Raw genomic sequence first — 144,179 nt, 5'->3', positions numbered from 1 at the left:
TTCACCTCGAACATTTCGCCTGTCCTGATCATACGAGCGAGAAAGTAAGTGACCCTATGTATGAACAAGTGAGTTGGACATTTACTCGCGAGATTTCGTCTGCCCTAACCACATGGGTGACTTTATGAATGACAACATAAATGGCCAAGTGAGTGACCGTTTGAGTGACCTTATGACTAAGTGAGTTGGAATTTCAGCCCCGGATATTCCACACCAGACATTTCGCTCCTTGTATAAATATTATGTTTTGTCACTCGCTTGGTCATTCACATGGTCACTTATTTGGTCACTCACTTGGTCATTCATATGGTCCGTTATTTGGTCATTCATCCGGTCACTCACTTGGTCATCCATACAATCACTTACTCACTCATAGTCTTACGTGTACACTTACTTGGTCACTCACCTAATCACTTGGCCACTCATACGGTCACTCACCAACTTATATGATCACTCACTTAGTCACTTGGTCACTCATACTGTCAGGTGCGAAATTTCTGGGACGAAACGTACTAGGGGCGAAATGTACCTGAAAATATACGGGCGAAACATCCCGTGGTGAAATGTCGGACGCGAAATTTTCGGATCCCACAAATACTGTGAATACTTCAGTGGTGTCTAACGTTTTCCTATCCCGTGCCAATACAAAGTTCAGCAATATCTTATCTTCGAAATGCGATCATTGCTTTTTATTTGGGGTGACTAGAAGTCACGAATATATCAGTGATTATATACATTTTCTTCTTTTCACGCATGCAATAACTATACCTTTTTAACGATCCTGTAACGAAAAAAAAATTCTGTTAAACAGAAAAATATATATAAAAATACTTCAACACTTTTTAATTAGTTTCACCTTCATTGGGGAAAAAATTATTGTTGATAAGATAAAACCGACGCCATCTTTGAAATGAGACTCTCTTGTAGGAATAAAATTGGTGTAATGGATTCATAGAAAAGAATTTTTTTTTATGTTATTTTCAAGGACTATGTGTGTGTGTGTGTGGACTGGTGTAGAAGCAATTCCATTAATAGATTCTCGCAAAAGCTTTTCTCTTAAAAGGGAGGAATTAAAACTTCTTTGGGGAAATCAGATTTCCACTTTAAAAGAGAGTTTTAAATTTCCCCTCGTCTGACAATTCCCTTTAAAAGAGTTGTATTGGTGATTGCGGAACCAACAAAAGAACTTGCGCGTTGGCTAAGTATAAAGATATTTATATCTTTCCAATGACTGAATTTGCATATCCATTCTCTGTGTCTGTTTGATTTTGATACCCATCTTCGGCTGCATCTCGCGCAAAACCACGCTCATTGCCTTCCACTTTCTTTGCGTGGAAATTAATTTCACGAAGGTTATGGATAACCGATTGGAATAAATTTCTCTAGCATTTTAAAATTGAATGCGATACTATATGCACGCACGTACATACACACACACAAAGTTTGCATTCTTCATTGTCTGCAGTTTGTTTACTCTCGATTGGGTAAGTTTATAGTCACATTTTATGCACATTCATTACACTATAAATAAAGAGAAGCGCTAGAGCTATGTATTCACAGATATTGGAATTCATATTTAATCTCTGTGAAGCGTATAAAAGGGGTTGAATCAATTAGGTTGAAATTAATTTTTTGAAAACAAAGAGTAAAAATGTTAAAATACATGCGCATAATGGATAAGCTAAATGCAGTATACCCTGTTCGGAACTCGTTGGATTAGCAAAAAAATCGGGTTACAAGTGTTACGTTTCAAGCATGAGCTTTTTTTAAAACATTAAATAAAATGTGTGTATCCTTTGCATTATTATATGTGTTAGATGCTAGATAATCACAGCTAGCAATGATGGACAGTCGATACAGCCTGTTTATGTGTCTTTCCTCTGAAATAAAGCACAAATACACTGAATTAGACAGTGTGAAAAATATTATGAGAAAGGCTCACTTTTAACACAATAATACAGCCCGAGGCTTTTGGCCCGATAAACCTTATGATAACCTTTCATTGCAATCAACATCATTTGTGGTTAATGTATTTCTTTACTATGGATCCCATATTACTCCACCCCGGCCGCTGGAATAAGTAGGACTCTATAGTCAAATTTCCCTCGACAATGAGAACTTTTAACTGACTCCATCAATAATACGACAATAATATTGTTTTAGTGAGATACAAAATTCATACAGAGGCAAATTCCGTAATGATTATGTCTTAAAACGCCGGGCCCGGGTTACTCAAAGATGTTCATCTTCTAATATTGATGTTTACATATTTCAATTATTGACCGATACATGTATACCGTATATATATGTTAAAGTGTATTTCCTGCTGAGAACCTATTTTAAGGTAATTATTGAGTTTTGATGTATTCCTTTCGTAATTTCCCTATACGATACGATCACCACCACCACCCCTTGCAATTCGAAGGCTCAACTTTCCACCACAATGCACAATATACACTTGGAAACATATCAGCAGAAGTTTTTAGGATAAAGAGAAGGCATGAAAATTTTAACTTAGTATTTTTGATACCTATACAGCTCCTTGAAAAATAAATGACACATTTCAAATCGATACATCATTTGAATACTTTCTTAAATTAAAAGTGCGTCTCTAAGTTCGAGGTTACACTATAAAAGCGAGATAAAGGATCTTTTAGAAAACTTGAAGGAAAAAAAACAACCAATAAGCGCATCGGTTACATTCGAGTGAATGTAACCAACAAGCTTATTGATTGTTTTTTTTAAGTTTTGTCAAAGATCTTTTATCAAACGTTTACAGTGTAATATCGACGACCAAAAACCATTGATTTATAAGTGGATGTATATGGACTTCAATATGCATCCTGAATACTGCCTATAGTAATTTTTCAAATGCCACGTAATAAAATGTTCCAATTTAATTCGTTAATAATCACAAAATCACGCTCGCAAAATAATCATGATGTGATATTGTTTATTCTATATTTGAGAAGAAAAAAAAATCAAAGAGTCTTGTGCTAGTGTCATTGAGAATAATATTGGTAACTGGATCCTATTGGAGGGATCCATCACGATTCGTTAGATTCTCGCCATAATGGAGGCAATAGCGTTGAATCAGTGCATTGGATAATAAGATATATAACAAGTGTGTGCGAGAGAGAGGATGTGACCCTGAAGCGGTGAGGATGTGATTCATTTTGTACCTTTTCTTTTTTTTATCGGTTTACCGTCGGAACAGATGATGCAGCGAGACGATGTATCGATGCGTCAATCCACGATGACGGACACTCAATTCTTTTAGTTGTGTTTTTTGCCGTAAAGCAAACGCATCAATCTTCAACGGGGTCCCTGACACAAACTGCATCGAACAGTTTTCTCTACCTAGTTTTCTTTTTTCTTACGATGGGAAAAGAAACCGAAATGTCCAAACAAAATGTTCCGGAGTTTAACTAGTCCACATTTGCACTTCAAGCAATGAATGGAGTGTTACTGATTTTTCTGGAAGCTTTCGGCCTCTTTATACTTACAGTCGACTCGCAACTATCTGGCCTAATGTGGCGGAAGGGCAGGCCGGAGATCTATAAATGCTCACATCCTATCTCACCCATACCATTTATAAACAGCTTTTCATACGAAAACCCTCTCTTAATTCATATTTTCTGATCTCTTAAAAAATATACAGTGAAAACTCGATATAGCGATACTCTGCGGACCATAAAAAATATCGTTGTAGAGGGGTTATCGTTATATCCACAGGCAATATTTTATCCTCAGTCGCCACCACATTAATATATCTATTGGTATATCTTCTGAATTGGCGTTGCTATTATACCATACAATGCCTTTATAAGTATTTATTCGCAACAAAAAAAATCTAATTTTAAAGTTGATTAGTTAAATTAATTTTTTACTTCAAACTGTAAAGTGGTTTACTGCGCAGTGCTACACAGAACGTAGCTTCACTACAACTTCATTAAACACTTTCGGAGGGTAGATAGTGAAAAATGCCAATGTGTGTTATTAAACATCCTCGAAAGGAAAAAAACATTAGTGTGGAATTTGAAAATATATCGAAGGTAATTTTGAAGGGAGAAAAAAATAATTGTTGTAGCAGTTTCAAAATCTCTTTAAAGTATCGCTATAGAGGGATTTATCACAGTAAAGAATATCGTTATATCGTGAGGAGCCTTTCGGCAATTCCTAAACAAGATTTGGAAAATATCGTTGGAGTGGGATTCATCGTTGTATCGAGTATTGTTGTAGTGAGGTTTCACTATATACGTATAAGCCAGTATTTTATATAGTAGATAAACTTTGCCAAGTAATGCTCACTTCAAGCGTTGGAAAGGTTTTAAGCGAACAGACGTACTTTTTTTGCTGAGCAACCGATAGTTAAGATTTGATATCTAACCTAAGTGGGATCCTTGGTGAGCTTGATAGTGGTTATTCCATTTATCCTCTGAAGATGACACCGACTGTTTGCCGAAGTGACGTTTCAAAAATTTATCACGAAAAAACAAGAATAGAAATTCAAGAAAGTTCAAGAATAGAAATATTGTACCATTTTAATTCAGTGAAACCTCACCACAATGATACTTGATATAACGATAAATCCCCTCTACAACGATATTTTTTTTTCTGTTTGGAAATGCGTGTTGTCTAATGTTAAACAGCTGTCTCACGGTCTAACGGTTATTCCTCTACAACGATATTTTTTTCTTATTCTGCAGATTATCGTTATATAGATATTTCTCCCGTATAAATTTAATAATGTCTAAAAATTGCTGGAAACATAAGATCATGTAAGCTGCATAGTGTAAATACACGCATTTTTAAAACAAACAAACATTAACCGCTCGACTCCCACGACATACGCAGTGTACGTCCTGTCATTTAGATATTTGGCCGTACGTCGTTCCTTCAATTGCCACCCCGATACAGCCTGTTAAACATCCACACACATGAAAAATAAAGACTGGGAGTTAAGAATGCGTGATTTGAAGTCATTCGGTTCACTCGGAGATATGTCCATCTCGTTGGGAACAAAAACATACCGATACTTATAAATGACATGGGTGCTTGTGTGCCGTGTCGTCTATTGGCCATTTCCTGAAGACAAAATGATCTAACCTTATTATTGATTTCCCGAGTGGTAACCAGCAAATTATCATATTTTCCTACTTGGACAATATCTATAGCTCACCTGATTAACTTCATAATTAACATTATATGGGTTTTAACCCATATATAAATCGTGTATTGAAGCCTAGTAAAATCCATATCGTTACTCTGGAAGTACTGTACTAATCAATTAAAATCGTGTAAGAAACTGAACAATTGAGATACCTTAAAAATGTAAAGACATTTTTTGAAATCACGATCTGTAATATTGAGGAAAAACAAATAAAAATTAATTATATTCCATTATTTTGTGGACAGTGATGATAATTATTTAATTATCTTGTGATAAAATATTCTCATATAAATTAATGATAATCTTCATATTATACATACGCGAAATAATGAAGATTATGTAAAGAGGTTCTAGTGCAAAAACAATTAAACTATTATTTTAATAAACGTATTCTTCTTAAATAAAATGTTCATATCGACTTCAACTCATCTATAAAAGATATTTACAAATTTTTAATATATTTTATACAACCACAAAGGCCACAACAGGTAAAATGCCCGACGAGGAGGCTGAAAAAAAAATGTTTTTAAACATACGGATGTCAAATATAACCGAAATAAGCATTCGAATATAAAAGCATAAACGTATGACGAAACGAAAAATTAATATATTAAAACCCCTCTTAACGGACACCCCGGTCTTCCCTCTTATACGGCCAAATAATATATAATTTAGAAGAGTTGATCCACTTTGCCCAAAAATATTGAGAAGACAACAACGAATAAGGCAAATACACAAAAAAATAATAAAAGTCCTAATGCATTTCAACACCAATAGGTGCCGTCTTCAGAGGAAAAATTTAACCACTAGTTTCGCTGACCGAGTTTCCCACTTGGGTTGAATACCAAATCTTCACGCTCGGTTGCTCAGCGGAAGAAGTACGTCTGTTCACTTCAAACGTCGTGGTCAGAATGAAGCTGTGAGCCTGCGTGAGATACTAATGCAGCGTCCTGATTGGACATTTGCGGAATAGTGCTATCCGATTGGTCCCTTCGAATTTTATTGTTTGGTTTTTATTGTTTATTGTTTAATTCCCGCTCGAAATTAATTTCGAGCGGGAACTATTTTTGAATTTATGAGACACCCTGTATGAGGATGTAATTACACATGCCATAACCGTAATAGAATTATATATAAGATGCATAGGTAATAGGGCGTTTGGTATTTTTTACTGGTTAACCGCGTAAATCCTAGAAGGCATACTTCCAATTAGAAAAATTATCCATATAACGTGTAGTAGTGTAGTACTCAGATATGTAATTCATATTGCAAGGGAGGTCGTACAGTTATTAAAATAAAAATTTTCACTTTTTATATGGACACTCTGCGCTCAAGAACCCGATCACAAAGTTGTTGTCCTGTCTCTCCTCATGCCAATCAAAAAATTACACATTTCTAAGTGCAATATTCACTGCAATTTTCTCAAATTCAAAAAACGAAGGAAATTTAAAAAAAAAAACAGTTATAAATGCGGAAAAGTGGTTTGCCCGTACTTAACGCTGTTTTTTCCCCAATGCAAAGATCGAATAATTGTATCGTCGTAGGTCAGTTGTTCTCATTGGCGATACTTAATAGGGGAGATCGGCTCGCATTCGCGCCTCAAGTTGGGAACCACGGAAAACCAACTTCAGCCGACCACTACTCTGGTAAGGTTCGAACCTGGGTTTCCATCACTAGAGTCCATCACTATGACCACTCGACCATCACAACGCCGAAAAAGTATTCAGGCAAAATCAAAACTGTTTGAAATTTTGATTAAATTAGCCACTAGGCAACGTTGAACTTTTTTTTCAAAATCAGTGCAAAGTAGCCGATATTTTGTATTTAGTAAAATTATATAGCCTAACTCTATGTAATTCAGCGCGTATTTCAATCGTAGTTAATCGAGGTGATAAATTGATGTATAAATCGGAATGTCTGAAGAGGAAAAAGAAGCAACTCGAGATGAAGAAAATATTATCATTTATGAACTGCTTGGTCCGACGGGAAGGAAACGAACTAGTTTCGAGCCGCCGACGGATGATTTATGGCCGAACATCACTTTCTGCCAAATCCGATGGCAGAAGCATCTGCTGTTCCGTGGTGGCCGATAGGAGCTTTGTATAAGGAAAAATAAATAGAAAAAATAAGAACAGAATATCACACATATGTAAGTAAAGTAAGGCATTCATCGACCAATGGATGTAAAAGAAAGAAAAAAACAGCACGGCATAAAAATCCTAAAAGTAGAGGGCAGCAGCAGCAGAAGTGACACTTCATGAAATATGGACGAGCGTCGGGTATGCAAATTTTTTTTTCTCCTCTTGTGAAAAAAAAATTATCGGGCAAACTACATGAATTTTGTTACGTCGCGTGAGGAAAAGAAAATTCTGCGAGTTCTTTTTTTCTCTGAGAGAGGCACACAGTGACTCTCTTTGAAACGCGATGAATTTTGATATTTCAAAAAACGAAAAAAATCTGAATTCAGAATGAATTTGGTTTGAAATTCCGAAAATTTTGTGGTAAATATGCAGCGGATACGCTCCCGTAATATCAGCATCGTCAGAAATTTTGTTCAACGTGGTGTTATCGGTAACAATTGCTCGAAAAGAATGAACTTAAAACTTAATTTGAAATCGGTTCGTGTTTATTCATCGGAAGTTTTTCCAATTTTTTATTTCCGAGGAGAATCAAGAGCACATACGTATGTTAAGATTTGAAATTTTCATACAAATGTTCAATTTCACTTCACTTTGATTCCACGTGAATTCTCCACTGGAAAATAAACTTTATCGAAAATGAGATTTCTTGGCATTCCAAATGTGACATTTTTTCACTTTTAATTTCAGCTTGAAATTTGTCGGATTGCTTTTTGTTAACTAAGGCATTCTTTAAAAGATTACTGTGTACATTCTTTAAAATGTTGGATTTGCTTTGTACATTCTTTAAAATGTTGGATTTGCTTTGTACATTCTTTAAAATGTTGGATTTGCTTTGTACATTCTTTAAAATGTTGGATTTGCTTTGTACATTCTTCAGAATCGTTGCAAGTGTGCACATTTTTAAAACCTTTGTTACTGCGTACGTTCCTTAAAACTTCTGTTATTGTGTACATTCGTGAATACCTGTTACCTTGGACATTCTTCAAAATTTTTATTAGCTCTCGTTGTTGGAATATTTTTAACTGTGTGAGTTGTTGAGAGCCTGTTAAATTTTGCGCGCAAAATTGATTAAAAACTTTTCCTGATGTGTATATTGTTGGATATCTTTGTTGATATATACATATTGTTGGCAATTATTATAGATGTATATTGGGATATACATATGTATTGATTATATTGGAAATCCTCCCTGATGTATATGTATGTATATTGGAAATCTTTGTTGATGTTGTGCTGTGTATGTATATTGTTGGAAATCCTAGTTGATATGTATTGTTTCGGAATCCTTGTTGATGTGTATATTGTTTAAAATTCTTGTGGATGTGTTAATTTCTTGAAAATTCTTGTGGATGTGTTAATTTCTTGAAAATTCTTGTGGATGTGTTAATTTCTTGAAAATTCTTGTGGATGTGTTAATTTCTTGAAAATTCTTGTGGATGTGTTAATTTCTTGAAAATTCTTGTGGATGTGTTAATTTCTTGAAAATTCTTGTGGATGAGTATATTCTTACAAATTCTTGTTGATGAGTATATTCTTACAAATTCTTGTTGATGAGTATAATTCTTGATAATTCTTGTTGATGAGTATATTATTGAAAACTTTTGTTGATGTGTATATTTTTGAAAACTTTTGTTGAGATGTATATTGATAAAAACTTTAATTGATGTGCATATTGATGGAAATTCTTGTTGATGTGTATATTGTGGGAAATCCATGTTACTACGTGCATTGTGAAAGAATATACCGTAGTAACAAAAAACGTCTTCATGTTCACATAGTTGTTCCTAGATTTTTACGAAGAGATCGATTGTTCTGATTTAATTATAGATCCACCGAATATCTATACAAATAAATCGGAAATATACTATAGTCCGTTTCAGGTTAACTTTGCAGTGAAGGGGAAGCTACGAGGGAACCGCATCACTCGTTGCTATGGGAACGAAAGCCTCTTAACCAATGTATCGATGCGCAGCCTCGGTAAGGTATGGCCGATTCTCGCCAATCTCACTGAGAAAAATATTTTTTACGTGTAACGTAATTGCGCAGTTAAATTAGTAATAATTATAGAATTAAAAGCAAACCACTGCCGATACTTTCAGAAATTAAAGTGAGGTTTTTGAAATCATTTGTTTTGTTTTTTGATTAGAAAATGTTTTAAAATTTAGAAAAAATAATTATCTTCTATCAGCGTGTCACTTACTCTTCATTGATGTGCCGTAAGTAACATTAAAAATTTCAAAAAAGTCATATTTTTCTGCAATATTTCCCTTCCCTCAGCTGAAATTTATTTACAAAAAAAAAATCGAAACAATATTATGAAAGCAACGTGTAATTTTAAAATACTGTATATTAACCATGGCTCTCAAAAACTTGGGGATTTTTAATTTTTTCTTCAATTTATATGGAAAAAATTAATGTTAAATAAATTAAGAAGAAGCAGGTTAACTCTATTTTCACGTGTAAATGCAGGAATAGCACCAAATAATAATAATGATACGGAAAAGTTTAGAATTTTTTTACTCACTTTTCTTGCCGAAATTTCCGTCACTCGACCTCCCCCCTTCCCCGAAAAGGTATACGTCGATGCCACTTGTTTTCCCGACAGCTTTAGTCTTTTGTTACGGTTGATGTGCTGCTCATGGTTATTACGGATTATTCTTATGGAGTTTTGTTTACAACGAATATTCAAAAACCAAAAATATAGTATTCAGGAATGGAAGAGCAGAGAACTTTAGCGTGGCTATCTCTGGTGAAAATTAAGACAACTGTCACATAACAGATGAAAGCCCAAACCACTGTGGACCCCCCCCCCACCCCACTCATTTGTTATATTTGAAGAGACGCTATAGGCAAGGGGCATGAGGAGAAACAGGTGGGTGGAAGATGGCGTCCGTTCGTGCGAGTGGAAGTCGCGACTCTGTCAACACTCTCCGTGATCGGAAACTAAAACTATCCCATAAACATGGCAAAAATAAATAATTAAAAAAAGGAGGATCTATAACCAAAACTTCTGCACCCATAGAGGGCCTCTCACAAGTCACAATAGTATCGGCACTCTCCTGGAAGAGAAACACTTCTTGTAATCTATGAGTGAATATCTGAACTCACTGAAGCCTATTTTTAGGAGAAAATAAAACTGATTGAATATTCGTTTTTATGTAAGCCTACAACTGCATGTAAAACTGAATGCAAAATTGTATCGTTATGGAAAATTCAACAAAATAACGAAAAAAAAAATGTATATATACAGTATATAATTGTGTAACGAAAAAAAACACGACAGTGATTTTGGCGGGGAAAATTTCTAGGATATCGCGCCAGAGTGTCGTTGCCGTTGCTATGGATTTTTAATAATGGTAACCAATATTTTTTATAATTTAAAAATTTTAAACAAGTAAACATCGGTTCAAAACGACTTTTTTTCAGTATTTTTTTCAAAATCATAGAAAAAATTGAAATATTATGTATAAAGGTTCATCTTAAACCTCCGATATATGAGAACTATATTTTGCGGCGAAGGAATACACTCTCTACTTTTCTCTTCACTGCAAAGTTAACCTGAAACAGACTATAGTGCTATCTATAATTTTCATAAAACAAGCCTGTATAATTTCGCGTATACCATCTGAGCTATATTACTCTAACAATTGCCATAAAAACCAAGTTTTGGAGTAGAACAACAACTCAAGAAAAATCGGCAGTTACCGCACAAATTCAATTGACTATTAGCAAATTTTGTTTTCTCGAGTCTTATTTCAACTTCCGCGATCATGTTTCACTCACTGCTAATCACTTTTCTGATATGAGACTCATAACAAGCCGTCATCAATGAGACATAACTTAACATCTATCGATAAAGGATACATAAAACTCATCCAATAAATGGTACCAATAATTATCCCTCAAAATGCTCGTTTCAAATACTTCTTCGCATTAAGCAGGAATAATGAGATACAAATTCGATTCAAAACCACTAGAGCTTAATTTTGTATACGACTGTTGAGACTGCTAATATCCCTAGAAATAAGTGTAAAAATCTAGAGATGTTCAAAAATTTGTAAAACTTACTCTTTTTGTATAATAAAACGATAAAACTTTATTAAAAATACATGCTCAAAAAAAAATTTATGAAAATGTTTCCCCCATTAGAAAATTTGCTCTAATATCAGAGTTTCAACCTTACGTGGATATAGATATTCATTATTTAAGGATAATAAATAACATTAAATTGATTTTTTTTCTTTCATTTTGCCCTTATTTTTTGAATTTTTGAATCAATTTATTCTCCGTCACGTTTCCGCGTTCGATGAATATTTTCCCCGTGCAAAATGTGGATATTAATGGAATATGTTGGTCGTATCAATCAAGTTTATGACCCCGATCACTTTCTTTTTTGACTCTTTCTTTTAAGTGAAGATGGAATAATTTAGGGGGGATTAAATATTTAAGATGAAGACTTTTACCATGATTAATGACTCATCGGCTCAAATGGACTTGCTTAAATACAAGTTGAGATGTTTAATTAGGGGTAAGAAACTGGTCCTACTTCTTGTCTTAGATGAGTTCCAATTTTTTTTTTAAATATTTTAAACTGACACACATTTTTTTTAAATAATTTTTTTTTCATTTCGGAAATTTTTAATTTTTTCGAATTTTTTTCTTTTGAAATGTTGGACTGCATATTTCAATGCTATTTGTTTTGCTTTAACTTATATAGCGATTTGTTTACTTTTTCACTATACTTTTATGAGAAATATAATTAATTCAATAGCACATTATGAATATAACTGATGATTTAGAAGAGATGCATGACTCTAAAATACGACATATCTCTTCCATTAAAAAAATATATTATTTAATTGATTTTTAACTGTAAGAAATTTATTTCAACGCATATACATTTTGTTGTGGCTGATAGCGCAGCACAAGCTTGAATTGGCAAGAAAATGGAAATCGAAATTATAGCTGATTCATAAATTTAAAATATCATTTTATTTTTAATTCTTAATCATGATTTTCAAAACCATTTAGAATGAAATATTTGTATTCATAAATAATTTTTTTCTTAATTATTTTCAATTTACATTCCAAACGATGTTATGAATTTATCAATTTAGACAATTTATTTAGTCTTCATTATGGGGCTTAATTTTGTAAGTTGAAATGTATTATAAACTATTTTGATCGTTTATCATTTTTAATAAAAATAAAAAATGAAAAGAATGGGTTCAATAAAGAAATTATTAAATCTCTTTATTGAACCCCTTCGCTCCAAAGTACACATATCTGTACTTCATTTGCAACGGTTTTAAATGGTTTTTAATGATCTTTTTTCAAGTTGAGACCCGAGGTGCTCATATGTGTAATTAACACAAATGGTTCTAATAAAGATACCCCAACGCAAATAAATAAATAAATTCATTAATTTTCTTGAAGGGAACTTTGGCATGCAATAAATCAATCAGTAAAGAAAAAGTTTTTTAATAGTCAAATTTGGCTCAGGTGTGATGATGTTATATTTCACTTATATATACAGGGTGCAGTGGTAACACGGCGTATGGCCTTTCACTCGGGAACCGTTTCTTCTACATGCACACTTCCAATCAGAAAAAGTATCCAAATAACATGTAGTACTCAGATATGTCATTCATGTAGCTAGGGGTAGTGCACAGTTATTAAAATAAAAATATTACATTTTTATACGGACACCTTGTGCTCGAAAACCCAATTAGAAATTTCTTGCCCGTCTCTCTATTTTTATCCGAATTCGCAATCGTAAACCAATTTTGAATTCGAATATCTCAGCCAATATTGCTCTTAGAAACGGTGAAAATGGTTTACCCCGCTCTAACACTGTTTTTCCCCAAAATTTCCCTCCCTTTTCGAATTCAAAAATACCTCAGTGAATATTGCACTTAGAAACGTAAAAATATTTTTGTTTTATTATGTTGGCATCAGGAGAGACGGGACGAGAAATTCATAATTGGGTTCTTGAGCACGAGGTATCCGTATAAAATCGTCTTTATTCGAAATGTCTGTTGTTGTTTTTTTTGCTTTTTATAAAAACAAAAATCAGTTTCATTGAAACATATACAAGGTGTCCTGTAAATCCTAATTCGGCCTTTATCTCATTAACCCTTCTCGTAGAGGCATGATTCCACTTTAAAAAATGTTCAAAACGTGTCCAGAAATAGATCTGTACCAGTTTTGAAAGTGAAAATACGGTGTGTTACTAATTAAAAAATCTAAATTTTCACATGGGCACACTGTCCTTAAACATCCAATTCGACAGTCGATGCTCAGTCTCCCCTGAGGCCAACGAAGAAATTTTCATTTTTCAAAGTGCAATATTTGCTGAGATATTTTAATTCAAAAACAACAAAATATGTTGGGGAGGAAAGCATAAATAAGGGGATGGAGCGTTGTCTGTTACTTTATGCTATTCCTTCCCACCTTTCATCCGAGTTTGAAATTCAAATATCTCAGCGAGTACCGCACTTGGAAACATGGAATTTTTCTGTTGGGCTCAAGAGAAACAGGGCAACAACTTTCTTTCAAATTGGGTTTTTTTAGGCCGGTGTCCTTATAAAAATTTAAATTTTAATTTATCTAAAGTGTTTCAAGTATTTCAGTATTTTTACTCTCAAATCTGGCACAGAGTGATTTCTGAGCACATTTTGAGCATTTATTAAACTGGAAACATACCTCTGAGATGAACGGTCGATGAGATAAAGGCCGAATTAGGACTTACAGAGCACCCTGTATATATATAATTGGGCCATACAAGATACGCTATGTACAATATCCAAAGGTTTCAAAGATTTGCTGGTGGGTACAAACTAAAATAACTCAGTTGTACTAATTTTGATTCATTGATTTATTAGTATAATTTTTTTTTTTTTTGGATTCATCCAGGCATCGAGACTAGCCGACTTCTTTTATGCTTTAAGTAACAACGAGTTCTAGAATTCCTTGTCGCCCATCTTATCCCATCCTCACTATCGACTTCCGATAAGTAAAAACGCCAGAAGCAAAAATGAAATTAAGGTAAAGGCAATGGAGAAAGAACAAAAAAATGAAGAAAAAAGAAATCCTATATCTTTAAAAAAAAAAACTGGCGTTAGTCGATAGCGTGAACCGAGAGATGATTCTAAATCCCTGGCAAGATTCCGAACATAAGTACCTAATCTTATTGTAATGATTCTCGGAGAATAAATTTAGAACTTCTCTCTCTTTCTTTGGAAGTTCTCGATAGTTAACAACCTTCCAATACCTCCAACTCAACTTTGAAACTCAATACAACGGGAACAAAAAAATACGTTCCCTTTGGATGGTGTTATTTAAATTAGAGAGAGAGAGTATATTGGATGATGTGTATCGAGTATCAGGTCCGCTTGTTCTCGCGACGTTGATGATGATGTATTTATTTGCATTTTGTTTTAAACTAGTGTTATTGCCGTTATTTCTTTCCGTTTTGATCATTAAAAATGGTTTCGCCGGTTTTTGAGGAACAAAATATCATTGAGGGATTGGATCAGTGCTTACTGGAAGATTAGCGCTGGAAACAAAACTGCATTCGTCCTTCATCAATCATTCGATGAGATATATTGATATATTATTCATCTTCGGGAGTATGTCAAATAAATAATATACTTATTTGCCCTCCAAGATTATGCGGGCTTAGGGGTATCCGATTACGTTATAAACGTCATTTTGGAAGAAAATACCGATTTTTATTTTTCATGAAAGCCCTGTTTGTTGTAATCAATTCCAAAACAGGCTGTTTTAGAGATGGACAACTTTTTCTCAGCCCAATATATCAAGGAAACCGATATTTTCTGGATTTTATGCCGAGGTGAACTCGGAAAGAAAAGTCATTTATCTCTACAGTCCCACCTGGGAGCCATTCGCTGAAGTTAAGAGAGACTTACTACTGCCTCCACTTCAGTAGCTCATGCCACAGTGCGTGAAATAAGGAAGCCCTATCACGTCTCCAGTGGTGTAGATGCACTGTATGCATGAAATATCTGTGACTGGAATCTCTGCTGGGTTCCAGTCCCAGCGGAGACCAGATGACTTCTCTTTCCGAGTTCACCTCGGCATAAAATCCAGAAAATATCTGTTTGCTAGAGGCCTTGTTTTGTTTAAATGACGCTCAGAATGTAGTTACGTCCACTTAAGCGTCGCTTTTTTACGTACAAGCAACCCGTAAATAAAAACTTTAGACGCGTTTTACAGAGAATGCTATTTTTGACATTTTCCTTGAGTTTGAAACATAATTTTTTTTTTAAATTATTGCTTGTGTCATTACAAAATTTTAATATGGTGTTTTTCACATACTTTCAAGGTTTTGTACCGAAATCTAAGGATTATTACATGTATTTGTTTAATTAAATTATTGTTTTATACACGATATGTGTAGAATGAAATTTAAAAAAAATCGCAATACATGAATAAGATTTAAGTGTAGCTTACGAGCATAGAATACATTTCTTTAAATTTCGAATCATAACCTGCACCATCACTAGTTGAGAGATGTCGAAAATAACAGAACATTTCATTCATAGAATCTTTTGCATTCGTGTTTCGAATATTGCATGAATTTTGCTTAAAATTTGACATAAAAATAACTTTTTCATAGAAAATGACATAGGTTGTCCAAAATTTATTATTGTTTTCACCATTCTGAGAACCCTTCTATCATAAAAATGTCATTAAATTTCACTCCAGAACCATTTTATAGAAAAGTGCCTTTGAATGCAGTCGGATACCTTCAATTAGAATATTGGATGAAGTGCATCGACTATCAGGTCCATGTGTTCTGACGACGGTGATGATGGTATATTTATTTGCATTTTCTTTTAAAATATTGTTATTATCTCTCTTTCTTTCCGCTTTGATCATTAATGATGTTGATCGAAATGTATTCGTCGATTTCTGAGGAACAAAATACCATTGAGAGATCTGATCAGTGACTACTGGAAGATAAGCGATGGAAACAAAATTGCACTTGTACTGCATCAATTATTCGCCGAAATTTATTTAGAGATAAAAGTAGTTCTCATCTATCCCGGTAAACACAGTGTTTAGTGGTAAGGGGCGAAAAATGGTAATTAGGAAAGTTCGTAATTAATTAATTAATTAATACGTGTATCTTTGATGTTAATAATATCAGAGATTATTAGTATCTTTCCTTAATTGAAGGATGATTAATTGTGTGGGTAACGATTAAGGACAGATCAATAAATAGTATAATCATTATCATGAGGTTTATTAAGAGTTGTGTATACTGTACATACGGTGTTTCAGGAAGGACATAACTTGGAAATAGTGATAAATAGAAAGATTAAACAATTAGTGGGTTCGATTGTTATCCCTGGAATTTCAGGTACACCGGTTTGCAAAATTGATCACAATTTCGAATTAGACGGTGCCACAGTCATTTCATTTCACGACTTCTTTATGTGGAATCTCATTTGAAGGTCATTGTTTATAGCAAAAGTCATCAAACTCTTCAAGAAGTTTAACCCACTGCAGAAAAGTGACTTCAAACTACACTCCTTACTTTGGTCACGTCATTGCTAACCAAGGCGAGCATATTTCGACTCCATCGTAATGTGACTTGACCCCTGTTGGCTAAAGAAAATATCACCCACTGTCTAACCCTTTCATAAACATTATTTTTTGGAATTTTCAAATTGTTTGACATTCTTGATTCTCAAGGAATTAAAAAAATAAATTCAGCAAATATTTATTTTTCCAATTTTTTTTGATAAATCAATTCACTTCATTCAACAGTTTCAACAACCAAGGTGATGCAGGGTATATTCATCTTCACATACATTTTTTTACAGAGTTTTATTGCTGAATTGTATGTGGTAAATCACAGTTTGCACTTTCTTTTGGAAGGTACCGTAAAAACCCTCTCAAAGTTCAACTTTAAATGCTGCTCCCTGATGAAAGTCCCAAAGTTCATATTCACCATAGTTATAACTGAAAACTTAAACAAACCATTAAGTCAGGGCTTGATTTCCTGACGTAAAAAAAATCCACAATGAGGAAGAAGCAACCCACGCACATTTGCGTCATCAGGGCCTGAAAGGGTTAAAATACCGTAAAATGGGCCGAGTAGAAACATTTTTTAAAGTTGGAATGCAAATTTCCTTATTCAACTTTAATAAATACAAATTTTACCTAAAATCTAGGTCTGCATTGTCTCAATCAATTTATGATATTTTTATTTAGAAACCGGCATTTAAATGCATTGCTGTTTCTTTTCAAATCAGTGGAAATAAAGTAGAAACATGAAAATATATGTGGTTCTATGAGGAAATATAAAATAGTAAACAGTGATTTCTCAAGAAAATTATTTATTAACATAAAAAGTTAGTAAAATAAACACAAAAATGTCTTAGTTCCAGCTATACTGCAGGCTATATAACATAACTCTTCACCATAATCTTGACATCATTAATAAACTACAGTGAGATCCTCTTTAAAAAAAGTAGCATGTCTTTGAAATCTGAACTTGTAAAAAACTCAAAATCGGCGAGGACAGTTTTTTGATGACATCTTCTCCGGAGACAAAAGAATCTTCTTTAATCAGTGTGATTTTTTGGTTTATGACACGCTTTTTAAAAATGTTCCAACAAAACCATCGTCCTCGAGGTAATTTGCTTTACAAACATGGCATCTAAAAGAAGTTTTTATTTTTTCCATATACTTATACTATCATATAGCCACCCGGGATGATGGACGTATTTGTGTATGAAGGATTTTCTTTCAATTTCTATATCAATAAACATGTTTTCCTCTGAAGCATGGGCGGAGATACGGGGGGGGGGGGGGGGGGCGTGGGGGTATTGCCCCCCCCCCTCCCCCAGCGGCAAAGGTGGAGTCGACTGGTGATTTTCTATTTTCCTTGGATTTTTTTGTCCTTGGCTTGGGTTGTTTGGAGCCATAAGGGTTTGGGTTATCGGGATCCGAAGTTTGAGGATCCATATCTTCAGCCATGAAATACTCAACACCTACACTTTTGCCGGGTATAACGTTAACTTTAGTACTTTTTTGTCTTGTCTTGGAAGTCTGTTCTTGTCTTAGACTCTGAAGGAGCTCTTTGAAACTATTATCAATGGACTATGTTTTTTATATCCTCCAACAACAGGTATGTATTTACGTAGTATATTAACAGCAACCCTGAAAAAGCACAGCTTTGTTAGCTATAAAATACATAAATCAGGCGAGAATAGGTTTTTATATATATAGTATCAGTACCGGTATGGCACACCAAAACAAAAAATATCGGTTGCGGGGTGAATAGAACCACCTCTGAAACGTGTGTGTGTGTTGCGTTTCTATTCACCCCACATATTCTAAAAACATAACCTTAAAAATTGAAAATTCCCAGAGTTAATTGTATTGAAATTGAAACCATAAGCAGTCCTTAAACTTTCAAATTGATGTTAACGGTATATATAGTCTTTACATCGCTATTTACTTGTATATATAGTATAGAGTTTTACTTACCAGCCAAATTCAGAGTAGGTGCATAACTTGGACAAAAACTCGTGAAGAATTCAGTGAAGAAAACATCAACATACAATGTTGCCACCGGAACAAAACATCATTTCCCCGTTGGTATGCAGTGTTGCCAACATAGAAAAAATAATAGTAGTATAGTAACATAGTTCAAATTATTTTCCAGTAATTTTATATGCATTCACAGCTATATATGCTTATGAAGTTTTGTTTCTATTTACTCCACTGTTTCTACTCCCCCCATTTCACTGTACATTTCACCAAGAACGTGCTGCTATCTATTTCTTGATTGATGAAAAACTGAACACGTTTAAAATAAACATTTGATGCATTGAATACCGTATTAAACTGTACTATGAGACCAAATTACAAGTAGGCTGTTTATAAGAGAGACACACGGCGGATTTTGTTGTGAATATGTATACAATATTTTTCGTATTCGCACTTTACTCTTCACGAATGTATTGAGGCTACTACTTCTACGGCAACGCTAGTAGTAGTAATGTTTTGGAGTTGAGGCTGTAAAAGAGTGAGTGGACAGAAAATTTTATCAGCTATTTTCAGCACTTGTTTAGTTTAGATCGGATCCGCGGGGTCACACACACCCAACGCTATGCAAAATCATCAGCCAGAAATCAATACTGTCAAAACTATTTCTAGTTTCTCAAGGTTTACTACGGTTAAGTACAACAGTTTCCCCCTATACGATTCCAATAAAATAAGTTCCAGCTCTTTCTTTGAGAAATGAAACAAAAATTATCGTTATAAAACTATACAAATCAACGCACGAATGGCTGAATCAAGTTAATTCAGAAAAAAAAAACCTGACCTATATTGAAAAATATTTATCAGCATCAAAGTACTGTTTGAAATACATATGTATATGATACCTGTTAAGTAACTGAAATTCATTTTATTTTGAGACGTCAATTATAAAGAAAGCAGGTATTTTTTTTTTCACTTGACGTGCGAAATTTTTAATTAGTGAATAATTGAGAGCTTAGATTATTGAACGAACTTTTGTCTCATGTTCGGTACTTTTGGAGCTCGAAGAAGTTAATTTGTTGGGACGTCACATCTGAAAATCCATGCCTAAGTATACGCACCATGCGTATGTATGTATGTGCCACCAGCACTTACTGAAAAGAGTTTCTCGATTACGATTCCACATCCCGAGAAGCTAATTAATGAAAGTTCCAACAACGCTTAAAGTTTCTTATCAAAGTTGGAGAAGTGGAGAAGAAGGTGCTCGAACCTCTTTTAATTGGGTTCATCGCGGAGGAATCGAGAGGGTTAAACCCCCTCCCCCCCCCCACTCTCTCTCTCTCTTCTTAACAAACATGAGAGAAAACTTCGAGTGCTCGAACGTGCACAATGAGGGGCTTATTCGCGGACATTAGAATACGTACTCACCCGTGAACACGTACGTAGCCTTCTTCGACTTAATTTGTTTCTCTACAGTGCAAGAGAATTAATAGGAGAGAACAAAAAATATACATTACTGGAATAATTTCACACGCGAAGAGGAAGAAGAAAAAAATTCATTGATCAAGTTTGAAGATGCCCCGGAGTCATTTCTTATACCGTCTCCTACAAAGCTTTGAAATTTCGAGTCTAAGGTTCGCGTATTCCTAGAAATTGGAGATATTCTACTTATTCGTGAACCTAACCACAAGAATTGAATCTTGAGTATTGAATAATACTTAAATGATTGATTCCACAGTGAATACGTCATTTTATAATGTCTATAATTCCGAGTTGTTGTCGATCACAAACACAAACCTCACCCCTCAAAATAACAGCAAGTTTCATGAAAAAGTGAAAACTATGAGAAAAATATAGTACTGTCCATACAAATTATGCTTGTCTTCCTCTAAGAATAGATTGCTTCTAAATTTTTCCCAAATGTGAATATCGTGCATATGTTACTGCCAAAGCCCGAAGTGCGGTTAATTTGCGACGGGGCCTGCCATTTCGCGAAGTGGCCGGAGATCCCTGGCCAAACTCGATGTGCTGATCCAAGACGGCCCGGTAGAGAGGAAAAATTAGAAAAGATCACGGGGAAGCTATTTCTCTGACAAGGTGTGTACGATAAACACCAGACCTGACAGTTGTTCAATTCCGGTTAGATAATTATAGTATAAATAGATGGAGGTTTTAACAGTATTACATTATCAGCTTCGGCCAAAGTTTCCAACGGGATAAAATAGTAAAAAAGTTTTTTTTTAAACTTTTGTAGTGACCGATCATAAACGATGCTCTGTGACGTCACGATGTCACGTTTTCACGTTGTAGCGTTTTTCGCCTTGTGATGGATGGTAACCTAGCAACGGATCGCCAGAGAGTTTTTCGAACGTTTTAATCAGTTGATTGTATTTCGTCATAGAGTATGGATGTCGCGTATAACTTGTCCGTGTGTGTAAATAAAATGTTCATGTCTTTAAAAATGAAATTTACATCTTCTCATTGCCGTCGCCTTTACTGGTGACCCGGACGTGATCCCGAACCTGCCAAGAACTTATCGCCATGGCTGAACAGCAAGAGAGCGATCTTCGAGTTCAAGCTGTCCACGCGAAACTGCCGACATTCTCGAAGGACAGGATCAAACTTTTTTTCGTCCAGCTCGACGCTGCCTTCAAGATCAACCATGTTACTTCCGAAGGAACCAAGTATAACTACCTAGTCAACTGCCTAGATGTGGAGATCTTGTCAACGGTAAGTGACATTGTTTTCGATCCTCCCGCATCGGATCCGTTCTCGAAACTCAAGGAGAGACTTCTCGCTGTGTATAAACATTCAGCCGCGAAAGAGGTCAAGATATTGTTAGAAGACCTATCCCTAGGTGATCAGAAGCCTAGTACGTTGCTACATAAAATGCGCGAGTTTTCGACAGGGCGAATTAGCGATGAGACTTTCCTCAAAAATTTGTGGCTTCAACGGCTACCAAAGAATGTACAAACGGTGTTAGCAGCTAGCAGTGAAGAACTGGACAAGCTAGCCGAGTTAGTTGATCGAGTAGCTGAGCTCACCGAATCCAATTACGGTCATGTAGCAGAAGCCTCGTCTTGCTCGGAAATAAGAGACCTTAAACTGCAAATCTCGGAGCTGACTATAAGAGTTGAGCAGTTGGGCAAATATCCAAGGAATAGCCTGAACCGCTATCGAAACTCCAGTCGAGACCGACGTTATTCTGGTTCAAGGAATCGCTCGCGATATCAAGACTCCGATGAAAACACTGACGTGTGTTATTATCATAGCAGGTTCGGAAATAAAGCTTTCAGATGCAAGTCCCCCTGCGCTTACAACGCTCAGAATATTCAGGGAAACGGTCCAAGCCCCCCGTAATAACGGCATGCGGTGGCGGCGATAGCAGTCTTCACCATAGCCGTTTGTTCATTATGGAAAGGAAAAGCGGCATGAAGTTTTTAATTGACTCTGGAGCTGATATATCAATTTTACCTTACAAAGGCAATGGCAAACCGACAACTTTTGAGCTTTTCGCTGCAAATAGTTCCCGTATATCTACCTACGGTTTGAAACTCCTGGAATTGGACTTGAACTTACGGCGAAATTACAAATGGCATTTCACCCTCGCTGACGTTGAGAGACCAATTATCGGATCGGATTTCCTTGCTCACTTCGGACTCATCATCGATATCAAAAACAAGCGACTTATAGATCCACTCACTTCTCTCACGTGTAAAGGTTTTACTTACAATGGACCTTCGACAACGATTAAAACAATCTCAGGAAACAGTGCTATAACTGAAATTTTGAAGGAATTTCCCGAATTAACGAGACCTCGTCCGTTTTCGAGGAAAGCTTCCCATAATACCTTGCACTACATAGAAACTAAAGGTCCTCCTGTTTTCGCAAAGCCACGCAGATTGCACCCAGCTCAACTCAAGATTACCAAGACCGAATTCCAGATGATGTTGGACCAAGGTATATGTCGTCCATCGAAATCAAACTGGGCTTCCCCGTTGCACATGGTTTCAAAAGGACCGAATGAGTGGAGACCAACTGGTGATTATCGAAGTCTGAATCGAATTTCTGTGCCGGATAACTACCCAGTGCCACATATACAGGACTTTGCGCAGAATCTGCATGGATGTAAAGTTTTCTCTAAAATAGATCTGGTCAAAGCATTTCATCATATTCCTGTAAATCCCGACGACATTCCCAAGACAGCAATCATAACTCCCTTTGGATTGTTTGAATTCGTAGTCATGCCGTTCGGACTCTCAAACGCTGCACAAACGTTCCAACGCTTCATCCACGAGGTGCTACGCAATCTCGACTTCTGTTTCTCGTATCTTGATGACGTGCTTATCGCCAGCCATGACGCAGAGCAACATCACCAGCACCTTAGAGAAGTGTTTGAAAGACTCGATAAGTACGGACTGACAATCAACACATCTAAATGCGTGTTCAATGTACCGGAAATTTCCTTCCTGGGCTATTTGGTCAATGAACACGGCTCAAAACCTCTCCCGGACAGAGTTCGTGCAATCCAAGAATTTCCTCTCCCAGAAAACATCAAGCAGCTTCGAAGATTTCTGGGAACTTTGAACTTTTACAGGCGATTTCTACCATCTACAGCAGCTGTGCAAGCACCACTTCATTCCTTCTTGTCCAGCACCAAGAAGAATGACAAGACATCAGTTCCTTGGACTCTTGAGACCAGACAAGCATTCGAAAAATGCAAAACACAGCTCGCTAATGCCTTTCTTTTGCACCATCCTTCAGCATCATCACCATTAGTTTTACATGTGGACGCCAGTGATTTTGCTATAGGTGCCGCCTTGCATCAAGTATCTAACGATAATCAGCTACAACCACTTGCATTCTTCTCGAAGAAGCTTTCAAGCGCACAAAGAAGTTATTCTGCATACGATAGAGAATTACTTGCAGCTTATTCTGCTGTCAAGCACTTCAGGTATATGCTAGAAGCAAGACAGTTCTGCATTTGTAGTGACCATAAGCCGTTGGTGTATGCGTTCAGGCAGAAACCAGAGAAGTGTTCACCTCGCCAGCTACGACAGTTGAACTTTATCAGCCAATTCACAACTGAAATTCTTCATATAAAAGGTGTCGAAAATATTCCAGCTGATACTCTTTCTAGAATATCGACCATTTCTGTACCCACACCTTTAGATTATGTGCAACTCGCAGCTGACCAAGAGAATGACAACGATCTCAAAACCATCTTAAATTCTAGTGAATCATCTTTACAACTGAAGAAACTCAGCCTTCCTGACGCAACAGCCGAAATTTGGTGTGATGTGTCAAACGGTAAAATAAGGCCTTTTGTACCAATTTCTCAACGACGACGAGCGTTTGAATCATTGCATTGCTTATCACATCCTGGCATCCGAGCAACGTCAAAACTGCTGAGCGACAGATTTGTTTGGCCTTCAATTAGATCTGACTGTCGTGAGTGGACTAGAGCATGTATTCCATGCCAACGCTCTAAAGTTCACCGACACACTCGATCCGCGCTGGCTGAATTCAAGGTACCTAACAACCGATTTCAGCATATCAATCTTGACATAGTTGGTCCATTACCATTATGCCAAGGTTCTCGGTACCTCCTAACGATGATAGACAGATTCTCCAGGTGGATCGAAGCCTCTCCAATGCCAGACCAAACTGCCGAAACAGTCGCCAAAACATTAATTGCCACTTGGTTTTCAAGATTCGGCATACCGCACAGGATCACCACCGACCAGGGCAGGCAGTTCGAGAGCCAGCTTTTCCAAAGCTTGAGCAGATATCTAGGATTCCAACATCATAAAACGACTGCTTATCATCCACAAGCAAATGGGCTGATCGAGAGACAACACCGATCGCTGAAAACTGCCCTGAGATGCCGTATTCAATCGAATCCTGCTTGGGTTGATGCTCTTCCATTCGCACTACTCGGTCTAAGAGCAGCAGTGAAAGAAGACCTGGGATGCTCTTCCGCAGAAATCCTCTACGGAACTCCATTACAGTTGCCCGGCGAGTATTTTTCCAAAACACCAGACATTATACAATCCGATTTTGTCCATCAAATCCAAAAGCTAATGCGTTCAATGAAGCCGGTGCCTACAACAACTCACGGATACACGCCGACGTATATTCCTAGTGATCTGCAATCCGCGTCGCATGTCTTCGTACGCAACGACGCACCACATCCTGCCTTACAACCAACATATCAAGGCCCGTTTCCTGTCAAAGATCGCAGAGAAAATTTTTTCGACATTGGCATCAATGGGGCAAGCAAGAGGATCTCCATTGATCGTTTGATTCCAGCTTTCCTTGGAGATAGCTTTAAGGTACCTTCAGAAGTGCTCATACAGCCATCCAGTACAGCGTTGCCAGCACAAGCAGTACCAGCAACTGTGACTCGCTCCGGTCGTCACGTCCACTTCCCCGACAGATATTCGACCACAAATTTCGTTGACACTAGGGGGGGGGGGGAGTGTGTAGTGACCGATCATAAACGATGCTCTGTGACGTCACGATGTCACGTTTTCACGTTGTAGCGTTTTTCGCCTTGTGATGGATGGTAACCTAGCAACGGATCGCCAGAGAGTTTTTCGAACGTTTTAATCAGTTGATTGTATTTCGTCATAGAGTATGGATGTCACGTATAACTTGTCCGTGTGTGTAAATAAAATGTTCATGTCTTTAAAAATGAAATTTACATCTTCTCATTGCCGTCGCCTTTACTTTAAATATTTCAGACGATATCCCACAATATCATGCATTTTAATGCGTGGCCGAAAAATTCATCGCTAACAATTCGCCGACAGGAAATTCCTCGACAACAAATCACCACCAAGCAATCCGACGATAAATAATTCATCGCCACGTATCTCACTGAAAGGAAAATTCAGCACTAGGAAAATCCATTGACAAAGAAAAAGTGAGCACGTGTGTGATTGATCAAGCGAGTCGGGAAGTAAGTGAGTGAGCAGATGGGCAAGTGATTGAGCCAGCGAGTCTCCCATACGCTCACTCATTCACTCATTCACTCATCCATTTAATCGGTCATTCATACTGCCACTCACCCACAGACTCGGTCACTCATACGGTAAATCACTCACGTGGTCACCCTCATATATATATATATAACTATATATATGGTCAATGACTCACTCAATCACTCACTCAGCCACTTATACGCGCGACCACTCATTCTGTCCCTTATACAGCCACTCACTTGGCCACTTATGTGGTCACGAACTCGGTCAATCATAATACAAATACAACGCCACAACAGGCAAAATGCCCAACGAGGTGGTTACTACCATTCACTGTCACTAGTTTTTCGCTAGCTCATTCACAAACTCATTCAGTCAATCACTCGCTCACATATCCACTCACTTTTTCAATCACTCGATACTTCACTCATGGGTGACGGACTGTTTTTCAGCGAATTTTCCCAGCGGTGACTTTTCCGTCGGTGAGCGAAATTTTCCTGTTCGTGGATGAATTTCCCTATCCCCAAATTGCGGTGGAGGGGAGGGGAATTGTTATAGATGAATATTCTTATCGGTAAATTGCGTTGCGATGAATTGTTATCGATGAATTTTCCAGCGGTGAATTTTCTGTAAATAATTTCCATGAGGCACCATTGTATGTTTTGATGAATATGTGAAGTTTGATGAAACAATCGTATCATTTCTTGGCTATACGACGCGAGTTCCATCTACTTATACGCTATGCTGTATCATATTAAACGACGTATGTACGCACATAAAATAACAGTTGATCGTGTTATTCATTTTTACTGAGCGAAACATCCCATGCCGAGATGAATTTTAAGCGCGTCCTGCGACGAAACTTACCCGGTTTGTGGGAGAAACCTGATTAAAATTCACGCAACCGCAAAAGTTTGTTCTCGTCGCCGGTTTCAAAGCAACACTAGGGGTTGATGGAGAGGATGATGATACAGGAACTTTCGGTGTGTCGAAACTCATATCTTCTCTCTCTCTCTCTCTCTCTCTCTTGCTACTACTACCTAACCCATGATGAGAGAGGACAACCATTAGAGATAGGAAAAGCTGTTTGCTGGGTCCTCGCGTGGTATTCATAATTCTCTCTTAATGACGAAGCCGGCAGCCCCATCGCACTGGTTTAGTGCTTTACGTTAATAATAGCCTTGACGGGAGAGCTGCTATAGTTGGTCAAATAAGTTTCCATGATATACTTTTCCCCTTTAACGCAATTTTTTTTTGTTCGCTTATGCTTGTGACAACGTGCTTAGTTAAACATTATTAAACTGAGAACAGCATCCTCGATCCAAATATCTGGATAATGAAGTTAAAGGAAATATTTGGTTTAAATAAAACTTAAACGGTTCAATGTGAGCCCATTGTAACGAAAGCATCTAAAATTTAGTGGTGTGTGATAATAATTAACTCACAGCATACAGCTTAATGAGATATACAACGTTTAAGTTGTGCATGTTTTATTTGAAAACTGAGAATAGTACGGTTTAGAAAATATATTTGGCTGTATAGAGAATAATGGCAGGAATTATATAAAATATGTATTTATTTTAATTTTTTGAAATATATATTTAAAGTTTTCAATTTATTTCCCGAAATTTTCAATTTGTTTTTTTAACTGTTTTATTTAATAATTTCAATTTTTTTTTTGAAGCGATTGATCGCGAAACATGCAATATGAGTTCAGACAATATATTGGAGTGTTAATTTTTTTTTATTGTTGTGAATTACCTTACACACTGGGTGGATACCATCGATAACCCAATAATTACACGCGATTCCTTGTGAAAAACAGGTTTCCCGTTTTAGGATCGGACGAATATTAAGAGAGTTATAACGTTTTGAAATTTTGTTACGTGTCCGTTTTGTAACGGTCAGTTACGCGCCAAACACCCATTGCAAAAAAAAAAAATTCTCCATACAGCGGATTACTGCTAATTGAAAATAACTGAATTATTCATTCCCGTTAGAAGTCAATTTCACAGTCATTTTCTTTCACGATTGGCGCTTTTTCCTCTTAGTATAGACCAAGAGTTCTCCACTTTTTCCACCCGAGGCGTCCCTTTCCCCCATATTCAATTCTTTTCCGCGAGCTCCGCCGACACCCCAGAGCTGTTTAACAAAGAATATTTTCGAAAAACCTTTGTCGGGGTCCGCGCAGGGCCGTCTTAAGAGCATCATGGGTCCCCGGGCCAAGTGATTTTTCTGAGGCCCTCCCTAAAAAATTCCCGAAAAATTCAACCACTTCCTATTTTTTTAGGCCCCTGAGCCGTGCCCGGGTGGGCCCATGCGTTAAGACGGCGCTGGGTTCATGGCGCCCCTGACAAAGGTTGGAGACGCACCAGGGTGTCGCGGTGCCCACTTTCAGAACCCCTGGTATAGACTGTAGAATGATGCTAACCTTGTTATTACGTGTTACCTTCGCTTCACTATATTGGGAAATTTATCACCAAGTATGTAAAGTTTTAGCCGTACGAAAACTATTGGAAAAATTGTTTTCCCAAATCAACACATTCTTTTCGAAAATGCGTTTACTTTCTTTCTTTCTTTGTTAAGTGAAATTTTTTCAGGGGGAAAAAAACGGCAAGAAAAAATTTAATTTGTACAGCTTTAGCTTTCTTGATTACTCTCAGGGTTACAGCATTGCTATCAGCTTAAAAACGCCAAGTTATACGTTTGGTGCACGTTCGCTGAATCCGGCTGGATTCGAAAATGACGTCATCAATTTTTAATGAGTTTTAACTCCATAATTATTCGCAACATCAATAAACTGAAAATACTATTCTTCTGTATACACATACAAGCTCTTTCATACTACTATCACTTAACCATACATGCGCACCTCGTACACATTCCTCTGCGAAATTTGTAACGAATCGGTACATGCTGGAATGTGTGTCCTGAGTTTTTTGTGTGTGTGGCCCCTAGCGTATTTATATTGTCAGTGCTTGTTCCGTGGTATTTCATGGTGATGTCATCTGTCTTCTACATCTGCTCTTTGGTACTACTAGTACTACTACTTTAGCGCACAACAACTCCGGTCATGTCACCATACAACAATTTACTACCGTTCGAGCTGGGTTGAAAGTGAGGGCGCCATCTATCGACGATTGCGTCAGGTTCGGTAGATACCCGTGTCCTTCCGAAGAATCGAAACCTCGGATCAGACAGCAATCTTCAAGGTGGCAGACGAGCACCTTACCACTGCTCCTTGGCACGTGACACACCTCTTCATTTTCTGAGGGGGCAGTCCAATAATTATTTTGATCACGTCTTGTATACCAAAACAGCAAAAAGTAAACCCTCCTTATTTTTATAAAATCATGTTTTTAACAGGTTATTTCATCGATTATATCATCATTTTGACAAGCAAAATAAAAAAATTTAAAAACAAAACACTTTATTATTCACTTACAGCGTGAACATTGTGTTGATGACACAAGCTTTCATACAAGACAAGTCCGGAGATCATGCCACGGCATTTATCGTACAACCAACATGCAGCCAACTACGAAATCCCATTTCGTCTCGTGAGATGAAGATCTCCATCTTCATTTTTCGCTATTCGGAGAATGTTCCTAAGAATATAAAGGGGAAAAGAAGAGATGATAAATAAATAAAACAAGCGGGACATAATCACAGAGATCGTCTAGAAATTCTTGGCCTCAATCCAAAGTGAATTCCTCTTCTCTCTGCCGATGCTTTCGTGTAATTCCCTAATTTCACGAATCTAATACATCTTTATTGGTGCTGCAGCGGGACGGACGGACGGACGAATAATTCACTAATGCGATCGATGATAACGTTACTTTTCTTACAAACTTCATGTGAAGAGAATATTTTACCGTAACACCCCGACTTCCGCTACCCCGAGTAGCACGATTTTCGGGGGGGGGGGGGATTTCGTTATTTCTTGTTACGGGAGTACTGCTGAGACAGTGGAAATCGTTAAGTGATAATCAAGTAAAGAACTGTCACAAAAAAGATAAACTTTGCCTGGTTTTAATTTATACAAAAATTGCCAGTTTTCAAGACAAAAATTTCAAGACAATTTCGTATAAATTAAAAGACCATTCGACCAATTGAATTTATTTGTCTTGAAAACGTGGCAATTTTTGTATAAAGTAAAGAACTGTTTATTCAAACAGAACAGTATTTATATAACACAATTACACGAGCAAATGGTATCTAAACATGGCGCTGTGTGGTAGTGTGGGCATCGTACTGGACGCTCATCGTGAGGATCTAGGTTCGAATCCTGTTGATGGCACAGTGGTGGCAACACTCTATATAGCAGAAGGCTCTACGTTCGAAATTCGTGACGTCACTACTACTACTACTATTACTTAACCGTACATGCATCTCGTACACATTCCTCTTCTAATTTTCTAACGAATCGTCGAACGAATTTCTAACAAATCGGCATATGCCGGAATGAGTGTTCTGAGTGAATGTATGGCCTTAACGTATTTATGTAGAAGTGTTGCGCTTGTTTCGTGTTCATGCTGCCACCTGTCTTCCATTTTCTGAGTAAAGATGGAAATTCTTGAATTTTTCATGTTATGCCAGTATCGTGTTGTAGGCCTGCCTGCTCTCTGTCGGGATACTTTTTTTAAATGGGAGACCGAAACTTTGCCGGGATTTAGAATCTAAAGGATCGTTTTCTATTTACTACTTTGTTAATATACAATATATACAAATACAACGCCACAACAGGCAAATTGCCCAACGAGGTGGCTGACTTAAGAACATCATGGATCCCCGAGCCATTTTTTGGAGGTCCTACCTACTGCTGCTACTCCACACATGCACCCCGCCCACACCCCCCCCCCCGCGGAACCCCCAACGAATCGGTACATGCGGGAATGTGCGTGTACGTGTAGTGAAACCTGACGTGAAGTTTTTTTTTTGTTTCTCTGTAATGCTTATTATGTGTAGTGCTACCATCTGCCACCAGTTTTTCTAACTATGAGTGAAGTGTTATGATTGAATGATTTATCGTTGTAGGACTGTTGCTCTCTGTGGCGAGACTTTTTAACGGGGAGATCGGCTCGCATTTACGCCTTGAAGTTGGGAACCACAGAAAACCAACTTCAGCCGACCACAACAAGAATTTGGTATAGGAGGTCACAATTTTATACCTGAAATCCCATGCCAGTATAAAAAAATATATTTGTTTAATATATTTAATTATATGTAATTATATGTAATTATTCTTTGATGACAATTCACCTGGTCTGCAATTTTCAATTAATTTCATCTCATGGTTTGAAGTTTTTTTCCTTGCCTCCAAACACGAGAAGCTCCTTTCTTAGAATATGGGTCAAAGTATTATCAAAACATTCAAAACTTTCATTTGTTTCATTTTCATCAGCTTTCATTTGTACATATTTTATCGTGCAAATACAGATTTTTGTTAGCCTTTTTTACCGGACCGGATTACAGTCACATCACAAGTTAAATTAATGAAGCCCCCATAAAAGAGTGCCCTAAAAACTACAGTTATGGTAGGAAAGAAATAGATAGGTATTCCTAAAATTTGCGTCCCATCTAATACATTAATTATATAGCTGTTAATAATTAATAATTACAATAACTATAACATATGTATTTCTATGAAAAACTATACTCCCACTTACGCGGTTGTCGCCGATCCCACCTATCACGTAACTTCGGCGTATTACTGTATGGAACTTTCTAATATTTATGTAACAATTGAGGACTTTTCCACTATAAACTTCGCTTTTTTTTTCCAAACTAAATTTTTTTTTCAAATAACGGAAAAAAAATTCTACGTTTATTTAAGAAATCCAACATGTATTGCAATTACTTTCATCTTATGTTTGGTTTTATTACTGACTTTTATGTACCGTAAGAAAACTGAATGTACGTTCCAAGAAGAAATACAAAACCCTTCTCCGTAGAATCCACTTTAACTAAGGAACAAAGAAAATTTTAGCGAAATACGATTTCCATTGACTTCTTCAGTTTACGATGATCACATATAGATCTTATACTATGTTTCTCCCTAAATAAGATTATTTAAAAAATAAAAAAAAGAGAAAAAGATTGCTATCGAAATAAAAGGGGAAAAAAATCTGAGTTTATACTGTAGATATTTTTTTTTTTCAGAGAATACGGATGTGTATGGCGTGTATATAGATATATACATGGGATACACGATACACTAAAAGCTCTTACTGCAATTGGATGAGATGTGAAAGACTCCCTTCAAAGTGGATTGATAGCTGCCGCCGCAAGCCTTTCTTTTCCGATTCTTTCCTTCGACTGACGTACCTTGGACCGCAAAAAAAAAAAAGAGAAATGTCGTTTACAGTTGTAAATACTTAAGACAATTAGAACAATTGCATTTAGCTTTTTTTTTACTTGTTAAAAGATACGTAATCGATAAAATCACGTGACTTTTAGAATCCGGATATATTCTTGTCATTTAAGGGGGGTGGTGGGGGGGGGAGAGTTGATGCACGTGAATTTTCTAATCGTAATTTAATAATTAATAATCACAGAGGGCAATAATAATCCATTATTAAAATTTGATATCATCAGTTACGAAACGATTTCAAAAATTTTAATGATTAATCTTTTAGCTGCTGCATATTACTCTACTTTGCTGGAATCAGCATCACACTACAGAATTTTTTAACCATGCTGAAAACCGAATGTTTTAATATGGTATTCTCCTATACTGACACTTCTCCAATTTGAAATTGCTCACTCGTAACTCATGCACTTTTGTTGTATTCATCCAGCAGAATAGAATTTTTTACGAATTTAGATCGTGGAGATTTGCTGGGTTCCGATCGCACAACGGCATTTTTTTTTTTTTAACAAGTTACAATAAATCCAACGCGAAAGGCAAATTAAATACTGACAAACGTTTTAGCTTAAAAATTGTGGCGTTCCCAAAGAAATAAGTACTCAGTTTTGTTTTGACGAAAGGTTAGCATGACAGTTCGAACCCGAAATTAAGATCGAAAAAACGGCATCTACAGTGCGCCGAAATTACGTCAGAATTTTCAAACTTTTATTTGTGTTTAGAGATTGCTTGTTTAACAGCTTGGTTGAGAAAAACAAAGTGTGTTTTCTTGTAGAATGTTTTCGAACTAAATTTGCTCATACAAAAATCATGATTCCCCTCCCCCCAAACTTTGAATTACCAAAAACACTCGAAAAAAAATTCAAATTAAATAAGAAATATTGAAATTAAATTAGATAGAAAACTCGAAGGGAGTTCGTAAAAATACGAAGAAATTTCAACATAAATGGGCGCATTAATTTTGAATAAATATATTGTAAAATGAGACTGAAATAGAATAAAAATATTTTATGGCAATAATTGTTTTAATTGCCAATAAATTATGACGAATTCTTTCAAATGATTCATAAAAGAGAGAAAGTAAATAATAAAGTGCGTAGAATTCATTACGCACTACAGAACTGGCCGTTACAAAAACGCATAATTATCTGAATATATTAATTCCATTACATATAGTTCAGTCCAATTCAAGACATTTTCTGGAACATTTTTAACTATTATTGGCGATAAGAACTTTTTTTTTGATAAAAGATGATAAAAATGTTATAACGTGTAATTACCACTGATAATTGCAACGTTATAATTCTCGACGAGTGTTTTTAGCATAGAAAATAGTTATCTTCGTAAAATCTCGAGTCCTGAGAAAAAAATCCGATTTTATGTTCTAAATTGCAGTTCTCAGGCATGTCTTTAAAACTTTGGAATCTGGAAATTTTCGAATATTATTTGCCTATATATGACAAAATTATTATTATTATTTTCAAAATTATCACTTTTGTGAGAAGCTTGGTGAATTCAGTGTTGATAATATAAGATAGAAATGCATGTTGGTGAATAGCATAACTTGAAGAATACTAATAGTATTTCGTTCAAACATTATCATTTACTTTTATTGAAGTAGGATACCAACTTATAAATCTAATCACTACACATAAAAGTTATTAAAAACGATAACGAATTCATTCTCTTGGAAATTTAATTTCTTCTTTGAACACATCATCAGAAATTTCTGAACCTCCCGAACTTGAAATAATCAATGCATTTCTGTAATAATGCTGCACAGCAAACGAATATCCACGTGTCAATACCCAATATCTCAAAATCTCCAGTGATAATGACAATAAAGACTCTATGAATTTGATGATTATATTTAATTAAACCAATCAAAGAAAAAATCCAATTACTTTAATTTGTTTTTTTTTTATCTTAGTTTACAATCGATTCCAGTCACACACGGATTAATACCGGCCATTAAATGTCTTCCTCTAAACTTAATTTTTATTGTCCCGTATATACACAAAGCAATTCCGAGGCATTTATATTCCGGAAACAAACAAACAAGCGAAGAGAAAAGTTATATTACCTCTCAAAAGTAATTATAAAGGAGAAAAGATGGTTGGCTGTTCTAAATTGGATCTCATGTTCAGCTTGTTTCTTAATGCGAATATCGTGAAGCTTCGGGATTTGTTTTTTGCAATTTTATTTCTTTTATCCGAACTCCTGCGTTTAATAGGCCTCTTGAGTATTAGTACTAAATATTTCTCTCCTTTAAGCTCAATAATTTTTCAAAAGAACAGGGGCGTATGAATAGGAAAAAAAAATGGTTGCAAATTTTTTTTCTATTTGTTATTATTATTCGCTAGTTTCTCGCTGCATAAAAATGAACTTTTAAAGCAAATCGGTTTGGAACGGGCTTTAATGGCACAAACTTCAGCTGTGTTTTCAGTTTTAACCTCCTGTGCGTCGAATCAATTTTAACTGCTTCCCTTTCCTCTAGCTAACAAATTATCAAGCATTGAATTTCTTAATTAACTTTAACAGAAAGTTTCTGCATCTCGGAACCACCCACTTAATTGACTTTTTAATTACGAAAAGGGGGGGGGGAGAGGCAGCGGCTTTATTAATTTCTTTATTAACGTCCCCTCTTTCCTTCTCTGTCTTCTATGCAACTTTGCAGTATCCGGTCTTGGTTAATTGCTATTGAAAGATGAATTGCAACGCCAGTTTACGGAACAAAATAACTGGAAAAAAGTTTTGTTTTTTTTAAATTGCGTGTTTTAATTCTTTTCGGAATTATAGCCATCTAGCTTTTTCACGGTGGTGAAACATTTGAAATGGAATTATTTTAATTTACTTGTCAATTAAAAATTCGATTTTCTAAAATTAGACTGATTTTAAGTAATTCTTTCATCAGCTTGCCAGTGATCTCACTTTGATCATGGCGGATTTAAAAGAATGGTATTAAAGTTAATATAATGTTGCAAAAGTCTTATGTATGTTGAACCTAAAATACTGTTAGAAAATTCTTTTGTTGAAGTTGGAATGCTGTTGGAAAGCCTTTCGTTGAAAGTCAAAATACTGTTAGAATAGCGAAATGGTAACATTAAAGTGTCGTTGAAAATGACTTTCTGAAGCTTAAATACTATTGGAAAAAAAAGCTTTTCCTACTATTAATATTCGGATAGGAAAGTATTTTTTCGTACTCTTGCTACGGCTGTAAAAGTTTTTTTGTGCAACTGAAGATGCTGTTAGAGAAGTATTTCATTCAATAGTGTTAGAAATTCTTCTTGATCGATTGAAAATACTGTTGTATTTCCAGAAATATTTTTAAGAGCATCTTTTTCAGTCACCTGGCTGGGCAATTCGTCTGTTACGGTGATTGTATTTGTATAAATTTTTCTTGAAGTCAAAACTGCTTTAAAATTCTTTGAACTCGATATTATAATAGGCAAGTCTCTTATCAGAACCAGAATGAGATTGTAAAACTTTTTGTAGAACTCAAAACAATCATATAAAAGGTATTTTGTAGAAAATACTGTTCGAAAAGTATTTTGTAGAACTCAAAACATTGTTCAAATGTATTTTTCCAAACTCAAAATACTGTTGCAAAGTTTCGTTGAGCTCAAAGTTTGATGCACGAAAATTTATTGAGCTCAAAATGCTGTTGCGATAATCTTCTGTTCAACTCAAAACAGTGCTGGGAAACCTTCGTTGAACTCAAAAATTTGGTGCAATAGTTTTGTTGAACTCGAAAATACTATAGTGGGAAAGTTTTTGTTGTGGAGTTAAAATATCATTAGAAAAGTTCTTTACGGTGAAATTCAGATGATTCGAAAAGTTTTTCTTAAGGTTAAAATGATTTCAGAAGTCTTTTTTTTTAGTTTATCATTAGACATACCATTATAAAAAATATCTACTCAAGATTACCCATTTTTAGAAAAATACTTTGATTCAAGTCCTGTTCAGAAACTATTAATGACTGATAACCATCAATGTTTTGCACTGTGTTGATTGGAATGGTTTAATAAGTACAATAATGGTTCTACAAACTAACTTCATATAACAAATGAGATTACGACATGTTCCTGTGTGTTAGTCTCAACTGACAATGATTCCCAATTTATGCATGAACGGAAACTAAAAAATTAGCACAATATAAAATACTAGGTTTTTCCTCCGTATAATCCGTGGATTATCTGTTAAAAAAAGTGATTAAACATTGAAAAAACCGCAGAAAATGGTGTCATCGGCCTGATGAGTATTCTGATGGGAAGATTTTTGATTGAACTGTAAATTTTGTTTTGTGTGTAAATAATGCTGTTGTTTCGCAAATAAATTTCATTAATTAGCGTACGAATGGATTGATTATTGAAACACAATGTAAGTTTTTATTGTTATCTTTTTTGAAATTTCGCATGCGGATTATGCGCAACTGCGGATTATACGCAGAAAAATACGGTACTTCCCGAAATTTCTTTTACAAACCATTATATCACAAAAGAAGTACATCGTTATCACAGTTTCTCAAGATAAATCATCATCCCAGTATAGAATACATGTCAAAATTTTTGGTATTAAAAAAAAATATTTTTTCTCAAAAGACATTTGTTATTCTAGAAAATTCCATAAATATAAGCTTATTATGTACATTGCCGGTATCAAAAATCCGTACTATTATTTATTTATTCATTTTTTTTCTCTCTCTGATGGCAGAGCCAGGGTACGAAATAGCTGTGAAAGCAAGTGGCACGTCTTCCACAAGCGATTGGTTCCTCACGTATACAAACGGCCGGTTGTTCCTGAGGAACGTGAGCGGTTCCTATTTACATGGAAGAAAAACACAGTCTCTCTCTCTATTCCTACCTGACTTCCACGTATATTATTCATCGAGGTTAAGAAGCCCGATTTTCATACATTTGTTGATGTAATTTTTTTCTTTCTTCTTCTTTGACGCTAGATATTATACTACCGAGAAATATTTACAGGAATGCAGAAGAGGAGTTGGAAAAAGTGGGGGGTTAGGTTTAAAATCCCTTACACCCTCCGTTTCCCACGGCCGTTCATTTTGCCGAGAAAAACATATATTCTCTTTACGACGGGCCTCCATCCAAAATTATGGTTATGTCTTGAAAGGTTATATCTACACTGAAAGTCTTAAAATATAGTCATCGCGGAGAGGAGCGTGTTTGCTCATAAAGTTTCCGGCTGAGCTGCTTCGTGGCAAAGGACCTGGAAAAGTAAAAAAAAAAAAAAAATGGAAGAAGCCTGTAAGTAGCTTTTCGTCGTAATAGCCTCCAGAGATTGAAGTCATGGGAATGAAAGTCTCTGTATGTATGTGAGCGCAGGTAGACAGTATTTGTTGTTTCTTTTTTTCCTTTACGGATCCAAAAAAAAACCCATTTAATGCTTTACTGTTGGCTATTTCTTAGGTGGGTTTTTTTTTCTCTCTCTTGCACTGTCTTTAATTTCTCGCACCTTTGATTCCTTGGACCTTTCTTTTTATTACTTGCTAATCTCTCTCTCTCGCATGCTATTCTCTGCGTGAGCAAATAGGAATTCGGGACTGTTTTTACGTGTTTCCACCGTATCACTCGAAACAAAACACACACCATCCGGTGTTATTCCAGTTGTTAACATCACGCCTCATTAATTAACTTCCTACATGATGGGGACTCGGTTAAGATGAGTTTATTGCGTTTCGCTCAGTGGCGTCACGTAATCGAAATGGTAAACATGGTGGAGGCTGGAAAAGAGCAGTGGAGTATTTTCGGTCATAAATGCGGATGAAAAAGTACTGGGGAAATTTTTCGTGTTTTTCTCTTTCCTTATATCGTCATTAGCACAAAGGAATTTTCTAACGTTTCATCCAATTTATCTCTTAGTATACCGTCTATTTTGTTACATAAGCATTCCGATGTGATTAACAATTTATTCAGACAACATCTATTACTCTTTACTTATGAACAGAAAACTGGGTAGTTCCGATTTCATCACCAATTAACAACTTTAGCTGTTGTTATTCCGTAGAGAGGTGGGACCTTTGTTCAATTTTCTTTCGCATTGTGTTTCATCGGATTTATACTACTACGTTCAAAAAGTTCCGAGACTTATGTAATTACTGAAGAATGAATATGGATAGAACCTGTTCAGTTGGTATTTCCTTCGAAGTAACTTATGCGCAGTTATGCAGATTTGTCATTGTAAGATGTAAATGCGAATTGCAAGCGTCTTTTCTTTCTTTTTTTGACACGCACTTCAGTGCTTTTGTTGCCACTCGCTGCATTTTTTTGGAGAACGGGAATCATTGTCACTTAAGCAAATACTTTATCTGAGGAAAAAGTGACATGGGGCAAGATCAAGTGAATAAGCTGGTTCTGAAAGTATGGGAATGGGATGTTTTGGATGTAATCGGACACGTAATCTGTGACACCAGGAGGGATCCGTGAGTTTTTAAACGTCCGTATGATTTGGTGCAACGCAAGCAACCAGATCTTTGGGGGGGGGGGGATGAAAAAAGGAGGATAAAAAGGGGTTTTCATTATTTTTTATTGCTCTTCCTCAACTTTTCCCCCATTTTTTTGAATCCAAATATCTCAGTAAATATTGCACTTAGAAACGTGAATTTCTTTTCTTTTGGTGGTATTAGGAGAGACAGAGAAACAAGAATTTTCGGAAAAATTCCTAGCTGTTACAAACTTTTTAAAATCGAAATGTATGCCAAAAGTTTCAAGAGGTAAAGGTGAATAGTCATTTTTCTCCAGAAAAATCTCTTTGCAAGTATTATAATAATTTTTTTAGTAAATGCAGCATTGCAAAAGTCTATTTGAAAGTTTTTACATTTTTTTTTCATCGTTACATCGCTCCCTCATGCGAGGAACACGAAGGTGCAACGTCCTTGGAAAAGAAAGAGCATGAGAAATGACGTTTGGATGTTGACTCTACCTATGTTACTTTAACCCAGTGGGCAATATCGCCCCCACTCCCGGTGGGCGATGGAATTTTCCGGGGGTTGATAAAAGCTACAGATTTAACATATGATCCTATGGGTGCATTTGAGTTTTGGCGACGAGAGAAAAGATTTCTGAAGAAGGGGGCGATGAAATACAAAGGTGCTTTAATCCTTTCAGACTCCGGTGGCGATGACACGAGCATTAATTTTTTTCGAATTTTCAAAATGTTTTTGCATTTTTGATACTCCAAAAATGCGTTAAAAACAATGAATATCTCAGTAAATGTTAATTTTTTTCTTTTGTTTTTATTTTAAATATTAAATTTTTTGTTTTTAAATTTTTAATTTAATAATTATAATAATATTAATAGTTTTAATTTAATAATTTTAATTTAATAATTTTAATTTAATAATTTTAATTTAATAATTTTAATTTAATAATTTTAATTTAATAATTTTAATTTAATAATTTTAATTTAATAATTTTAATTTAATAATTTTTAATTAATTTTTTTTCCCAAAAAACATTTGAACAAAGTGAATTATTAAAAAAAGAAATAATTCACTTTGTTCAAATGTTTTCAGTCAAGATGATGCAGAGTATGTTCATTTTCACATACAAATTTTTCCCAGAATTTTATTGCTAAATTCTGTGAAATAAATCACACTTTTCCAGAGTCAGTTTCACCGAAATTATTCTTAACCCCCCCCCCGAAAGTTCAACTTTGGGTGCCGCCCTGTGATGAGAACCCCAAAGTTCATATTCACCATATTTCTAACTCAAAATTTACACAATCCTTTAAGTCAGGGCTCAAATCCCTAAGGTCAAAAAACATTCTACAGTAAGGAAAAGCAATCACACATTTGTGTCACCAGGGTCTGAAAAGGGCTATGGAAGCAATTTTCCGAAAATGTTTTGTAACATGTCTTTCAATATGGATGCACATTCGATTTTCAGGCAAAACGTAAGTAGCATAATAAGTAGATACCGGAAATTTAGGCATTTAAAATTGATAAAATAGGTAAGCAAAAAGGCACTAAAAATGCTTGAAATAGGCGCTAAAAAAATTTATAATCGATGAAAAATAAGTAGAAACTAAGATATCAAGGGTCCGAAAAATGACTAAAAAATTTACTCCCTCTGTGCTTCCACATTTTAGTTTACAATAGTTGCATTATTAGCCAAGCTAAGTTGATACTGCTAAACCAAAAAAAACAGTTAGCCTTCAAGCTTAGGTCGGAGGCGATTTTTTCAACTACAGGCACAATAATGTTAGCCAAAATACAAGAACAATAATTAGTGAATAATTATGAATTATATTTCAATTAAAATCTGTTCTAACAATCTCGATGTGAATTTGATTGCATGTATGTGGAATGAAAATGTATGTATGTAAAAACTATGTATAGCAGAGATGAAAATCTTTGTTATTTCTATACCTGGCAGTACCAAGTATTGTCAGATACATCTCAAGCATTAACACCTATTTACGCTTAATGGGGATGGTAGTAGGGGTGTCTTTCTGAAAAATAATTAATGCTAATAATTTAATTTTGTGTAAAAGAGCAATTCCTTTGAGGATCTCAAAGCTTAAAATACCCGAGTGTTAAAATATATGACCTCTAAAATTCAAGAACAAACATAAAACGATGTCGAAATAGTCCGGAAAAACTCAAACAAGTTTAAAAACAAGCGAAAAAAAGGGGCATTTATGGATACTTCCGGCCTGTAATAATACGTCTAACCAGAGCTCATTAAAAAAAGAAAGTGAAAATTTTTGCACATTCGTGCTTCTAGCATAAGGGCGGACGGTATGAGGAAAAGTAAATTAAATTGACTGTTTTTTTTTTGTATGAGATGAATTATTTCCGTAATTTCATAAGATAAAATACCAGATCGGAAGAAATGGAACAAGTTTCGGCTCAACTCATTCATATGAGAAATGATTTTTTTTCTCTTGTACCAGACGCGTATCGAAGAGCTCAATATGAGACACTTCATTTTTGTACATCCGCAGACTTTATATATTTTGTCTAACCTTAAAGAAAAAAAATGATTATGACAACGAAAGAATATAGAGGGTTTTATTTTTTCTGAAACGCGAGATATGACAGGCTGTGGACATATAGTAATATGTGTATGTGACACCATTCCGTTTTTTTTTTCCTCTCATACCCATTTTTTTTTTCCTACGTAAGTCTCAATATCCGGTGCTGAGATTCTCTCGACATTTCTTATTCGGAGGCATATACATATTATATATATTCTCTATCGCCCCCCCCCCTTCTCATAAAAGTGAAATCGATTCCAAAACTTATGTGCTTGTCTTTTTTTCTCTCTCCCCTTTTCCTGAAGCTTCTCCTAAAAGTAATGAATATCAAGAGAGGAGAGATGCTTGAAGGATCCACGTACAGAGTTCCTGTACGATATATATATTTCGCCTCTTATATATATATTTGTTATATATATTCTGTATAATATGTATACAGTGTGCTTTACAAAGAGTGTTCGAAAGAAATAAAAATTCTACTGTTGATTTTTAAATTTAAAAAAAGAAGAACAATATATCAGTTGAGAAATATTTGTGGAAATAACATTTTTCCCTGAAGTAATAATTAAGGGGTGTTGGTGCACGAAAATGTTCCAAAAAACACATTTTTGAATTTTCAAATTCAATGCAATTTTCAGCATCTAATTGTGCTCAAGCTTTTGTTCTACCTGTACCAGAAATATTTGTAAAATATTGTACTATAAACTGCTGGCAGGTATTGTATATGCTAATGTTCTTTTCTGAAAACTATGGTTTTTTTTTAGATGAGGAACTTTTTTTCGAACACTACTCATTCAAATGTCTTGAAACTTTGTTTGTCCTTCAACACTATGGTGTTACATATTTTAACACGAGTTTTTATTAAAAACATTAAAAAAAAAAAAGGAATTTGCGGCACAAAATATGGATAAATTTTGATAATATTTGAAAAAAGTTGTTTGTTGTTGAAGTTAAAATTTGAGAAAAAAACGATGATTAAAATTGTGAAATGCTCCTGTTAAATTGTATAAAAATATTCATATTAATTAAGAAAAATAATTGAGTGCCTACAGAGTGAATAGAAAATGTTTCTTAAAAGAAGGAGATTTTTTCCATAGGAAAGCCAAGATGATGCATTAACCCCCTTAAAGTGAAAACGTTATTTGAAATAAAAATATCGATTTTAGTTTTTTATAAAAGCCCTGTTCGTTGTGATTATAAGACAGGCCTTGTTTTGTTTACATGACGCTTAGAATCGAAGTTAAGTCCACTTCAGTGTTGAGTTTTTTGCATATAAGTGAATCCGTGAATAAAAACTTTTAACGTGTTTTGCAAAGAATGCTATTTTTTGAATTTTACTAGTTTGAAACATGATTTATAAAAATCTGTTCATTGTGTCATTATGAAATTTTAATACATTGTTTTGCTATACATTTTTGAGGTTATACCTAAACTTTAAGGTCTATCACGTACACTTGTCTTATTACGATGTATTATATATCATATGTAGTATACAATTTCAAAAACATTCACATGTACATTAACAGATTTGAGTCTAACTTATAAGCATACCATACAATCCTTCAAATTTTGGTTCATAACCTGCGTCATTACTATTTCTGAAGGTACGGAATAACGAAACATTCCACTCATTTTTTTTTTTTTTTGGAATTTTGCTTAAAGTAAACAAAAATATAGTTTAAGTTTCACTCCATCCTACCATTTTTTGTTATCAGGAGTACGGAGCTTATAGCACCCTACTATTTTTAGTTGTTGCCGCCATAGAAGATATACATGACATACATGATAATTTCTTACAGAGTGCTTGTATATGTATAAAAATACCTTAATAGAAAATAAAATGTTTTATAAATTCGTGAACAGTTCAAAAAAATTATAAAATTTGAAAAGTTATCACATTTTGATAAGATTTGCAGAAAAATTATTCTCAAAAAATTATTTTTTGTGTGCAAAAAAAAAGTCCAAAGCTTCGTCGTTAGAGGACGCTGCACAATAAAGCAAGTCAACGAAATATGCAAATCAGAGTGACAATTCAGGTCCATTCACTGCTGTCTGACTGGTTTCTTTGGCCTTCTATCGACAAAAATTCCCCCTCCCCTTCATGTTATGAGAATAACTTTTTCACAAAAACAACATTCATATTTACCAATGCCTTCAATTTTTTTATGAATTTTTAAAAAACTTACGAATTCATGGTGCACCCCTAAACGAAAAAAAAATTAATGGACTCTGATAAAAAAAATTCCAATCAGTGAAACTTGTTTCTCTTTATCGCAGTATAAAGGGTTTACCCTTGACTAAAGCTGGAGACTAATTTGGAATTTGGAGTTGGAAACTTCACTTATGAACTAGTTCATGCAGACGTTCTGCTGCAATTGACGCAGACGCAAAATCTTGATGGCTAATGAAATTTATACATCCATAAAATTTTCTTACGATAGCAGCACGCGTTTTTCTCGCACTGTCCAAGCAAACATACGTGTACATTTGCAAAAATGTATTTCCTTGTTTCCATAGCGTTGAGATGGAACCGTTCCAGCTTTAGGGGTCATTAAAGTATTACATCAGCATCGATGGGGGGAAGGGGTTTCCGATTTGCTGACTTTTGATGGCGGTGGAGGGGGGGGGGGGGGTTGAATGATGCTGGCGTCATCAACCATCCTTTATGAAGATATGAAATATCCTTAATGACAACTTATTCGGTGCGCCAAAAACGGAAAAAACGTTTCGATAGTTATTGGGCACCTGAACTAGCATTCTCCCTATTGATAAGTCCCCTACAGAGCCATTTTAGTGATCTCTAAATGTTTCACGGATCCTTCAAATGCTCTGGAAATGTTTCCGGGCCGTTTAAGTGCTCTGGAACTGTGCAACGCATCACTCAAGTGACCCGTAATTATGTCAGGATCACTTAAGTAATCTGGGAATGTTCCGCGGATAACTTGAGTGATGTAGAACCGCACTGGGGACTGCTTAAGTGCTCTAAAACTGTGCCACATGTCACTCGAGGGATCTCTAAATGTGCCACGGATCGTTAAAGTGTTCCGGAACTGTGTCGCGGGTTGCTTAAGTGATCTTTGAATGTGCCACGGGCTTACTTCAGTGATCTGAAAATGTGCCACCGGCCACTTAAATGCTCAGCAGTTGTGCCACTGGTCATTTAAGCGATCTGTAAATGCGCCGCTTAGTTCATTTTTACGAAATTGGGTTTGAGGGGGCAAGCCACATCACATAACCTTTAGGGCCATATTTGGTCTGTGGGTCAAGTGTTTACCATATATGGCTTAAAGGGTGGGTGAATTTTTTAAAGAGAAATTTTGAGTTCTTTACTCTGCAAATAGCATTGAAATTAACAGAAATCGACAAATTTACATATAAAGGTATTTTCTTTCGAAATTTTAATTTTTTTAAGAAATATATTTTACATTAAAAAATATATTTTCTTCGTCTAGGGGGGGGGGCGCACGAGCCCCCCCTATGCCCCCCTCCCACGTACGTTTCTGATCCCACCAATATGCATTAGGAGGTGGGGGGCAGTGCTGACGAAATTTTGCTGACAAGGGAAGAGGGTCAGAGTTTTGCTCACTTTTTTCTGACGGGGGGGGGGGGTCAAAATGGCTAAAAATTTGCTTACGTAATACTTGAACGGCTCCTTACATACAGGGTGACATATAAATTCGTGAATAATTCAAAAAAATAATAACAGTTGTGAATGAATTGGTATATTTTAATGCGGTTTACGAAAAAGTTAATCTCACAAGGGGGATTTTTTTTTTGTCCAGGAAAAAAAAGTGTGAATTGTTGTTGATAGGAAGCACTCCAGGTGCCCTGCCTGGACCGTAAACTTTCTCCAAGCCCTTCTGTGTCTGAAACGTACATAACAATTCAGCGTACAATTCGTGGCTGAGGAAAACCAACTTCATCAATAGTCTCTTATCCGCCAACTTTAAACCAAACCTGCCGAAACCTTATGTTAGTGCCAGCAACAGATAAATTCAGAAAGGAGATGTAAATCGTTCCCCCTGCATTCTATAGGTGTCTGATTTGCATATTTCCAGTGATTTGCTTTCGTGCAGCACCCTCTAATGACAAAACTGTGAACTAATTTTTTTTCCACACCGTAAAACTATCCCCCTTCGTGAGTTTTTTTGTAAACCGTATTCGAATATGCTAACAATTTTAATTTATATGATTTTTTTAACTATTTACGAGTTCATGGGATACCGTGTACATAACCAGTGAAGACGTGCAACATTTATTCAAAGCAAATTGTTATTCATTTGCTTGAAAATATACATGTACATATAAAAAATTCGTTTAAATAATAATTCGTTTCCAGTCCGATGTTGTAATTTTTTTTAAACGCGTTTCAGCATGTTCTAATTTTTCAAACAAAAGGGGGAAAAGCGTTGCCATTTTAGAATTCGTGTATTTTACTTATATAATGCATAGTTTTATCATCGATGTTCTCAAAAGAACCCTCTTAAAATATCCAAACGAAAGTTATATCCATACCATGAATTTGGGCTTCCGACCTAGACGATTTCATGAACTGTCTGTCCTCACTAGTTTCTGAAGTGTTCTAATTCAGTAGACTCTGGATTATTCGTCCCGTCCAAGTAATCCGGCGTTTTTTGGCGGATTTTCTTGGAGCAAAGAGCAGGAAAACACACGTCACTGGGCGTTTTAGCTTTTCAATTGATTCCCAGTAACCCGGAACACCCTGGTCTGATATGTGTCGGATTAGCAAGAGTCTACTGTATTTTGAAACAAACGTACACATACCAATTTCTGAAATCGGCCAGCTGAATTTTCCTTCTTAGATTTATCTTTGAAACAGCCAGCTGTCGAAACCTTCGTATCATGCATAATCACCCGTAGAAGTGATAATTTTTTAGTACTTATTTACCAACGACTATGCATAATTGCCTAAGGGAATTATGAAAATTACCAACGACGCTTCCGTTTTATGCATAATCGCTAGCAAAAATGATAAATTTAGTTGAATGTATCAAAATTACTAAAATGCTTGGTGGTTTATACACAATAACCGGTTATTATACATAATAATCGGAATTATCACGTTTTCCGTGTAACATAAACACAGAATGCAGCGCTTAAAAATGAAAATTTTATTCACTTGCCCCAATTACATTTCTCACCCCGGTTCATGAAACGGTTTCTCCCTCTATCGCTTCCTATACCGCACGGAAAAATATATTTCTCGAAGCAATTTCAGGAGGAAACCCATCAGAGACATCCCATACATACTGGTTCGTTTCAATGCAATATCTAAGTATTACTACAGTATGTTGAATGCAAATAGGATCAAAATGATGTAGTACATAAAACAGCAGTGAAAATATGTAATAGAAATTCTTGTGAGAGCAATACAGGGAAAAATATATATAAAATAACAAGTATATGGAGTATGAGAAAACGTCAAGAGAACTTAATATTCATAGAAATCCAAACGGAATGAAAAATAGTAGCAAATATAAACACACACACACACACACACACTCGAAGAGGAATTTCAAATTTTGATTCCGAAATTTAGAAGGAATGCGATGCATGTAATAATGTGAGCTATAAAATATTATTCAAAATGAAATCGTTCGATTTTTTTATTTGCCCCAAGAAGTTTCACGCACGAGTTTCTTTTACGAGGATCCGAGCAAAAATATAAATAAGGAGGAAGAGAGAGAGAGAGAATTTCAAGCACGTCCATATATTGACATAAAACTTGGACCATATGAGGTTCGACACCGGGAAAATGTTTATTTCACGTAGTTGGAATACGGAAACAGCAAAGATGCCTATTTCACGGCCATATCGGCTTTCGACAAAGAGAACATAGACTCAAAATAGACAAGGTGATATTTCGCTGTTTTTCTTCTTATTCCTTCGCGACCCTAACAATCTGGAGTTATATAAGGCAAGTATATGTGTATATAAATAGAAAACAGGGGGCTTTTCGCAAAAATACATCGAGGCAATCCTCAGAACAGGAATTTTCGAGCCTTGGTCCGCGGGCAACATTTGGCCCTCGAAGCATTATTTTGTAATGGCTCACGGATAATTTTCAGAAAATGGTTGAAAACATTGAAAAATGATTGATTTTAGAATTAATGAAACAAATACCGTAAAACCTCCCTTTTGCGGATACTGGTGGGACAAAAAAATTCGTCCGTAAAAGAGGGTTGACCGTTAATCGGAAATTTGGAATGCACACATTTATTAAACAAGGATAAATTATTATTTGACCGTAAAGGAGGGGGTAACCGCATGTGAGGGGTGTCCATTAAGAGGGAGTTTTGCTGTAATTTCAGAATTAATGAACGAAATAATTCCAAAATTGATGAAAATTCAGAATTACTGAAAGAAATAATTTTAGAATTATTTATTCTAAAAATTAAATTATCTATAAGTATTAGCTTATTATTAATTATCTTTAAATTATTTATTTTAGAATTAGATTTTTTTGAAGCAAATAATTTCAGAATTAATAAAAAAATAACTCGTACATCAAAGAGAAAACTAATTTCGTAATGTCTGATACAAATTATTTCACAGTCAGTCAAAGGATATATGGATAATTATAGAAAGAAATGATTTCAAGATATATTTAGGAGAATAATTTCAGAATTACTGCAATAAATAATTACAGAATCATTTAAAGTTATTTCAGATCAAAATTAATCTCAGAATTAATTAATTTAATCGGTAACTAATCAAAACTTTTCGAAATTGGTGGAAAAGAGGGTTTCGGAACGGATCGAAATTGGTAATTAATAACAGAAATAATTTCCGAATAAAAGTATTCTATTAGTTTTGGTCCCTTTTTAACTCGGAGCCCTATATTTATATCAAGTTGTCACTAATTACATGAGTTGGTAGCCCGCGGGCTTAGTGGAAGTTTCAACGTGGCCCACCGTGTCTCAAAGATTGAAAACCTTTGCCTTATAGTTTGGAAAATGCCAATAATTTTTTGCCGTCGATTTTCATTTAATTTTTATTCCAAATCCCTGAGGTGATATCTATAACGTTAATATACAGGTGAAATAAATTTTTGAAATGATGGGTTGTCATTAGTAACAAAATAAAATTCTTGTACATTTTTACAAGAAACAATTTGAATGTTTTTTTGATTTATCATGAAATTTAATTATAACTTTTACCATTTTCAATTACAATAGCATTTTAAAATCGCAGTTAATTAAAGGATGGATTTTCATATAAATTAGGAAAGTAGGAAATAATAAATGAAAAAATAATAAAAAAAAGAGTAAGAAAAATGAAAATAATAAAGTTTAAAATTATAAAAAATGAAAAAAAATTAAAATAATGGAAATAAAAAATTGAATTAAAATGATCAAAATTGAAAAAAAAATTTATAAAATATGAAAAAAACTTAGTAAGTAAAATCGTAGTAAGTAAATATCAAATTGATTTGAAATAAATGCATGTTTTTAAATTTGAAATTTAAAATTATATCAAGTTATAAGTTTCACATAAAAGTTGCTTATCAACACAGTTTCAATTAAAAATTAAATTTTTATAATGTTCAAACTAAACTTCATAATTTAATTTTGTAGTTATAAAACATCACCTTTGTTGAGATGTTTTTAATTAAAAGTGTTTATAAATTTTCATTAAAATATATTTTGCATTTTTATGAATTAATTATATATTTTTAAATATATATATATATATATATACACGCATATTATGAAGCGATAAAAAATCCTTTTTGTACATCAGGAAACTTATAAAATAAATTGTAACTGATGAAAATCAAATTTCGTATCTTGCATGGAAATTTAATACCGTGAATTTCCATTGCACTTCGTAATCGTAAGTATACAGAGGAATTTTTTTAGGATTTATTCATCTATAGGATTAAATAAATTGGGTAGCGTAGAAGATTTTGTGATTTCATGTTGTTCTTAAAATCCGGTTTATTTGAAATTTTTTTAGAATTTTCTACACAACATCATAAAAATTTCCACTGAAAAGAAACGTCCGTGCGAATATTGTAAACAACCCCTTTTGCAATCCCAAGACATGTTTCCGGACCAAGGAGAAAAATCCGGACTGAAGCATAAACAAGATGAAATTCATCTTTCCATCAAAATAAGGGCATATATAACTACAAGGTTGTATTTTTTTCGTTGGATATATGCACCGCATACTTATATTTGAATAAATATAAGAACAAAAAATACGTATGAGAATAGATGGCGCAGTGGGAAATACAGCATAAAAAGACACTAAATGAGAGCTATTGCTAAAGGGGGAGCCGCAAGAACGATAATTTTTTTTTTCACTTGGCTTGCCACAAATATGTTAGGTAAGGCAATAAAATGGAATGTAGAAACTTTGAAGGAATATGGAACGAGGAGTAGAAAGAAAAAACATTTTCTTATCACGCTTGCAGTAATTTTGCTTCTTCCTATACGCTATCACCAACTCTTGCCGTGGTCTAGTGAATAAGGTCTTGTCAGTGTATATCCCTACGTTTTTTTTAGCCACGGATATGAATTTTATGGACTATAAGTTCGTCAAATCTGAAACTTGTTTAGACTCTTACGCAACCAAAAATTCATTTTCATCCTCATAAATCATCTGAAAATTTAAGTATCGGCATCTTTAATGAGCCTAGAAAACTTCGAACCTATAAATTATAATTTAAATCATGCAAAACTGAGGTTTTAACGATTTGTAGCAGTTTTAATGTACTGAAGATGCACTTTATTCCTGTACATTATTCATAAAGATTGAATTATCGTAGATTTTTTTTTTTGCGCTAGGTCATGGAAATATTAAATAGAGCGTATTTTGTTTAATTGGGGAAGCATCTCAATAATTTGACTTCGATTATGCATATGAAGCATTGTATTGTATTGCACTGTCCTCAATGACATGCAAACTTTATAACGTTTATAACGATATCGATGATTCCACGAAATTTTGGCGTCACTTCCAAGGTTGACGTTTTCAAGACCTTTGTTTGATGAAAAACAATCTCATGCAATCAAATCCGAATAATAGCTTCGCCAAAAATATTGTCGATTGTCAGCGAAATCACCAAATATTTTTTTATGAATACCCTTGACGTAAAATGCCGTGCTGGAGGGAGTCAGTAGTGATTTAAAATGCATTTTACGGGCAAATACAATTAACATGGCAGCACATGAATACAGCAGATAAATTTTTAACTGTTAATTGTTGAATTCTGGAGAGGAATAAGTACGAAGTGTATGTACGGTATGCTAGATATACGGTATGAGAGACATAGTGATAACACTAAAGAATAGCATATGAAGCGTATAGTGAATTTCTCTGTTAGTTTATGCGATTCCCCCCCCCCTTTCAGCGTTTTTTGAAATCAAATCGGATAATCATCGAATGTTACACTTAGGATTATTTTAATTTATAAGTTATTATTATTATTATTATTTTCGTTGGGCTCAGGAGTCACAGGGCAACAATTGGAAGTCCGAGGGCAGGGGAACAGAATAAAAAACTTATTTTTTTTTACTTCGGTGCATATACGGCCCTTAGCAACATAAGTGACACATCTAAAATGGACACTTAACTTAAATACTTTTTTAATTGAAAGTATGTTTCTATCGCACACGGTTTACGAGTTATTTGAAATGAAACGGACTCAAGTTTTCACCCTGTGTATATATTTTTTAATAATAATGACGTGATCCTAACGTATTCGCAAGAGATGTATATGATCTGTCCAGTTTATCTGTCAGTGTTAGTAGACATCCACGCCCTAATCGGGATTAACTTAGAACCTAGACCTGCACAAACCGTTTAGCAATAAGCTTAAATCGGGCGTGAAAATCACTGATCTATGATAAGAACTCTTAGATACACGTTTGACAAGATCCGTGAATTTAACACATGCTCTAACGGAATAGACGCTCTCTTAAAATCAGAAATAACGCTTGATTATATCGTCTATCGATAGAGAGATAATCATTTCTTCATTTTCACACTTGAGCAAGATACATTGATGAAATCGGCGAAAAGAAATACCTCGAGTAAGAAATTGATGTTTTTTCTACAAATTGCAGAGAAGTTGAAAAAAGAGGGGGGAGAAAAACTGGAAAACAAGAAATGATTCCCGAAAAGGAGGACAAAAGATAAATATCAAAGAATCTAATTTAAATTTCATTATATACAGACTGGCTTTATTCTTTTTATATTTTTCTCACAAACCGTTGAAAAGCTCTTTTTCCTCTCTTTTTAAAAGAAAAAGTAAAAAAATAAACCTTTTCATTTCTTTTGTATGTGCGTGTGTAGGAATATTTGTGAGCATCCAGTTCAAACAGGATCCGAGTCAGCAATGCTCAAGGCATTGAATGTGAACGCGGTATTTGCTTCTGCGATTTCTAATGGCATCTGTATTCAAATAGAAACGTGTTTGTACCTCAGTGGATTCCGTTCCCTTCGTTGATTGGACAAATTCGATTTTCTGCTCCAAAGTGGATCGGAAATTACGTGAGCGCCATCACAAAAAAAAAAAATATATATATATATATATATATATATATAAAACCCGCTGAATCGTGGTTGCCATTTCCTTACCTCATCTCTCTTTATACGTCTTCTTATTCTTTGTGCCTGGCTCATTGCATATCAACCGCCAATCCTTTCGATGTCTATGTTGCGAACTACTCTTTTTTTGCTCGGTTTGAAATATCGAATTATCCATAGAATTCGATGACCACAACATTGTTAAAAAGAAGTTAATGAATTCCTTTGTGTAGTTTAGCACTGCGTTCTCGCGTAGCGTTTAGTGAATAATGTGCCTGCATTTCTAGGACTTTAATTCAATTTAAACTTTAAAATAGTGTTCGTCACCCTTAATTCTTACCGAAGAGAAACCACTAGCACATTGAAAATTTTTGCAATGTTAGAATCTGGCAATTGTTTCCTTAACTATACTTTTTACGGCCACACATGGAGGGCTCCAAAGACAATCAGAGTGAGTTAATAAACGTTAAAAATGAAATAAAAGGATTTTTTTTATAGCAACCTTTTTGTGCGGCGGTTCAATGTGCGGCGGACCCTTTATAGCGCCCGAAGGTCAATTTTGGTGTCCCCCAAAATGAGATTTTTCTCATTTTATAAACCGTAAAAAATTCAAAAATTTCAACTAATCCCACAGCATAAAGTATGTCATTCATGCAATGGCAGTGTATGAAAATGATCCTCCGGACCCCTTTCAGAGTACTCACCCCCGGGGTGAGTGACCACATGTTGGGAACACTGTTAAATGATATTTTTATTCCTTGGTAAATATAAATGGCGCTATCCACTATTGTAATATAAACATAACGACTTTAATGCTTTGGCAACTGAAAGTTATAACATTGAAGGAATACGGAAATCATTTTCAGAAAATTTATTAACACTGATTGGCTTTTGAGGTTTCTATATGTATAGAATTCAATGCGGTCGATAAGACTAATAGCTCATACACCCCCCCCCCCTCCTTCATCATCGCTCTACCAATTAAATTAAATGCAGTAGTGCATTGAAGCAGCCATGATTGGTATAAGAGAATAGGAATGATGACAATTTACGAGTCATATCACACCATCTCTAAGATGGCGAAAAATTTAGAAACGTGGTTGGAAGTAATGAACAACCGGGAATTAACAACCACTTCCACAGTAACTAATGTATATTATATATTCATGATCACAAATGCTAACTAATTATATGTGATAATATGATGAATATGAATAAATGCTAATAATGTCACCATGCGATGAGTAAGAAACTGAAGATGCAACATGTTAATAGTGATGTGATTAATGTTATATGAATATCATAATGTAAATAAAAATTATAATGATGAATAATATTTATCTTGAGGTTAAATAGGGAATATAATATGTGATGAGGAAGAAGTATGATGACGTCATGAAGTATTTGCATATATGATACATACGTTAGTCATGAAGTATTACATACGCTAATAAATTAACGCTTGAAGTCAGAATGTCAATCTATAAAACTTGATCGTTTTTGTTATTCTTTTTGTTTTCCTGTTTACCTCTTGTTCTGTTTGTGTTGGTTGTGGGACTTGTATGTTAGATGTATTCTTGTTAAGAAATGTGATTATCTGTGATAGAAGATCGATATTATGAAAAACTGTCAGGTGAAGCAGTCTTCCTACCACAAAAATTATGAAACACTTAGTAATTAACATTTTCAAAAAGGTCTCTCCGCGTTCTCCTAAAGTCATTCTTCCGCTTTTTCGAGGCTTAGTTCGTCTTGGACTGGAGTATGCTGTAAGGTTTTGGAGACCATAGCTACAGAGGGACATAGACTTGGTTGAAGGGGTGCAGAGAAGAGCTACGCGTGTCCTTATTGGCACACAGGGCTTGAGTTATGAAGAGAGACTTCATTTTTTGAATATGTTTACATTGGATGAACGCAGGTGTCGAGGAGATATGATCGAAGTGTTCAAAATTTTCAATGGGATGGATAGGATAGACCATGAACTTTTAGTACACCGCCAATCGACTGCTTTTACAAGGGGACACCAGTATCGATTGGTGAGGGACAATGCAAGGTTATGGTGTCGCAGGGAATTTTTCTCTAATAGGGTTGTTAATAAATGGAATAGCTTACCCCCGGAGGTAGTAAATTGTAACACAATTGACACGTTTAAAAAGAAATACGATAAACATGTTGGGGTAAATCGAGAAGCTATCCATTCTTAGAATAAGACAACCATAAGTATTCTTTATGGGCATTGTATAATATTTTATCATGTGTATATATTGTTTATAATTTGTGTTAATTGCATTTTTAATTACGTTGCTGTATTTTTGAAATATATGACATCCATATTTTTATGGGCATCTTTTTATCAGCCACCTCGTTGGGCATTTTGCCTGTTGTGGCGTTGTATTTGTATTTTTATTTGTATAATAATAACCGGCGCTACTTCTGTTTTCCTCCAAATGCCGGGAGCATAAAACATGAGCACATACACGTGCAAATCATTGTAAAATGATAATATTGTCTAAAATTGTTACATTGTTTGGGAGTTACGGTAGCCAAAGTAAATATTCAAAAGTCATTGATGAAGAGAGAAGCCATTTTTGAGCACAGGTTTTGGCAATTTTGATGGTAGCCTTATCATTCAAATCAGGCCCTTTTTTATATATGTATACAATTTGGCATACATCTGAGTAAATTTTTAGATTTTTATTGAGAACACGGACTTCCCTTAGTGGCCAAGTCAAATACTTAGTCATGACAAAAATGTTATCGTCAACTGCAGACTCGTAGACCATTTGTTCAGCTATTTTCATGATTTGTTAAAAGTTTAGTGACTTCGGGTTCACCCAGTATTTCTCAATTTAGGTTTAGAAAATAAAATTAATATATTTTAATATTAATATGTACTATTTAAATTAATATAGAACATTCTTCAAAGTAAAATTTAAAAAAATAGATTAGAATTGTCTTTAAAAAACCGTTTTTATATACGTAGTATGTAAGATGACATACACACACACTTCGTAGAAATTTATGTTCGGACGTTTGACAAGAGCATTACATCAAGGACATGCCACAATCTATCAAATCAATGATCATCACACACGTTTCGCATGATAAATGTTCCCGGATTTACTCGGAGGATGAATTGCTGATGCACTCATACACAAAAGGATTCTTTTTCGGGGACACTAGTTCATCTTGGAAAGAGAAGAATCCAATTGTTTTTGGAACGAATCCAAAAGACAAAAATTCCCAACGAACAACTTATTTCGACAGAACAAAGATTTATTCGCGCAACTAGACACACACAAATACACAAGCAAGAAATCGACCTGAAACAAGAAGAATCATCTCCTTTGTCGGACTTCCTTTCGTATGACATCATTTGATATCATCATAATCGGGATGGAAATCATTCCATTTTCATTGTGATGTTGACCTTATATAATTACTGTAAAACCTGTCTTTAACGAAACCTGTATTAAGCGGAAATCTGTCTTCAACGAAAAAAAAAAACTTGGTCCCGTGATTTTAATGCTAAAATACACTTTAAAAAAACTGTATTGAACGGAACCTGCCTAACGCGGAAATGGAAAGGAAAATTGTATATGCTTTTAACGGAAAATTTCATACAAACACTACGAATGTTTCCCGAACCAATAGGCCTCCTCCAGACCGACCGTGACCCTCGCTCTGTACCCCTAGGATAGGCATCTTCAACCCGTTGCTCGCGAGAACCATGGTGCTCCCTGAAGCAACCAGAGTGCTCGATACTAGTGTCCGATTTTGTGCTCGTGAGCACTTAATAAACGCCCCAAGTAAACACTTTGTACAAATTGTATTGAGGGATTGAAATCATCCTGATTTCATTCATTGGTTTATCAAACTTGTCGTAAGGGTGCTCTTCTTTTTGATGATGGGTGCGGGCAGTGCTCGCGACTAGAAAAACGTTGAAGACCTCTGCCTTAGAGGATATACGCTGGTTCGTCTCAGGAAAAGCCAATAGGCCCAAGGGCTCACACAAAATGTTGAATTGCTCTACCAAATTTTTTTATATAATCTCTGCGTGACAATGTGAATTCTGCATCTTACACCCCTACATTAGCAAAAACTGTTTCCGTAGTTGATGCTGTGATTTTAATAAGCCATACGTAGTAAGGCAGTTGCTTCTTGAAAATGTCATAAAATCTTTCGGTAAAGCAGGGTTTTTTTTCTATGGCAAAAATCAGTGCAAAGGTTGAATTTCTAAATGACATATGCAAGATTTACAAAATTGCGTGCAAGCTGCTTTCCGTGATCTCAATGCTGAGGATTACATAAACATAGTGTACAAACTGAGCCTGATACGACAAATAATATGGCCACTCTCATTGAAACTTTTAGAGAAAGTCAAAAAAACGAGGATGAAGCTGAGATGAATGTCATCATTTTCAGAAGAAAAAACAGCGTATGGTGAAGTTTTGTACAGATGCTGTCAAAACCTTCAAAAAGAACTGCAGGAATTTCGCTTTATAACATAATGACTCGGACATTTTTCGTATGTTTTCTGAAACAAAACTGTTTACTGAAAGTCAGGCAGCAACGGGTGTGAACTGCATATAGAAAACCCTATTACTGATCACTGGAAAAAATGAAAGTTTATTTATTAAATAATTATTTATTTATTTTTGAATTATTTACTTTATTTTCAATTAATTTATTTTTATTTAATTAAATTTTTTTTGAGATTTACATATTTTTACACATTATGTCAATTAATCACTATTTAGCGGACACCTGTGTTCAACGGAAAAAAAATCTGTGTCCCTGGCGATTCCGTTGAAGACAGGTTTTACTGTATTATATTAACGCATTTTTATGGATGGTGGGAAGCTGATGACATACATATACCAAAACCAGTGTACGAAACACCAGAAAGTTATATGAAATGTATACACAGTATAACTTCGTTAAAGCGAACTCAATACGAATCAAATGTTTATCACGCTGAATCATGATCATGATCAAATCGCTTTTCTGTCGGTTTATACGAAATTCTGTTGGTACGAAATATTTCTTTTTTTTTACTTCATCTAAATGAGGTTCGGCCATATTTATGGTGTTTTTTTATAAGGTCCGAACAAAATTTTTAATGTTTATTAAGCCTTGCGTGTTTTGTCGTGGGGTTTAGACTGCCTTTTTGAGGACCCTATGACTTTATCTTGACCAGATCCGATTGTATTTTCTATGCTTCTTCGACTTTGTCTTGACAAAATTCACTGGCTATATTTCCTGTTTTTTAAATTCTTCTAGACAGACTTTGGCTATATTTCAGTGTTTTAAGTGACACTGCGCATGGATAACCTTCTGATTCAGCTAATATCTTCCAGTGACAATTTTCTCCAGATTGCAACATATAGAGAGAAACGATGTCTTTTTCCGCTATTCATGCGAAGTACGAAAGACTGGATGCCAAATGGAAATGGATAAAGTTTGGAAAGAAAAGTCACATGCCTCGGACGGATAGTGACATCGTTTATCCTTATATATCGCCATCTGAGGAGGCATTATGATCAATAACTATCAGCCGAGTCAGGAGGCTGTCTATACGCAGGCCCATTCAGCTCACATATACGCTCTAGAGAAGTCAGTCCTCTGTAGCTTAATGGTGGAGCACTCGCCCTGACAGTGAGAAGGTTGGTGGTTCGATTCCCCGCCGAGATATGCAATTTTTCTTTTCGAAAATTCTTTTCCCCTAGATATACAGTCTTTCGTACTTTGTATTTTCGGTGTTCCTCTGGGGAGGTTCGACTGTACTGTTGTTGCCGAGGCTCAACTAGCTCAAAACTTTTTGGAAATTTTTTATACTATTTCGACTGTATCTTCGTAGTTTCCATGATAAAAATCTTTCCATTAATCTAATAAAGACCTACATAAATTCATAGAAGAATTTTCTGCATGTCGTCGTTCATCACACCGTAAAGTTTCTTGCTCTCGATGACCATGTATCTACTACTTTAGCGCAAATAAACTGCAGTCATATATCGCCATACGCCAATTTCCAACTAGTTGAAATAGGTGGAAAATGAAGAGGGATCGGTAGAGGTAAAGAACTTGATGCTGATGTTCTTCGGTCGGATTCAAACCCGTGGATCTTCACGGTAACATGTATAGTGGAAAACGAGCATCTTCCCGGGAACGACCATGCACCTGTCACTTTCGTAACTGTGTAACATCTTAAAGCAGCACTTGTGCCTGATTTCGTACTTGAGAGTCCTTGATGGACAACACAATTAAATGAACCTCCCAATTAAAGAGTACACACTACAGTAGTCCTAATACGGCTGTTTCGCAGGGTTTTCATGCGGGCATTTTCTATTGCTACAATGCATAACGGTGCTCATTATTCGGAAATGGGGTTGAAGGCTCCTTACATACATCTTATTCGGGGAAACGTCTTGGAGACATGAAACATTTATTCATCCGTGCTTTTATCTATTCTCGGAATTTCGATTGAAGATTTCATTTCTGCAATATAATACTGTCGGATATGCCGGTTGCTATGGTGAGTATCTATTGAGGAACGCCGCATACCACGGTAGGTTGACCTTAGAAGGGCATCATTATGAAAGCATTTCGCAATTCAGGACACTGTTGAAACTGCACAAGACACATTTACAACGATTACATCAAAACGTTCAACTTGAGAAACTATCACTACCATTTGAGGGGGGTTTTTAAAAACCACGCTGGGACTTTTAACATTTCAAAAAATTACAATACAATAAATATCAGATTATTAAATTTCCAAGTATAAAAGACAATAATGATAAAAAAAATTACGCAAATAAAAATTCATTTCTACCAAGAAAAAGAACATCTCCAATAACATTTTCGCCCCCCCCCGTCCAACTTTCCTACTTTTCTAAAGTTTATTAAAAAGAAAAAAAAATTCAAATATAAAATAATCAGAAAATATTCCAAATAATATCCAAATAATTCAAACGAAAACATACAAATTCCATTTACATAATTTTTATCATTTTTCTTTCCCAGAAAAGAGAAAAATAATGGGTAAAAAAAAAACTTTAATTTTATCAGTTACTTTCCAGATAATTATTGTCTATTATTTATCAAATTATTTCTTGCCCAGCTTCTTTTTTTACACTCCCAATGTTTATTATTCTATTCTATTGATCCGAAAATAAATACAAAAAAGGGAAAATAATTTCCAACGTTTTATTTAATTAACTTGACTTCTTTCAATCTTCTCCGTAATTTATTATGATTTTTTTTTTCTCCTCAACATCCCTGTTCACTATTTAATTGGATGTATTTCTAATAATTGAAATAATATGTTACAAAAAAAAATGTTATCTCTTTGTTCTCGTCCTTTTTTTTCTTCACGATAATTTTGTTGCTCGATCTAATCCAATAACAATGATAATAATACTAATACTAATAATAAAAAAAGAAGAAACGATTCCATTAACGTCATAACAATGAACAGTGATTATTCCCGCGCACATTGAGACGTCGAATTAGTAATTTTACATATGCTCCTGAGAATTATTTCGGTTTTTAAACAATGCATTCATTTCGTTTCGTTGATTAGATTCTTCCATTCTTATTGTTCTAGCGAGTAGAGTATCATATTATTTCACTATTAATTGCGATGCAACTCATTGTATAATTCTGAATAGTTTGCAATAACTTTTGTATCTGTTTTCAATTATTTATTAGTTTTCTGTGATCAGTTTGTGCTTTATTTACGGCGAATATTGTCGATGTTTGCAAATGCGTTCTTAACAGATACCAATTATTATCGCATCAGAAGTATTCAAAAATTTTGATTTTAATATCATCACTATGAAGTGAATCATGTTAACACGTATACATCAATTTAGTTTGACAAGTGTGCGTTACTAAGTATAAAACATATTGGAAATATGATTAAAATCTTCGAACAACGAAATATGTTATTCGTGGGGAATAATCGAGAACCTGTCCATTAATAATTTTATAGGCACTGCATTTTTTTTTGCATTTGGGTGCTGTAAATAGGTGTATATATGATATCCATATTCATATAACATTTATAGTGTCTCACAATCGACTTACGGTTTTCAAAATGGGATAACAAGTGAACGGTGACAGATATTAAAGCCATTCTTGCGGATTATAAATGTGCAACGTCAGGAATTCCAGATACGTCATTCATATTGCAAGGGGTGTATAGCAATTAAAATAAGAAAATTAACTTTTTATACAGACACCTGTGCCCAAAAACCCAATTAGAAAGTTGTTGCCCCGTCTCTCCCGATGCCAACAAAAAATTGTCCACGTTTTATACAAGCAATATTTACTGCGATATTTGAACTAAAAATTGGGAAGCATCAGCAAAAACGGAAACTAAATATTTCCAATATTTTATATGCTTCTTTTCCAACTTTCCTTTGACTTTTGAATTCAGACATCTCTGCGAATATTGCATTTAGAAACGTGCACTCAAAAACAATTATTTTTGTTGGCATCAAGAGAGACAGATCAACAACTTAGCATTACTAAATGGGTTTTTGGGCGCAGGGTGTCCATATAAAATGTTATTTTTTTTTAAATTTTAATAACTATACAACTCCTTGCAACATGGATGGCGTAGCTGAAATTCCTGACTTTGCACATTTATATTGCGCCAGAATGACTTTAATATCTGTCACCGTTTTCTTGCTATTCCATTTTGAAAACCATCAGTCAGTTTTGGCATACTATCTATATATTCACATGAATGCTTAATAATTTGCTTATTATAATCAAAAAAGTAAGTATGCATAATTGATACCAATGAATTATTATATTTCTGCGCAATAATTGGAAGAATAAATAAAAATAAACATGCTTTTTTTTTCACAATGTTTTTGTTATTATTCATTAACAAATCTCGCAATAATAGAAGAAAAATACAATCCAAATTAAATTTGCTATCAAATATTTTGTTTGATGTATAAGTTTCTGCGAACCATATATTTTGATCTTTCAATACTATCAAGCGTCAAACAGACAGAGCAGCTCTAATGCTCCACGAAATTATCTCTTGAAAAAAGGTTATAATAAAATTTCGATAAAATTACAATTAAGTTTTTAAATGTTTGTGAATGACTGCATGTTTGTACTGGAAAGAAATTTGGATAAATATGACTTTTGAAGCAATGCTTCAACTGATATTTTTGTGTCTAAGAAAATGATATTACAAGAATATTTTTTGAACAGTGCTATTGACAAAAACGCCCTGTTAGACACAATGCAACAATATTTTCTTAAATTTTTCCAGGCAGCAATGATTACTTTTCAACGCAACAATGGTCCATTCTGAACAGAACAATTTCGTTCTGTAATTTTATAGATATCAATGATAGCTTTAGGTTCTTCCAGATACTGATGTTTCTAAATAATTCTGTAAACAGGATGTTCTTTTCTACATACTGGACAGACCATGGTAACAAGAGATAAATTCCAATATATTTTTAAGCAGAACGTCCAAAAATTTTGAAACATTTTTTATGTGAGGATTACTGTTGAATAAAATTTTGGTTTCTTACGTGCTTACCAACTAGAAAATGAACTTTTTTCCCCTTCAATTGCGCAGTTTTTGAACAGAATATTTATATTTGTTCTCTTTTCTAATCGAAAAATCTCTATTCTAATGAAGCTAAACAATCATTGGATTACTGAAATTACATTATTAAACTGAAAAACTCATAATTCTTTTTCAACTCCAATTATTTTAGTCAGTTGAATGAACAATGAACTAGTAGATCTAAATTGAAAACTTAATACTTTTAAAAAACTAGGTTAGAATTCTATTTCATGTCATATTAATTAAGAGATATTTCAATCATAAAATATGTGAATAAGTAAATTTCTGTATATGTTGAGGTGATTGCGGTAATTATACATATTCACCAATCGTCTTGGTTCACTTTGTTTGATAAATACTGAAAAACATTATCACTTTTACTATCGAATATTCATAATAACAAAGTGTCATTGGTAAATTTTATAAATACTTTATCTGTGATTATGCATATTACCTTAAAGTAATTTGTGAATTTGGTAAAAATAAAAAACATTACAAGTGAGTCTAATATGTGTGATGAATATAGTCGAACTCGGATATAATGATAACAAATTTTACGATCATACCCTGATATAATGATACAATGCATGTAGGAATTTATCATGTATAGTATATCATATAGTACGATTTATAATGTTTATCAACGACGTGATGCTTGGATACTATGCATAGTCACCGGTGAAAGTGATAATTTTTAGTAGGCGTACCTATTTAATTTACCAGAGATGCTTGGGCAGTATGCGTAATAGTGAATAAAATGGTAAAAATGATAAATATAGGAAAATTTAACAATGTTACCGAATGCATAATAATCGGGTATTATGCATAATAACCGGTTTTATCACTTACCGTACCATAAATGATATAATTATAACGCATACGCTTGGATAGAAACCACAAAAACTCGATTTTGCAATGCATGGAAAAAATAAATGCACATAATATCGAGTTATTTGAAATTCGACGTCTTCGCTAAAGATAATCCACCAAACTTACACTATATTTTAACCCAGACGTAAAACACACAAATTACTCAGCTATCATCATAAGAAATCTCGCTCTCATAAGATTTATGACCAGCCACCAACAAGTTCTCAAAAATGGCAAACACTATTACGGTGTAAAGTTCGTTTGTTAACGCTTCTCATCACATTATTCAACAAATTGCAGTTTACTTTAAAAAAAAAACTTAAAATTCTGAAAAGTCTCGTTCAGATTTCTTGTGGGAAAGTTAATGTTTCCTTCGCACATGGTGAATGATGCTGTTCATAACAAGCTCATGATACGACTCGGCTACGAGTTTTCACTGGAAAGAAGCTTCACTCGTGGTAATAGGATGGAAATTACAGGTCTAACACCACTCTACTTTACTTTTGGGACTTGAGAAACGATCTAACTTGTTAATTACGGAAAGGAATGAAAAGGAAAAACCACAGTAATATAAACGTCAACCACTTCTCCGAAATTCTAACGCCATAAACGCATTCAAATAACTTCAAACATCCACGTTATTGATGAATGAAGCCGAAAATGTTTCAGATATGAGAAGTGCGGGTGATACGGAATACCATATTTTCACTTTTTTTGGATTATTTCAACTTGAAACACGATAGAAAAACCTGAAACCTGTGTTTTTAGAAAATTTGCAATCATGGCTTCAACATTGACAAGTTTATTCAACTCAAAAAATAAATGTCATGTCTGAGGAAAAGGGCATTTAAAATAATATATTTTACTGGGTAATACGGGGTATAGGGGTTCAAAACAAGGAAGCAAACTAATTCATATTGATCAAAAACAATGCAATGAAACGTCGCTGAAAACGATATTCGATACAACGATGAATCTTTCTACAACGATATTTTTTAAAATCTTGTTTAAAATCGCTTATATTCTAATATTGAACTCCTCTCGCTACAACGATATCATTTACAACGATAAACCCCCTCTATAACTATTTTTTTAGGAGATTTTGAAAACCGCTGCAGCATTATTTTTTTTTTCGCTCGAAATATCAAAAAAGTAGCACCCCGTTATAGAACAGGAGTACACAACTCCGACCAGCAAGCCAAATGCAGCCCGAAAATGGGTTTCACTCAGTCAGAAAAAGGCGTTCCGGTAAAAAATATCTGTGGTAAAAGGATGATCATATGTCTTTCATATAAAAATACGAATGCGAACCATCATCAATTACCACCGGAAAAATTGTCAGAGGGAAGAGAAGTTGAAGCCAAAAAATTGTCAAAGGAAGTAAAGTTGCTAATTTGAGACAAACAAATTCTCAAAGGAATGGCTAATTATCCCCAAAAAATTGTGAAAGGGAAGATGAATTCGCTAATTATAGCCAAAGAAAATATCAAAGATAAGTTAAACTTCATAGTAATAAAAATTGTCAAAGGTGAGTAAAGTTACCAACTATTATTGAAATTTCTGAAAAATTGTGCGATTGTTTGCCAATTGCGGGAAAGGGAGATTTATTGAAACTCACTTAAAATTTTATTCACCAAAAAAAAAAACATGTATGCTTGACGCGAGCTGAATATATTTATCTTATTATAATCTATTATAATGATTAAAATGACAATTATCATGATATAATTTATGATCTCAATTTTCAATTTCAGTACAAAATATAAATGCAAGTGAAATTCGTTGGAAATCTGAAAAATCGGGTCATTTTTAGAGAAGTTGCGACGGCCAAAATTAACAGAATGTTCCGTAAAATAGGGTCATATGGTCACTTTATATGCATTTTTAGTTCTTGCTCCACGAACTGCAGAATGCTCGTGGACTGAAAAAGTTATAAACCCCTGCTATGGAGTGTGACGGATATTGAGCATCGATTATTAGTCTCAAAACCAACCGAAATTATTGTTTGCGCACATGACTAAGTTTCTTAATTAAAATGCACACATCATCATTATGTATATATATTTTTTGTAACCCAGGACCTCACTCGAACGATCAAGATAATAATAACAAAAAAGTCGTGGGAGGTCATCCGGGAGAATAATGGCTTCAGCTCGTAGCGAAATTAATCACTTTTCTTCTGACAGCGTAGATTGAGATTTCCTAATCCATTATAGCTGATGGATACTTCAAGATCGCATCAAAATAATGTAATGAAATATTCAAGCAAGAGTAGCGCTTTATACGGCGATGCTGAACTTCTGATCAATCTGGTCTGAATTTTCAGTTCAGCATCGAGAATGTTTCCCACAAAAAAAAACCAGATGTTGAAAAACTTGGAAAACTTCTCAAAAAATGGATTTGTTTAATTTATTTTGTTTCAATTATTTTTTCATGATCTAAATTCTGGATATTTTTCTCGATGAAAAAATATTTTCGTAAACCTTTCTAAAATTATAACAGTTATAAGTTATGGAACAATATTTTTGTACTGAGTTTCAAGAAATTTGACTCAGATTAATATAGAACACAATACAATCTGATCACCGAGGTTTAGTAAATTCGGCACAAATTATAATGACCTCGTTCGAAATAACATCTCGGATATAACGTCAATAATTTGTAGTCCCGTCTGATTCCAATAGAGGAAATGCCTTGCATTAATGCGGATAAGAAGAAAGACCTCGGATATGACGTCACTTTTACGTCGTTTTATGGAGAAATTCCTATAGAAAACGGAGCTCATTAAATTAAGAAAATGTTCGTCTGTTGTTGCATCAATATCTAGCGATATAAAAAGAGATTTATTACGTGTTTAACGCTTCAATTTGTTCATTAATACGTCCCCATACCCGGGACATTCCTGATTTTTTGCTCGATAATTTTTAATCAAAATATCACGCTCTTCAATGTGAAGCTTACATTAATTTCCAATCTCTGCTAAATTCGGGAATGCATTCAATTTACGAACTACACTACGTAAGTATAAATGAATGTTGCTATATATAGGGTGATTCTAAATTCATGAGATAAACATTAAGAGGTGGTATTACACACTTAAACAGGTATATTTCATCATAGAATATGCCGTTGTATCCAAATAGCAAAGGTGGTAGAGGGTGGCTTTTAGGGAGCGCGCAACAGCACTTTACTATAAACAAATATCATATTTTTCCGACGGATTTGCTGCGATATGTACTATCAACCATTCGAGGGTGTATATGCACCTTCGGATTGGGCTGGTGTTTGTTTTTTATTGGTGCAAGAACCATCAAGGTTATGCTGCGCGAAACAGTGATCAAGCGGTATAGTGAGTTGTGGTAGAATTTGCATTACCAGGTTGCACCATGAAAATACCCACCACATTACAATACCCTGAATCCTTGAATGGTTGATTGCACTTATTGCAGCAAATCCGTCCGAAAAATATGATATTTGCTTTTGGTGAAGTGCTGTTGTGCACTTTTTAATAATAATTTGGAAAAAACACCCTCTACCGCCTTTGCTATTGCGATTCGACCGCACATTCTACGGTCAAAAATGCTTGTTCAGGAGTCTTGTATCATCTCAAAATTTATCCCGTGAATTTAGCATCACCCTGTTTATACAAATATTCATCTCATACAGTTGTTATGTTTTAACTCCTTATTTCGGGAAATTCATTTAGATTCATATTGCGGAGTCGTTGTAGCACTTTAGCTTCCGCCAAGGGCTATTCATACACAAAAATTGGCAATTTCGTTGACAACTGCTAACATTTTTGGACAGAATTAGCATCGTCCCGAATTTATAATCCCAATTTCGCGTATTCTTCTCTATAAGATATGGTCAGCCTAATAACGTTAAAAAAACTCCATGTATAGTATTTGATCATATTTTTTATGTGTAAAAGGTCCTACAAATTTCGTTTTTAGCCTCAACGACACATCACTTTTAACTACAAAAAATTTTAGTCTTCGATCTAACCGAGTTTGAATATATAATGAAGTATGATGTTCACCGATCTATTTGAAATTTCACACATTATCTGAGGTAAATGATATTGAAAAAATGGTGCAGTTTTTACAGTGCAATGGATAAGTTAACGGTACGCCGAAAGCGACAGACACTTCAAGAACAAGTTGTGCTCAACGGTTTGGAGTACAGATAATTGATTCATTGTAGAAATATATTACAAATGTTGGTATTCAATCGCCCTTTCTATCACTATTCGCATCACAAAGCATCCGATACTTGCATGATCATCATCAAATAGTCCTAGTAAATTGCTTTCAGAGCGGTCGTCCAGAATGTGGCGTGCATGTTACGCAAATGCGTACTTTGCTTTGAGTACTCCCAAATTTGTCGTATGACAATGAGGGCCATCGAACATAATGATAATGAATCAACGAACATGAAACGATTTAATTTGAATTGCGCATCTCCTATGGGATATTCATCACTGTACTTAGTACTGTTAAGTCGCTAATACAATATCCATTATATCTAGTTATCACACCTTTAGCATTTTCGGTAGTACTATGCAGTAATAGCGAAAATCAAATACCAGCAAAATCAACAATGCGTTCATGCTGTTACGTCTCGTCTACATCAGTGTGTTCAACCTTTTTCTACGGACAATTACTACTTGCGGACCGGTGAGGTTAAATGTTTCTCAAACCGGTGTAAACGGGAAAAATTATTTGCGGACCAGAGAGAGAGAGGGGGGGGGAGAGGGAGAGAGAGAGAGAAGTAAATAATAGGAGGGAAATTTTCAAACTGTCTAACTTAATTGCACAGTGTCTGCACAAATGAACTAATTAATTAAATTTTTTTTTTCCAAAACGATTACACATATTATAGGCAAATACAGTATGTGATATACAGGGTGTTCTGTTAGTGCACCCACAAACTCAGAGGGTTGTTAGTAGACATCAAGAGGAATAAAATTCATTGGGATACATATTGCGTACTGTGGTGCATTGCTTATTGCAATGCAGTGCTTACGGTGTATTTTGGTGCATTGCATATTATGGTACTTTGCCTATTGCGATGCATCGCGTATTGTGCTGTATTGCGTATTGTGGGTGCATTCCTTATCATGGGTGCAGTACTTATTTTGCTGTATTGCTGATGGTGGTACATTGCATATAGTGATGAATTGCTTATTGTGCTGTATTGCCGCTGGTGGTGCTTTGCGTGTTGTGATACACCGCATATAGCGGTGCATTCGTTATTGTGATACACCGCATATAGCGGTGCATTGCTTATTGTAATACACTGCATATAGTGGTGCATTATTTATTGTGCTGTATTGCATACAGTGGTGCTTTACTTATTCTGTTGTATTGCATATAGTGGTGCTTTACTTATTGTGCTGTATTGCTTATTGTGATGTATCATGTATGTATTGTGGTGCATCGAGTATTATGCGGTGTTTATGATGGCAGCGCATTGCTTATCGAAATCAGTGGGAAACTGGCAATTGAATGACTATTTTGGAGGCATTCGAGCAGTGCCTGAGGAATATTTTGTTTTATAATTAAAGATATGACGAGTAGTTTGGCACATTGGAGGAGTTGTGGGAGGGGGAGGGAAATTGACGCCAAAGGGGTCAGGGGGGCGGGTGGTTTGCCCCCCCCCCCTAGTATCCAAATAATTTTGAAGGGAAAGTGCGAGTGGATAAATAAGCGAAGGTAAAAATGCAATACTTTTCAGTGTTGAAACGCTATTTCAACTCTTTCCTATTCAATACTTAATTCATCTCTTGCGCTTCCAAAAAGTATCCCTTATCTTTAGAGAAGCTGGTTTGTGAAAAAAAAGGTTCCTTCTCCTTTTTATTAAACGTCTTTTCACTCTTTATCAACATTTTTCCCATTGAGTTTCCTTTCTTCAGTCGAATCCCCCCCCCCCAACACAAGTTTGGATTCCTTGTTCATCTTCCGACAAATACCTCTTTCAGCCAACACCGTACTAGAAGTATCTCTGGTGCGGTGCTGTTTCGCGGCTCCGTAATGTTATTATTGCCCATTTCTGTATACCTATATCCATTCTTTATATCAGGATTTTCCGACTTAAAGTTTCTCGTAGAACCCTTGATGGTTATAAGTTGTTCCGTGGAATCCTTGATGATAATGAGGTTGTTCTACAGAGCCCAAACAAGTTTTTGAATATTTAATCGCAAAGAAATGTGTCCCCTACTACCGTCCCAAAAACAACATAGCACCAGGGCAGTCTATGCAGCACCTCTTTATTTACATATTTATTGTCAAAAATCATTGTGCTGGATCTTATCGTGTAAGATCCTATTCAACTGAGGTCCCTGCATGGCCCCCACAAAGGGAGTGGTTCTGATAGAGTTCTTGCCTGGGGGCCCGACGAGATTATTCTCATCAGATGGGATTCTATTTTTGTTTTCACACAACAATTTCATATCTGGAAAGGGGAGGGGATCATGAAGAGTCTGACCTGGGGCTCACAAAGATCTCAGCCTAGGGGCCCTACTGTGGGATGTGGGGTCATGGATCTCCATTCCCGGTTGAACTCATGGTTGGGACTCACGGCTTGGAGGCTTGTATTCGTTTTTGGGGGAGGCATATTCACGAGAATCAAGAGCTTTGATTATAACCATCACCAAACGAAAAGCTTCCGTACAAGAACTCTGACATATGGCTCTAATTAAATTAATCATTATACTAATCATAAGGTATTCATTTGAGTTGTCGGTGAATATCTCTTGAGTATTATCAAGCATTCCACAATGGTTGTTTAAGTGAGCACTATGACTTCTACAAGGGGTAGGGCTCTAGCACGTTGGACCGGGGAAAAAACCTCATTGTTTATTTTATACTCACTACGAGGAGGTCCCATAAAAGATCTCAGCCTTGATAGGATGATCTCCAGGATGAGGGTGGGGGGCGTGATAAGCACCGAGATGATCGCGTAAAAAAAGGAAAAATTTATTATTACATGGGAAATGTGCCCTTTAACATTTTTCTTTTCCAGATGGGGAGGCGCACATTTCTTTTATTTCACCTGCACTGACCTGTTGTTTGACTTTGTGCACAGAATCAATATTTGAGGCAAAAGAACATACTGCCTTAGTCAATATAGGGGATTTTTCTTTGTTCAGCAAAAAAACTCACAGTACGCGGAATCATTCCCAGTCATTCGCAGACTTTAACTTTCCTATTTTGTAAACTTATTCACCACAAAAAAATGGTGCTTTTCTTAGGCACTTTCGTTCGTAACCAATAAACGAGTGAAATTAAATTTCATTAAAAAAAAATTATGCCTTCTGGAAAATATTGAAAAGAGTTATACAGTTCAGTATTTATATTTACATGTGAGAAAAACATCAATGAAGTAGAATCCCTTCCGCCACCTATCAAATGAAACTGTTACAATAATTCGATTGAAATTAGCGACAGGATTCTGATTAATGAGCCGTATGAAAAAAAAATGATATATGATATCAGTTAGTCTTTATAAAGAATAATATATTAATTAAATAATCAAGTTTATCTCAAAATTTTAACCGTTGCTATTTGGAAAATACAAATACAAATACAAATACAACGCCACAACAGGCAAAATGCCCAACGAGGTGGCTGATAAAAAGATGCCCATAAAAATATGGTTGTCATATGTTTCAAAAATACAGCAACCCAATTAAAAATGCAATTAACACAAATTACAAACAATATATACACATGATAAAATATTATACAATGCCCATAAAGAATACTTATGGTTGTCTTATTCTAAGAATGGATAGCTTCTCGATTTACCCCAACAAGTTTATCGTATTTCTTTTTAAACGTGTCAATTGTGTTACAATTTACTACCTCCGGGGGTAAGCTATTCCATTTATTAACAACCCTATTGGAGAAAAATTCCCTGCGACACCATAACCTTGCATTGTCCCTCACCAATCGATACTGGTGTCCCCTTGTAAAAGCAGTCGATTGGCGGTGTACTAAAAGTTCATGGTCCATCCTATCCATCCCATTGAAAATTTTGAACACTTCGATCATATCTCCCCGACACCTGCGTTCATCCAACAGGTAAAACAAGATCAGTAATACAGAATTATTACTAACAAAATAGCTGCCATATATTCCATCAACCTTTTGAGGGTGCATATGTTAATGTCGTAGGTTGGTGTTTGATTTTTAATGGTATAAGAACCATGAAAGTTATGCTGCGCCAAACAATGATCAAGCGGTACAGTGACTGGTGGTAGAATTTGCGTTACCAGGTTGCATCATGAGAAGACCTACCACATTACAATACCCTGCACCCTAGTCACGAGCATTGGCGTTAACTCAAGATTGATATTCAGAGGGGACACATAGGGCTCGGGAAGCACAAGGAATCTCTCCCAGAGAAATTTTGAGATACAAGATATACGGAAGACTGGATGGTGTGAAGATATTTATTATTTGAGATGTTAATTTTTTTTTTTTTTTTTAAGGAAGGAAAAACTCATCTCTGCCTCTACCGGGAGTCGAACCCGGGTCCCACGAGTGTTCTGACCACTAAGCTACAGAGAAGATAGAGACTTTCCTTCGCTAGAGCGTATGTATGTGCTGAACGGTAACCTTCAAAAAGCATTTTAAATTAACAGAAATGGATAAAAATAGCATACAGTGTAAAAATATTTTCTTCCGATATTTTATTTTTTTTACTGCAATATTTGGAAATATTTTTAATTTCATATCGTCTTGGGGAGGGCACGGGACCTTCTACGTTCTCTCCTGCGTACTACACCACTGGTCACAAACGTATGAACTCAGGGATGTCATTTCGCTAGAAAACTTCGCAGCAACTTATAAATAAGAAAGGAAATCTTTATGCTACGCAAAATAATAACATACGTATAAGCAGCATAACGCGGAGAATCACGATTTTAAAACTAGGAAATGAGGACAGCGATTCTTGAATTTTCAAGAAGCAAATTTTGTCCTTGGATTCAGAATAAATATTAATTTATTAATTTCCATGGTTTTTTTTTTTCTCATAAAAGTGTGCAAAAGCACATTTGTGATACTTGATTGAATAAGATTTCTCTTCGAATTATTTTTAGTAAATTTTATGTAAAATTTTAATGCGTTTTATGATATATATGTGCTAAAAAAAGCTCAACTAATCCTTTGAAGGGCAGACATTTTCCCAAAACTCAAGGGAAAAAAGTTAAACAGGTGAGCTCACTATGGAACTTCCCACCTCCCTCCTTTAAAGAAGAGTTTCTTGATATATTTACTCTCACATCAGGACGTTGTTATTCATGAAAATTACGTTTTATATTATATTTATTCGTGACCAACACTTCGGAAACTAGTCTACCAAGGTAATAGAGGTTAAGAAAGAAAACGCTTTTCACATAGTCCTATCTTAAGGGCGGCAAAATATCATTCGCCTCAGGCGGCAGAGAATTTGTAGAACCGGCCCTGGTTAGAAGAACTACAACTAGACTTGTGGAACAACACACAATCAATTTATTTCATTTAACTGCGTTAGAAAAATAGCTATTCCCTTTTTTAAAGTTTCATGAATTATACTCAATATATATATTTTTTTTTAATTAAAATAATCCTTAGACATTCATCGTACAAAATAAATGGGTATTTTGATTGCAATAAATATTAAAATCAGTTCCTATTCTTGTTTGTCATTCAAGTTTTGCAATCCGCATCATATGCAGAGGATAATGGCGTTTGAAAAACCAATTCGATTAGATGGAATTACTTCGATTCAATTAGAAGTAATTTATTATGGTAATAAGATGGAATCGAATGGGATTTCGGTGATTTTAACTATTTGTAGAATAAACCTTCAACCATTAAGCAACGTTTATGATATATACTGTCCACCCATGTGCTGCAACGGCAACACATAAGCAATCAAGAGAAAGTTTCATAAATATTTGAGAAGCCGTACACCATTATTCCCATTACAAGACGAGTAATTAGGGATTTTACGGAGTTAATCAAGTCTTATAATAGACTGAAATGCGATTAAGGATCGTTACGTATCATTGATGGATTTGAAGTGATTGTTTTCATGATTTACTCAGTTTTTCTTACCAATATATAAATAATAGATTTTATCTACAAAACACATCCAGAGAGAATTAAGGGTTCAGAATAGAAATTCCTAGTTTTTGCATGGTGGGTGATATACTACTACTACTAAACCACACATGCACATCGTCCATATTCCTCAGTGAAACTCCTAACGAATTGGTATGCGCGTGTAGTGAACCTAACGTGAAATGTGTCTCTGCGTAATGCTGTCACCTGCCCTAATTTTTTCTATGAGTGGAGTGTAATGATTGGATAATTGTATCATTGTGGACCTGTTGCTGTCTGTGGTGAGACTTTGGTTGATATACCGCATACACATTATATACTCTCAATTACCCAACACACTCTTTTATCCGACATAACCCTTTCAATACCGATATGTACAAAATTAAAGAATAATTGACCAAATCTAGTACAGTTAGCCCCGTTAAACAGATAAATTCCTCCGGCACCAAAATTTCTCCCATAGAGACAATGCTAAATTTCTCCACTTTATTTGATAATTTCAGTGACTTTTCATCACTTAATTGAATATTACACTTCACACGTCGACTGTTAATACACATCAACCACCATACACATAATGTTTTTTATCATACTAATGCAGTGTTTCTCAACCGCCGAACACACCGCGGTTCGGTATCAAGCCCTGACATTAGTCGTACCGGGCCGTGAGTGGTTAAGCGTTTCATTTTTACCCATTTATTTCCCATTAGTCTTGCGAATGACCGGGTATTCCACTATCTCCACCGGAGCCCACGTCTCCTGAGACGAACCAGCTTATTCCCTAGGGGAACAGAGCGGGGGGGGGGGTCACGGTTGATCTGCAGGGCATTCCACTCACATAGACAAAAAAAAAACCCCACCGGACCGTGGGTTTCCAAAAGTAGTGGTTCCCAAACCCTGATCACTCGTGGCTCCCTTACCAAATTCGTGGGTCATCTGCGGCTCCCCAGAATAGCTTAGTAAACATTTTCACTTATGAAGGAACCACTTAAAAGCATGAATAGTCAAACAAATGAATATCTCCAGCTAGCCGTAATCACCTTGACAAAGGTTGGCGACGCCTCTGGGAGCCGTGATGAACCACTCTGACAAACACTGCTCCAATGTGTAGAAAACCAGAGTTTCTTCTATGTGAAATACATGTTCAAGGTCTCGTTAAACACAGTTTTTTTCTTTTTTCGGGCACCGAGTCCATAAAAAAAGAAAAACATGCTTTAGTCGTTTTTTTTGTTCAGAAATATCCTCGCTTTCTTCACAAAATAAAAATGACTCCAATATCAATTAACTGGAGATCTCACAACATTACACTATCAGTTCCGGAAAGTGAAAAAAAGAAAATGGCAATTTTTTTTCCAACTTTTAAGAGAACACGTAGTGACTTCTTTCGAAAGAAATCGAAAGTTTTAAAGAAGTTTCAGACTTTCGAGTCGTCGGACAATTCAGAAAAAAGAAAACCAGAAAGGAAAGACTAGCTTATGTGCGATAAGAAATAACCGAGACGATGGAGTGGTGAAAAATCCTTCGAATCGGGTTTGAGTGAGAAAAATCCGATAAGTTAGCAGCTAATGAAGCGCATCACTAAAACCGGATCACAGGAAAAGAGAGAATCCCCTTTGCAGGATTTTGGGAATTGAGAGAAAAGATTATCTTCGCCAACGTCGGCTCCACTGCGAGTCATTTCTGGTCCACGTAACAACGACAGAGATACATTTTCGCCGTGCCCGATACGTACAGGAGAGAAGGATGGGCTTATAATTAATTACCTTTTCGCAAAGGCAAAGATTCAACAGAAGATGGATTTAACAAGTACTGTATAGACTTTGCTGATCCCCTACGTGATAGGATCAAACACATCCCTGCTTATACTGTACTTGGTAATATTTAATTTTATATCATGTCACAGATACAGTGAAACCTCGATACAACAATATTCTGCGGACAAAGAAAAAACATCATTGTAGATGTATTATCGTTCTATGGAGAGGTAGCATTATCACATCAGGCGCCGCCAAATTTATGCTATTGTTGGCATCTCTTCTGAATTGGCGTTGTTCGTACAACCATAAAATGCGTTTATAAGTTTATTCGCAGCAAACAATTGCAATTGATTAATTGATGAATAAAAATTCAGAGTTATTTGTTTCACTCCCTGTGACGTAGTTTCCTCTCACAATGCTTTTTTTGTACTACTCGAAAAGAAGCTTCACGGCAACTTCATTAACACTTTCGAATGACAAACACCGATGCTAATAATGATTCTCGAAAGAACAAAAAGGTGATGAGGAAGTTGAAAATGTATTGAAGATGATTTCGAGTGAAATATATATATATATATATATAAATTATCGTTATAGAAGTTTCTCCTCAAAAATATCGTTTCAGAGACATTCATCGTAGTGAAGGATATCGTTGTATCGAAAAAAGTTTAACATTATACTACAGCCAATTCCAAACAAGATTCGAATAAATATTGTTGCAGAGGGATTTATGATTATATCGAGTATCGTTGTAGTGAAGTTTCACTGCAACTAGAACCTGTTTAACTCATATGTTCCACAAAGTCACTAGTTTTATAAAGATTTGTTTTCTAATTTTTCGCATATTTTAACATTGGTATAATCAAATTTTATAATCTGATTTCTTATTGATTTCAATATGACCGATTAGGATTTTATATTCGAATTGAGATTTAATACGAGACATAAGATTATATAGTTGATTTCTGATTGTATACGTAAATCGTGATCTTGCAAATGATTCTATACTTAGATTATGATTGTAACGTATTTTATAATATATATATATATATATATATATATATATGTATTTTTTTTATAAATAAATTGCCAGAGGTATACCCAGTCTATGAGGACAATGAGCCGATATTGTCATATGGCGATGTGGCCTGGGTGTCTTTCTGTTTGACGATAATCTAACGTTTTCTTGAAACATTAAAAACTAGGAATTTCATTTCTATTTTGATGCGTCAGTTTTATTTTTGTTGGATACATATATAGCAACTACTTCCATCATTATACATTAATTTACAGCATGCAAATTGGATAATGAATCCGGTTGTGAGATTATAGCCAATAGTTTGAAGCACAATATGACACACGGAAAGGCTGCACTCAGACATAGAGCTGACTGAGCCAGGAATAGGATTCAGAATGTCATAAATTGGTACGTTAACAAAAGATCAGGGGTGACTTAAGCGAGGGTGCAAAGGGTGCGGTGCAACAGGGCGGCAGCGTAAACTTCAATTAGACTCCGAAATTTTTAAAAATTCCCAATAGTAGCAATTTACATCACATTACGCTTTTGAGCCATACCTCGGCGATGAAAATGTTGAGAAACTTTGAGGGAACACAGACAGGGGTCTGGGACCATAATACTCGAAACAAAAATGCAATCTCTAAGAGCGTCTTGAGACAAAATCTCTCCGCGTACGGGACTTGTTTTTTGCTCCTCCTGCCTACCTCTCCCTCACAATTTATCCCAACAATTCCTAAGAGAAAAAAACTTTTCAAAATTTTTAAAATTCTGAAAAAATTTTAACCTCGGATTTGGCACCACTCAACAGCAGATAGAAATCATATTCTTAATTCTTTTTTTGGTCAATTAAACTTTTTTTTCCCCCATTCACCTCGGATTTAGCCCCCCCCCCTCATAAGTGACACCCCGTGTGGCCGCACATGGTCCAAGACCCACTGTATTCTACAGTATCTATCGCAAGGAAGCAAGTATGCATTTCTGGGTGACCTCACCAATTATTTTTTCTAGAACGGTGAAATGAAGGTAAAGGAAGAATATGGCTTCTTACTTGTCCGGTCCTTGGAGCACCAGAAACACCTTTGAAATAAATTTCTTAATAAAATTCACTCCGTTGCATATCATCTTTATAGGATAAATATAATTGATGATTGCTCACCAAGAAGTTTTGTTTTGATTATTAAGTTATCTGGCATCATAAAGAACGGTAAAATAATTCTGGACCAAAAAGCTGAAAAATCTTTTTTAATAGCGCACCTTAGTGTGATTAGCACACCGCTATATATACTTAGTAAATATATATAGTGGTGTGCAGCTTTGCTCTAAAAATGTCAGGTTTAGTTCAAGGTCCCCTAGGCTGTAGGCCTGTAAACCTCCCGCTAGGGCGACAGGTAAGCTTGAGCCGCCCATGCTAAAGATGGCTGAAACTGATTTGAAACATACCTATATAAAACTATATATATCTAAAAAAAAAGTAATAAAGTCAGAGTAGGCTGTTTCTCTCGCGTCACGTATTCAATTATTACATTTCTCTCATAGATGGCAGCATAGAAGGCACACTTCTAGCACAACTCAATCGGTAATAAATTGCTCATAGCGATAGACCGTAGTTGTTGGAATGCTGAACCTCGGTTGGAACGAATGAATGAATGTGTCGAGATACGGCCGTTAAGTTTTTAACGTGAATATAATAGTGACTTAAATTTTTTTTAGGAATCTCTGCATAAGTATATATTCTATAAATAATATAAATATTAAATCGTTTTTGAGTTTTCAAAAACAATTTATCAGTCATATCTCACGCTACTTTGAGAAAAATGACAAAAAATCTCAATTTTTAAAGAGTTTTTTTCCCAAATGCTCCTTATTGATCAAACCAAGAGACTTCCCGTGAGAATGAGACTTCCCATGAACACACACATCAGAAAATAAGTAAAGTGCATTTCAACTACCTCTACTGCTAATCTTCTATTTGTAACTTTTCTCTTACTTTGTTCATTCAGAGATGACACTCTGGAGACCTTGGCATATTTCATTTACGGAGTAGCTCCTGCTTCGAGGAAACTGCGTCATATATATCTGCGATACACAGATGATAATTCTACAGTGAAATCATCATGAAAAATTCAGTTCACGTGTTGTTCCATTGAACAAAGTGAAAGATTCTTCTTTTTCGAAAGCTATAAGTTCAAGATGAGCGCTCTCTTTTGCTCGGAACACACATCACCTTTGAATTCAATCGGAGCATTTGGCTCTAAGAAGTCATGAACAATCAGTTTTCCATTCGCAAAACTTGCCTTTTCTCTTTCTGTCTCTTTACTCTCGGAACCGAGTTTTATTTATTTTACTTTTTTTTTTTGGAGAGTTGCCAGTTATGAAATGTACGTATTTGTAACAACACTTCAAAAGATATTTGCGGAAAGAAAAATTGCCTGATTTTTATTCTTTTCTTTTGTTATATTCTATTCAGGAAACGTTTAAGTCATGCTATAAACAGACTGAAACTGCCATTGTTCGATACAATCATTTTGAAGAATCAAAAGAAAGGATCTTGTATTTATGGTCCCGAGAATTTATGTCAAAGAAACATCTTTCGATGCGTTTGAGCGAAAAGTTCGGTATCAGCAGTACAAATGATGACTGATATTTTTCTTATGATACATTTTTTTCCATTCTTGCGAAAATATTTATGTTTTAAAAATACAAAGGTGACTTGAAAGTCCTTGAAAATTTTTCATACATGTATGAAGACATTCGAATATAATTTCATTTTCTTTTATTCAGAATTGTTTTTACGTGAATCTACGTACAATAGATATACATTTGATTCCCCTAAAATATGAAATTCAGGCATGAGTGGATTCAATGAAATCTATCATGGAATTTTAATTTTTGGACCTGACTTACTTGATTTTTTCTTGTTTTAATATAAGGTACCTAAGATAATCAAGGAATATTAGTGAGGCAAAGATAGTAATTTTACTAACATACGTGCTTGAGATCGTCGCTGTGAGCATCACTGTGGAAATAACGCATGCCAATGTTCTTCAACGTCTGCACAGCTGCGCACTGGTGAATATATTTGGAAATTTTCGCTGAGCGGTGAAAATAAAACAAATATTTTGTAGACCTGCGAAAAGTTAGTAACTAGGGAAAATAGTTTGAAGACCTGCGAAAAGTAGAAGAAATTTGCAACCAGCAATATTATGCTGATTATTTGGGAATACGTGAGGATCACGTTATTATTTAAAAAAAAATTACATAAACGGTGAAATCCTGAAGTCCGTAACTGCTAAGAGGGATCCGGGGCACTCCCTAATGAATACGCCCCACGAATGAAATTTTATCTGAAAAATTGGCAAACTTCTGAGTGTATCATGTATGCAAAAATCTTTCTTGTAAAAAAAAGGGGAATTAAATTTATTAGCTTTTCAGTTTGATAAAAATCAATTGCAGTCACAAGGAAATGAAAAATCTTTGTTGCAACATGTAGATTTCGATATGAAATATGATTGGATGAATAATCAATAGGTAAAATACGGAACCACTAACTATTTTAGACATGTCAATTCATAAAATGGTTAGTTTGATTTAAAATGTCTGATAGTACATCTCGTGTCGTTATTATTTTACTGTTTCCACCCGTCACCTTCATCAAACTACAATTTTTACAATCTTTGTTGAAGCTTTTTAAGCAGTCGACTGTTTCGATGAGATTTAAAAGAAACTTAAAAAATATTGTTATGTTTTATTGATCAATATATAATCTAATTAAAATGACAGCGTAAAAAAACGATATACACTGTATGCACCACCTCCCAAGAGATTTCACTTAACATTAATGGAGAGCAGATTACCACATTTTGACAAAAAATTATTAATTTTGGGAAATTTTTTTTTCAAAATCTCATTTGGCGAACACTTTAAAAATTAGTGATAAATTTGCCAAAGTGTGTTGTGGGAGAAATTATTACGTATTAACAACGTTGTAACGCTACTCACTAACCAAGCATACACCACCTCGTAAACATGCCTCTGAGGAATTTGTAAATACGTGTAAAAAGAAAAAGAGGAGGAAGAGCAGATCCTTCCAAATGTTTCTCCAATTTTCGAATTGAAATATCTCAGTGGATATTTCACTTGGGAACGCCGAAGTAATTGGCGAAATTCTTACGTAATAGCAAGGTCATAACAGTAGTCTTCACAAAGAGGAAAAAGCACCAATCGTGAAAGAAAGCAATCGAGCTTGACTTCTAACGGGATTGAATGTTTCAGTTCATTTTCAAAAAGCCTGCAACCCTCTGGTGGGACTTTCGTTGGTTGTTTGCGCGTAACTGTGGCCGTCACGAAAATTAAACGTCATTAAAATTCAAAACTCATTAAATATTCGTCCTATCTTAAAACGTTTAACACATTTCTATATTAGTTTCTCACAAGTAATCACGTATATAATTATTGGGTGGTATGAAGAATACTGATACCACTTCAACAAGTTGATTATTAAACTACAGGGTGGTCAAAAAGTCCGTAGACATTTTCAAAATTCATAAAAACCGGAAAAAAACACTCAACATCCTTGTTCACATACACGGTTTACAACGGTGAACTAGCTGCGGTGCTGACAATAGTTCTTATAACCGTCTCGTTTGCATATTTCCACCGAAGTCGCTCGTACCAGTGCCACCTGTCGTATGTTTTGAGGTTTTTTTCCCTGTCAAAAAAAAATCCCGTGACCTAGCGATGCTAACCCTGCAAACCGTTTTTTATTTCTGTTATTTTTTACAGTTTTTAAGAATTTTTAAAGTTTCTGCCCACCCTGTATAATAAAAATGAGTTAAATGAAGCAGCTCTTCGTTACTAATAACTTATTACTCGTCCTATGCATGGTATTCTTATTACTTTATTAAAAACTAACAAGTGGTTTAAAGATATGAAAAAAATGCATTCAACTCGTATTTATTGTAAACTAATTAGAACAGCTTAAATTAAAGGAAGAAAAAAATCTAAAGCCCAGGGAAAACTAATTACAGAATTTTTCCTTCATAGTTTGATCATATTTAATTAATATATACAAGATCGTAGGAATTAAGATTAAATTAACTAGACTTAATTAATTGCGACAGTATTTATAATTTGTTTCGGATACACGTGTAAAAAATGTATATTAAACAAAAATTACTAGTTACGCGTTTAATGTAGCGTTATAGGGAGAAATAACGATGTAGCTTAATACATTCCATCTAAAATAATATTTGAAAAAACTTTATACGGAATATTTTTCGATAGTTAAAGTTTTTTTATAGGTATGACGAATTCTATGGTGAACACATTTTTCAAATTAGACCTGACTATACATCGGATGCATTTTTGACAAATTGACAGAACATAAGGAATATATATGACATATATATTATATAAGGAATATATTTGAGAAGACGTCTCAGAATGTGCCGTGATTTCTTACGTAAAATCTGCGTATTATTAAAAAAAAGAAAAGCACTTTAATTGACGGTTGTGTTCCACTGCAAGTTAATCTGCGGTTTTCTTTTTGAAATAAGTTGGTATCTACTAAAAAATTAATGTTTGAAAAATATATTTTTTAAAGATAAATATAGACTTCTTCCTTTTAGACCCGAGTATTCATTTTTTGTAATTTTGAAAATAATTTTGCATTCTTGATACTCAAGAAATGCATTAAAAACATAAATGTCAGCAAATATTTATTTATTTTTCTTGAATTTTCAATTTTTTTTTTTGAAGAAATATGATCATGCATGATTCATTCATCTTCACATACAAATTTTCTTCCAGAATTTTATTGCTAAATTTTATGTAATAAACAACCATACTTTTACCGGAGTCTCCTGGAAGCCATCTTAAAAACTCCCCCTGAAAGTTCAACTTGAAGTGCCGCCCTCTGATGAAAGTCCCCCCCCCCCCCCAAAGATAATATTCACAATAATTCTAACTCAAAACTCACAATTTTTCAAGTCAGAGCTTAACGCCCTGAGGTCAAAAGAAAAAATTCTACAGTGAGAAAAAGCAACCCACACATTTGTGGCACCATGGTCTGAGATATAAACCATATTTTTGCATTTAAATTTGTGTCAATAGCAGAATTGCATAAACCGCAGTGTCAATAGCAGAATTCAATCTTTTTTTTAAATAATTAAACATATTGAGAAAAAATATAGATATATTTAAACAAACTAGTTGTGGTATTCACAACATTAACTAAAAACAAGTTCCTATTCAATGGATCAAATCGAGAGACGTAGATTTTTATAAATATCTAAAATATATTACTAATTTTAAACTTTTTTCTTTCACCTTACAACTGACTGAATTTCAAAGATTAATTAAATACCCTTTAAAATTCTCTTCTGTGAACTTAATGTTTCAGTTTTCTCTCATCTTTAAACGCGTTCACCCCCATCTATATTGAAAAGAGTCATAAAAGCGTATTTGAGAAGAGAGTTATTGAAAAACACACACACACACCCTAAACAATAAAAAATATAGCAATAATGATAATAACAATAAAGTGAGATTCGATTTTATGAGGTTTTCTGAAGGCAAAGGCGAACAACGAAACGAAAAATTCTAATTATAAAATAAAAAAGAAGTCGAGACCCTTTTCGGAATCAATTTATTTCACGACGAAATTATAAAAATTTTCTGTCGAGAAATAAATGGCGGGGGAGGGCTTAACGCTAGTCTTAAATTTTCGGGAAACAAAGCCCATTAAATTACGCATTCACGGTGTCGTTCCCAGTTAATTGTCCGAGCGGGAATTTTTGTTTGCCAGGAATAAAGGAAAAATAAAATAAATAAAATTAAAAAAAAAAAACAACAAAAATTTTAATTTCGTTTTACTGGGAAATTTTTCATTGCGACGGAATCAATTTTAGAATTTATGAGGCAATCTTAAGAGATAATCTCTTTGGATTAAAACAATAAAAATCTCCTCTTCCCTATAATATATTATGCGTAGGACATTTTATGTACAGTGCATGCTTTATTTAGATATTTTCTTTTATTATGATTTGTTACTTTTCTATATTCTCTGGATTATAAGAAGATTTTCTCGAAGTCACGCTTTTTCAGTAACTAAAAAAAAAACTCCATTGTTTAACATAATACGGTTTCTTCGAGAGGAAGTTTTGGATAACCGTTTAATAAAATTCGGATAACTTCTTAGAAATAGTTCAGGAATTCATTTTATTCAGTGAAATTTGTTCGATGTTTTTCCTCCCTCTATCTCCTTGTTGCGATCCTCCAATATATTTTTGTATTAACTTCGAACAGGTTTTCGTCGAAATTTGAAAGTGTAATTTTAGTTCGGGCTGAATTTGGAGTTCGCACATTCCAGACGGGTAGACGTACATCTAGAATACTTTGATTACTCACAAAGTGAATTGGTATGAAATGAGTTTTTTAATTATTGCTCAATTTTTATTAGGTTTTTTTTTAATGTTTTGTAACCAATGTGTGTATTGGCTTGGATAACAAAGATTGAGAACTTTACATCTTGCGCGGTCGGAAAAGAAATTTAGGAGTGTCCGAGCTAGTTTAAAGAGTTTAGAATAAATTCAGCTGGAATATTTCGTAAAACAGCAGAATGTGTCTTCTTGTTTCCTGTGATTCAGGTGATGATCCGTGTTACATTTATAGAGCACTTCAGTGACCGCGGCACATTCCCAGACGACTTAAGTGACTCGCTGCACATTCACAGATCAATTAAGTGACCTGGGTTGACCAAAGTTGTCCAAAACTTCATTTCTATACTTTTGAAACAATTTTGTGACAAAGGAGGTAATATCCAGGTCTTCCTAGATGACCAACCACTATGTGAGCTTAAACACATTGTAAGAACCATCAGCCATTAACCAGATGGACGTGGTTTTTTTTTTACTTAGTGGCAGCCACTGGAATGCATGCATGCCCTATGTGTCTTCACTGAGGTCTCTATGTAAAGGCAGACGACAAACGGGCTACCATGTAACGGGGAGCCAAAATGACTAGGTGCAGATACTATTCATCGATAAATCCCGATAAATGTTAGATAGTAATTCTCGAAGAATCACTATATCACACATGCTCAACCCATGACCCGCGGGTCAAATGTAGCCCTCTGACATTGTAGTAGAATGTAGTCACCTCTGAATGTAGTCACCTGATTTGGCCTGCGACCTTGAACTTAATTTTATAAAAATGAACTAAGCAGCACATAATCAGATTCGCATTTCTAGACGACTTCGGTGATCCGTGTTACATTTGTAGTGCACTTAAGTGACCGCGGCACATTCCCAGAAGACTTAAGTGACCCGCGGCACATTCACAGATCAATTAAGTGACCTGGGGCACTGTTTTAATTGATCTAGAAGATCACAATTTCACATATCAGTTAAGAGACCCACTGCTCATTTACAGGCCACTTAAGTGAACGTGACATATTTACAGATCACTTTAGTTACCTAGGGCTCTATTCCAGATCACTCAAATAATCCAGGCCACAGTTTATGATCAGCTAACCTACCCGCGGCCTATTCTTATCTCATTTATGTGACCGTTTCTTTCTTTTCAAATGTACAATGGGTCATTTAAGTGACCCGTTGGACATTTACAGAACATTTAAGTGACCTGGGGTGCTATTTCATATCACTCAAGTGACCTGCAACACATTTCCAGATCACTTATATGGTCCGCAACCCGTTTTCAAACCAATGAAGTGGACCGTACTATTCAGGAGGTTGGGTAGCCTTGATATATATGGAAGGCAATCGGAGCAATCTTCAAATTCAACAATTGGCCAAGTTGTTATCGTGGTTGTTTGTTAATATGGGGGGGGGGGTGTCGCGAGTTGCAGAAAAGTCCACACAGATCACCATTCCTTAGACCAGGCGCTTTCAACCCTTGACGCAGCGTGAGCCACATTTGAAATTTTACGAAACTCGCGAGTCACTACGCTATACGAGTATTAGACACACGTAATCAAAGAGTTTGGTGGTCCATGCGTTGAACCGCTGTGGCGGTCGAGTGATCATAGTGACGGACTCGCATCATTAGGACCCGGGTTCGAACCCTCACCATTGCCACAGTGGTGGTCGGCGGAAGTTCGTTTTCTGTGGTTTCCCAACGTTGATGCACGAATGTGATCCGATCTCCCCGTTAAAAAGTCTCGCCACAGCGAGCAACACACTTACAAAATGGGACAATTATTCAATCATTACACTTCATTCATAGTTAGAAAAATTGATGACAGGTGGCAGCACTACATATAGCAAGCATTACACACAAACAGACTTTACATAGGTTCACACAACATTCCAAAAAGTTCTGTTCATTGTGAGATTGCAACGGACCTTTATGGAAGTGGAAGTCAACTCACAATGGCACCTCGAAACTTCAGTTGACCCAGGCTACAGCGACCCTATTAATTCCAAAGGGACTCAATGTGTCATATTTGATACTCAGGTTCATATTTTCGGTTCATAACCGGACACGATGATTATCTGTACGAAAAACAGGGAAGCATTCATTTCTGAATTTTGACATGGCAGGTTTTTGCCATTCAATGTCGCACCAGACTCGCCCCTCTTCAAACCGAAATACCGATATTTCGTTGAAGAATGTGACACATGATAAGAATAGATATATCGCAAATCTGGTTCCGTTTAATCTTATGGACGTACAGGAGCACCAGGTAATCGTGCGCGCACCCTTTTACATCTACAGCTAAGTCTACCTAGTCCATGCGAAGAGTTGTCCATCGAGTACAATACTAGAAATATATCTTACATAGAGATATTTCTAGTGCGGTGTTGGCCCATCTTATCACGGTTCACATATTTACACATTCCGGATTGTCAATACTATCCTGCGACTGGCTTTTCGGGCACGTTTTCCATCCCAATAACAAAATTCTAAGTCTACCGGTGCGTGAATCAATTTCTTGAGCGTCTGTTCGACGCGGGCAACTGCACGGTGTATTGCTATAGAAGGGTTGAATATTGAAGGACCGGACACACCCCGCTTCCCATCTCAAGGAGATATCGAAGCTTTCCCGAAAGAATATAGGAGGGTTGCAAAATCACGAATAAGAAAAAATAAATAAATGCAGAAAAATTCGAAAGCTTTTTGTCGGTAAAATTCAATCTATGGATATATTGGATGGAATCATTTACAAAATAAACTAATTTTTGACGCATTGTATCTTTCTGGGAACGCAACCAGGTGAATAATAAATGTGTGTCAGCTTATGAAAAGGTGGGGGGGGGGGATACGTACAAAGCCCAGGGTAGAAGTTTAGTGGCTAAATTGACAGTGTTTCACCACATTACTAATAGCTTATACATCTACCAGCTTTCTGGGTCATTTTACTGAAGCGGCTTATATGCCAGTGTGTCATGCCTAGTGCAGCGTGCGACGCTGCAGTTGACCATTCTGTTGGAGGCCCTCGAACAGAAAGAAGTTGCCACCCCTGCGATAGACTAAAACGGATAATAATATCGACGCATATAATCGATTTCGTCAGGGTAAAAAGGTAACACCCTTCAGCATTATTATTATTGTTTACAGTGTCATCAGTCCGTGTATCCTGTTTACTTTATTTCGATAAGAAATATTTCTATGAAATTAATTTTCTTTCAAAAGTTGCACCATAGAAGAAAGACTACGTTCCCCTACTCAAAACTACCACTTTAAAATATGAAAGACACACACACAATTCGTGTTCATGTTGAGGAAGTTCCGCACTTATGGTTTACATGGCTCCTCGAGAAAATGAAGCTTATGCGTTCGGCAATTTACAACCAAGGGAAGATGATGTGATCCTCCTAATATGATTACGGAGAGCTCGTGTGCTGCCAGGAGATGTCGGAATGCAGATGTTAAGAGTCGTGGAGCTCGGCCAACTCTGTGCTGGCGTAAGTGTCACCTCCAACAGACGTTCATACAACTGTCATCTCGATTTCACACGTTAATACTATTGTTATTATTCCGGTCGCTAGTCGACGATTTCTGTGCGAAAAGGAGCTGCTGCGTCTTCAATCACAATGTACTTCCGACGGTTTTCCCGCAAATTTCGCCTTCCGCCACCGCCGAGTCTGAAAGCGGAAGACCAATCCGTATTTACGTACCAATAGTTCCTGCCGTACACGTTAGTGAGTTTCGGACGTTATCCTAATTTATGATAATTTTGTGGATGAAGTCATGTGCGTAGGACTAATGACACAGCGAAATTAGAGATCTCTCTCTCTCTCTCTCTCCCTCCCTCTCTACCCTCTCTCAAATACTGCAGAGCATCCTGGTGTCCGACGAGAGTTTGCCATTAGTTATCCTTCCTCCCTCGAGTGAAGAGAGGGTACAGAGAGTATTTTGGCGATGGGTTTCGTGTCCGAGCGAAATTGCCGAAGCTTGAAAATCAAAGGACGAGGGGACTCCCATCGCTATTTTCCAGCGCACTTGTGATGAACGTCCCCGTTCAAATTTTGGGCATTTAATGCTTAGAGATTCTGGAGAGCCTTTAACCCCCCTATCTCTTCATCTCTGGTTGATTTTGTGTATAAATACAGGTCACGCAATACATTTTGAAACCCTTCAAGAAATTTATCAATGCATTTTTTAAAGTAAACTGGTGGATGAATTTCCCGAAATCTGTTGAAATACAAAAAAAATCTTCATTTTTATTTTCACTCTAACGTATCACCATTTTAATTAATTAATTTACACAATAAGTCATGTTTAAAAAGTTTGAAGGTTATAGCAGTTGATCCGAATAGACTGATAAGATAGAAAATCTAGTCCGTACATAACTTTCCTAAAATATAAAAAGGTAACAGAGAGGGTAATTTAGGAGGTTGTAAAATTTTTATCGCTCAAATCTCATTTTCACAATATATATTTTAGCATCATTTTCCCGACACCACATATTACCGTAATAATTTTTCTTATTTTATTGGACTTGGGATAATATTCCTAGCTGATAAAAGAATGGTCCTCCCCTATCATTTAACTTGATTTCACTGGATCCATTCAATTTTTGCAGCTCAAAAAGGGCGATGGAAAACTTAAACGTATTTTCTATTATACCTTACTAAATTAGTTTCTTAGCATATCAATGTTTTCGAATCGACATATCTATGCCGATTTCAGTGATAAAAAGACTACTACTACTTCACCGAACATGTACCTCGTGCGCATTAATCTGCGGAATTTCTAACGAATCGGTACATTCCGAAATGCGTGTTCTAAGTTTTGTATGTGTGGCCCTAACGTATTTATGCTGTGAGAATTGCGCTTGCTTTGTGTTCTTGCTGCTGCAGCTATCTATCTTCCATACTTTTGAAGTGAAGATGGCAAATGATTGGTAAAGACGCTGATAGCCTCTTTATCACTGAGTCTATACCTCAGTGAGAACCCTTCTACCACCATTCAAGCTTTCAAAAAATAACATACATGCAGGGTGGTTTCAATTAAACTGACAAGACTCAGACCTACGTAGAAACTTGTTATATACGTCATACGGACCATGCAGGGAAAGAAAACCGCAATGGAAAAATAATAATTCATTTTTCGACCAGCAGGTAAAAAAGTGGCAGTTAAAGAACAAGAAATTGTAAACATAAAAATGCATTTATAGCAAGCAGCGTTGGTTCAATATGCATCCATTTGTGCTTCAATCACATGTTCAAAACGCGTTATAGGATGTTCAACATTAAAAAGTAGAGACTTTTCCATTCTAATGTCTAGTGTAAAAGTTGTGAGGGAAAATCACTCAGCAAATTAATAACATAGAAATTCATTGGACATACACAGTTGAACCTCTCATTTGGGTTGAACACATTTGGGATTTTTGAAAAAATTCCGATATCAGTAAAATCTCCGTAGGACTAAATAAGAAGCTTATAAGATCACAAAGGGGGGTCAAACATGACAAAATTAATTTTCTTGTTTCTATTCATGTATATTATAGAAAAACTACTAGTTCGCAATTATTTGCAATTTTTTTCTCTGACTGTGTACAACCAGGTCAACTCAGATGTGTAAGCAGGAAAGAGTACGGAAGGCCCGTATCCCTCTGTGTTTTTTAATACCCATATGAAATGGTAAGGCCATTGAAAGGAAATACTTTTATTTGTTGTCTTAACCAATTTTTGTTAATAAAATTTTTTTTGAAATTTTCTGCAAGAAATTCATTGTTTCCCCTCCAAAACCCGAGGTACATCCTCCAAAAGCCAAACCTGCGTATGCCCCTTTGTCAACCCGAGATATTTTTATGCATCAATTCAGATGAGAAAAACTGTAGGCCTACTGTACGACACTATTATTGAAATTACAATCTCAGTTAGAAATTTTATGCAGCATTTTTTAAAAAGAAATCGTACGATATATTCAACGCACCAAATCTCAAAAATTTTAACATTGCTACGTGTATTACATTTTTCAATACATATATCTCTTGGTGAGATCTAATTTCAAACATTCCAAAAAAAAAAAATCGATTTATTTTCAATTGACGCAAAAGATTATTTTTTATATAAGGAGAGTAGAATGAAAAAAAAGATTATTATTAAAAATTCTAGAGATGATGAAATGTTCGCATTCCTCACGTAATTTCCAATTTCCTTATAAGAAATAAGTATTTCTTTCTGATTTGTGGAAAGTAAACGTGGGTAAGACATGTAATATAAAAACTCCCTCTTTTGAATTTTTTTCTGGATTTTTTTCCTAAAATTTTTTTTCCCGTTTCTCTCCTCTTTAAAATGTCTTTACACCTTCCGAGTGTTAAAGACAAAAAAAAAATGAATAAAACATTTTTTTTTCCTCCCCCCTAGAGAAAATCGAATGCCCGAAGCCAAGAAACCTTGTGTTGCAAAATACCTTTTTCGCCCATCACTCAGGAAATTAGTTCCGAAACTAAAATCGAGTCCTCAAGGCAATTTTACCTTTTCGCTTCCTTTTCTTTAAAAAAAAAAGAAAAATACTTTTTTCCCTCTCTGTATGTCAGCCTTCCGCTGATCAATCATTTTTCTTATTTCGTAAGCACCAGATAAGGGAAAAAAAATTATTAAACAAAAAAAAAACTTAGTAGAAAAATAGTGTTCGTTTGCTATTAGGGAGGGTACACGCAGTTTGTACATAAATAAAATTTTTACAATGAATAAAAAAATGTTTTGTATTAATTTGATGCCTCTCTATTTTTCCAATGACAAAAATTAATGGTTTTTATTATTATTATTTTTGCTTATGTTTTCCTTTACCGTGAGTGATTCTCTTATAATAAGTCGTTCTTGGATGCATTGAAAATGAATCCATTCACGCTTAGGAGGAGTGGGGGAATCTTGTGGTTAGTCGTTCATTTGTGGTGTGAATCAGCAATGCGCAATCTCTGGCCCGCATATCAAATGCGGTCCAACAAAGGGTTACATCGCGCACGGGGAAGTTGTTTCGGTAGTGAAGTACCGATATACACACAACACGATAAATTCCCTAGCATGACCATATTTACAGCCAAAGCAAATTCTCAAAGGCAAGTGAAATGGCCAATAACAGCCAAAAACAAAATTGCTCAACGCAAGTAGAGGTGCCAATCACAACCAAAACAAAAATTTCAAAGGCAAAAAAAAGTTGCTAATTACTGCCAAAAATAGTTGGAAAGTAAAGGCAATGGAAGTTGAAACAAAAGCACATTTGCAGATCATTTGAGTGACCTACGTCATAGCACTGTGGCATTTAAGTGGCAACGGCACGTTTCCACTTACTTGAGTAATGATGGATCGCTTAAGTAATCAGCGGCACATCTACATATCGCTCAAGTCTGGCCCGTTACACGTTTTCAAATCAATGAAGTAGCCCGCACTCTTCTAAAGGTTGATTTAGCTTAAAATGAATATGTCTTCGAATTGCAGAAAGTAAGGTTTTTATTTATTTATTTATTTAATATCAATTTGTAGACATTCAATTTGGGTAATGTGAGCAATAATGCACGGAATTATGAATTTTTGGAGTCTTCTGGACAGTTTTAATCCTTTGCTGCCATATTGAATGAGCTATTTGTTGTTTTTCTTTAAAAGAGCTATCCGTAGGCGGAACCCTTCGGTTGCGATTGCATCTTAGCGCCCCCTTCTAATGTTGAAGAATAGGTTAACCACGTGCCACGTGGGCTCTAAATTTTTTTTCTGCGCAGAAAATACTCTCATCTGAGTTTATTTATTTTTATTTTATTTTTTGCATGGAATATAATAATAATCCATTTTTTATATACGTTATGTAACTGAATTAGATCATGTGTCTATGTAATTAGATTACAATATTATGTATCTAGGTATCATTACGTTGCTGTTGAACCCATATCGTTTGTGCGGATTTACTTTTCCTTAACGCCCTCTAGGGGCAAAGATTACGATGTACAAAGTTAATTTCGGGAAGGTGCTGATACGGTGTTTGACCAACACCATCTATAGCAGAAGGCCGTCGTGCGAAAGTCGTCATGTCACTGAAGAAGGTTATACACTGAAAGATCCTGAATCGGTTGCGCAGGGTGAAGCCAGTAATAGACCTACGTGGGAACCCGTTGTGCACGAAGTTCAACACGCCTGGCACTATATCTCCGAGATAATGTGGAAAACAGTGAATTTTTTCCTTTTCTGTTCTCGGCTTTGCGAGTATTCTTTGCATTTAAAAGCATCCATACCTATGAACCGACACAAAATAGATAATATGAAAAGTATCGACCCCTGTTTGCTTCGGTACGTTGCAATTAGAGCGTTGGCGCGAATCAACTTGAAGAAATTCAATACATTGAGGGCAGCCTAGGCCAGTGGTTCTCAACCTAGGGCCATATGGCACGCCTTGGGGGTCCTGGGATATTTTAAGGAGTCCACGAGGGAAAATCAAGCGAAAGGCCAGCCACGAGATTTTTTTAAGGGGGGGGGGGCATGGAGCACAGAAAGCTGTGAAAAAAAATTCAGCTGTGAAGTTTTCAGTGAAATATGGTCAGGAAAAATGTGACTACATACTTTCGGAATCCACCGAAGACTGGACCCAGAGCCGTCTAAAGAGCCTCATGACCCCATGAACAAAACGATTTTTCTGAAGAGCTTTACCCCACTATAGAAATGCCTTTGTCTACCAATTTACAAGCCTAATCTGGAAAATATTAATCAGATTTCATTATCATGAGGTCTCCCGCTGCATTAGAGGTGGGCCGGGAAGGACCAGCGTGGGCCCCATGCGTTCAGATGACACTGTTTGGACCATTAACGTATGGGCCCATCTGGGTATCTTACAGATGGCCTCATGTCCACAGGACACCTTCATGATGAGAACTGGTACTACGATTTTTGCGGAGGAAGTACGCAAATATGTCAGCTGTAATTTTCAGATAAGAATGGGACCGTAGAACATTACATTCCTCCGGAACCCATGATGTTGCGACGGCCTTGATTTTGCCGTGCAAGCCTACTGGATTCAGGGTCATATGTCAAGACGGGCAATTTATTGTGCCGTTGGATCGTTCCGCATTTCATGGGCTAACCCTTTTTTTTCCATATGATTCCTTGGGAGGGATGATTACCCGTCCCTTTCTGGATCCACGCCCGACCCATGGGTGCAGTGATCAACCTTATTTACATGAGTATTGATTAAACTCACTTGAATTAGAAAAAGTCTCACTCTTCAATGAGATTGGGGGGGGGGGGCTTGGATAAGACAAGGAGGGGCGACGAAAAGAAAATATTGTCGAAAGGAGGCCATGGGCTAAAAAGATTAAAAAAAGCTGCTCTAAATGTACCAGTTTCTGGCCCGCGAAATGTAAAAGTTGTGCACCCCTCTCCCCCTTCCGGTATATAGAAATACGGTAAATTCGCCTCCGATATTTTGTCCTCAGGAGTTTCTCCCCCGGACATTTTGTCTCAGACGGGGGTGAAGTGAGTGGGTGAGAGACTGCATGATTTACTGAGTGGGTAAGTGATCGTATAAATGGCCGAGTGAGTGACCGTATTAGTGACCAACTGAGTGGGTGAGTGACCGTTTGAGTGACCAATTCGGTGAGTAAGTGAGAATGACCTAGTGAGTATGAGTGACTGTATACTACTTAACGGTACATCCAACTGTTACATATTCCTCTAGGAATTTATAATGAATCGGCAGATGCCGGAATGTGTGTTCTAGGTGTATGTGTGACACTTGTCGAGTTGCATTTGTTTCGCGTCCATATGCTGCCATCTGTCTTTCATTTTATGAATTAAAGATGGAAATGCTGGAATTTTCACTTTATGCCAGTATCGTGTTGTACGATGCCAGTAGCTGCCATCAGTTTTTCCAACTTTGAAACAAGCGTAATGACTGAATAATTGTATCACTGCAAGCATGTTGCTCTCTGTAGCGAGATTTTTTAACGTGGAGATCGGCCCGCATTTTCTCCTCGAAGTTGGGAACCCCATAAAACCAACTTTAGCCCACCACCACGGTGGGGGCCTGATCCACTTTTTTCGTTCACTCAATTGCATACTCACTCACTCACTCACTCATACAGTCACTCACCCATTCACTTGGCCAGGCCAGTCATACGAATCGCTCATGCAATAACTTATCCCCTTACGGTGGAGGGGCGAAATGTCGGGGGCAAAGTTTCCATAAATCGGTGTGTATGTTGGTGATGATGAGAAAGACGGAGATGAGAATCATCAGAGTTGATAATCATGCGTAAATGTATTCATTCCCGCTTCGCTTTCCGTCACGTGGACTGTGAGTAATGCCGCTCTCGCAAAAGCCATGAATTATTCCGCTTCGACGGCTTCTTCAAACCGACCGAGCGACGGAAGAGACTTGAACGTCATTAAAATCAGAATTTCGTATGGTTTAAGATGTTGGCAAATGTATCTCGTGCGTGTACGTTCTCAATCCTCTCTCTCTCTTTCGTTTGGTTTTCATAAATATACATTCGAATTTCGTCGGATGCTGCGGTTGTTTCAAATCCGAGAGTCTCGTGTGTAATGTTTGCCCGAGATTCATTACATGTGTTCCATGAAAATGTTGTTCTTGGAAATGCTTGTCGCGCGTTCGAGAACGAAAGGAAATTTGACACGAATTTTAGCTTACCCCCCCCTCCCCCACTCTCCAGTATTAGTCGGAATGCCGGGAAATCCGAAACACAGATTGTGGAAATTTTAAAAATATCTTTATGATAAAAATCCATCGGATTGGCTGAATGTATACTGTGTGACCAGATATATCAAATCAAGAGACTTGAACAAAAACATATGAACTGTCAGTGATGCCATTCATAGATTTGAGAGAAAACCTTGCGCACGCTGGAGCACCCCTGGTGTAGAGTGTGTAATATGTGTAGAGGGATAAAATATTAAATATAATACAGATTATGCTATATACAGGGTGTTGCTTTGGAGTGGCGACAAACTCAAGGGCGTGATATTAGGCATCAAGAGGAACAAAAATTGCCACAGAACATGGTATCGCAAACCACGTTTAGTCGGTGAAAATCGCAGAAATACTTATAAAATGTGTGACGTCGATTGAGACTAAAAGGCCAGTACTAAGAGTAGAAATAACCTTTATTTGACAGCATGATTACAACACATCCTAATGGTGTCAACAACTCCTGTAATCATTTCTCTTCGTCCACTTTCTGACATTGAACTGGGCTGCACAGGATGTATTGTAATCATGCTCTCTCTCTCTCTCTCTCTCTCTCTCTCTCCTGTAACCAGCATAGTAGAAATCACTAAACCCCCCTGTAAACTGTAATATATTTTTTTAGAATAAAAAAAATTGGAATTCTTCATATTTTCAGCAGACGCAAAATAAAGAGTGTTATGGGAAAATGTGTTTCATTCAGAAATCAGCTTTACAAAATATCTGAGCTTAGATATTATTTCTCGACCCAAGACAAATATAATTCATGTCAAATATCATTCAATTCTGTTGCATATAAGCAACATTTTGAACGCACGCTACACTAGATATGCACAATCTCCAGCCAGCAAAATAAGGTTTTCCCGAAAAAAAAAAGTATCGATAAATGTAACACCGACGAGTACATAACTGTTTGACTCTCGAGTGGATCCCATCACTCATATGCGATCCACAGGCTGGAAAAGTTATGAATCCGGTGCACTACATCCTTGTTGTGTTCTGAATTGCTCAATCTGATGGGCCCTGGATGATGCAACTCAGTTTAATTTCCCATATCCTTCGTCCTTCCTTAAGATTATTATGTTTTCACGAAACGGCCAGACATACGGAAGGAAATCAATCAAGTTCAAGTGAATTGATAGATAACTAAAGGTGTGTGTGTGTGTGTGTTTATACTCACGGTCTTTTCCGCAGATTAGATGGTCATTTTAAGCAGAACAATGTACCCTGTCTTCGTGGTCGATTCATTCAAGAAACATGATTCTGTGTCTCAGAGTTGCTTCGATAGCCGGCTCAGTAACCTGATCTCGACACTATTTATCATCTGCAACGGGACGTGGAAGGATCCCTTTCAAGATTAGAATCACTACCATCCATTACGAACGAACTAAGAGCTGCCATTACGTCGAGATGAGCTCTAATATTCTACCCAACTTGTTGAGACCATGCCAAGAATATCGGCTGCCATCAAAACCGTAAAGAACGTCGGACTCAATTTCAATTTAGCAGCATATTTAATATTTTGAGCTTGCCCAGAAAATGACTACACATTTTTTTTTTCAAAATTAAAAACCCGTTAACGATACAAATACTCTCTGTTAGACTGCGATTTTTTAGGAAACTAGGGAATCTCTCAACTGCTACTGAATCTTCAAATTAGTTGCAAAATTTACCGATAGGTTATGCTATAACAGCCATCTTCAGCCTGTTGCTCGCGAGCACCATGGTGTTCCCCTGAAGCACCAAGAGTGCTCAATGCTCATGCATGCCAGATTTCGAGAGTTAGCGAGCACTCAATCGATTCTTCAGTTAAACACTGTAAAAAATTGCATTCAAGAATTACGATTATGCAGTTTTCAAGCATACGTTGACGAAAGGCATACATGCTCAATTCATGGTCCGTGGGCCTAATGTGGCCCACGACCTCAAACCTTAATTTTGTGAAAATGAACTAAACGGCACATTTACAACTCACTTTAGTGGGCAGTGGTGCAGTTCTAAATCCTAAAGTGACCCGCGTACCATTTCCAGATCATATAAGTAACCAGCGACATATTTACAGCGTGTGAGAGAGAGAGAGAGAGAAGATTAATTTCTGTATGGGTACTGAAAGTATTCCACTGTAAGTAAATGCAACTCTATCTCTCTCTAGTACTCACAAATATAGAAACATACAGGTAGGCCACCTGCTTCCCCACAAAGGGATTAAGGCGGAGAAGCAAAGTAAAAAAGATGATTATAAAAACTTACGATATTGTTCTTCGACGAAAATATTAGAAATAAAAAAAAAAGGTATAAACTTCCCCCGAAGGTATTATCCAGTACATTTGTATTTCTTTCATTGTATTGGCTGCGTGTATCATGGCTCCGTAAGAGAAAAATCCTGTTTTATATTTTTATTTCTCTTCCTTTCTTATGGCGAATTTTTGCAATTATTCTTTTTGTTGTAGAAGAAGGGAATTTCTAGTGTTAGAAGAAAAGTTTTTCTTATAAGAATTTTCTCTTATGGTGAGATGATGCGGTGGCGGTACATTTTGCATTAGAAGTAGGTATCATTAAATTTCCGATTTCAGAATTCCGAGAGCCCCAGTTTTTTTTGGTTTTTTTTTTTCTTACTTTGCCCTAAAGGAAAAATTTTTTTTTTGTTTTTTTTTTTTTCTCCTGTTGGAGAGGAAAAGGCTTTTCTTCGTTTATCTTTTTCCCTTATCTTTTTACTCTTGATCTTCGCTAGGATATTTCCATGATTGAAAATTGATTTCCCGCGTACGTTCGATGCCACCTGCGTACAGTATAATTTCAAGGATGAAAAATGAAAGACACGTTGTATAAAAAGAAGAAAAGAAATGACTATGGGAGTGAGAAATAATTATGTTTCTTTACTTTTCCGGCAAGGGGAAAAAAATGAAATAGAGATGGAAATCCATGTACAATATCGTTGCATTGTTCACATAAAGCTTCCAATTTCAAGTACAGATTAACATCGGATAATATCTATATCAGCTGATATGAAGCTGAAATATTTGTTCCGTCCGAGAATTTCAATTTCTGAATTCTGTATGTAAATAGGAAGGAAATTTTCTCGAAGTAAAAGATGTTTGAATGATTATTTTCCAGGAAAAAGTCATTTATTGTATGTATCCTGAACTACTTACAATCCTCGTAATTGGTCGGAACAAAATCTTTCGCCTTGCGTCATTCCAGAGTACGTACACATGCATTGGTGTACGCAAAGCGGGGGAGGGTTGGGATTCTAACCCCCTCTTCCAAGTTGAGGTTATAGTGTTATTTTGCAGGAAAAAAAGTAAACCCCCCTTTAGAATAACTTTTTTTAAACCCCCCCTCGAGAAAATTCTGCGTACGCCTATGAACACATTTATTGTGCTTAGTAACTTTTTTCCAAGAATAAGTTTTTTTTGTATTAAAATTAGTTCTGGTCCGATTAACCGATTGATTCGGTCGGTTAATCGATAAATTGTTAATCGCAGTTAAAATTTTTTGTTGAGCTAATCGATTAGATCAATCCGATCACAGTTTTCCGATTTCTAAAAATTTGCAAATTGTATTAAAACAGCATCAAACGAGCGGCTTTTATTTCTTGATCTATTGCTACATTTGTTTGCATCTATCCATATAATTGGATAGATGCGTGAAATGAATAGAATGTATTTTTATAGCATCGATTAATGTTATATAGTTACCAACATTATGTTTGATATGAATGAATAGCATTTGAAAATATTCGATTAGTACGTCGATTAAAATTTTTTATTAACCAGTTAAAAAATTTAATTGATTCCCAGCCCTAATTCAAATACATTTTCACTTAGAATAGGAGTCTGAAGCCATTAGCTCTTTCTCCCTCAATGGTATAATTTTTTCCCCGGTGTTTTCATATTCAATAAAAGAAATGATCTCAGAATCGGTAAAAATTAATATTTAATGCAAGAAATGATTTTAGAATTGATACAAAATCCTGCTTAGCGAAAGAAATAACTTAAGAATCAATTGAAATCTCATATTTAACGAAAGAAATTATCTGAGAATCATGAAAGTACATATTGAAGGAAAGAAATGATTTCAAATCCGAGAGAGATGAAATTCATATTTAATGTAATAAATACTTTCAGAATTAATAAAAATTATTAAACAATAATTTGGGTTCCTGCATTACTTGAGCCTAATCGACCCATCCGTTAAGAAGCTGCTGCACATAACATCAAGTCCCTTTGGTACCATCTGAATCCCCTTAAGTCCCAAATCTATAGGTACCATCCGAAAAATTTTAAATACTACAGTATAACTTCGTGGCCCATGGTTTTCATGGAAAATTTTTATTTCAGCCGGAACGTGCAATGTTAAAAACCCCTGTTGTAGAATATTTCTATCGCTGATCGTTTTTTTTTCTGGTTTTATAGTTCCTTCAAAAAATAAGTTGTGTATAGTCATTTTTTTCATATACACCTCTATAAATAAATTAAACCTTTATTAGGCAAGAGAAATGTGAGTTTCTCATACTTTTCAAGTAAAGGCATGGTATGTTTTGAGCTCATTTCGGCATTGATTCTTCTAAGCAACTCCTAAACATTCGATTTTTACTTGTGAGCTGTTTATGAAGTTCCTACAATCACCAGAAGAATGGCTCAAAAGTATAGCTATACATTTCATATTTGTTGAAAAGCCAATAAAGAATGGTTTTCTACCATTGCGTTTTGGAGAGAAATACCCTGTATGGAAGAGACATATTGTTATGCATCCTTCAACAATGATAGAAAAGTGGGTTGGCAAAAGCTAAGTTACGTTTTTTTGCTGTTCAAATTTATGTAAGTCTCATAAATGCAGTGTGTTCTCTGAAGTGCAACATCCCATAATTTTTTTCAATATTCACAATATTTTTTTTGGCATATAATAGCATTAAGGATACCTCATTTGCTTAATATATAACCCCTCAAAACATTTTTCCTCTGGATATTTCAATGTTCGCCAATTAACCAGTCATCTGATCTGGCTACTGGTACATTTTTTGGGATAACTATTTTAACTTTTGAAAAATAATTAGCAATTATTTTAATTATTATAATTTTTTGTTGATGATTCAAAAACGCAGTTAAGAACATGATAAAAGTCAGTATTAATGTATTCTTAAAAAAAGTTTAATCAGAAGAAAATATATATTTTGTTAGCTTCAAACTTTTAAAAAAAGGGAAAAATTATAAATTGTATATGGCTGATTAAAAATAGTTAAATGTACACTGAGATCAAGATTAATTAATAGTTACTAAAAGTAAAACTGTAAATATATTCAAGTGTCTGTCCTCTCTGTCTGTCATACACACAGGTATAGAAATGTACAGGTAGGCTACTTGCTTCCTTAAATCGGAAAATATCTATATCAGCTGATATGAAGCTGAAATATTTGTTCCGCCCAAGAATTCTGATTTCGGAATTCCGTATGTAAATAGGAAGGAAATTTTCTCAAAGTAAAAGATGCTCGAATGATTAATTTCCGCGAGAAGTCATCCATTGTATGCATCCGTGACCTACTTACAATCCACGTAATTGGTTGGAATAAAAGCTTTTGCGTTCCGTCATCGCAGAGTACGTACACATGTATTGTGTTCAGCAACTTTTTATTTTTCCAGGAATATTTTTTTAAATACATTTTCACTCGGAATATAGGAGCCAGAAATCATTAGCTTTTTTTTTTCTCCCCAATGATATAATTTTTCCTCGGTGTTGCCTTATCCATAAATCTCGACTGCAACCACTCGAATCTGTCATGAGCATCTGAGACACGTTGGGAAAATGGATTCGTGCCTTTTTCTATTATTATTATTATTTCTACTTCTTCTGTAAATGATCTCGGTGTTGATTTCATATAACGTCTTTCTCTCCGCTCTACACTGACCAATATTTTATTATCCGAGATGACAAGCAAAATATCATTTTTAATGCATCTTAGATATATTATATTTTTTTCTTTTGTCGAAGGTATAATCTGGATGGTTTTTTTTTTTTAATTTCTAAAGTTGATAAATGTAATATCGATATGAGATATTGATTTATCTTTTGAAATGGTGTCAGGGTGGGTTTATAGTTAAACTGACGCTACTTAGACATTGGTGGAATATTTTCTTAACGGCTGATTGTAGTGAGACTTGGTGTACATGCTATACAGGTTATGGGAATTGTATTTATAAATAAAAAGAAATATACACAGAGAAATAATGCTTATACGGGAAACTGTGTGAAGATATATTCATGTTTAGGAAAAGAAAAAAAAATTCATCTGTCCCCTCACGGGGATTCGAAACCCAGTCTCTCGCGTGCCGGACGAGAGAACGTCCTCTAAGCTATGAAAGCAGATAGAATATTCCTTCCTTGGAGCATATATATATACATGCTGAATGGCTCCGTGGCAACATTCCGCTAATAGCTCTCAAATGACATCAAAGCCACCATTAGAAGAAGGTTGCCACCTTCCACCGTACGGATCCATTTAGCATATATATATAAGCTCCAAAGAGGGAATATCCTATCTATTTTCCTACCTTGAAGGCCGTTCACTCGTCCGGCATACGAGGGAACCGGGTTCGAGTCCCCGCGGGAACAGAGTTGAATTCTACTTTTCTAAACGTCAATATCTCTTCGCACAGCCTGTTTTCCCTATAGATTGTAAAGAGAAATAGTTAAAATGGTCAAAATATATGATCTTGCACGGACTGTACAGAATGTGAAGCCCTTATACAGCCTTCACCCTTTAAACCGTTGTGGTGATGAAAACATACTTTCCCAATTAGAAAAAGTAGCAAAATAATATACCCATTTCAAATATTTTTTTCTTTTGGAGCCCGTATATATGTAATCAGATATAATGTTTTTATACTGTCCTCCTGCCTTTTAACATTAAGTTAATATAAAGTTGCTGTCCTATCTCTTTTGGGAGCCCAACGAAAAACATTCAAAGTTTTTATTCGCAGTTTTTGCAAAGCTATTTCTCATTGAAAGTTGAGAGACATCTCAGAATTTAGAAAAATTTTAATGAACATTAACTGCAAAATAATGTTTCTGATTTTTTCTCGAGTTTGTCTCTTAATATGTGCTGTTCTTCCAATCATTTTCAGTTATTTTTTGAACCATAATATCTCGGCTGATATTGTGTTTAAATACATGTTTTTTTTAGTTAGAGGACCGGGGAATCGTATAAAATATCAAATTTTGTATCTCAGTACATTATATTTTGTGCAATTTGCATCTTGTACGGTTCTTGTAGAAGAAATTACATATCTAAAATAGAAACGATATTTTTGGCATTTTCCTCTAACTTAAAGTATGTGCCCCTGTATAAGCTAACTAGCTGTTACCCACGGCTTCGCGCACGCGGATTTAGTAATCTGGAAATTTCTCGACGATGATTCCCCATGCAACATTTGAACCCCTGAAGACACCCGCCATGGGAAACCCCGTCTCGGAGAATCACTATATTATAAAATATAATACAGACCAAATTTCATATCTATAGCTTCAGTGCTTTCGGCTCAGCGTGATTTGTCTACATAACCTTTGAACCCCATTATGATTTCCTTAGAAGTTGAATTTTGCAAAATCCCTTCTTAGTACTAATTCTTTACAATTATGAAATAAAACTACTGATGAAATTTCATACTTATAGTTTCAGTGGGTTTGCCTCGGCGACGATGAATGAATCAGTCAGGACATGTGATTTTATGCACAATATGCATAGGTAACAGGGCATATGACATTTTACTGGTGAACCGTTGATCCTAGAGGTATATTTCAAATTAAAAGTATATAAATACCGTGTAAAACTCAGATATGTGTGTCATTCATGTTGCAAGGGGGTGTATAGTTGGTCTTTACTGATGCCAACAAAAAATTCCACGTTTCTAAATGCAATATTTGCGGAGATATTCGAATTCGAAAAAACGGAGAAAAATTGGGAAAAACAGCGTTAAAAAATACGGACAAACCATTCTATCAAAATTTCACGCTGTTCCTCCTCCCTACTTCGGTTTTTCGAATTCTACTATCTCAGTGAATAATGCAGTCAGGGCAACAACTTTTTAATTGGGTTTTTTAGCACAGGGTGTCCGTATAGAGAGTTGATTTTTTTTTTATTTTAATAACTACACAATCCCTTTGTGTAAAACGAATTACATATCCAAGTGCTAGACATTATTTGGATACTTTTTTCTAACTGGAAGTATGCCTCTAGGATCAATGGTTCGCCAGTAAAATTCCATACGCTCTGTTACCTATGCACCCTGTATAGATGAAAGATGCAGATGAATATTCATAGCGCGCATATGAGTATCCATCCACTCCCATTGTTGAAAATAAGTATCCATATAATAAATATGACATGCTCGAACGCAAAGCAGCGTAATACTAATTGTTGAATGCAACTTCGATAGGGGTGTTGAATTCGAGAGTCTACTGATTCCTTGGTGAGCACGTAATTAAAACTAAGCATTGATTATTCCCGAATGCTTCCGAGAGCCACAGCTTTTGAATGCTTTTTCTAATTAAAAGTATGTTTCTTTATCATTAACGGTTCAAAAGATGGAAGATGTATTAGGATATGACTTTTCACTCTGTATCAGGCATATTAAGAAGAATAGTCTGGTTTCCCAGTACCGTCAGTTTAATTATAGTCACCTTGTACATAAAATACTTGAAGGATATTTCAAAGCTTCGGTGGTCTGTATGAAGCTACGTAAGATCACGAAAGTTCACAAATTTGACAATTTTATCATATACGAAGGATATATGGAAATGTCCTTTATACGGTTTCATATCTGAAATATTCATTTCATTCTTTTTCAGGAATATATAAATACTGATGGCGTGAAAGATCTGAATATCGCTTGATCGAAAAAATCCGAATCAGCTTTTCTCTCAACTGGAATCTATGCCGACATATTCGGTCAATATAAATTTTAATATTCGTCCCGAAACGCATCGAATACTTAACAATTTCCGTATTACTTAAATGTAACTCGAAAACTGAGAAAAATCTCTTGAAATTCCTAAACTTGCAGGAAATTTACAGTTGTTGGCGGGTTTTCGTAACTACTGTGATTCGATTCAACAAGTAAATAGTATGAAATATGCGGGTTTAAAATGTATATATATATATATATATATATATATATATATATATATATATATAAGAATTTAAAATGGAAATCCCACGTTCATGAATTACTCAAAAAAACTAACTTCGTATAAATTTTAGTATATAAGTAAGAAGTTTTCCACTTATTTTTAGAAAGACCTGTACTATGCATGGTTTTATTCACTTATAAATTATGTTACAATTATATCGGATGGTGATTATAAAACTAACTTATTCCCTTTATTTTCAATCCAACAATTAGTTTTCAAAATTTCGAATCTGGGTCAGTTCCGTTCGTCTATAAATTTTTAGAAATCTTAATCTACTTCCTTTGTGCTATATAATACTCTTTTTCGTAATATTCTTTTCTTAAACCGTAATAAAGGCTTATGCAATTTAAGAGATAATGTATCGGAGAGAAGATTTCATATAACTTACCGTATTCCTACTTTTAGGGAAAAAAAAAAGTTCGTAAACATTTTTATTATTTAGCTCTAAAATTATATAATTCATTACCACTAGAAATACAGAATTTACCCACACACGCGGCATTAAAAAAAAAATTATTGAAATTGTTAATTTCAATAGACGATATAGACTCTAATTTTGTAGACTCTTGTTTGTGTTGCGTATGTATGTGCGAGTTCCATTTTTTTCTCCATATATTTTGTATTTAATGCTTGGTTTATTTACATTGCTCGTCATACATGTGTGTATGTATATGTTTTTCTTTGTTCATTTTTATAATTATGGTTTTTTTTACTTGACATTCATAGTTTTGTCTTGTTCATGTTGTATGGGTGTCTTTTTTAATGTTTTTGTGTGTTCATTTCGTATTTTTTGTTTTATTCCTTAACTATCATGTAAGTATTCAATCATCTGTACATAGTCCTTGGATGGTAAATATGTTTTTAATAAATTAAATTTAAATCTTTCCCTATGTTTAAAAATTCATAAATTTGATTTGATTTCTACAGAATAAGCCATACAAGGAATGTGTGATACAGTGCAAAATGTATGCACACTCTTACCGTTATTTAATGGATAATTCTCAAACCGTTATTCTTAGAATAAACTCGCAATCACCAAAAAAAAAAAAGTCTAAAAGTAAAAAAATTTTAATACCTATCTGTTTGAAACATACTATAATGCGATCTCTTCCCCCCCCCCGGTATGAAATAATAAAGAAAATCCCGAGATATTTAATTTTTTTATACAGTTCATCAAGGGAAAAATTAACCGAGTTCAGAAGTATTGGATTCTGTGAATTTCAGAAATATTTCTTATCAGAAAACGCATAGTTCCAACAAAGCTTTAAGAGAATATAAAAACTTACTTAACAACCAAATTTGAATTGGATATCATTGATCGAAATAATATAAAGATTCTTTAGGGTGATTTTAATGACACCAAGTCAGACAAAGTTATCAGTAAATCAATATATCAATCCTTCATTTTCATTTCTGTTCAGGCGATTGCCCATTACAGGAGAAAGTTAGTGAAATGCCATAAGAAAACAAAATAAATAAATAACGTAAAAACTGCAAAAAACATAATCACACACAATGAAAAAAGTAAAATTTAAAAGCAGAAAAAATAAATAAATAATCGCACGGGGGGGGGGGGGGATACAGGGCCACCATTTCAACTTTTTCCAGGGGATAAAAAGAACATGTACTCAATGTATGTATATATATATATACATATATATATATATACCATTTTTAATGTATGTTCAAAAGTCGGGGAGGGGGCAACGGCCCCCCCCTGGCCCTCCCCCCAAATGACGGGCCTGGGGGATAAGAGATGAGTCAAGTCAGATAATCAAAATGGGGTAATACATAAAAGAATGACACTAATAAATTGGTCAAAAAAATTAAATAAATAAAATCCCAGAATAAAACAAACGATTAAAAAAAACGTATATGCACAAATACACTCATGTCCATAAATTTAAGATAATGCCAGCTCCGGCAAATAAAGGTTCAGAAACAAAACAAACGATACTTATTCATAAAGCCCATTTATTAAACAAAAGATAAAGAACAAAAACGATGGTGTATGTATGATACCATTCATAAAAACTACGATTTTTGCTCCCTGGAGCAATTGTAAAAAATATCTCCTTTACAAAAAACTTACTATTACATGGTTGGTATGATGGTTAATACATCGTATGTCTCCCATGCGATGAAATACAGTCCGTACAACGCCTAGGCATGCTGAGTATCAAATTATCGATCTGATCTTGGGGAAGATCACTCCACTCAGCAAGCAATGCTCTCCGAAGTGCCGGTACACATGTAGGAGGTGGTTGACGGGCTGCAACTCGTCGGCCAAGCATGTCCCACACATGCTCTATCGGATTCAAGTCAGGTGAGAATGCTGGCCATTCCATACGGATTATATCCTCAGATTCAAGGCATCCGTTTACGATGTTTGCTCGGTGAGGACGGGCGTTGTCATCCATAAACACAAATTCTGCGCCCATGGCACCCCTAAACAAACGTACATGTTGTTCCAGAATGATGTCCCGATAAATTTGGGCTTTCTTGGTTCCGGTTTGAACATGCAGATCTGTTCTGGAACCCAGTATAATTCCCCCCCCCCAAACGAGCAATGCTGCACCACCGTAACGGTGTCGCTCAATGATGTTGTCTTGGTGGTAACGGGTACCTGGCGTTCTCCATATGAAAGTCCGATGTGAATCAGACTGCAAGCTAAACCTGGACTCGTCGGAAAACATCACACAAGCCCACTGTGACGATGTCCGCATTGCATGTTCTACTCCAGGCTAATCGCTGCCGACAGTGAGTTGCCGTGAGCGGAACACATCTGACAGGCCTGCGAGCATATAGACCAATATCTCCCAAACGTCTGTACACGGTTTGCCTTGAAACTGTGGTCCCCGTGGCTGCAGATAGCTGACGAGACAGGTCGGATGCTGTGCTCCGTCTGCTTCTTTTGGCAGTTACTGCCAAATACCGGTCTTCATTCGGCGTTGTAACTCGGGGGCGACCTGTACTGTAACGTCTACTGGCATTTCCGTTATCTTGGAATCGTTGCCAAAGCCTAGAGATGACACTTTGGGCAATTCCAAGTTCCTCGGATACTTCCATCTGAGTACGCCCACATTCCAGGCGGCCGATAATTCAACCACGTAAAAAATCATCCACATGCGTCTTCTGTGTCATAACTATTCGCTTATGGCACTGAGCGCCTTACAGAACTCTTGTGAACAATTTTACTTCTTTGCCACCATTCCTTATATACCCCCCTCTTACACTCTCGTCATTGTGACGTACTATCGGCCGCTGTGGTGGTCGAGTGGTTACAGTGACGGACTCGCGATGCGAGGATCCGGGTTCGAACCCCACAGTGGTGGTCGGCTGAAGTTGGTTTTCTGTGGTTCCCAACTTCAAGGCGCAAATGCCAGCCGATTTCCCCGTTAAAAAGTCTCGCCACAGAGAGCAACAGTTCTACAACGATAAATCATTCAACCATAACACTTCACTCATAGTTAGAAAAACTGGTGGCAGATGGCAGCACTACACATAACAAGCATTACAGAGAAACAAAAAACTTCACGTCAGGTTTCACTACACGTACACAGATATAGATGCCATCTATATCTGTGTGGTGTAGCAGTAGTAGGTAGGGCCACCAAAAAATGGCTCGGGGATCCATGATGTTCTTAAGTCAGCCACCTCGTTGGGCAATTTGCCTGTTGTGGCGTTGTATTTGTATTTGTATCTGGTGGCTTCCTGAAATTTGCATATCATTCTTACAGATGTGTGTGATAATTCTACAGGCGAAATTTTTACTTTAGATTTCGATTTCCGTGTGATTCTGAATTATTCTTAATTTATGGACATGAGTGTAAAACTCAATATGTGATGCATTAAAAAGCATAGCATGCTAAAAATGATGAAAGATCAAAAGCACTAAGTCTTCAACCTAACCTTTCAAACATTGAAGGCCAAATTGAATTCTTCCATGAAGCCCGCGGACCATCTAGTCATACCGTGGTATTCTTGGTCATTAAACGGGCTGGGGGGGGGGGGGGTCCCTAAATTATAAAACACTTTTATCCACTCTGAAATTATTTTTTTTATCAAATTTGAACTTTTATTTATTTTCAAATAACTTTTTTTCACCGATTCTGATTTTTTATTATTATTATTTCCTTTATGAATTTAAAAATTTTCCCCGATAAAATTCTGAAATTATTTCTTTTAACAATTCTTCTGTGATTCTTTTTCATCAAATTATTACTTCTGCCAATTCTGAGATTACTCTCAATAATTCTGAAATTATTTCTACCAGTAGTTCTGGGATTACTTCTTTAAGTAATTCTGTAACTAATTTTCTTCAATTCTAAAATTATTTCTGTCATTGAAGAATTTTTCCGCATTTCTGTAAATTCTGTAATTATGTATACTTTTTGGATACCGAGTTTTGCCTCTCGAAATATATGAAGTCATACGCTCTTCAAAAAGGTTTTGGCTCTGGGTTCCCCGAACTCGTTACGACGGCCCTTTTTATGTATGAAAAAAATGCACAGCAATACTATTGAATCTGCAAAGTACCCCACAGTTCTAAATATAGCAGTACAGATTACAGTGAATAGTGATCCTTAACGAATTTATTATTATTTTTTATTTATTTTTTTTTTGTAATCGTTCGTTTTTCTATGTAAAGTAGCTATTTTCTCAAAATGGTCGGCGGGCCACGACAGAAAGCTCCGAGAGACACATTTGTCCCGTTGGCCATGGGTTGAAAACCCTTGCACTAAGAGATTGACAAAATCTGTCATATGAGGAATACACGAGATCAGATGGCAATCGGTTCCAAAAAAAATTAATCATATTTAGTTAATTACATGAAATGAATTACTGACAATAAAATTACATCAAATATACAGGAAGAAATCAACAGCTACACTATTGCTTTTCCAGCCTTAATTAACAACTACACTCACCTAAATCGATCAAATTCTATTTCAAAAACAACATTCCATCGTATAAAATTTTTTTTTAATTTTAACATAACAAAAGATATGTATATTGTGAAACCCGAAGAACATTTTCCGACAGAAATTCCGATGAAAATGCGGGAATTATTTCCAGAAACTTCTCACATGTTTGAAAACACGGGAAATAAAAAAAGAAAGGACAAAAAAGATATCGACATCTTAATTGTGTTTTACTCAAGGCCTTTTTTTTTTCCCCAATCTCGAACTAAAAGAGCCGCAAATTTAACAACTGGAACCAAAAAAAGAAACGAGTAAAAACTGGGACAAAGTGAAATTGACAGGACACGAGAAGAAAATGGATTTAATTCCGTGACTCTTCTAGGATGTATTTGTGATCCATAAAAATCAAGTAGAAACAGTAGAAATTCAGCCGCGGCTGAGGCGAAACTCGAGCGGTTTCCAATTTCGCTGAATGGAATTTTCTCCTCGGTTCTTGTTCCGATTTTTGTATTCCTGGACAACTTTATCATCAAGTCGGGATTTTTATTTTTTTCTTCCCTATTTTTACCTCCAGGCCTCACCGGATTTCGCGCTGAATACAAAGACTAACGCGAATCAGATAAAGTATCGGAATAAAAATCGTTTTCCGATAGCAGTTACTCCATTTAGATTCGTGCAGGTGCTCTTCATCTCTCTTTTTTCTCCCCCCCCCCCTTCTTTCTTTATGTACTGGGCATATACTGTATATTTTTTTTTCTTTTATCGGTCATCTTGATTATTGCTTCCCTTCGTATATGCTCGCGCGATTCATTTATTTATTTTTTCTATTTATATCTAGAGTGTTCGATTAAAATGTTTTACATCCTGATAAATTATCAATACTCTTCGTGTTGGTTTTTGGTTCGAAGGGGGGAAAAAATCGAAAATATCGACCAGTGCTCATCTTTGATGCTACAAAGACTTTTTCACATAAATAAGATTTCCGTTTAGCATTGCATCGTATGTCTTTGACCGCCTATAGACACAAAAACAGTTTCGAAACACACATTTATTACGGTAAGAAGTACACATTAAAAAATCACACTAAACAACTAATCAAGAAAAGGAAATATTTTCATGAACAACTGGTAACTTCAAAATATACTTATGAGTCACAAAGTCAATCAGGATTACTGCCTTGACGAAATCCAAATCATCGTCTAGAAAACCAACCACAAGATGGTATGACACAGCCAATTAGAGACAGTACCCAGGTGGGGACCAGACCAGACGATGATTGGTCCAAGACACGGATGAAAAAGCGGTACCGGATTCAGAGATATGCACGATCACGCATAGCGATCGAGCATCGGCCAATGAGTAGAAGATGAAGCGGCACACACAACTCTGGAGATAGGCAGAATTGTCCAAATAAGATCAGAATCGGCAGAATTTGGGAAGGTAAGGAGATCGGGAACGATCATTAATGGCTTTTTTCTCGTGAACATTAGGCAGCCTTGAACGACATTCTTCAAGGACAGAAGTTGACAAGAAGTTCCGTTCGTCGGACCAGCCGAACTATTCAGTCGTATGGTGATTCTGTTGCTGCTTGAAACTAAAGTGCGCACTGAGCCACAGTCGTGATTGTATACAGCTCCCAAATCAATAAACGTGCAAATGAGGTGTAACGCCCATGCGCCCCTAATGACGTCGGCGTTCCAAACACAGCAATCTCAGGAAACAGTTTGTTTTCCTCACAATAAATATAATCAAACGCTTTGCATTAAAGCAGTTCGCGATACATCGACACCTAAAACAAACGTCCGCGAGAGTATAAAACTTTAGAATTGTGTTTTTAGCTAATAGAAATTGCTTATTATAAACAACTGATAATAAGCAAACATAATATATGCACAGCAGTATGTACACACATAGCATAAACTCAAAATAAATATAATATATGTTCATTATAATATTACACAAGGCTAAAAGGGCAGGCGAGCGTCAAAGAAAGACACGTTAAAGTTTTTCTCGGTAAAAATCATGTCCCGACGATGCGACTGGTCTGTGGTCATCAACATCAATAAATAAATAGCATTACTTACATTATTTTGGAGTTACTACTATGAAGTAAGACCATGCAAGGATGTACTTACACCTAAGACGGAGTATAGCCAGGTCTTAAGATAATTGGCTATCACTCTACCAGTGTAGCCTAATATAAAATTATTTATTTATACATCATTATCGGAGGTTTAGCCCACTACCAAATTAATTATTTATTTACCGTTATCGAATCTGTGAAAGGCCAGTAGGCATGACTTCTACAACTTGCAGCAGGGTTGCTCCAGACTGGGATCTTCGCAGTCTGGAGCTATATCTTCGCAGGGGGATCCCTCAATAGTGAATTTATAGTGTGGAAAAAAAATTATAAGAATCGTCATTAGCCCTGTCAGCTCCACCCTTCGGGGGGAAGCGTAATCCAATGGCCCCCAACTTTACTCGGGAAAGGCAATGCTAGCAACAATCAATAAAAACCAGTAGAAAACAAAAATGAAAGAAATGTATAAGTCCGAGGATGACTCCGCTATCAACTATACAAAGGTTTTAACAGCTGGCTAATGCGAAGACATTTTCTCTTTCCAAAAAACATATCTTCACATCAGTCAGCTGTTATAAACCTTTATATAAATGTATAAATATCCATACAAACGATGAAATTGATCCATATTGTTCCGTGTGTTCCACATTGTTCCAAGTGTTTCGTATTGTTCCATCACAAACATGGAACACAAACAACGGGTAATATATACAAAAAATTTAATATAGTTTAAAAAAAGTAAAAGATACATATAAAATAGTTTAAACTATATATATATATACCGGAAAGAGATAAAGAAGTATCAAAAATGTAAAACTCAAAATTTCAGTAAAATAGGAGAAAAATCCACTGAACACATAAAATAGATAATATCATCATCAACCATTTTCAATACACTGCTACATGTGAGTGTCTAGATTTTTCCATTTTACTCAGACTGATGCTTTCGGTATCCCGTTGACTCCACCTACTTTTCAAATCTCATCGCTCCATCTTGTTTGAAGACGCCTTCTTGGACGTTCAACACCACGGGGGTACCAAATCCAGAATACTCGTGGTCCACCTTTTGCCAATGTCCAGCACATTTCCATTTCAGCCGTTTAATCCTTTCCATTGTACCACATACTTTTGTTTGGTTCCTTATCCATGTGATTTGATTGATGTCTCTCGTGATGTCGAACGTGCATTTTTCCATGCTCCTGTATGCCGTCCGTAGTCTTTGTATCAGTTTGCGTGTGAGTGTTCATGTTTCAGCTCCATAAGTCATTGCTGGTAGCACAAATTCGTCGAATACTTCTCTTTGCAGGCATAATAGAATGTTGCTCTTCAGAAAAATAAACAATTTACACAAACTTCATATGAGATCGATCAAAAAGAATACCATGTTAAAAATGATGAAAGATCAGACGCTACGGGTATGACAAAATCGTATATTCCTCCAGAGCACTGCCTACAAATTGGCACATATCTGAAATTTTTGTTGTGTGTATTAAATATGCTTTACCCAACGTAATTTAAGATGTGAGAAACGTACTGCCATCTGTATGCCATATTGGAAGTCAAAAAGGCAGATGCCCGAATTTTCGTGTTTGTATCAACATCTTGTGGGAAAGTCTGTCAGTTCTCAGTTGAGACAATTTTTTTTGGGGCTGTGTTCAGGCGTTGGTTGATTGGTTGCTAAGTGATTTTTAAATAAAAACACAGTAAAAAAACATGTGTATTGAGAACGTAAAATATTTTGCAACAACAAATGTTACTTGATTTTATATATACGAGTATTATTAATTAAAACTGCGAAACGAATTGAAAACAAACATTCATGATTATAAGTTGTAATTCTCCTCTTAAAGAATCAAGTTGTTTTTTTTTAAATATTACGAGTAAGTTTTAAGAATATATTAAACTTGTAAATCAGGGTTTCACTCTACGAGTTATGCTATTGAAAAAGGTCGTAATATGAAATGATACCTAAAGTTTCTCTCACATTCAGATATCTTTGAAATTATGAAACACAAAACACTCAGAATCTGAGTCGATCTTGCATGTGTTCCACCTGGTTACAGAGCACTCGGATTGAAGTAAGGCCTGGTTCGTAAAGAAATAAATTTCGTAACAGAATATCTTTTTAATATAGGACCAAATATATATTTTTCATTCTTCAGCTGATCACCAAAAATGGTTTAAAAACTTCATTCTCGTTAACAACGAGGAAGTAGAGAGAGCGTATGATTTTTAATATTCACTCTCCACCTTAATATATCGGATTTTAATAAGGTTCTTCTCTTCATGGTAATACATAACTGTTGAAAATGTTGAAGAGAGAAAACATTTTGAATTCAACGAATGTATTTATGTTATGATTTTTCTCCATAGAAGAGAATGTTGTAAAAAAAATTGAAAGCGATGGACACCGAAACACTCGTAAATATAGAGAGAAGACGCTTCATTTTCTTATTTCTTGTTCCGCAGTATTGCAACACTGCATCGTCATCATCGCCACGTTTCCTTCGGCTGTGTTTCTGGTCACGCAATGTGTCTGTTTCGCCCGAGTGGCTCAGTTGATTGGGCTAACAGTAATTCTGGACGTGAGATGATTTTGTGTTTTTTTTTTTCCTTTCCCGGCCGGCCTGGACGATCTTATTGCGATTAACGTAAAAAGAAAATCTGCGGACGCGTTCTGGAATATTCTTAGGATGCTCTTCCACTGACGCTGCAATCCCAAGTGACACCGGGATTATTATGCCCGGCACAAAGAGAACACAGAAAAGATAATATCTTAAGCATTGTAATCAATCGTAGATTATATTCGGTTTCTCGCACAGTTGATAGATAATAATTATTTTTTTTTACTGAACAATAATAATCGTGTTATGCGCTATGCCGAACTAGTTAAGAACATTGTTATGTCCATCGGCACACGTATTGTGACTTAATATTTAATAGGTTTTTCTATTGCTGCAAGAAGACCAATTACTATTAGCGGTGAACGCATACAACGATCAATTAACGGCAGGGTATAATTCCATCCATATTTTAAGTAAACTTTGTCCTGTTAATTCAAAAACCCATTTAAATCGAAAAACAATGGAGGAAAAAGACCCCACCGCATTCGCTGAGCTATCTCAACACCATCATAAAGTGTGAGATAGCTGGCTGACCAAAGCTGGTTGCTAAATGACACGAGCTACTTACAACCAGAATGATGTTGATTTGAATGATAAGTTATTGTGTGCTCCATGCATCAGAAGCTTCCGGGTAGACTCAGGATGGTTCTACCCATCAACACGTTTGCTCATTCATTTAGTATATACCTTTCAGAGCCTGTTGCCACAAAAGTGCGAGTTGCTCTTTCTCAGTGTCGATTTTTTTTTAACGTCATTGAATTGTGTAAGTTGCAAGTTAGAAATATGTGGTATGAAATTGAGGGCTTTCATCAGAGGGCAACACTTGAAGCTGAACTTTCACGGGGTTTTTTATGATGGCTTTCAGGAGAAAATGCCTCTGAAAAAAATTGAGTTATTGCGTATAATGTAGCCATAATATTCTGGTAAAAAATATACGTGAAGATGAACATACCCTGCATCATCTTGATTACTAGTACTAACTACTATACAACCGTACATGTACCTCGTACACTTTCCTTTGCAGAATTTCTAATGAATCCGTACATGTCGCAACGGACCCTAACGCATTTCTGTTGTCAGTTGTGATTGTTTTGTGTTCTTGTTGTGGTGATGCAATCTGCCTTCCATATTTTCAACTAAAAATGGTAACTGTTCGAATTTTCAGGTTACGTCAGTATTGTTTTGTAGGTCTGCCTGCTCTCTGCGGAAAGAGACTTTGTTTTAAATGGGAGACCGACTCGCCTTCACATCTCGAATTTGGAAAACCCCAGAAAATCATCTTCAAACAACAACCACTGTGCGTCGACGGAGTTCGAACCTGGACATCATCTTGGCAGAAAAAAATTTTAATGAAGTGAATTTTTTCTTAACAAAAAAATTAAAAAAAAAATAAAATATTGAACAAAATAAAAATTTTCTGGCATTTATGTTTTTAATGCATTTTTTGTTAGTGTTTCATCGATAAACCTTGATAGCCAAAATTTTGCGCTATTCCTTACACAACCCGAACCTACTTAGTTTATTTAGCTGAACTCTGCTGCGTAGATCTAGTCTTTGGCGAAGGGATCTAGTCACGTGATTAGATTTAAGTTTTGATCGAATTCCACTTGCGAGTAGATTTCTCGAGGTTATACGGTCCAAGGCCCTGCGGTCTGCTTGAAGGATTACAGTCCTCCAGAGACAAGAATGTCTTTCGGAACACCCTTAAAAAAGAGGGTTCATTTTCTTGAGGAAAGAGATAGGAAGGAAAATTCTCTGAGAGATAGTCAGCATTCTGTCTTGGTGAAATTCGATTACTTGTGCCTAGTTGTTTCCGTTTTGCGTTCAGTTTCATTCTCCCCGCAGCAAATTAAAAAGAAAAAAAAACCAAAATAACTGTGAAGACGATAAATTCGATTGTGACATTCAGTTTCTATCCAACGATGACGTCACTCTTCGCTATTCGTTAGAACGTTTTCAACAGTTGTCTGATGTGAAGATGAATTCAGGAAAGAAAGAAAATTCAACTCCCTTGCGGGGAACCGAACCCACATCCTCTCACTTGCTGGTTGAGCGCACTAGACTATAAAAGCAACGAATCTTAATCTTTCCTTAGAGCTCGTGAGCGTTGAACGAGACCGTACATGGACGGTCGAAACTAACTCGGACCAGAGCTCCCAATTGCTGTCATTTCCACCATATGACGACTTATCCAAGGATGATGTCACTGTCGCTATTCATGCGAAGATTTTCAACAGCTGGCAGACGCGTGTCTAGTCCATACATTTTCAAATTACAAGACTTGAGGCTGACTTTACCTCTACGCCTATCTGGTCCCCTTATTGCTCCATTAAAAGGATGCTGGGATGAAAATATGCAAATGTCCTGCATGGTCATGTATGAGACTTCTTTCTTTCTTTTAAAGTGAGCACAGCTCAGGTCTATCGCCATGGGCAATTTACTACCTAGTTGTTGTGCCTGAAGTGTGTGTACCTAACAGTCTGAGTGTGTATCTAGTGTTGTGTTTGATTTTTCACTGCTGCCATCTATATTTCAGAAGTGAAGTGCAATGACTGAATACTTGTACTGTTTGTAGGCTTGTTGCTCTCTAAGGCGAGACTTTTTTTAGCGGGAGGATCGGCTCGCATTTGCGCCTTGAAGTTGGGAACCACAGAAAACCAACTTCAACCGACCACCACTGTGGTGACGGTGGGGCTCGAACCTGGCGATGCGAGTTCGTCACTATGACCACTGGACCACCACAGCAGCGGTCATGTGAGACTGTACACGGGGAAAAAAATCTAGAGATTACATTGAGAAAAGCCCAGATTTAATTGCTAAACTCTCTTTCCCATTCATGTCACAATCAATGGCGCAGTGTGAGAAAACACCAGGATCGATGTGCGGGTTTTACTTCTTTCTGTAATTGCCTGAATTGACGCGAACTACTTCGCGATTTAAAACAAATAGTCTGAAGTGATGAGAAATATACACACACACCCATATATTTTCGTTTGGGTTATATACGAGCTCTTCAGTTGAAAATGCGAAAAGTGCAACGAACCGACACACCAACCAACCCACCCACCCCGCACGAGTGAGTGAAGTGACATGTGCGTAATAAGAAGCACGGCCTCAAAGTCTCGTGTTTGTCTTTGCGAACGTCTCGGGAATAAATGTTTGCAATACGACGTCGAACATCCAGCGAGCGAACGAGAGAGAGAGAGAGAGTTTCGAGTACACATACACACATATACAGAAACTCGCGCCCCTTGCAAATAAACCCATTTCCTAGTCCCGTATTTACGTTGGCAATGCAAACGTCCCTAAAGTGTTTTGACTGCTTCAATTTCGTCGTCGGATGGATCGAAACTCTGCCACTCGATTCCGGCATCATTTTGTTTTGACCATTCCGACGGAAAATACACCGTCACGGTGATGATGATGATGACGGTGCCTTAGATAAACTTTTCTGGAAGGCAGTCAAACTAAATTACTTTGAATATAAACGCGGATTCTTACGAAAACTGCCTCATGAATAACTCGTTAGATGCTGTTACCACCGTCTGGTTTCGTGTTCTGATTATTGTTTCTAGGCTCTCTTTATTTGGAATGTAAAACCGCGAGAAATTAGGTACGTTAAGTTTTCTACTTTAAAGGGCAGTCAAGGTGTTTCACAAAGAACAATTTGCATTTGTAATGTTCGTCTCGTGTTCATAAAACACGATTTCGCATTACGAAATATCACTTATTCTTTGGGAATATGTGGAAGGGGGGTGATTCCGTAATTCCACTTGCCGCATTTCACTGGTGAACCGTTGATCCTGGAGGTATACTTCCAATTAGAAAAAAGTATCCAAGTAACATTAAGTACCAGAAAAACGTGTTGCATGTGTGCGTATATGTGTGGTCCTAACGTATTTATGTTGCAATATTTATGCTTGTGGTGGGGCTAACATCTGTCTCCCATGTTTTGAAGTGAAAATGGATAATGCTTGAATTTTCATGTTATTTTATTTCCCCACTCCCAAAGTTAGAAAAACGCACAAAAACCAACTTCAGCCGACTAACACTGTGCGTGCTGCTAACTTGTGGTTCTGTCCTTTTCATCAGCACTTTATTTCAAATTACTCTAAAGTCATTTTAAGTTAAAATTATTATTCTACATCACGGTATCGTAATAGTGCCTTCATCGAAAAATAATTATTTGCGGGAAACGAACAGTCAAATGCATAACAGCTGACGTCCTTGTTCAAACAGATATCGTCAGAGGACCTTGTAAACATAATCTTTACTCGATCAAACTCATCCCATCCTTGACCACAAATTAGCCAAAATGTTTTCGTCACAACCGGCGGCCGTCCTTTGAACGAGGAAAAGGATCACTTTCCGAAGATGCGAGAAAATATCCCTTCTGTCATCCGCATCTGTGATTTCACGTCATTACGCGCATTGCCGTTTGACTTTTACTAATTGGGATCCTCGAGGAAATTACGGCCAAGAATTTAGTTAAAGCGGAATTCCATCCGCTTTAAAGTTCAAGAGGGATGGATCTCTTTCGAGAGACCTTAGAAGTGCTCTTTGAGTTTCCGTGATGCGCCATCGATCAAGTGTTTCCGCTAAGAGATCTTTGTCCCTTATTCCCACATCGTGTTATGTGTGCGATGATCGAAATGTTATTCCTCGAAAGACGTTTACTTTGATACTTTGAATCCTGCGGGTGAGTTCGATGCGTTCTTCATCGCGTTTGAAGTGTGTTTTGCAGTGTCAAAAAGATGCCTCTTTGAGATAAAAGGGGGAATTTTTGCCGTGGCAAAACTACTATTTGCGATATGGCCTATGCTTAAAATGCAACGGAACTAAAAACGGTTATCCTGATTAAGTTACTTCAATTAACGTTTTAATTAAACAGGCGAAAAAAAAACCGCCTACACAATGGCAGAAAGAAAGAAAGTGCAGACCTCTTCACAGTTTTTCACGGCCAAATAATTTCAAAACTGGCTGTTCAATGAATCGCCAATAGCAGTCTCGAGTACACAGGATCTGATCGTTAGATTTGCTCAATCATTGAGCGCCATGGATTACTTTTCTGACTTCATCATTATTTTTGCATCCTGTGTCACCGCAATGAAATAGGCCTCCATTACTTCACATGTTAGAATAGAAAGCAAAATATTTTTTTCATGAGGTGTGAAAGAATGCGTAATATTGCTTGCATACCTCCCAACAGACACAAATCTGGTGGTCAATACAACTAAGAAGGAGGTGAAATATCAAAAAATTCAAGAAAGCTGAGTAAACTCACTGCATTTTATTAGCTAGGCCCATGACTTTCATATGCAATTACAGAATAATCCAATCAATCCTATTAATTACCTGAGCTAATAATTCACAAAAAAATATGTGTAGAACCCTCTACCTAATGGTAACAACGGAGTGTATATATATATATATTTTTTTTTTATTTTTTTTTTAAACCGTGCACAACTCAGGTCTATCGCCATGGGCAGTTTACTACCTAGTGAGCTGTGCCGGAAGTGTAACTGTGTGTGTACCTAACGGTCTGAACGCGTATGTAGTGTTGTGTTTGACTTTTCAGTGCTGCCATCTATACTGCAGAATTGAAGTGAGTGAAGTGTTATGGTTGAATTACATTTGTACTGTTTATAGGTCTGGTGCTCTCTGTGGCGAGACTTTTTGAAGGGGAGATCGGCTCGCATTCGCACCTTGAAGTTGGGAACCACAGAAAACCAACTCCAGCCGACCACCACTGTGGTGACGGTGGGGTTCGAACCCGGGACCTCGCGACGCGAGTCCTTCATTATGACCACTCGACCACCACAGCGGCTCAGAGTATGTATTTATGTTATGTTCATTCCAATGAATTGCGAGATTAAATGCGGTGTACATATATGGTTACATACGAGATTAAATGCGATAAATACGGGTAGTAGCGTTCAGTATATATATGCAACACTATGCCTTCAAACAATGACGAGAGAATTAGAACTATATAGTTACACTTTTCACAAAGTAAACCAATTCACTGACCCATATCAAGTCAATATATACATATACTTAGGGCGAAGAAACCTCAACATTTCTTCCCCGCAGGATAAAGCGTGATGTTTGTTATGTGATGATATTCTGATGTTTCAGCCCTATCGAAATATCCTCTAAAAAGTTTGACTAAATAGTCAGGTATGGTTTCAATTTTCAAATCTGTCATTATGTCAAGATTTCTGATATACCGTTGTGCTTCGGTATATCACCGAAGTATTTTATTTTACCATTTATAGTTTTTTTTTTCTAATTAATGTCATTATGGCAGCTTAATTAGTGCCTCATTACTTGAAATTACTCAACTGATTAAGAAATTTTAGTCCTAAATCTAATGCCGTATAACGATGAAAGAAATTTTTTCATCATCAGAATTACTCTTAGAGAATCCATGGAAACTAGAAGTTCACGTGAATATCAATTCAGATCAAATGTGAAGGTAATCGATTCAAATTAATTGTTTCATCATTTAATTTTTCTCCTCAGATATAAAACGGTCGTACACATAAACTTTATCTCGAACAACAGAGACTGTATGCGAGGGCTTACAGAAAACCACAGAAATGCCTCTCTTTTGTCTGGGCTATTCTAATATATGTACACAGAGTAGAGGAGAGAGTTAGTACCTCACCATCCTATATATATATTGTTACCGCTCGGAGGTCTTTCATTTTGCGAGAGGGCGAAACTAATTAGAGCAAAACTTTGCATCACGGAACAAGCTCCAAGATTATGGAATCTTAATTGCAACACTTTTATTTCGGAAGTTTCCGCATGTGTGTGAGAGTTAAGCTCTATTCTCTTTGATGCGCAGACGGAAGTTACTCTCCTTCCGCAATAAGTTTCCATTATCGAGGGATAAAACTTTGAAAACAAAGTCGTCACTTCCACTTAAGTAAAACGTTGCCAAAAACGACGATCGAAATAACTTATTTTATTAATATTATTATTATATTCGTTTTCTATGTAAAAATAACTTATTATATATATATCAGAAAATGCGTTATCACGGTTAAGTTCGAGGTTTATTTATCACATTACGCGTTTACAAACTTCAACACCACATAATTTGATCTTTCATTTTTAAATATTTCGATGGGAATTTATGTTTCATAGGGATTTTTGGGGGGAAAGGGAAATATTAAATTTGGTTATCTTAATAAATTTAAAGTCTTTAAGTATATTCAGTTTTTATGATATATTTCTTTAAAAGAAATAATTTTAAGTTAGTATCTCTTTAGCTGGAAGAAAAATATCAAATTATGAAATTGGTACTTATAAGAAATTTACGAATATTTATTGAATAATGAATTTTTCCTCTTTATAAAATCGAAATAATGATTCGCTGTACTTTTATAATAAATAATCTTTTTTTTTTCCGATAAGTCGATTTTTCAGAAATGACGGAAAGATATTCCCTTTTAAAGCAAATGAAATGAAAAAGATTTCGTATCAACAAATCAATTTTTGTTTTCGAAAATCGAAAAGAAAAGAAACGAGTTATAATAAACATTTTACAAGATATTATGCATAATATCCACGCGTCATTGGTAAATTTGTAACATACTGAAAGCAGTATCGCTTTTACCGGCGATTATGCATAATAACCACACAAATATCGTTTATATATTTGATAAATACTTGGAATTTGTCACCTCTATGTGTGATTACGCATAATTCTAGAGTAATTAATGAATTTGGTAATTATGAAAAAAATTCCAAATTAGTCTATAAGTCGTACAGCATGCACGTGTGACATATATCGGAACACAACGCTATAATGATAATGAATTTTATTATCGCACCCCGTGATAATGATATACTACGTATATAAATTATCTTGTATAATATACGATATAATACGATTAATGATGTTTATCAATGACACGACGCTTGTGTATTATGCATAATCACCAGTAAACGGAATAAGCAATAATTTTTTTAGAAGCTATTAAATATACCAATGTCGCTTTGGTGCTATGCATAATCCCGTGATAAATTTAGGGATATTCGTAAAACTTACCAAAATTCTTTGTGATTATGCATACTAACCGGTTATGTGCAAAATAATAACCGGATTTATCACATGTAATGTGTAACATAATTATGAAATACTGTAACTTATACAAATGGTGTTTTTTTTTCAGATTGCAGTTTACGTATTTGCGCTTGTACCAGTGCCACCTATCGGCTGTTTTATAGTTTTTCCCTGGCTTAAAAAAATTCCCGTGACCTTGCGATGCTAACCCTGCAAACCGTTTTTCTATTTCAGTTATTTTTCCGGTTTTTATTCATTTTCAAAGTTTCTATGGACTTTTTGTCCACTCTGTATAAGTGCGCCCCCCCCCCTCAAAACGCGAACCCAAACCACACCTGCCACACACACACAAACACCTCTAAGGGCGGTTCTGACTGGCTAGTTTTCTAAGTTACCGACCAATTACTGACCATTTTGAGAAGAGTGTGGAGACTAGATGAAATTCAACACCTTTAAATAACTTCATGATCTAAATTTGCAGGAAGGTCCCTATCCCTTCGTTATGACAATTTATTTTCGAAAATATATACGAGTCTCAAAATATATTTTTTTTCTTTTTACAACAAAATTCTCACGCAACATTTTTGCCGTCCAGTTACTGTTATATCGGAATTCCATTATTCGTAAGATCTACAAGAAGAATATGGAGAAATATCTCCAGTGGGGATTGAATTGATCAGGAAACTCTTATACCTGAGAAGCAAACTGATATCGTCAACTCATGAAAAGGAAAATATTTGAATCACCGGAATTGTGTAGATGGTTTTCGTCAGATTTCTCGAAATATTTTGGTGGTTAAAATGTATGTTGCGAGTTAAAATATTTCCATCTGATTTGATGGTAAGAGAAAACTTTGACTTGATATCGAGTACAAAAAAGACATATTTTTATCTGTATTAACTTCTAAAAATATTTTTAACATGGGTTAGATCTTGAAAACTTATCCATGACACAAAATAAAATATTGCAAATATTCTTCATGAATGCAATATAGCAGCGTTTCTCTACCTATGGTCCGAAGGCACATTTGATCTAATTTAACTGGATGAAAAATCGTTTTTTTATTGATATTAGTAATATTTTTATGGGTTCAAATATAAATTAGACCTTCGTACTTGGGGTAAGCATAATATCTAATCGACGAAATACTGGAAATCGCATTATTAAATATAAAGTGAACCAAAAAAAAATTCAATTTATGAAACATTTGCTAAAATTGCTGAAGAGTAAATAATCTATTGTCTGTTGGCATATGGCAAGGATTTTTAAAATTTATTTTTTTGTTATTGAAATAATCTTTACCTTTCTTTGCTTTTCTTTACCTTAAAATTTGCAACCTGAATTTTTTTTCTCACTATAATGTGAATCACAAAGAAGGTAGTTATACATTTGAAAAGTAGTATTACTTCAATACATCTACTTTGTGGACGATTTTTGAGTCTCTGTATAAGCAATGGAATTCGAGATATATTTTAATGATTTTTCAGGCTTTCTATACGTGTCAACAACTATGAAAAAAAATAATCAGCTCGAAAAGAAAATGAGCATTTAAGGTTTAAGCAGGCCAGATATCTCGTAATTTCCAACATCCTTATAAAACATCGAGTTCGGCGAGATATCTCGTAAACGCTGCAAAGAAAGCAGTTAACGTATCAAGTGATTTTGCCTTTGTAGAGTTATGTTACCACAATGTACCAGCGTCAATTGAAAATATGTAAATTTGACATACGTGTATTTCACCCAATCCCAATAAAATGATGGTATCAAACTTTCTCATACTAATTTCTAACATTTGTTTTTTTAATGTACTAGAGATGTAGTGCCTAAAAAGATTGTTTAGAAAACTGTACAGCTGTCTATTGTGAAATACTTCCTAGAAAGCAAGATTTTTTTTGAGGGGGGGCTGATGAAACGAGTAAACACAGACTGCGAATAGTTTCGAATTGTCAGTATTAATATTGTTTCTTATAGAATAAAAAATACTACAATTTTATGCTCCAATGCTAAAATTCTTTTACTGAGAGTCGTTATACTTTGACACTTTGACATCGCAGTCTCACCATGTTTTGTTTTCGGCTCGGGCGTACAATGCTTTAATTGTAATTGACATTATAATAATAATTTTTAAAGGAAAGCGTTGCCCTGCATTCTCTTAACTGAGACCAATGGATGAAAAAAAGTTTTCCTACCAATTTTAGTTTTACGCTATCTCTTCTGTCATACTTCAAACCCATAGGATTGAATATCTTCGGTTTGGAACTCCTCTTAGTCATTTTCCCTGTACATAATTGTATTTGAAGTTATGTCATGAGTGGCAAGTTTTGCTACACCATCTACATTCCCATTCATAGTATTGCCAACATGGACCTCGACCCAATGAACTCTAGCATTAATTTCATTAGCACTAACTATAATGTTTTTCTTCGATTATTGCAAATTTTTCAAAGACTAATGTCAGTAAAGATGACCCATTAATAAGATAAATGAACGCTAATTTTTTTCCCATTTCTAAGAATAAAAACTTGTCACAGGAATGTTAGTTCCAAGAAATAACAGTTAACCTTGTCTCAATATCATAAACATCTATGTTGACTTTTAACGGCAATTATGTAATGAGATAGAGACACACACACGCACATTGCTGTGTGTGTGAAAAGTTAGGAGTTTATTTTAATTTAAGTTTCAAGAGAATTTTCAAAAACGCACAGCACATATCTCGCTCCCTTCCTCTGCAAATGAAACAACTTAATGATTCAGACGTGATGCCCTCGAAGAGGGAATTCCAGGTCTTACGAAGAGAAAGTTAACACAAAAAATACCCGGGGTTTAGAGAAAGAGGCAATGAATTGTTCACTGGCTCAGAAGTCTTAAGAGAAATTAAGAAAAAAAATGTGAAAAGAACTTGAACATTCTCTGAATTTCGCATATTTATGACGGTAATTACCGCACATTCTTTTCATTCTTTTAAGGAGAAGGAACATCTTCTCGACTGCCATTAATTGTTTCCGCATCGTTACGTTCAACTCGGGTCCGACTCTGGAATGTTTACAATACCCTTCATGGAAGCGGATTTTAATACTTAAACTATGTTAATACTTAGTTAGTGCTCGAGAACCTAACGCAATCTGAATTAACTAGCAAATACTCACTCGCCCGGAAGCAATATTTGTGATTTTTCGATCTTCATCCAAAATCGTAAGAATCGATATCATTCCATTATTAATATAAGATCTGAAAGAAAACGCAAAATGGTAAGAAAGATATAGGATATTTCTTTCATCTTTCGAGGGTGATGATTGGAGATCACTTTTACTCTGAAAACAAACCTTGTTATCCGTAAATACGAATCTGCTTTCTGATTTGTATAGAACTCTTTAAGGATAATAACACACTTATTATATATTTTTTTCTCAAGTAGAATACTTTACTGGAGTATCAGAAGAAGATATTTGTAGGAGGATGGATTCTTGAAGAAAAAGAACTAAACAATGTATATAAGACTTACAAGTGTGGTTGGAATAAAATATGTGCATATCGTAACTGATATTTGTATCAGTAATTATTCTGAAATCTTAAATAACAGAACCTGATGATTCCGATTTGATTGCAACGGCTGCTTGCAGAGGACAGTTTATAGTCTATTTCTCGGACGCCATACTGTAACGGCGGTGTGCAGCGCTACATGTTGGCAACATTTGTAACTAATTTTGAAAATTCTGTATCAGATACTTCCGGCTTTAAAAAAAACCAACATTTTCTTTCATTCTTCTGTCGATCACCGTTTTCCGTGTCATTTCATATCTTTGAGAAATATTCCATTTTACGTAGATCAAATACAAAATATTTCGTACCAGTCCGTCTTCTAATGTATAGAAGGAAAATCACTTAGTACGTGATTTCCTCAGATTGCAGTTTTCGAGACTCTCCATATGAGATTATAAAAATAAAAACAAACCGCATCAAAATTTTCGAAAAGTTTTAGGAATATCTCGATAAATTTACTTGAATCGGAATATTTTGTATAGTGCTACGAGTACAAAACGATATCGGCCGAAAAACGGTAGCCGTGCGCCTTCGATAGGGCTTTTTTGCGCAATATCTAATATTGCAATGAAACTAACTTACAGGTACAATCCACCAATTTTTAAAATACAGGTTGTTTCTAAACTAATGCGATAAACTACATGGGGTTATAAAACACAAAGAAATAAGTATTTTTCACCATAGAAAGTATTACCGTATTCGCAGCGTCTGGCCGCTATAGGGTTTTTTCAATTTCGGTGCAATACACAGGGTTCCACGCGTGATGGCATAGAGAAGAGGCACCAAATTTGCGTAAAATACTTCATTGAAGACAAATAAATATTAATAATTGCTCGGTAACGTCAAGATAATACAAGATTTTTACATAAATTTAAGAAATTGAAAGATTCTGGAAAAAAACTGGGAATTTTCCAGAACATACGTCGATGATGTGAATGTCACTGGTTGGCGGTAGAAATGATGAGCAGCTTTTGTAAGTGTTCTTCATGTTTGTATTTAGTAACTAATGTTTGTACATGACTTTTTTTTTTACATTTTGTTCCCTGTATTAATCTTTAAGGTATGCAAATATTTTTTGTATTATTTCGTCATATCAAGCAGTTATTAATGTTTATATGTTTTCAATAAAACATTTTTTTCATGTCTCTCTTGTTTTCTAACTTGCGTCAGACCGTGTATATGAGCCGAAATTAGAAACATCCTCTAGCGGCCAACCCCCGTGCGACCATACTTTCTAGGGTGAAAGGTATTTGTTTCATAGTGTTCTATGGTTTCTGGAAGTTTAAAAACACCGTATACTGAAAAAATAAAATACAAAGTTCATTTGTGAGGTATACCAGGTGATTAAAAAAAAACAATTAAAATGCGAAGCAAATAAATAGTTTACCAGATAGTAAAAGTTTAAAGAACAATTTTTGAATTTTATTCATTGGAAAGAGTTATGTTTTTGGCCAACAGGTGAAAATGTAGGCACCTGAATGCAGTTGACCTACATCATTCACTAGACATCAATTCAGCAGAAAAATGATCTGACAGCTGAAAAGTGGCATTATCCTAGCAATTATATATTTTTCAACATAAATAACTATCCGTTTTCTTTCCGGGCGTTCATGTAAAAAAACCGTATTGTTCCATAGTAACTATTATGGGAATGATTTTTATTTTTCCTCGTAATCTGTTACTTTTGGATAACTCAGTATTCGTTAATTTAACGCAAAAAATAAGTTTTCTAACTCTAATGATACATCATAATCATTCATTTTAATTGCATAACCAATCTTTCTTTCCCGAAATTCGTAGAAACATAATTACACACGCACGTGATCGACATACATGTATATGTTTCACAGAAATCTAAGAAGTTATTCGATTTCCAAATTTTCGTGATTAAACCAACTTGTTTTACGGATCATTCGTAAATTTCAGCTCATTAGTAACCAATAAGTATACATATAAACGAATACTTACTAGGAATACGTAACTGGTTTCTAGCAAATTGTATGAATAATATTGTTAACAAAACTAAATATATACGTTTCAAATTAAAAGAGACAGATAATATATTATAACTCCTGAGTGCTCTCTAACATTCCTGTTAAGTACAGTCAATTCAAGTCGAACCCCGATAACTCGAATATCTGTTTAAGTCGAGGTTTTTACTCAGCCAAAGAACTTTTTCTGTATGTGAGTGTTAAAATTTTCCCATAAATTGAAGTTTTCTTCCTTTAAGTCGAAGTTTTCGGTAATGGGAGAAATTGAAAAAACAGCAGTTAGCAATAGAATCCAGCATTTAGCAATAGAATCCAGCATTTAGCAATAGAATCCAGCATTTAGCAATAGAATCCAGCATTTAGCAATAGAATTACCATTTGAGAGCCTTTAATTAACATTAGCACATTTAGCAACAGAGTTTAGCAGATTCATTTAGTGGATCCATCTATCTGCTTGCAAAATGTAAATGACACTCGCGAAAGAAAGACATGAATTGTGCACATTTACATATTTGTACGAATTGTGTACATGGAATGACTATTTCGTCTACTATCACCAGTATGGATCGTATGATCCCTCGGTGATTTTATTTATTGAATTAGTGATAATGATGAATCGTGCAGACTACCAATAGACTACTTCACCAAACACCAACTCTGGCCATATCGCTATATTGCAATTTACTGCCATTAGTGAGATGGGTTGGAAGTGAAGGCGCTGTCTATCGGTGGTCGCCTCGAGTTCGTTAGGGAAAATATCTTATCTATATCCTCCCTTCGGTTAGGTCGAACCCGGGACCCAGACAACAACCTTCACGATGGTAGACGAGCATCTTACCACCATGCCACTCGGGCACACTACCAATAGACTGTCAACAAGATATAAATCTTCTTTCCAGTTGGTCTTCTTTCCCCCATCATGATATTCTCACTGGTACGTTTTTTACACTCGTTATTTCATGTTGTTAGCTTAAGTGATACTAAAGATATTTTATTGATATCATTTTTTCCATAAGTTATTTCATAATAATGTCTCATCTATATAATTGTCAAACAGGGCATCTAGATATTTTTTATATTCCCCTTTGAAGAGCTTTTGAAATCACTTTTTCAAATTATAGGATTATTGTGTCTTTATTCTCAATTATATGTATTTTATATTCAATTTTATATATTTTATATTCAATTTTATATATTTTATATTCAATTTTATATATTTTATATTCAATTTTATATATTTTATATTCAATTTTATATATTTTATATTCAATTTTATATATTTTATATTCAATTTTATATATTTTATATTCAATTTTATATATTTTATATTCAATTTTATATATTTTATATTCAATTTTATATATTTTATATTCAATTTTATATATTTTATATTCAATTTTATATATTTTATATTAAGCTCTTACATTCGTTGAATAACAGTCCATCGAAGACACAAGACTTTTCACAAACCGTTGCGTTATAATAGAAAATTACAATTCGTTGAAGTTTAGGCAAGAAAAAAATACATTACCACGAACACATAAGGGGAAACTCATGTCGGAAAATAGCTTTCATTGATTATATGAATTCAGTTAGAAACTAAAACAAAAGAAAAATTATGCCAATATGTCGATTTATAAACTCTCTGAAAACAATCCATTTTTATATAGGAGTGTATATGTGAGTGCATGGAGAGTCAATCAATTCCTTTCAAGAAAAGCTGGAATGAGATCTTGATTTATAAATATCTATACTAGATAGCTATTCCGCCCTATTAAGCTTTTATCTATTTATTTATTATAACAGGCGTAAATAAGAAGAATCGGCTCCTCTCTTCACAAGAAGGTGGAGCAAAAATATCTCGATTCAGAAAAAAAGGAAAAATTAAGAACTTGAGAGAAGAGACTTCCCTAAAAAAAAGGAAGTTAAAAACAAAAAAAGAATTCAGGGACGTGTTTCTCCTCTCAAAGTGATTCATGGCGTGTTTCCACTTCTTAATCGACTCAGCACTTCCAGTAACTGATGCCTTCTTTTCCTGAGATAATAATTTTCAAACTGGCAACATAAATAAGAAGAGAATATCGGCGATCTCTTCTAAAGGGACGGACGAACCACCACCGCAAAAGAAGAAGCGATAAAACACTTAAAGCGATAAAAGTACCAGGAGTTTCAGCAGTTTATGGTCCGATAAATCGATGACTGCTGAACAACGCATTAAATCTTGGTTTTTAGCATCGGTCTTCTTCTACTCTGAGAAATCCTCTCTCAAAAGTTTGTGTCCCTTGATGCACGACGACGACGACTCTCGGATCGTGCTTCTGATCGTATCGAATTCGGAAACGTATCGGCGTGATATACATTCCTAATGTATTTGCTGTACGTCACCGACTGGAAATGTAAGAAGCTATTCGAAATATTTATTATGTTTTGAAAAATCATGGCATCGTGAAGTGTCTTTGAAGATATTTATGGCATGGAACGCGTCATGAGAAATATTTTTTTCCCCTCTTTCTGTAAGACATTTGGATGAAACAATAATATTTCAAGTCCGAAACTAAGATCAGTGAGGCCAATTGATAAAATATATGAGAATTGATAGCCAACATTATTTTGATGTACTAAGTAGCACTTGAGGTTATATTAATGGATACTTTCACCCGAAATAAATGAGCTAATATCTCTTGTAATAGGTAATTTTTTCATTAGTTGCTGGACATGACATTTAATCATCCATGGCCTCGCGAATATCTAAATATACATGGCAAATACTTGGTAAAAGACCTATTATACGAATTTCTTCTCTCTCAATTTTTATTTTTCCCAAATAATACTTTAGGAAGCACATCTTTTAGTACCATTTAAGTACAAAAGACAGCTATGTAAAAGCAATGTAGCTTATGTAAAAAGAGTTTATTCCTTGTTGGTGCCATTTTATGAGAGCTGCTGAAATTTTACCTGTTCAAAGGTTTATAAAATCGCACCAAATTGAATGTATTTAAAATGAAGTTCAATGTGACAACTATATTCAACTTTGCTAAACAAGATTAGATTTGATTTGTTTATAGCTGACATTAAAATTAATGCAAACGTAAACTTTAATTTAATATTTAACTTTAAACATGCGCTTTATTTTCCCTTAGTTAACTACTTTAGCAATTAAAACATGCACTATTAAATTGCTGTGTGCAGTGTTTTATTGAAAAATGAGCTATATATAACACCACAAATTTGCATCCGTTTTGGTAAAAAAAATGCAATCTATTTTTATGGGGTGAACCATAAGCAGGGTGTTAAAAGAACAACACTATTTACTCTTTAAACTGTGGGAAAATTTTTTACTACTTTCTTATGTACAAATTTCTTTGAGAGTTTAAATGATAAAACACATTCACATTTTTCTCATATCAAATATTGTACCCCTATCAGCCACTTACTTACGCGTGCTCTGGCGCATTTTGGGAAAAATAATTTTCTGTGCTATTTTTAAGCGTAATATTTTAACACATAATCATCGGAAAACTTGTTAACTTCACGTTAAACTCACACCACTGTTATTTTCCATACAAGAGGGCTAATTAGATCGGGACCTACAATTTATTACCGTTTCTGAACGACGGTCTCGTTTTTTTATACTCAGTGAGAGGTTGCTGTGCTAAACCCCTCGGTGTGGGACTCTTTGCGGTAGCAATCTCTTTCTGTGGTCATGTCGCCGTTTCTGTTGTACCCCTGCGTCAGGAAAGTTTCTGACAGGTACGAACCGGGTATCGAACTCGCGACACCTCTAACATCCTTTGGTACTTTAGACGAGCATCTTACCGGCCTGAGCTACCACGCCCGAAACTTAAGTTTTGTAGATTATAATGTCAAAAGCCTGAGCCCCTTTCAGTGATTATGTCCAAAAGGCGTAAGTCTGTGATTCTGAAGAAGATATTTTGGATCAGATAACCAACCGAAAATCGAGATGCAGATTCAGCTTTGCCAATCGGCAAATTTTTGTAATAATTTTATTTTAATTGGCAAATGCTAAGCGAATCCTTTGAGGTGTGTTGTATGAATTTGGTGATATTTGTACTAGTTGAACGTCCTACACAATCCTCTGAGCCGAGAGAGTGTAATTTCGATAACCCTGTATACCATTTCTATTTTATGCATTGTATATATAAAATGTAAAAACTCTAGCTCAAGATGAAGTTTTTGCTTAGTCGAATGTTTTGTTTTAATGTGAATCCTAACCATTTAAAATCAAATGTGATAAAGTTCTGACAACTCTGAAAGTTTCAAGTTAATAAGATTTAAAAAACCGTAACTGCAACTAGTGTGAGGTAATAAAATGTGTAAGAAGTATAAGGTCTTGTCGTGAGAGAAAAGTTAAAGCTCTCCAGAGCAAGAAGAAATAATGGATATTGTAGTATATTTATTGTCTTCCTTGGGAGCTATCAAATCGAATCCAAGAAGAAAGAATTCCTGTTCTTTTCCACACGAAAAAGTTAAATTAAGAATTGGCGATAGTTAAGTTCGAGAAATCACCGTATATCAAACCGAAGCACCTAGGATACTGTATGTGCAAAATAATTATTATTATACACAATTATTTTGTCATTATTTTGCATGGTATTTTAATATTTCTTATAGTTTTAAAAATTGAGAATCTTTTATAACCTACGTAGAAAATAACGAAACAGTGAATTTTCCCACGGAAAAAAAAATTAAACTTTAAACAAGTTTGAAAAATGTATCTCGAAAGAGACAATCAATTATTCAAAGCAGAATATAATATATAGTGTATATAATATATTACTACCGTATTTTCTTCCTATTCACTAGAGCGCTAACGTTTTGAAAACATTTGAACATTGGAAATACTTACACTTTAAAGGACTGTGAATAAAATCATCATTCTATGACATTCAAATTATAAGATAAATAAAATGTTTTTAACTCTTCAAAATGTTTCTGAGTTGGCTAGTAGAATTCATGTAAACACTAATTAAATTGAAATTGAATTATTCTGGGAAGTTGTAGGGTACACCATTCGTACATACCAATGCGACGCTCATGCTAGGCTATCAAATATATTTAAATTTTTTTGCTCATCGAGGTGCATATTCCTACACGGTGCTTATTTTTCGAGAAATACGCTAAGTTAAAATATAGATATTGAGAATAAAATACCAAATGCATAGCAAAATAAATTAGTCAAATTAAGATGATTGAATAATCTCTGTTTCATAAGACAGAAATTTTTTTTTCATAATATTCTGTTTAGTATACCATTTTCTCGAGTCTGATAAACAAAGCTCACTTCAAAGCTCACTTTGAAATTTTCAAATCGTCAATTCGTGATTTTGAAACAAGTAGAGCATCAATGAAATGTCCAGTTGTTTTCGATTTTTTTTCGAAACATGGTCATCTTAATTAAGTGTAACGTTATGTGCTGCTTAAATGTTCTTCATTTTCAAATGTTTCTTTTTATGTATATTAAAATAACATAATTGCTAAAACTTTTCTAAAAATAGCAATTTCTACTACGATTCTTTTATGTAATGAAAACTACAAAAGCTAGAAAATTTATCAAAGTCAACGCAGAAGGACTTGGTTAATATTACAAACAAATATACAGATAACAAATGAACAACATATATACAAATAAACATTCCCAAGTCCTGAAAGTCTTTTTATTTCCTATTCCTGTGTTGTCTTTACGATGAATGTACGAAGGAGGCGACATCTCTGGATGTAATGGATGGGCAAGAACCAAACTGAGTTCACATGAAGGAAATGAATTCCCTTACACGGGAGGAAAATAGATTTATTTGTCAGAGTTGGAGATATAGAGAGAAAGGCTTCTTCTAGAGCTGGAAGTAAAGTGATGAATTGTGAACTCGGCTCTCAAGCAGGTGAAGATTTACGAACTCAGAAATGATGTCACTTTCCATTTATTTTCATCGAGGAAACGTATCCTCCAGTATCCGTTAACGAGCACTCGTGGGAAAATTTCGTATATCACGTCTATCCAATCCTTAACTGATTTACGGATGTGTATGAGTGTTAGTTTCCGCATCCGTGAACGCTTATTTTGTTCTTCTACAACCCATTTTAACTACTAGATGCATCACGTATATGCATCGTCTAAATGTCATATTATGAATCATTCGTGCCGTATCTCTCAAATTTCATATTCACGAGTGAGATACGAACGAGTCTCCTCTGTGCTGTAATAATCTCTTAGACGAAAACTTTGATGATACTTTGAGTTGGCTTCCAGTATTTCTCTTGTAGTTTAGTCTAATTAGATTTTTATGTGAAATATATATAGTTGTAATTACATTAATTGACTGTTACAATGGTGACTTTTATGTTCACCAGTAATTTATCATTTATTTTATGTTCACCCATTTCCGATCATTTTTATCAAAAATAACTGGAGCTTCCCTGGTTTTGCCCATATATCGGGTGCTTTTAAGAAGTGACAAACCCGTGTAAAGGGACGAAAATGTCTGAAACGTAATGTTAGGAAATTGCGGTAATTGAAGTAAGCATTCAAAAAGTCAGGAATGAGGTTTACAAAATATTTTTGCCTGACCAACTTTTGCTGATTTCGGGCATTGCCCAACTCTGACGAACTTTTAAAGTAGAGTTTCGTTCATGTCGGGAATGGTATTAAATAATGGTCTAGTAGCCCGGTCCGTTACTAGGCTGGGGCAGCCGGGGCACACGAGCCGAATATGGCTCCAACGAATTATTTTTCATCGTTTGGCATAATCACCTCTTTCAGGGGGGCTTCCCAAGAAATCGCGCAACGGCCCTGCTAGTAGCCAACTATTCTTTGCCCTGATCTATTCAACAATGGTATCATACAAAAATGAAGTCAATAAGGTTATTACACAATAATTTAGTCAGCATTAAATTTAATGCCCAGTGTCTCTAAAATATTTTTCAAGCAGTGCTGCAACTAAAAGTTTTCTAAGTTTTCTTTCTTTTTACCCCTAACAAACAATACACACAACTTTTACACACAACTCCGTTTAAATAATTACCTTTTCACACATTATTTTCAAATTTACCTCTATTTCAACAATTATTTAGCCGACAGCACTACTTTAGCAATTTATCTTATAAAACGATACAAACAATATTCTAATCAACAGAATTTCTCGAGCCATACGTCAAGTCACCATTATATTTCCCAAACAATACACTCCAGTGCATTATAGAATAGCATGAAATATTGATCTTGGAAAAACTATTTTACTTATGACAAAATAAGTATCAGATGAGTTTAAAAATCTCTAAAATGTATAAAATAAAAACTATTTGCAAAGAAAAAAAAATGTTTCCCCCCATGTACTCTACTTATTCAGATTAAAGGGGAAAAAATGTTCTCGAAAATATATTTCAGTTCGTTCGTGGTCTTAAATATTTTCTTTCTTGAAACGCATTATCGGTTTTCAAAGTAATCGATAGTTTTTTCTGCAATTTTATTTTATTTTTTTCGGAGAGCAGCAGAAATCGGAAGATGGTGATTCGCCTAAGAGTGTTTCATTTCCATTTTTTTTAATAAGTTTCAAACAGGATTTTTTTTTTCGCAAAAAAATAAAATTCAAGACTTTTATGCAAATACCGACTACATCGATTTATCCAGTAGGAAAAAAAATATTCAGTATGTATATCTATTTTGTTCATGATTTCTATAGCATCAAAGCGTTCCACTCATGCGCATATTTGCCAATGAAATACAAGGAATATGATAGAAATATAAATTTTATTTAATCAAAAACTTTTCTCTCTCCGAACCTTTGAAAAACTGGCTTGAAAAATATCTGATTTAATTTTATTATAGCTCTATAATACAGCGTTTCTCAATCTTTCTGAGCCGTAGGACCAGTGAAATGTGGAGAACAAATTAACAGAATTTTGTGTCCCGTATAACGGGATATTAATGCCCTTTCCGATTTTGGTTGTTTCGATTATTTTATACGTTTCTCCCGTTTCTCAAGTTTATTTGGATTTTAAAAATTTGCTAAAGTCGTGAATACAAAGTGTTTTCATAATATATAAATTATATTATGATAAGTATGGCAAAAATATAAATATTCATCTCAGATATTTGTCAGGGTCAATGTTTTTTCTACAATTTTTTAGCAACTTTAATAACAATTGCTTATTGTTCTTATTTTGGCAACGTCTTTGATCACAATTGGCGATGTCCCGTATTTTATGCTATTTAAGATCCTAGTTTTCCGTATTTTTCTACATAATTCTGGAATATGCTGAGCATATTGGTAACAATATTTTAACGCCTTAACGATCAGACATCTTGTTCCTGTTCAAGGTATCAATGTCGTTTTCAACGTAGACTTTGTGACATGATTTGTAAAAATCTAATCATCATTACGAAATTTTAATGTGATATTTTTCTATACATCGTTGAGGTTATGAACTAAAATCTAAGTTCTATCGCATATATGTTTTGAATTGCAGTATTTTATATACGAAATAGTAGGATGAAATTTCAAAAAATGCACACATACATAAATGTATTTGGGTATAACTTATGAGCATATCATGCAATCCTTTAAATTTTGATTTATAACCTGCAACATTACTAGCTAGATGCACTGTGAAAATCACAAAGCATTGCATTAAAAAATTTTTTGCAATTGTTTAGAATACCACGTGAATTTCTAAAAAATCTGACATAAAAACGTCTTTTTCATAGAAAATGTCATTGGTAGACCAAAATTTTTCACTGTTTTCACCATTTCGAGACACTTTCTATTAAAAAATGTTATTAAAGTTCCCTCCAGTACCATTTTAAAGAAAAGTGACAAGAAAGGTAGTCGGATACCTTAAATGGAAGAAATACATTCGAGCTCTCTCTCTCTGCTTTTCTTTGGGAGTCTTCATGGGTAACGCTTAAAAAGAAGAAATCGTCCTTTTCCCCTTTTTTCTTGACCTCGGCGTTATCTTTTTATCATTTCTCCCTGGATTAAAGCATATAAATAGTAAAATACATAAAATATGTAAAATAAAATATAATATAACATACTTATCAAAGGGTAGCTAAATGATCGAACAAGAACAAAAAAACTTGTTATCCTCTTATCTTTTTTTTTTCATTTCCCATGTGTAAACAATTATTCTAGTTTTTTGTGATTAATTTCTGCTAGTTCAACTGCACTTCACCCAAACTTGTAGCCAAAAGTCTGTGTGTAAGGGGGTTTTAACGGATTTGACATATTCTAGGATGATGTCACTCTCCGCTATCCATACGAAGGGTTTTTTAACAGCTGGCTGATGCGATGATACATTTTAGGAAAGAAGGAACTGTTTCTTTGACTCTGTAGTCTAGCGGTCTAGGGCGTTCAATCGGAAAGTGAGAGGACGTGGGTTCGACAAGGGCAGTCGAATTTCCTCTCTTTCTTAAATATATCTTCGCATCAGCCAGCGGTTAAAATAAAAAAACTTCGTTTAACATATTCTTCTGAACGAGCTTGATGATTAAGATGGCTATATATATATATATCTATAGTTGGAAAACTCTGTTCGTGAAATGGTTCCTTGAAATTGCAAAAGAGATCAATGTTGCTGGTGAACGGATATAAGAGGAATATTAAAAATTTTCCGATTTCCTATAAAGTTATTAACGATCTTCCAGAATGAAAATTGGTTCTAGCTGTTGAAGTTATTCCTGCGCTGAAACAGCAATTTAAATTATTAAAAAAACAAGCGAACAGGCCATCGCCAGATATAACAGGGATTTGCTGTTTCAAAATTCTCAGACCTGTATGACTTTTCACAAAGTTTTCTCCATTTGCGAATTTAATTTAATTTAATCCATGCATCCTGTTTTCTTTGCCCTAGACGTCACTTAGAGCTATCAAATCTGACACTATCAAATTGAAACTTCGTTATCATCTATTTACACACACACAACATTATGAGCAATGGCCATTCAACACAGCTATACGCTTTAACTCACTGTAAACCACTGCACCCTGCCATGTTCTCTCTAGAGAGACGTTGCCTTAGTACTTTCTTTCCAGCCCCCGTAAATATTGGTATAATTAAGAACTTATAACTTTCGCGTCTAATATTGAAATTCATATAATTTTAACGGCATCCATTTCCTATGAGATGAAAGAATGCAATCCTCCAAAAATTTTAACTCGAGTTCGTTGGCATGGATTTCTAGTCCTCCTCGTTGCTGTTTACGGGGATGTATAGTTAGCTTACGTTTCGAACGGTGATGCTTTAGAAGCACATAAGAGTATATATTTTTAAAAAAACTAATTAATCATAAAAGAAAAATATGAAATGCAAAAGACGGGGATGAAAATATTAATTGAATTAAATTCCCAGACATTGGGCAATATCAATATATACCTGAGATGCACTGAAATGTGCCGGGGGTAGTAGCAAGTATAGATGCAAAATAGGAGGATTTCGTTTGGGTTAATAATGAGAGAAGTTTTTTTTCCCTTATAATAGGGAATTCCTTATACTAAGATGTGGAGCAGAATCTGCGGTACACATCATATAAGAAATTACATCTAATTTATAATCGTATAAAGTCATTCTTGATTCTTCCAAACCCCATCAATTCATTTTTCCTCACACGCACCTATGGATCAAATCCAATATAACCGCATCGTTACTACAGCATGATCTGTCGATAAATTTCACATCGTCACCATAGTCCAATGTTGAAAAACTAGTAACCAAAAGTAACGCAAGCAATCAAGATATGTAATACTATACAATTATATATCAGGTATAACATGTAATACCAAACCGTATCAATTTCAGCAATGCATACCATATTATAATTTACATATACTCATACTAGAAGGTTCTCGTACATGGCTATTTACTTCCTGCAAATTTTTCAAAAGAAAAAAACTTCTTCGAAACGCCTAGTAAAATCACACCAGAGTTTTGATAGCTTTTGGAGATCGTTGTTAGTCTTTTCTTTTTTCTTACTTTTTACTTTATTATTATCTCTCTCGCAGAAAGATGGAGAAGTTTCCTCGCTGTCAAGAGAATATATTATAAACATCAAGCTTCTGATGATGCTGAAAAAATAAAAATAGATGCTACGAGAGCGGTATCTTCGCTGTTATTTGGCTACCAGCGCCAAAAAAAAAAAAGTGGAATTTTTCCTTAGAGGCAGGTGCCTTTCAAACTTTAAATAATCCGAGAAGACTTTGTAAAAATATCTCCTACCTTCGGGATACAGTTCTTTGTAAAAACTTGATGAAGGAATAAATTATTTTTCTCTTTTTTCTGGTCGAAAGTCAAGGCGAAAAATCACAGAGACTCCATTTACCTCCTTCTTCTCCTTGTGGATATTCTTGGAAAAATTGTTGCTGCCTCTCGCGTCGGATATTCTATTCATCGGTATCTCCTTACTGTTGGGATATCCTTGAGGAAAGATGGTGGGGGAGGCAAATTGTTGCCTCCACCATGATGCAACCGTTTGATCGAAAGGAGATAAGAAAACAAAGGACATCTTACGATAAACTGTATATTATCCTGTAATGCCGGCACAGGAAAAAATATAATAATAATCCTGGCACTGACAGGCCAATTTCATTTTTTTTTTCTTTCAGAAATTCGCAGTATACGTACGAAAAATTTCGGTAACAACAACAAAAAAAGAAGATAGAAGGTAATAATGGTTTTAGTTCTGTCAGAGAAAGTAAATATTTAACTAGAGGTAACATATTTCTTTACGAGAAAAAATTATATTTCACGTCCTGGGAGAAGCTCTTTTATTTCTTCGCGATGTGTATACTATATATATATCGCCAATTTCTCTTGTCTTCTATACATAAGGTGTTTTGGGATAACTTACTAAATTGTTATTTGTTTCCGTGCTGTTGGAATAAGACATTCAATCTATAGTGCCTGAGTAGATGAAGCTGAAGCCCACTTTCAAATAAATCTTGGGTCATATTTCCCATATTTTATCCAAAGAATAATCATAATGAACTGAAAGAACTGTGTACGAGTGTATAATGTATACCGATATGATAACAGAGATGTGGATAATATTCATATTTTATGCGTTTTTGAATATATTTAGATACAATTTTTAAATAAAATGACTTTAAACATCTTAGTTGTGAAATGTATAAGTATATACATAACTATAAAACACCGAATAAAAAAATTTAAAATGTATTTCAAACAATTGAATCGATGGACGATTGTTATCTTCAGCTATGCGGGCATAAATCAAAACAAAATTATTTTAAGATTTCGGAGTTTATATTTGTTCTTGACAAATTACTTGTTTAATTTATCAAGAGAGCTTATACATAAAACATAATTACTGAAGACCTTAGAAATAGAATTGAAAGTAATTAATTTAATTATCATTCAATCAGTTTCGACGTACACGCACTCAATTTTTTTGTCGACTTTTCATTATTTTTGTACTTGTCTCTGAGTACAAAAATTTGAAGACATTGAAGGTTTTCTTCGGGAGATATCGACGTTTGGAGCAGTCATTTTGACTGCTGTTTGTAAATTGTATATGTTTTATACTTGTGTCGGGCGTTGATGTATACTTTTGCTTTTAGGTTTATTCCCTATCATTCCCTGATGTCACACACTACATAACATGTATTCACGAGTAACATACCAAAAAGGAAATATAAATAAAATAATGTTATTTGTTGCATCATGTTACTGGGCAATCTAAAAAGTCTATTGGCAGAGACATTATGTATTTTGGACAATTAATCCGGCTGAGGAGGTCTAAGCTAAAGCTTAAAGAGACTGAGGAGACTTACGATGCAAACTTTGACGACGAAGATCGTGATTTTCTGCTATACCCACCCGAAAGAGAAAGTTGCTGGTCTGAATCAGATAATACTGATGACAAAGAAAGACTAAGACGTGTATTTTTAAAATTGTATATTCTTTATGAATTAATTTGTAGTGTGAAATTTTAATAGTGATTTATTTTTTCCTTGATAGCACAAATTTACAGTGTCATAATAATATATGTTATCCATAGCGTACGCGAACTATTTCATGCAAATGCAATGTGTTTATCTATCTTTTTTTTTCATGGTAAATCTTGTCCACAGTTGCAAGCTAAATTTCCATATTTAAACTTGAAATGCCATTTTATGGACACCCCTGTATGCTTGGGAAAAGGTAAATTTCTTTAAAATTAAAAAAAAACTAACAATGTGGGGTAATGCTTGTAGTTTTTTATTGTAAAAAATTTAGTGTGATATTGCATTAAAAAGAAGCAGCAGCCAAAATGGCTGTAGAGGCATAACGTTCTAGTGTTAACACTCTTAGAGATGCGGGTGGACTCATTGTCCTCTATCATGGCGCGACAAAACCAGTTTTCTGTTGTTCAAAGATACGTCTAATCATTAAAAAAAGCAGGATAGAGAAGAGCGATTGGTTATAGCAATAATACCGACGTCGCACTTGCGGTTAGTAATGGTGAATGAGTGATTCTTGCGTTTCAAGGAGCCCAAATCAAATTATTAACTCATGAAGATTGATTGAATGATTGATTCACGAAGATTGATTGAATGATTGATTCACGAAGATTGATTAAATGATTGATTCACGAAGATTGATTAAATGATTGACTACAAGTGATCGATAGATAAACTATGGGCAAGTGATCGATAGATAAACTATGAGCAAGTGATCGATAGATAAACTATGAACAAGTGATCAGCAATTACACACAACTAATCAAACAATCAACATAACCAACCATGTCGAAACTGATCAGTGAATCAAAAGTCATCTAGTGATCAATGAATCAGTAATCAAACGTAACAAGCATTACGTAGAAACAACCCTCACGTTAGCTTCACAAAACGTACACGCACATCCCAGAATTCACTAGTACGTTAGAATTTACGTAGTGGAATATGTACGAGGTGTATATTTATCGTTAAGTAGTCGTCCAGTTTATATCCTACATGGGGACAGAGCGGGGGGTCATGGTTGGCTTTTTGGTTTGGTTTGGTTAAGTAGTAGCCAAAATGACCTAGTGATCCACTGATCAACAATCAAGCCATCAAACGATCATCTGTGGAGGGATCAACTGCCACAAAATAATCAACCAAGTTACTCAACTGGTAAATGAGTAAAAATTGATCTAATGACCAATATTCATCAAGTGATAAGCAACTCATAAATATCAAAAAATCGAATAGAATGCTTGGTCTCATTTTCAAAAAGGTCTCTTCGCGTTCTCCTAAAGTCATTCTTCCGCTTTTTCGAGGCTTAGTTCGTCCTGGACTGGAGTATGCTGTAAGGTTTTGGAGACCATACCTACAGAGGGACATAGACTTGGTTGAAGGGGTGCAGAGAAGAGCTACGCGTGTCCTTATTGGCACACAGGGCTTGAGTTATGAAGAAAGACTTCATTTTTTGAATATGTTTACATTGGATGAACGCAGGTGTCGAGGAGATATGATCGAAGTGTTCAAAATTTTCAATGGGATGGATAGGATGGACCATGAACTTTTAGTACACCGCCAATCGACTGCTTTTACAAGGGGACACCAGTATCAATTGGTGAGGGACAATGCAAGGTTATGGTGTCGCAGGGAATTTTTCTCCAATAGGGTTGTTAATAAATGGAATAGCTTACCCCCGGAGGTAGTAAATTGTAACACAATTGACACGTTTAAAAAGAAATACGATAAACATGTTGGGGTAAATCGGGAAGCTATCCATTCTTAGAATAAGACAACCATAAGTATGCTTTATGGGCATTGTATAATATTTTATCACGTGTATATATTGTTTATAACTTGTGTTAATTGCATTTTTAATTGGGTTGCTGTATTTTTGAAACATATGACAACCATATTTTTATGGGCATCTTTTTATCAGCCACCTCGTTGGGCATTTTGCCTGTTGTGGTGTTGTATTTGTATTTGTATTTGTATTTGTATAAAATCAGACAAATTTTTTTTAGTCTAGTATAAGAACATAGCATTTCGTATCAGTCATACGACGCTCTCGTGAGTGACCGCAGCTAATCCTTGCGAACTAGAAAAAAAATTCATGCATGAACCGGTCACTCAACCGAATAACTTCGCTGGGTAAAAACATTTCTAATCCAAACTTCAAATTCAAAAACCACTTACTCCGATTTAGTTCAAATAATGTGCTTTTTGTTTGCGAAAAAAGTTAAAGACGTTATTTCATTTCCGTTCAAGAAATAGCTCTTTGAATGACCAAATGAACCCTGAAATACAAAAATTGCATTTCATTTCCAGTGGAAATATGCAAAATATAATTTTTCACGAAGGTATATGAGTGGTTACTCCCACAGAAAATAAAAAAGAAGTCACATGCTGTGATCTCATGAGTGTCGAGTGATGAATGATCAAATTGTGAATATCGATAAAGTTATCGAAAGATCAAATGATGAATAATAATAAAGTTATCAACGGATCAAATATCGATGAAGTTATCAACAGCTCAAATGATATATACCAAAGTTCTGAGTGATCATAAGTGAATCAATAAAGTGAATCATCACGAGTGACCAAGTTATTAACTGATGAAGAGTGATCAACGGGCCAACTGATGAATGGATCAAAAGTCACTTAGTGAGCTAGTATAAGGTAATCTAATGCGCTATATTATATAGTGACCATCTGTTCGGCTATCACGTGACCTATAAATCAACTATATACTGACCTAGATAATGACCTTAGAAATGGGGACGAGGTGCTTGTGTAATTTAGTAGAAGTAGTGACATACTGAGCAACTATTCGGTGTGGCCATATGATTAACTATAAATATACCAAGTAATAAACCATCAAATACAGTCAAGTGGCAAATGGATCGAAATTTTATCTGGGTGATCATCAAGCGAGAAACACGTCAGAAATGTTAAAATCAGACGTAAATCTTTTTAGTACAATACCCAAACATTTCGTATTTGTCGTACTGCTTTTGCATTTTACCGCAGTTAATCACATGGAAAAAAAATATTTTTTCATGTCATGCACTCTAACCAGTCACTCAACCGAATAACTTCACTCAGCAAAAAGATACATTTCCAATCAGACTTCAAATTCAGAATCCCTCAGTTTGATTTAATTCAAATAAATCTCGAAGCAACGCATTCCGCTTTTCGTCCTTGAAAAAAAAAATTAAAAGACATTATTTCAATTCTGTCCAAGCAATAGCTTTCTGAATGACCAAATGAACCCTGAAATACAATAATTGAATTTCATTTCCATTTGAAATGTACAACAAATCATTTTTCATGAAACTAATCACTCATACAGAAAATAAAAAAATTAATGTCATGCGGAGAAAAGTAATTAAGAGCTTGAAACCGCACCAAAAAGCGAAAAGCCATCACCGAAACAAAACTTCGTTTCAAGATCTTTTAATTTCGTTGCTGATCGTTCAAGAGTCGAAATTTTAATTTGAATTTCAATGATTTTTTTCTTTTGTGTTTTAATTTTCTTTTTTTGTCGCTTCACTTTTCCTAATTTCCCCTTTGGCAGTATTACTTATTTCGTTTCCCTTTCACAAATGTTTCAAATTTCAGAACTTTTGTGTTCCATCAAAAAGCAAATAGAGTTCATGTGTATATATATATATATATATATATTATATCAGTACGGAATGTCGCTAATGCATGTTTCGGTCCAAATGATAAAAATGAAATCACAACAGGAAGGAACTAATTAATGGGATTTTGTAAAATAACTTGGGAAAGTTTGAATCAGAGATTATGCGATTCAAAACAGGAGAAAAAAAAATAAATACTATTGTTGGGAGTTTGTGGAGGAATTTTAATTCTGTTCCGATGTGGTGGGGATCAATCTGAATTTTAATACTCTATTTTATATACAGTCAAAGTTTATTACTGAATAATAACTTTCTATTTGTTAAACAGCGGGATTTTTCCTGGATGCTCAGAGGGATTCCGTAGTAATTATTTTGGTGGTTCAGCGTTATTCAAATCCGAAGCATAATAATTAATATTTGTGTACTGTTGACGTGTTTCGAATTCCCTACATGATGAACTTCGAATTAAAATCCTGTGACTTAAGGCCTGAAAGTCTTATTGTTTGGCACAGAAAATTTATTGATTTAAAAAGGCTTCGAATTCTCTATACCAGTTTTCAGAGGCGTGCACAGAGAAGGGTGTAGTGCCCCGCTTCCAAGCAAATCGAAAATTGAACATATTCTTCAATATTTTTGTAAAAAGAATTAAGATATCGAAAGAAAACGCTTTTTTATGCTATCTTAATGCATTTTTATTAATTTAAATGATTTTTGAAAAATATTATAATCCAAAAATCTCTGTAAGAAATTCCTCTTGTCCCCCAACCCTATGTGCTCCCTCCATAGATCAATAACGGGGACGCCCCTGCTGTGGTTCTTTCATATTTGAGTATCGTGTTTTTGCTCGTATAATCCGTAGATTTAACGCGAACGGGAGCAACTTTTTCTCAACACGTAGTTGTTTATACGTTGAAAAGATACCGGAATTCATTAGTATGGATTATATAACAAGGCGTATTATTTGCGTTTAAGATTTGTGTTAGCAGAGCAAAAATTCATAGAATTCCATTGCAAAACATGCTATTGTTATACGAAAGCGGCAACATATTTCCTCAATCTCTGAATATGCAAAAACAAGAAGAAAAAAGGAATACCCTCTAGAATCTGTATTTCGCAGTAAGTCTGGTAATCGTTCGGTTACAGCGATAAGCAAATGCTTAATGTTAATAACCTTATCAAATTATTGGAGAAAACCATTACTTTATTCCGCTTAGCGTATTTATTCAGAATTTAATATCGATTGATTTTGGTCTTCTGAATGTATCGTGCCTCGCTTTTTCCGGTGTACCGTAAAGGATCGGAATCCAACATTTAGAAAGCTGGTGTCCCATAATTTTTACGGCATACTGGTTAATGCGAGGTAATATGGTGATTTAGTAGCAATAATTTCAATCATTTTAAAATGTTTTTATGAAGATCTTATTTTCCAAATGAAATATGAATCGAGAACCTATCTTCACAATGAGAAAGGATATGAGAAAACGTTGAGAAAACCGCAGGTCACGTATTTGAGTATTTATGAATTCGAAATCGGTTAAATTATTTTTAGAACCTTTTTCCTGACTAGCAGTACCAATTCCTCCTTAGGAAGAAAGATGGTGCCAGGACGAGCTCACAAACATTTCTACCGCGAAATCAACCTTTTACATTGAAGGATTAATGCTCTAAATCAGAGGTCTTCAATCTATGGCTCGCGGGCCGAGTGTGGCCCTCGGAGCTTTTCGCCTTTGCCCGCCGATCATTTTGAGAAAATATCTACTTTACATAAATAAAACGACTAAATTTAAAAGAAAAAGACAAAACCTAAAAGAGCCCTGGCCAATGAAACATCTGTGCTGCTGCATTTAAAGAACTGTGAGATACTTTCCAGATTCAATACTAATGTGCATTTGATACATTGA

General features: G+C 35.2%; 1 protein-coding gene and 1 long non-coding RNA gene across 2 annotated transcripts; one reads left to right on the top strand and one right to left on the bottom strand.

Moving 5' to 3' along the window:
* Nucleotides 1-21,378: 21,378 nt before the first annotated feature.
* Nucleotides 21,379-22,197, top strand: LOC149090034 (uncharacterized). Its single transcript, XM_089235190.1, has one exon. The coding sequence runs from the start codon at nt 21,379-21,381 to the stop codon at nt 22,195-22,197; it is 819 nt and encodes a 272-aa protein (XP_089091316.1).
* Nucleotides 22,198-29,354: 7,157 nt separating this feature from the next.
* LOC149090033 (uncharacterized) lies at nt 29,355-134,638 on the bottom strand. Its single transcript, XR_016193145.1, has 3 exons — nt 134,536-134,638; nt 32,055-32,150; nt 29,355-29,431 (listed from the first exon to the last, which is right to left on the bottom strand). It is a non-coding gene; the product is annotated as an uncharacterized LOC149090033 (long non-coding RNA).
* Between the last annotated feature and the right edge of the window lie 9,541 nt (nt 134,639-144,179).

The sequence above is a fragment of the Pholcus phalangioides genome, unplaced genomic scaffold (genome assembly GCF_987345545.1).
Source record: "Pholcus phalangioides strain wild (caught in Gottingen) unplaced genomic scaffold, Ppha-v1.0 ptg000001l_1, whole genome shotgun sequence".
In the NCBI taxonomy this organism is placed as follows: Eukaryota; Metazoa; Arthropoda; class Arachnida; order Araneae; family Pholcidae; genus Pholcus; species Pholcus phalangioides.
Note: the sequence above shows the minus strand (reverse complement) of the source record. Positions and strands in the feature narration are given on the sequence as shown.

Coding starts and splice junctions, on each gene's coding strand:
- LOC149090034 (XM_089235190.1), top strand. CDS start 21,379: ATGGCTGAACAGCAAGAGAGCGATCTTCGAGTTCAAGCTGTCCACGCG.